The 144,179-nt window shown below is 39.6% G+C and overlaps 2 protein-coding genes across 4 annotated transcripts; one reads left to right on the top strand and one right to left on the bottom strand.

The window, feature by feature from the left end:
- Positions 1–6,473: 6,473 nt before the first annotated feature.
- On the top strand, positions 6,474–59,093 carry PHYHIPL (phytanoyl-CoA 2-hydroxylase interacting protein like). 2 transcript variants are annotated; one of them, XM_032191730.1, is made up of 5 exons: positions 6,474–6,537; positions 49,063–49,259; positions 53,288–53,462; positions 54,451–54,568; positions 58,049–59,093. In XM_032191730.1, exons 2-5 carry the CDS (start codon positions 49,095–49,097, stop codon positions 58,581–58,583), a joined length of 993 nt encoding a protein of 330 aa, XP_032047621.1. In that variant the 5' UTR covers positions 6,474–6,537; positions 49,063–49,094; the 3' UTR covers positions 58,584–59,093. The 2 variants fall into 2 exon arrangements, with proteins under 2 accessions (XP_032047621.1, XP_032047619.1); XM_032191728.1 differs by lacking the exon at positions 6,474–6,537 and adding an exon at positions 27,623–27,770.
- A 1,301-nt stretch (positions 59,094–60,394) lies between these two features.
- FAM13C (family with sequence similarity 13 member C) lies at positions 60,395–109,326 on the bottom strand. Of its 2 annotated transcripts, none has more exons than XM_032191727.1 (14): positions 109,265–109,326; positions 104,488–104,544; positions 103,028–103,226; positions 96,521–96,642; positions 88,116–88,179; positions 81,644–81,794; positions 77,463–77,673; positions 76,405–76,543; positions 74,886–74,967; positions 72,909–73,120; positions 64,478–64,573; positions 63,089–63,285; positions 61,876–61,977; positions 60,395–61,080 (listed from the first exon to the last, which is right to left on the bottom strand). In XM_032191727.1, exons 1-14 carry the CDS (start codon positions 109,324–109,326, stop codon positions 60,957–60,959), a joined length of 1,818 nt encoding a protein of 605 aa, XP_032047618.1. In that variant the 3' UTR covers positions 60,395–60,956. The 2 variants fall into 2 exon arrangements, with proteins under 2 accessions (XP_032047618.1, XP_032047617.1); XM_032191726.1 differs by having other exon boundaries at positions 63,089–63,288.
- Between the last annotated feature and the right edge of the window lie 34,853 nt (positions 109,327–144,179).

Consider the following 144,179-nt stretch of genomic DNA (forward strand, 5'->3'; position numbering starts at 1 on the left):
AGAACCAGCACGATTGCCACCACTTGTGCCAAGGGCCTTAGTCTCCCCCTTAGCCCTGGTCTGTCAGCTAAATGCCATAGCTCTGTGTGAAGTAAGTTTGGGGTTATCTGTGCTTCCACCACTGCATCTTGTTCGTGTTGATCGTGGCAGAAGCTCCAGTTTCAGGTTGTATGTTAGCAAAGGATATCAGGTCATCCTTTACACAAAAAAGCTTTTCACAAGTTAAATGTGTACATTCTTCAGAAAGGGAGCAGGTGGCTTATTTCCATGCCGTATCCCAGCAAAACAGCCTTCCTGACACAGTGCAGGGTTATCGACAGGCGTTTGGAAGGATGGAAATACGTCTTGCGATATTCTGTTGGGTTATTTGGAGCTTGAAAGGGAGGAGCATGTGTGAAAGTGGGACACCAGTGGTTAATGCTCCTGGCTGACATTTATACAGAAAAACACTTCTGGATTTACTCTAGGAAGAGAGTGTGGGGAGAATGCTGTACTGATCATGTTTTCTGTTTGCCATGTCTTCAGATCTTTCTCATAATCCTCTAAGAAATGTGGGCAAGTCAAGTAATTGAAGTTACATTTTGCGAACAGTGCATCTGCTTTCCTTTGTCAGAGGCACGTGTGCTGTGCCTTCAAAGGTACTAGAAAATCCAGACTTTTTAATGTAGACCGTTCTTTGTATTTATTATTGAATTCTTTTTTACACTGATTACCAAGTACTGGCTGCCCACAAAAGATTAAGAATCCATACGGATCGCTTATCCAAGCTCAAATCTTGTATACAATTAAAATCCCCCTGCAATTTTAGCTAGGCTTTGAAATTCAAATGGATTAAGAGAAAAGCTCCTTAAGGAGATTGCAACTAGTTAGGTATTTTATTGTGTGTAAATTGTACATGCACACTTACAGACAGATATGCATAATGTGATACTATAGTTTGCTTTATCAGATTAATAGGTGGATTTAGGAAAGTCCTCAGTTCCAAAGGAAGTTACACAGGAGCTCTCTGCTGCAGATGAGATCTGTATTTCGGCCGTGCTCTTGAAAAATCGCAGATTCTCGCTGTTAGTTTAAACTCACGTAGGGAGGCTATGTTTCATGTCTAATAGCCTTCAGAGCAGCACGACAGAGTTAAGAGGCAGAATGCTACTGAAATTCAATAGGAATTGGGTGGCTAGCTCCTTCAGACACCTTGGAAAATCCCCATCCAAACACAGAGAAAAAAGAGCTGCAAAACAGATTAAAAACTTATTTGGGACAACTTTTATGAGCATTTGATTGTGAAGCAGTTTTAAGGCCGCTCCACTCCCAGTGCTCCCCTCTTGTTCAGTGCTAAATGCATCCTCAGCTCTATGGAATGAGCTGCCGTGCTTTAAAAGCTATCACATTTTAATGTATAGAAAAGCCTTTTTTTTTTTTTTTTTTTTTTTCTTGGCCCAGGATTGAACCTAACCTCTCTTGGGCTTTGAGGCAGAGGTAGTTTTCAAGAAAATGTCTGTATTTTAATGTAGTGAGCAGGCTGGAAATGCCAGCTGTCTGAACCTGTTCAAAAATATAACAACAGAATAAGCCCCAAGACAGAATGGTTACTGGACAGAGAGTAGAAAAAGTAATTAAAGGTGTTTAATGGGTGCATTTGTCAAATAGCTCTGTGGTTTATCACATAGCTGTACATTTTATCACGGGGATATCACTTCCATGCATTTCTGGCTGTATGTAAAATATGCATGTTAGCCCTGGCTTTTTTCCGCTTGGCTATAATGTTTCATGGGAATAACAAAATCTGTAGAAGTCAGAGATCAAAACTCAATGCTGTTTCCCAAATAACAATGATACACAGAATGCTGTCATGGAAACCTTCCTTACAGAGAGCCCTTAGCATAATAGGCAATCATCCCACACTATGCAGCAGAAGTGCTCATCTGTCACCACCCCAGACTATGTAGTCTATAAATTGTAGTCACAAGAAAACCACACATTTTACTCATGTGATACTGCTTTTCTTGGACAAATGCTGCAGTCTTCTGTTCATGTCTGAATACCTGGCTATGCATCGCATAACTATGCGGTATCAGATGGACTTTGTTTCCTCAAGAAAACTGGAATTTCACGTTTCCTCTGAAACCCATGTTAATATCAAAGGCTACTATGGTTTCATGAACACTTCTTAGCTTGTTCCTCGTTTAGGGTGCAACTCCTACCTGATTGTCCCATGAAGATCAACGTTTCATAGTTTCTCACAGATGTCTTGGTTTATCCTTCACAAAATCCTTGTGGTTATTAGTTATATTTCATGAAGTCATTTATCCTTTTTTCAAACATACACGCAAAGATACATGGTAACAAATTTTCAGACAACATGTCAAGGAACATCTATGCCTTTCAGTGCAGGTGGTTCAGTGCCTAAAGGCAATCTGAATATTTAAGCAGATTCCCCTAACTAGAATGTATATTAAAAAATATATCTAAATTAGCATTATGGAAATACAGTGAGTCCTAAGCCTTGGTTATCATAAACAATTATAAATGCAAATTGGAAAGATAGGTGCTTCTCTGTGCCCATATAGGCACCAGAGTTAACTTCCATGCCCCTGCCAAGAATTGTATTTTCTGAAACTGTCCTAGGAATTGCTACAAGTGATGGTAACCTAAAACCTTATTAAGGTAGTCCATTATAGTTAGAGGTAAACCTACAAAAATGTTGGAAGAATGTGAAATACCTCCTTTTTCATGCTGCATATTTACAAAGGAGTGTTAAAAATGAAGTCATATAAGTCATACAGTAGGGACTCTTAGATCTAACTGCACATAAAATTACAAAAAAATAACCAGATGGGCTACCAAAAAAAAATAAATAAATAAAAATAAAAAAATAAAAAATAAAAAATACGAACAGATAAGATCCTAGCCCAAATAGGAAGCTTCCAGTAATTGTTTCTCTGTGAGGTGGGCTCCAAAGAAAAAAGAGACAAGAGTAGGAGTTAAAAAATAAAATGGACGTGGGTAGTCTCACTGAGGTTAATGGTGCTTGTAGCGCTGTGTGGTGTCAGCTTTGCTCTGTGGTCTCTTATAAAAGATTGTCACAATAGCACTGGAGGGATGGGGAGGGAGATGGCATCTGTGCATTGCAGAGTACTGAGGGGCACAACAAAGTCTGCTTTTCACGTTGGTTTTGGCCTGACATAGCATTTGTGGCTCTGCCTTCTCAACTCTGTCTACCAGATTTGTTTTCAGGTGAGTGAATACTAGAAAATTTTGCAAAGAGGTTAGGGGGCGCGTTTCCCTTGTGTTTATCTACAAATTAGTTTAAGTAGATCTTGAGGAAAAGCAAACTTGCTTTGCTTTCAGACTGAATAGACATCTGCTGTTGTTATTCCATGCTGTGTTTCCTACTCCCCAGCAAGAAACATAGTCAGCAGCCCAGTTTGAAAGATCTCTCTATACGGGCTGACTACTGACCCCAGTTCTCAACTTCTGTTTTAGTTATATTATGATAGTGGCAACAAAATGAGATATAAAAACTTGACTAAGTTGTGTGAGTTTTCCCTGCCAGATTTTGGGAGGCTTTCCTTACTGTCACGGAGAGAATATTCATCCTACCTGGCACCTGGCTTCAGGCTGTACAGCTGCACTGGGGAGGAAAGCATCTTTCCCAGATCTTTTTTCCCCTAAAAGAAGAGATGTCAAGTAAGAGTTGCTGACTTTCTATTTAATATTTAAATTGCTGTGTAGCCTCAGTAAGTTTTGGAAGAGGTCTTCTGCCTTCTGCTTTCATTTCCTCCCTTTTAATAGGAAACTCTTTGTTCCTGCTTCTGAAAGTGAAGAAAAGTACACTTCATTAAGCCTGTAATTGTTTAGAACTCAGAAGTGTAGATTGATTAGCAAATACTCTACAATAGCTCTTATAATGGAGAGCTTTAAATAAATGGGTTTAAAACTATTCTTACAGTTTCTAGTGCTTTTTATACAGTCTAAACATGCTGTGTACACTATTCTTTGACTCTGCTGTGTTCCTGGAGGGGAATGAATTGGAATATTCTGAATGCCTTATGTAACGTATTTAGAGAACTTTTTTGTTTGTATCTTTGTTTGAATTTCTTGGACGGAATTAATTAATGGCAAAGTATAAAGGCCAACTTTGAAATCCGAGCTGACTTGTACACTAGAGCTCAATTTGTATTCTACATCAAGGAAATGTTTGGATTTGAAAGAAGGACGCCATTATCAAAAAGATTTCTGTAGATGGCTCTGTTCTTCAGAGCGTCATCTTTTTACCACAGAAATGCGGTTTTAACACTTGGGTAATTCAAAAGGAAATTGATTTTTTGATCAGAGTACATATTTAATTCCTCGTTAAAAACTAAATGCGGAACAGGAAATAGTAGCTGATACGGGAAAGAAGAAAAGTTACAGAGGTTGGGCTTGTTTAAAGCAATCTTAATTTCAAGAAGGAACACATACAGAAAAACGTCTGCAGCCTACACTTTTGTGATCCTTTAGAAAACTGATGGGATAACAACTTTTAGGGAAGAGAAAAATTCTTCTTTTCACAGCCATATTTGCATTTCAATTTTGTAACTGTATTCCTTTGTACAAGATCGCAGGCATATATAAGGAGTAGTTCCTCAGTGGGTGTGAATTTGTCTAGCTTCATTGAAGACAGCGGAATAAAGATAATTTACATCAGTTTCCAAATGGGGTCTTGAAGCGCTTGATCAGCTGACTACTGCGACAACCGGGAACGCAGACGGGAGAATCCTGCCTTTTGTCCGTGTGGAAAATGGGCTATTCATGAAATGCCACATTCTGTTGTAAAGGCAACTAAAGCAGTATCTGACAGTATATACGCAGCGTGTGTGCTTCTCCCCTGTCTGGTCTGCAGTGGGGTGGGCAAAGGGGAGTAGCTGGAGGTCCTGCTTGCACCCCGGTGCTGCCCTAGGTTTCAGGCTCTACGTTCAGGGCAGTCTCTCCTTACAGGCAAAGCAACTCAGCCTGAGCGATAACAGGATTAAATGAAACCACGCGGTTTTGGTTTATAGCACATACATCAGCTCCTAACACTACTGGAATTTCCCACAGCATACTGTAGGAGCGACATTAAGTCTTGGTCCGTGCGTGGTGGGGCTCCAGGGCAGTTTGCCATCCAGTATTTGCAGAAGACTAGGCCAGTACCTGCACAGGAGGGAGAACCCGGGGGCTCCAAGTCCAGGCTTGAAGTTCAGGTAGCCATGGGGAATTTCTGCTGGGCTAGAGATCTCAAAGCTTGGAAAGGACCAACCGTGCTGACTTCTTGCTGGTCTCGCTCTTGTGTTCTTGGGCTATGAAGTTTGTGCAGCCACTCAAATCTGTGCAAAGTCAGTGTAATCCGCTGGTGGTGCATATAGAGTATGCACTACTAAGGAGCAGGGTATTAAAACTGCTAGGCAGATGAAGGATCCTGTCTCCGTGCTTTCCAGGCTTATCCTGCCAGCCAAAGAGAGCTCAGACAGGAGTGAGTAGAGTGGTGATAACATTTTTACTGCTTTTGAATATTTGTAGGGTAGAGAGAGGATTGGTTGAGATGGCCTTTTTTTGGTTCCAAAATCGTTTTTCTCCTCACACTGGTGACTCTTTTTGTCTTCTTAAGTGCTGTGTATTTTCTGCCTCATTTCTTTATCTCTGTGGCATAATGGCATGGTCCCAAGAAACGCTAAGCATTATCCAGTGTCATTAAAAGCAGGGGAACATCAAAGACGATTCTGCAGCATCAAACTCTGAGAATATTTACTGTAGTCCCATCACAATGTCGTCTTTTCTCTGATGCCAGTGAACATCCATGTTGTTACAAGAGGTAGGAAATTGGGCTATGGGTAAGAGCTGGCATACAGAAAGTTGCCCAGCTCCTCTAGCCTGTTTGACACTGGATGATGGTAGATTTCCTCCAGAGCTGTTGATTGCTCTGTGGACAAGCCCATGTTTATACTCCTGCAGTACAATGTGAGCAGTGGCACAGAACGGCTGCTGCTGGGCTCCTGCCAAAGAGCCCCACAGAGGCAGCCAGATCAGCCCTGTGCCATGGGAGTCTGATGGGAGCAGTGTGGCAGGGGAAGCCTGGCTGCACAGCCACCTCCTGCTCCTCTGTTGCCCCGTGCTGGAGCAGGGCAAGCACATATGCTCAGAGGGAGGTCATCAGGAGCACCGATGGCGAAGGGGCTGGAGGATGCATGCTGCCTTCAGAGCCCAAAGCTCACGCCTGCCCGACTTCAGGGTGTGGGACCAGCAGCATCCCAGGTCCTTAGTGCCCCTTCACGTGCAGTGTCTCCGGTGTTTGGCTGTTGGCCACAGTGGGCAGGACCATTCCTCGCATGAGGCCCCAGCACCACTTTCAACAAATCCTCTCTTCTCTGCGTCCAGATGAGGGGACTGCGGGAGCTGGGGGAGGAGCACCGGGCGGGCAGCGCAGAGCCTCTGCGAGGGGAAGGGCCCTCAGAGAAGCTGCCAGCGCCAGCGAGGGTGGCTCCTCCAGCAAGGATCCCAGCCAGTCACACTGTGCATGAGGTATGGCAGTCCTGGGGCAGAGGGAGACTGGAGAGAGGGAAGAAAGGGAGCTAGAAAAGAGCTGAGCAACTAGGAGAGGAAGGGATGCTGAGAAGTGAGAAGCCAGGTCTGAGGGAGTTGGAAGAATGTGACTCACTGCCTGCAGGGACAGCGAGATTGAACGAGAAGCTCAAATACGCGCGAAGTAGGGAAGAGGGATGCGCTGGGGAACAGGAGGAGGATTTATTGTGGAATTAAGGCCTTGATGCGATCCTGAGTATGCAATGCCTGAGGCGTTTGAGTGGGAATGCCCATATTGTACAGACAAATCTGATGTGCATTTTTTCTTTATTTTTTTTTACTCTGCTGGCATTAAGTAGGTTTGTCTGGATCCTATATCTCCAGAGTTTAACAACATAAAATTGCAGTCTTCTACACTGGTGGCCTTCTAAGCTGTGGAGTTAGGAAACTGTCTTGAAAACAACTTTCAAAACCAAAACTTTCCCTTTTTGAAATCAGTAAGTAAGGGATTTATTGCATTTTAGACCATCAGGTTTCCCATCTGTTCAAAAAGTTATGGCTGCTTCCATGAAAAGAATGGTTAGACCTGCTCTTGAGCATGTGATAAATCTCAAACATGATTTCTTCGCTTGGACTTGAATGCCTTTGGATCCCAGATGCTCTAGGATAAAGGTTTTCTTGTTTGCTTGTTTTCTGAGTGGAGTTTTATTTATATACATGCAGAATGATCTGTTCTGTGGGATGGGATATCAGACTATTTATTTTGGCACCTAGTTTGGGAAATAGATGCTTTTACTGTACAGATAAATGTTTCATTAACTCTTAGGAATGTAAAACCCATTGGTGTGGTGGTAGACTGGAAAATGAAGACTGACTAGTACCTGGCTTTATAAATTTCTCAACACTTTCCACACTGTCAAGTTCCAGCATATCACCCTGTATTTGCATGAATCTCATGTGTCAACATCCTTGATTTTATTTTATTTTTTAATTTAAATTCTTATTGGAAAGCTCGTTATGTGGGGTATTGAATTCTGGCTGTCATTACTTTGGTATTAAATTGTGTACTGCTTGATTAAGAAACTCATTGTGAATGTCATGGCAGAGTACTTTCTATATGAAATGCTATTTTAGAATATTTCCCTATTGACATTTCTCCTACAATTTGTTTGGTACTTAGAAGGCAGGCTGGAGACAGCTGGCCAATTCAGCCACGGCTTAAGCCTTAGCCTATCATTGCCAAATGCACAAAACGTATGGAACTGAATACAGGATAGGATCGCTGCCCCTGGAGTGGCTACAAGTCAGGCTTAACTCACTAGGCAGTATCTGCTTGAGAGGAGAAATCAGAGCTGGGAACAGCCAGCATGGTGGTGCTGCATCCCGGCCACCTCTGCAGCATGTGTGAGGGTGTGCGGCAGGCCGACGGGGCTCTGCTGTGTGCTGGGGGCACTGGAAGCACCCGGGGAGAGGACGGTTAGCAGCCTCATCCCTCCGCACTGCTGTCCAACCAGACTGGTGATGGCTGCACGAGGCTCTCTTTTTACCTCCTTGGCAAATACGAGTGAGTCGGCTTAAGACAGAGCCTGGGTCTCCAACTCCAGCTGGCTGGAAGGGAAGCGGTGGCTTCGCAGGGCAGTCAGGCTGTCTGCCCCTCCGTCCAGCTTGGGGCTAGCCCGGCCCCATGAGCTCTTCACTGCTCTCAGGCAGCAAGCTGTCTCCGCACTGGCAGGAGGAAATAAATACATGTATACCTGCCCCTGCCCCGGTCTGTCTGGGCTGCCTGCTGCTAAAATCAGCCTGCTGATAACCTCGCTTTCCAGAGCAATATTGCACGATCTTCACTTTCATTCGGAAGGTGCAACTTTGTGTTTTGGTTTTTGGTGTCAGTTTGACATTTCTGTACAGATATGGATTCAGGCTTTTAGGCTAAAAGGGTAGGGTGGAGAAAATATCTTCCTTCTTTATGCTTATGGCAATTAACTGTGGATGTAAATAGCTAACATTAATGAGGCTTACTGAAAGTATCTTATTAGAGAATGCAAGCCATTAACTTTTCAGTAAGACAATGTAAATGGCCCTTCTTGATATTTGCATGTAAAACTATAAGACTTAATTTCCTACACATGTAAGTGCATTTTTTTTACGTGATAACATAAGCTCTATAATGAGTCTTTTTAGTTTGAAATAGTACTGTCATTTAGTACTGTCTTTTTTCCCCCAACAGCTTACATTCTCAAATTCTTTCATAAAAGACAGTTAGAATTTTCTGCATGTAAAAATAAAACCATGGGAGATGTTCTGTGAGTAGAGTGCTGTTATGTATCCTCGTTTAGGAACCAGTTTCGGAGTCTGGGTAATCACCACTACTAAAGCCTGTAAAACTTTCACCTCACTAGCCAGCTAGTTTTACAATGGGCTTTATAGGGCATTTTGTTGTATTTTAGAATTTCCTAATGTTTTTCTGTATGTTTACCCTGTGGATAATGTACGTGTTGGCAGCCAGATATCTGCAGACAATATACGAATAAATATGGGGAATTGGTTAACTCAAGGTCTTTTTATAGGTCCTGAGAACAAATAATGATTTTGTCATCTTATTAAATCTCGTATGTTCATTTTCAGTGAAATGGACTTAAAGATCAAGTAAGGGTTATGTTACGTATTTTGATTTTGCTCTAGTTCTGTATTTATTGCTATTTGCTTCTGTGAATTGACCTTTTTGAAGCATCACAGACAACATTTCTTGAAAATCTTAGTGGTTTTGGCTCTTCAAAATGGTGGAGTTTCAGTTGTTGTTGTCATGATAAATTTTTATTATAGATTACTTTCTTCTAAGGGAACATGTACAGCAGAAATACAGAGCATTGGGCTCTGGGAGGTAACGCCAGAAGGTTTTTTCCTAATAGTACAACATATCAAATCGTTGTGTCAGAGCTGTAAGAAATGAGATTTTCAAACTTCGTGGCAAGAAATAGTTTTAGAAACATACCCCACTGAGTTCCGGTGCTGTTTTTACCTACAGTACTGTATTTGTTGTTTAACACAAATAGTTATGAAATGTGTCAAATTCATGTGAAACAGAAACAATTTCTTTACTCCAAAACAGTAATTTTAATGTCCTCCCTTTTTTGAACAACAACAAAACCATGTTGGAAGTAACCTAAGTGCCTCCCCTTATGGATGTACATACACATAGCACACAGAAACCAGATCTCATAGTAACAACAATTGTCATGTGCACTTGATAGCAGCAGGCCCATGTGTTTTGCCTTAAGGCTTGAGTCAGCTGGGAAAAGGTGCAGTGGTGAGTGTTACACTGTTTTTCTCTAATTCAATGTGTGAATTATTTTACTGTTATTTCACATTTCACTACACACAAGATTTCAGGAAAGCAATTTTATTTATACAGTATTTAAGCGCCCACAAAGGCCTGCTGATGCTTGCTGGGATTACACATAAACTCCTGCTGCAAACGCAGAGAATACGCAGCTTCTTCCTCCAAAAGGCTAGTCATGTCTTCACATATGACGAGAGATTTATTGAGTGCAATGTTAACAGCTACCATATTGCTCTACTCCCACATCAACACAAATGTTGGCAAAAGCTACTGTGCCAGCTGCCCACTTACACACTCTAGTGGCACCTTTGCTATTCCTCAAATCCACAAATTGCCATTCTCATCCAAGTAATGCTCAAACACTATTTGTTTTCTGCCTCACGTATTTAGCAGATTTTCATCAGGAAACAAAAGATGAAGGTAGATCCACAGGAGTCTGTCAAACCAGACCACAGCCAGCAATACTAAGACCTTTTCAGTGCAAGAAAATACCCTGGAGTGGTCAGGTGCAGAAAGGTAGGAGATGAAACCCTAATTAAAATGAGTGCTTGTATTCAGAACGTAAGGCAGACAGCGATATTTATAGCTGTAAGGGAGCAGAAGTCTTCCTGCAGTTGCCCAGGTCCTACCTCTCATCCTGCCCTGCGCCTGGGTTTCTGCTTGAGGACATGTTGCTTGGGTCCGTGTAGAAACACGCATCTCCAGAAGACTCCCCATGGTGTGGTACTTCTCTGTAACAAGATAAGGTGACTTCCACAATCAGCATCTATATCTAAACTGGTATAAAACCTATCTTCGGTTTTGCTCTCCTGTTCATAGACCACGTTCCTGCAGCCCATGATGGTGTGTTGACCAAGGCAAAGCCTGGGAGCTGCGTACCCTTTCTCAGTGCTGAGAAGTGGAGGTGACAATCATTTGTGACAACTTTCCCTCTCTAGAAGTATTCCTCTCAGCTCTAAGTTAGTCTGTGCCTGGTGACCTGCAAAATGTGCTGCAGGATCATATTCAAGACCTGAATTGGTGTCCATTTTTATTTTTAAGTATGTTTACATGATTTTAATAGAGGAGTTATATTTCTCGTGTTCAAAAAACATCAACTGAATTTGGTGTGTGCCATTTTTGTGGTTGTGTAACCACTTTCCTCTGTCCATGAAGTTTCATTCTGATTATCAGTTGGAATTTTATACTGTATTTGCCTGTGAGAAGCATGAGGTGTGTAAAGACCATTCTGTGATGGCATTGATCATCAAAGCATGAGGAAAAAACCTGCAACTTCTGATGCACGTTCTTTAAGAATGTGATGGCCACTTCCATGTTCTGAAACAGAGCACTGGCAGAATATCAAAGTATATCTAAACGACATGCCAACATTTCTGTAACATACCACAGTACCATTCTTGTCCAGAGTTTGTATGCTAAGTCAAGAGAGGTTCTTCTGGTGCATCCTTGTTTGAATGCTTTCAAAAGCATTCTTTGCTCGTCACCATCCAGTATTTTATTATCCTCATGAGGATGTTTTACTGGCAAGACGAAACATGAGGAGGCCATAGGTAATCCTTTCAGCAGTTCTAATCCTGTACTTGCTTTGCATCTGCACGAAACCATTTACTCATGAGTCAAATTAGGCAGAGAAGGACCTGGGAGTGATGGTGGACAGTCGGCTGAATATGAGCCAGCAGTGTGCTCAGGTGGCCAAGAAGGCCAACGGCATCCTGGCTTGTATCAGGAACAGCGTGACCAGCAGGGCTAGGGAGGTGATCGTCCCCCTGTACTCAGCTCTGGTGAGGCCGCACCTCGAGTACTGTGTTCAGTTTTGGGCCCCTCGCTACAAGAAGGACATCGAGGTGCTTGAGCGGGTGCAGAGAAGGGCGACGAAGCTGGTGAGGGGCCTGGAGAACAAGTCCTACGAGGAGCGGCTGAGGGAGCTGGGCTTGTTCAGCCTGGAGAAGAGGAGGCTCAGGGGCGACCTTATCGCTCTTTTTAGGTACCTCAAGGGAGGCTGTAGCGAGGTGGGGGTTGGCCTGTTCTCCCACGTGCCTGGTGACAGGACGAGGGGGAATGGGTTTAAGTTGAGCCAGGGGAGTTTTAGGCTAGATGTTAGGAAGAACTTCTTTACCGAAAGGGTTGTTAGGCACTGGAACAGGCTGCCCAGGGAAGTGGTGGAGTCACCATCCCTGGAAGTCTTCAAAAGACGTTTAGACGTAGAGCTTAGGGATATGGTTTAGTGGAGGGCTGTTAGCGTTAGGTTGGAGGTTGGACTCGATGACCTTGAGGTCTCTTCCAACCTAGAAAATTCTGTGATTCTGTGAAATCCTGGAGGGTCTCTACATGGCAATGGTATTTGCCAGTATTCCCTCTGACCTAGTCAGTGTTTGGGTGCAATGTTATTTTGTTGGATGTTTGAATAGTTTAGAAGCAAAATCTAAAAACTGACAACCGCATGTCCATCTCTTAAAGCAGGGCTCTTGTGCTGCTGAGTCTCTCTGATAGCTTCAATCCTTTATTTTGTGGAGGACATAAAGCGTTCCTCCAGATCGTTACCATTTGGTTGTTGTTGTTGTTTACAGTCTCAAGGCATATTATATTTAAATTACTTGAGATATAGTCTCAAGACAAGTATTAACTAATTATTCTAATTAACATTGAAATGCAGTATGATGAAGTTTCAAGTGTCATTTTAGGATGTCTTCCTGTGAAAATCCTTCCATGCTGTTCTGCTGAGGCTGGCATTGGGCTGGATCCTTCGGTTCCAACCTGTTCATTGAACTCAGTGGACCTCCTTCTTGCTGTCACTCTGGGGAGAAAGAACATAATCTCCATCTTATGGGACTTCTGAGGAGATGAGTTATCCTTCCACTTTTCCTTTCCCTCTATTCCTTACTTAGCAAATATATAGGTGCTATAGATAAATACAGACATATTTACATGCTGTGTTATCAGGTGACTAAATTAAAGAGACAGCTTGGCAAAAGAGGGCTGAGGGGGAGAATGAAAGCCATGACTTCAGTGTAGAAGGAACAGCAAAAAGTTTGTAGAAGCAGAGGAAAAGTGTCACTGCAGGATTCTAATATGCAGTATTACTGACTTTAAAATAATAATGTCTGCTGGGGCACGTACAGAGGAGCACTAAGACAGCTCAGCTATCTGGTGACTGCCAAATGATACTGCTCTGCAGCCACTGCCTCCAACACAAATAGCTCAGCTCCATTTAGGTATTCTTACTGGAGGCAATCAATCACGTATGAAACAGAGCAGTCGTAAATAAGATCTACCGTTCATATACATTCAGTTATTTTTGCAACTAAGCTATATTGTGTCCAAAAGAAATATTCAGATAACTGAATGTCTCCCTCCTAGAAGGGAGTGAGGGGGGAAAGAAGAGTGCAAATTGTCAGTATAGGTCAAGAAGTAATTGAAATTCAGAATTCAGTGCCTGGATGCATTTCATCTTCTGAACCAAAGCGCTGCCACCCTGTGCAACCTTTCAAAAGACATTGGAGCCTTAGGCTTAAGTACCTAAATGTCACAGTGAATGAAGAGATCCAGACAGCCAACTTACTGCTCATGATGGAGAACAATGCTGCAAGTGGAAGGAGGAGGAGCACCGTAGGAACATTATAAAAATTCCAGGGTTAGTTTGTTAATAGAAAAGGTATTTCTGAGCAGAAGGGTAGCCTGCTGAAGTTCCCTGTGTCTCTATGTTTCTTGATGTGATGATAGAAAAACACCTTAAAAACTTTTTTTTTTCTTTTCTATCACTTTCTGTCTCACAAAGAAAGTGAGTTTGTTATTAGAAATGTCAGTCAAGAGTGTGTCTGCATGCTGGTGGTTACCAGCCCTCCAGAACGGTCTCAGGGAGTCCATCTCAAGAAGGATGAATGTGGTTGTGCATACATAGCGCCAGCGAGCAACACAGGTTTGTGTGGTGGGCATAGGACAGCGAAGTGGGAGACTGGCAGCACTGAAGTCTGTTAACGAGTTACAGAAACAGTGAGTTACAGACCCAGGGAGTGCAGCAGGGTTAATAGTGTCAGCTGCCATGCCAACATCTCTTGTCACGTTTGGTAATGTGGTACTAAACATGTGAAAGCCTCATTTTTTTAACAGACTGAATCTTGCTAGATGATCAATATTCTCATTACTGTTTTTCCCCCATGAAATAAGAGCATGCAGCCTATCTTCTACTAGCCTTGGAGTTTGTTTCATTCTTCTTTACCCTCTTTTCGGCCATTTTGTCTATCTTGTACTTCGGAGCTATACTGCAAGCAAAGAAAGGTAAAAAGTACTGTGTTTGCGTTTGTTCTCTGTGATATTTCATTGTAAATGAAGCCAATATTGGGAGCTTTAGCTTGTTTTTCCTTGGCTTTGGTCTTGATCTCACAGCCATGGAAATGCACACCAATCGATGTTTTGTATTTTAAAGAGCAATTAATGCAAATGGAAAAAAATGACAAGTTTTGGATAAAATAATGCATGTTTAGGCAGTGTTTTTCATACAAGTGGCTGATAAAGTCAAGCATGAAAAGCACTTTAATGTTAGCTAATGTCAGAATTACAGCTTTTTGAATAGAAAAAAAACTCACATGAACCCTTTTGCTTATAACTGATGTAGCAGCAAAGCAGAGGTGACATTTCCTTAGCTGCTCTGTCTTTAAGAATCTCCTCTTTACTGTTGCATTATTCCAAATCCTTCACTGAATAATTTGCATAATTTCAGTGTCTGCGAGTCTCATCACCACTGAATGTGTTTGTTAGAATGCATACAGTGGGCAAACAGAGAAGGAACTCTGAATGCAGTTGAACTGAATTCATAAAAAAAAAAAGTTCGAGCAAACACTGGTGGATACTTTCTCTGAATTTTCTCACCTCTCTTAAGACCTGATTCAAATCTCATATAAAAACAGTGAAAAAAATAATAAATCACAGGAGCCATCACTTACTGAGTTTGATAAATCTGCGAGCCTTCTATACCCTATGCACGGAAGCCAGGACAGACTGCCTCCTGTTTTTGACCTTTTTTCTGTGGGTGTGAAACTTGCTGAGGTCTTCTCGCATCGCTTCAAACAGCCTCCACCCATGAGCATTTTTAATCTCTCTGGCATGTTTAGGTCTTGCATGTGTTGGCTTTTTGCCAATCTGGGTGAGCACAATGTTCTCAAAGCTTGCAGTATGATATATGATATCGCAAGTAGAGATAAGGAACAGCACAGACTAATAAATATGAATTAGAAGGAGAATAGAGTCTCTCCCTTTTCTGTCTATTTTGCTGCTTTTGCTTCTTCTTTTCCCTTCTCTTTCCCTTTTCTTTCACATTCCCCTCTCTCTGCCACCAAAATTTAAAACATTTGGAGCCCTTCCCTCTCTTTCCCTACTACAGGCTTGGATTCTGAGGAACGAGCAGCAATGTGTGGATGCAGCACTTCTTAGGAGCAGCCAGCAACATGCTTACAGCAGGAGCCGCTGATGCAGCAGCACATGGGGAGACTGTGAACAGAGTAGCACAGCGCTGTTTCATAAATCAGCATGCAAAAAATGTCAGTGCGTGTCACTCTGTGAGAGCTGGTTCAGAGGAACAACTCATTTGTCTCCAACCTGAACCTACCCCACAAACAACCCATTTGCAATCTCTAGGCTCCAAGTTTTGTAGCTTTTTGTTCAGTCTTATTTTGGTTTTACTTATAATTAAAAGTTACTTACTTAGTTACCTGCCTTTTCATGCCCCAAACATCTATTTAGGCAGTTAATGCATTATCACGCGGGATTCTGTGGTGAGGTGCCACTCTTATTTTTCTTGTATATACTTAAAAGGCAATGAATTTTATTCCAGGTGGCTTTTTCTTAGCTTTGGATACTCAGAAAAGACTTCAAGAATGCAATACCTATGTTGAGGTGCAGAGCCCCTGCTGTTTTGCTATTCAAATTTTGCTCTTCACATGTTTGCTTTCTCAGTCCTTATGTAATAGGATTACATAAACTAAGAATGTAATCTCCAAAATCATTTACCATATTAAAGAGCAGCTCCCATCAATGGATCTTTATTAGCTGCCTGGAGCAGAAAGGAGACACGTGGCTGTACATTTGGAAACTGGTTGTTTACAATACTCATCAATGCTTGCTGCCGGTTGTGGGCAGATGTCATCAAAAGTCATTATGCAGCTCTGAAAATAGAATCAAACTTGCCCTGGACAGGTCCTTAAATGATCGATGATCTGCCTCTGAATATCATAAATGTTGGATTCCATCCCCTCCGCTGGCCTCCCATGGCTCAGGGACCTGGAGCTAGGGCAGCATGAGGAGGGGGTACACCGTTGCAGGGTGCAGCTCCGGCTGAAGTCTCCTCACCCCTAAAAGTCAGAGTTTCTCAGCATGCCCTGCTCTGTCCTCATGGAGAGGAGTGCCACCTGCACGTGGCTGCAGAGCAGAGCTCTGCTGCAGTGCTGCATCATCTCCGGAACTGGGAAGATGCAGGTGCCACCTGTTCTTCCATTTTTCCCTTTCCCCCAGAAAGCACTGGTAAGCAAAGAGAGGGGAAGAGAAGCACAAAGAGGTCCTGGGGGCACCTCTGTGGTGTGCGAGCTTGCTTGGCTGTCCCAGCCACTGGGCTGTGCCCCGGGAAGGGAAGAAGCAGCACCAGAGTGCGCAGGGCTCCTGTGCCTTCGTCTTGCCCACACTTTGGGAGTTCAATGTCAAGAGCTGGCTTTGAGGCTCTGACAGTGCTGCTGTAGCTGCCGTGTTGAGTGGAAGGGGATGTTCATACATTTACTGAAATCTGGCTTCCACAGCTTAGCTCCCACAAGAGGAGAAAGAGTAGAGAGAGCAGCTTCCCCTCCTCTTCCTTCCCTCTGCCCTCACACAAGGCTCGAGAGGAACATTGCCTTCTCCTTTCCTTTGAGAAGTGCTGGCAAGCACAGGCTGTTACAGTCCACCTTGGCATCAGAAGCGGTCAGCTGCTTCCCTGCTCCTGCTTGCTTGTTGGCGTGTGGCGGAGGGCATGAGAGAAAGGGGAGCGGTGCTCTCTCTGCTCCTGGGCTGAAGCACAGCGAGCATCGTGCGCCTGCAGCTCCAGCCCAGCCCGCAGGCATTTGCCTGCTCTGTAGTTAGCAGGTAGGACATTACGAGTGGCTTGTGCAAAGCCCCCTGGTATCCCGCAGGCCCGGAAGACATGATTTAAGGCTGGAAGAAGCGTGTGTGCAAGCCTTTATGGAAGTGCCCCGCTAGCACTCACGTGGTAATGTTTTCTTTGAAACACAAGGGTGCTTCGCCAAGGCTGCCAATGTTGCTGTTAATAATGACAGGGAAAATATTTTTCAGCTGCTACGTCTCTCTCAGATCAGTATTCTCTTTGTCAGAAATAAACAGCCCTCCCACAGCAGAAAAGGGCTGGCTATCTTTTTGGTATTTCTTCTCCTCCTGTACAGTCTCTAAAAGGGTGCCTGTGGAGGGGCTTCCTGTCTGTCACTCCTCCTTCCCAAACTCCCCTACAGGGAGGATGCCACAGCAATCATCTTTTGTCCACAAACATGTTGGACTGAATCAAAGGTTGTTACGAGTGATACAGCAAAACACACTGTTATGCTGTACCTGCACAGGGAGGGATCTTTTCATTTCTGCAAGGCAGTTGCAGCAACAGCAGAGATGTTTGTGGCTAGAGTTTCTGTTTTTTTTTCACTTTCCGAGCATTCGCCTTCTCCCCTTTTGGTTGTTTGCCTGCAAGTTGTGACATGAGATCAGGGGAGCTTAAGAGCTTAAATGACTTCTTAGCGTACCATCATTTCGAGATGAATAAGCGTTCATGAAGACAGCCTGAGGGAAGGGAATTGATGTACTACTTGAATGCCCCGACTTTATAATTCATAGGAAACTCTCTCAGCAGGAGTGTGCCCAGTGCTGAAAACTTTACCGTAGGGTTTGGATGGATCAAGCAGTAATAAGTCTCCATGGCTGATTAAGGGGGAGGAAGAGGAGAAAGCAATCTAAAAGTAGCAGAAGAAGATACTCCTGACCATTGCTGTAGCCAGATTTTTGCTCCTATGGCCTTTGGAACCACCACGTGATGAGCTGGAGGACTGAGCCCGCTCTCGGTTTCCTCCCTTGCAGCTGCACACAGAATTGCAACCCCGGGTTGGGAACAACTAACTGGCTGAAGGCGAGGCAGCTGGCTGCTCTGCTCAGCTGTGTTTTGAGATGAGCAATTTTCTGTTAAGGTCAGCGAATGTTTGATGGAATAGGGAGTTCCGAGCGCCATCCCTAGAGAGGTGGAGAAATCCACAACGAGAAAACAGGGTTAAGACCATGCATCCTCTCTAAAATTGGTTGCATGATCTATTTCAATTTGAATTTATTTGTGCATAATGTGTTTTTCCCAGCAAGATACAGGAAGAAGGCTTTACTCCAAGATGAATTCGCAGTTTGCAGAAGCTCGCATAATATTTCCATTTAGACAGTACTGTCAGGCAGTCATTGTAATGAGTGCTGAAAACCCTAAACCAACTGTAGTCTAATCCTACTGCTTGTTCCTATTTCTGTGTTGACACTCCTGGCACCTCCCAGGCATTTGTGTTCTGCAACCAAACAGCCGCACGTTGCAAGTGAACATCTTTGCCCAAGCTGTCTGCTATTTAATATTGCTTGCCGGTAACTACTGCTCTCAGAAGTTCTGGATGGCAAGGTTTCAAATGCTGAACCATGCACCAAAATAAAACCAAGCTCCAGATAGCTTGTTTTTCCTCATGTTAGCTATTGTGTTCGCCACACTTTCAAGACCATTTTTTGCAAATTTTAGTTAGGAATGCAGTTTTGAGCTACCTGGTGAGAAGGGTGGAGGAAGCAATCTCTGCTTTCACAGCTGGGCTTCCCAGTGTGTGTCTCATTTGTGAGTAAGCATCCCTTATTCCTGCTAAGCATGAGGAAAAGCCTTAAAAACATCTTGGAACATCTTCCTGGTTTTTCTCCTTGAATTAGTTGCTGTCACATTTCTATCAGACACATTTCTGCTGCTGTGCTAGAAGCAGGAAGCTTTGCTTGCAGTTCAGGTAGAGGCCAGCTACGTGCATTTTTGAGGGTTGTGATAGCCCCGTTATTAACGCCTCAGGGCATGAGACTTAGTGGTCAGGCTATAGATAGCCTATGGGTCTGATACCTGCTAATCTCATTAACCCTGGGACTTAGCTTGACGTATCCTCTCCTAAGTTTATACTGGTATATTATTGAAGGAAGAACAAAACCACAGGGGAGATTATAAAAGTCATGGCAGGGCATTTTTGCCCTGGTCTCAAACTCTCTGCCGAGAATGGAGTATTTGGATGTAATGTAGTGCCACTGGCATCGTTTCTATTGCACTATTAGGCAAATGTGAGCAGTACTTGATCAGCGCTGAAGAATTTCAGTTTTCCGTCTCTCCTTAGGCTTGCTCTGTGCCATATCTGCCTTTTCTGGGTAACCTTGCTTGTATATATTTTATGCATGTAAACACACAGGTAGGAGTAATATGTTTCTAGGTTTTTGGCTATAAATGAATGTTTGGCTCTGCTCCCAAAATACACACAAGCTTTGGTATTATCTTAATACCAGGGCTAATTCATTCCTGGCAGGTGCTGTTTAATGGTACATAGAAATTAAAGGGGGTTTCTATGCTCAGTTTTTGTGTGACATTAGCTGTATCACTTTAGATCTGTGTATAATTAGGCTGGTGCAACCTCTAAATTAATTTGAAGGAGCTACAGCTTCAAAGGGTAGTGAATGTTCTAAAAAATTAAGGAAATAAACCATAGTAGTGTAGCTATTGCCCACGCAAAATGGTGGAGCTAATCTGGGTGACTAGCATTTAAACTCCAAAACTCTGTATAGCTCCACCTTAGTTGGTTACTTTTGTTGGTCTGCTCTTCTAAAACCTTTCTGCTGCTTATATGCAGATTCATCTCTCCCCAGCATGACAAGGAATGTGTTATGAGATTGATAAAATCCACAGAGACAACTTTCTCATCTAGCAGCTGATAACGTAAATAGTCATGCTAAGGACAAGACACCAGTAAATTTAATTTCACTAAAAAAAAAATGATCACAACGAAAGCAATTTTTTGCCTTTTTTGCTGTTCTCTACCTCATGTCTCCTCCCCCCACCAGAAATGACCAGGTAGATGTCATGTGTTGAAACCTAAAAAAATTGCATCAGTGGCTAAACTGAATTTATGTGGAGATACATTATTCAGAAATTGGCAATGAGACAGATGGGAGTAGACGAGGTTAGATTGAAAATTGAGAAAAATTAGAAGGAAGTAAGAATAAAAATACTGCTACCAAAAGAAGAAGAAGAAGAAAAGCTCACACAAGATATCAGGTTAGCGATTAGTGGAAGAGTAAGAGGAAATTAGAGAAAACAAATTTACAGATGATGAGCTTTTGATGCGAGTTCAGCAGGCCACAGATAAGCGGTGATCAGACAAGTCTGAAAACAGACCCACGCTCTATCACAGGGGAGCCACTGTCAGACCTCTGTCATCAGGCAGCAGCTGTGCCTGGACAAATGACTGCTTGCTCTGCTTGGCAGCCGGCACTGCCCCTGGGAGCGTGCCGTGTATATTAAGCTGCCTGAACTTCGGACAAGGGGGTGAGAGGCTTTTACTGGGGCTAATGGTAGCCTCAAAGGGGGGTTTTGACACGTTTGCTCTTCTCGTTTCTCATTGCAAAGTATCTTGCAGATTATCAGAGGCAGCTGTTACAACCACATAAGAATTAGCTGGGGGGCATTCACAAAGCCTGGCTTTACCTTCAGGGTGCTTTTCACAGAATCACACACAGAATTTCTAGGTTGGAAGAGACCTCAAGATCATCGAGTCCAACCTTTTCTCCCTCAGCTTCCTGCAGAATCAAGAGAAAGCACTTCTTCTGGGGCAACTGAGAGCACCTACAACGAGCTCTTGTGGAGACATGCTGTAGAGGAATTTGCCACTCCCCGCTGGCTGTGGAAAGATCCCAGGGCAAATAAGCTCCTTAGGATAACATCAGCCTGCGCAACTATCCTGTGCAGCCTGGTCTAAGGACCACGAGCAGCGAGTCAGTCACTGACTGATTTTGGAGTCAGTCTTGTGATTTTCAAGGCTCACAATGCTGTGATCTCTCCACTGATTCTAAGTACTCCGGGGCACTGTATAGGACAGCAATCTGTGAGGGTTGTATAATGCGTATCAAGAACATGCTGTAGGGCTGGCATGTATTCAGAAGGCAAGTAATGGTGATAAGGCATTGTTCAGAGCAGAGCGTGGTTTAATTAAAATGCTGATGAATGTTAAAACAGTGCTATAAACTAATAGTCGCTTTGTCTGTTTGTATTCTCTCCCTATCTTATCTGCCTGTATATGGCTGCTGAAGCGGGCATACATTCCTACCAGAGCAAAACCACGTAAAACACAACTCTTAATTGCTGTTCCTAATGTATTTCTTTGTGAAATTCTAATTGTGGGTCTCACAGTTAAATAATCAGAGATCTGAAAGAGAGTGTAAGAATTTGTAGTAACTGACTGAGTCAAGTGAGTGAAATACAAGCCTGGTCTCACTACGCATCTAGGCTCTGAGCCAAGGAGAGGGAATGTCTGGGTGTCTTCTTCTCATTCATTTAGCATAATTTTCCTTCTGTTTCCTTAGCAGTTAATTAGTGTGTTGTGTGTTTTGTTTTTTTTTTATGGTTGCAGTGGGAGATAAGACAGTGATGTCTTTCCTATCTTGCCACGTGACCTCAGTCATAGATCTTGGTAGTGCAAACCTGGCAGGCACCAGCATTAATCTCAGATGACCATCTTCTGTGCCGATACAAAAAACAAAACAAGCAAACAAAAAATGTAAACCTCTGTAGTTATACAAAAGTTAGATCAGCAGATGACATTGAAGAACCAGTCGTTTAGACTTTATTATGTATTACCTCCTGCATGACTGTCTGCAAATAGTTTTGATGTCATCCAGTGAAGGGGTGTAGTATCATAAGGAAAATCTAATGCACAGGATCGTTCCAGGTAATCATGAAAAGCCCTTGTGGAAAGGGGAAGGGCAGTGGGAAAGACTCTAAAAGATACTGTAATGGAAAGCCAGCAGAAATGTATCTTGTTCCAATGAAAATGGGAAACACCACACAGAGGAATTGGTCACTGTGGGCTACTTAAGCAAGTAAAAGTAAAATATTAACAACGCTAGGAAACTGAAAACTGGAAGGCCACCAAAATAGGCTCTTATGTTCCAAGTTTAGTACACATGAGAAAAATGGGGACAGCCAGAAAATATATTGAAAAAGGTGCCAAGAGGTTAAAGATAATATGAAGGGACTGTTGTATGTCCTGAAGGCACAGTGCAGCAAAATGACTTTACCAAGAAAATACTGATGGTAATTAATTTGTAATAGGGAGATAAATTTTGGGACCGGTTCTTATTCCCACTAAAACTAATTGGACTTTTGCCATGAAGTTTATTGGGAAGGGGATTAAACTTTGAATAACAGCTTGGTTAAGAAATCATCGATGTAATTGTGAACTGCTGGGAAAAAGTAACTAAGAAATACATAATGAAATATCATCACTTGAACAAATATAGCTGAGGTGTCCCTTTGGGTATTTATAGAACTGACAGAACAGCTAGTTGTTAAAATATCACAGGGAATTGAGGAGGTATTGGGAGACTAATGAAGTATCAGCATGTCACAGGCTTTAAAAATTGAATTAAGAGTAACTATGGAAACTATTGTTTTAAGAGCATAGTTCAAGATTGAAAGCAATAGTATAAATATGAAAGCAGGAGGATAAAATTTATTCATATGGAGGCGAATAGTATAATGAGACCCAGATATGACACAGGTGTACTACAGTAAACTAAACCATGCAAACTAGCAAGTTCCAAGTTCCTATTTTTTATTTTTGGTGACAGGTTAGTAGAGTACAGAGTAGCATTAAGACTTTTACAGAGGTATTTGATGCTCTGTTGCACAATTTCTTAAGGGAAATACAAAATCAAGTCAGCTTGGGCTAAAATTCATTTGAAGGTATCACAAGCTGGCCACTGAACTGTAGACAGAAATTAAATCTGAATAGCAGTCAGCATTCATGGGGATATGCATGAGGATATGTACTCTGTAGTATCTTTTAAAGGTCAAGATACGGTCCAGTATGTGGAGGATAAAGCACTAATTAAATGTGGAAATGATACTAAAGTAAGGAGAATGATTAACAGCACAGAGGAGAGAGGGAATATAAACGGTTCTAGTTGTTCTCTAGAGATGCCACAGATCTAATAAAGTGAGGCTAAACTTAAAGAAAAGCAAATAAATAAATGATAATGGCAATCATTAACAGTACTTTGTGCCCATTAGGCAACAAATAAATTTTATGAAGCCACAGATACATTATAGTCATCTGTGACGAATTTGTCTTTCCTAAATGCTTATTTGGGCTTTACAAAGCAGATCAGAAAACTGAAATTCAGAAAGCAGCAGTATAAATAGCATTAACAAAATGATAATTTGCTTGATATCTTTTCATTAATCTGAGAGGAACGTTTTCTTTTAACCACTTACAATGCTCAGAGTAGGTTGGAAGTTGCATACCCAGATGGTACGGTTGGAGAGCTCCAAATTTTGAAGTGTTTATTATGAGTGGGGATGGGGTGGGGAACGAGGAATGAAGGGGTAGGTACCAGAGCATTTCCTTGATTGTGCTGGGTCAGACCAAAGAGCTACCAAGCACAGCTTCCTGTCTTCAGCAATGGTTGTAAATGGTTGTTTAGAGAAGAGCAGGAGAAGCACATATACTTCTCTTCAGTAACTCTTCCCCAGACTCTAAGTGTTTCCAGCTAAGGGACCCTGAATCACTTGTGCATTTAGTAACTCTGAAAGATTTCTTTTCCCTGAACTTTTCTAGCCTCTCCTTGATCCAGTGCAAACTTTTAGCATTGACACTCTCCCCTGGAAAAAACCTCTGCAAGTGTAATAAACATTGTGTGAAGTATCACCTCCTCCTCCTCTTTGTTTTGAAGATGGTTGTTGTTAACTGCATTTGACACTCTCCAGTATTTGTGCTGGGAGACTTGAAAAGCAGTCACACTTTGTTGCCCTGCCTATGCTCCTCATGCTTTTGTGACTCTTTCTGCGTTGCCTCTTTCTCACACCGACTGGCTTTTTACCTGGTGAGGGGCAGGCTGGTGTTCCCCATGCAGATGGCATTCCATGCCATCTTATACAAAAAATCTAGATTTGTGAGTGGATCTCTGGCACCAGAAGTCAAAAAATTACCTCGGAATTGTATCTTTGGTGTTTTATAGTATGCTTTTTGGCCTTGCAAGAAAAGCCTGAATGCATGAACTGAATGCAATTACTGCAATGGGACCTTCCAGACAGAGACGGAGAGGCACTTTGAGATGTATGAGCTATTGTACATGTATATATCCCACTGGACAGTTCCCACAAGTCGTCAGGGCTTCCCAGCATCACAAGCAAGACGAGAGCAGAAACCAGCCAACAGGACCCCTTTCTGAGAGAGCCGCAGCCTGGCCACAGGACTTAGTGCCAGGGTGCCTGGCTGCATGGGAGGGGGAGAGTGCGAAAGCCTCACTCAGGATTTAAGACGCAAACACTGCTGCTCTGCCTCGGATTTTCCCAGAGAAAAAAGGGGGACCCGTGCCATCACCCTTCCTGTCTGAGCATTTGAGGAGGCTCTTGCTAAGCTATCTGAGAAAAAGCAGAGAGGTTCCCAGCGAGATACCATGCCTAGTGTGCCAAAGTGCCATACATCAATGTCTTTGTCAGTGTAGAAAAGGAAGCTGTGTCACACTGCGCATTAACTCGACACAGTTGCGGCTTTCACTAAAGGGTCTTAAATCTTTTTTTGTCTTCCTGTCACTACTGTGTGGACTTTACTTCAGTCCTATGGTATTCCAAGAATATCTTGCGCACAATCGTTTGCAAGTATATGCCTTTGCATGCCGAAACACTGGCATGTCCACTAAAGACAAAGAATGACCGTGAAATTGCAAAGTGTTTTTCCATGAATCTTCAGGAGTCATTTGCTAAGTTTAGTCTTGGTCTTATTAAGAATGACCCAAAATGCTGGATACTGTTTTTGACCCTTCCATGTTTCTGACCTTTAATGTTTTGCTCTTCTCAAAAGAAACGTATTAATAGAAAAAAAGGGCTGCCTTTTTTGCTCCCTTGTTTTTCTTTACTGAAAACCATGTCTGTAGCCTTTCTGCCTTCTGTTTCCACAGTCCATTGAGCAATAACACAAGTCTTTTTTATTTCCAAGTGGGAAGGAATGGCTGAAGCTCTGAGTCTTGCTGAAGTCTGAGAAAGGTTTCTTTTTTAACTCACAAATAAAAACCTGCTAGTGTGAACTGAAAAAGTGTTTCCAAATAAGGACAAAGCAGTTGCCTTACTGCTCCGTGCTGTACTCTGCTGCTACGAAGCACTTTTCCCAAGATGGACTGCTAAGATAACAGAGGCAGGACCGAACTTTGTGATGGCGTGGTTTTGTTCGTGGGGAGGAGAGCACCTTCTCCTCTTGTGTTTATGGCTCGAATAAGGTCATGGCTCGCAGGAAAGAAGCTTCCCAGCGGGCAGCCTCTTTGCCCGTCTGCTGTACGTGGTAGCCCTGCTGCAAGACCTTTGTGCCCTGCCTGGGGGCTGTGAATGCCAGGCGAAGGCAGGAGAGCCGAGGCTGTTGAACCTGGCCAGGCAAGAGGTGCATGCCACAGCCCATGTTTGCTGGTACTGCTAATGTGTTAGAAAATGCTGCTTCTCTCTGCTTGCACAAGGTTGCTGTAATAACAGATACACCCATGTTGAACTACAGAAACTGGTACTACCCCTCTTATCTAATGTTGAAAGTGCTGGAGGTTGGTGTTGTGGCAGATTCTTTGCAAGCTTTTGCAGCTCTAGACACATGCCGCTTCGTTGTCTCTACCAGTCTGCTGCCAGTGGCAGGCTTCCCATTACATAATGTTGACCCATATTTGTGAGTTGTGACATTTTTTGCTAAACACTGTCAGGGATAATCCACCTCAGAATAAACTTTCTGATTATAGGCTGAGGCTCTGTCATCCTTTAGCACAAATGTAATTTGTGCCTCAGATAATGCTATTCCTTGCTCAGGAGACAAGCCGCGCGTACAGTTCTCTCAGATAAGAGGAGCACTAGGATGGTGCTGTGTGCTTCGAGACTGAAATACCTAGGGCAGCACGCAGTGACTCCAGTACAGTAAATGGAACAAAATCTGGGAGTAATTTGAGCTTTACGGAGTGTTTATGCCTAGCCCAGGTGATGGGAGTAGCTATCGGCTGAAGGAAGCATGTCTGAAGAGTGACTCTGCAAAAAGCTGTCGCAGGCAGGTCTGGCTTGTTTCGTGCTTCGGAAGGGCAGAGCTGTGGAATAGGTTTCTCTGTGGCATCGTTCCACAGGAGGCTGGCAGGATTTGTACACTAACTAGTCTTTTCTTCAAAAAAAGTGCGATGGTTTGGGGAGATAAATAGATGCAGTTCAGCCAGAAGTTATTACTAAAAGGCAGCTGAGAAACGAGAGGCCTTGGAGGACTGGGAACACCCCCAAGGCTGTCTGCTTTCAAATATCTATGCAGAAGCCATCAGTCCTTAAAATCCTGATCTCACTAGCTCAAAACAAAAAGTAGAGGAGAGAATGGTGTATTAAATAGAGGCAGCGAGAATAAAATGGGAATTCTCTCGGTATTCAACAACGGTGTCTGCCTCAGATGGACTTTACGTAGTCTTGTAGCAAATAAGTAAGGTGGTTGTTGTGTGAGCTGCTGAGAAGTCTGCCACAGTTGTGGAAAGGAAGGAACGTGGAGCATAAGGCTGAGAGACTAAACACAGCGTCTTCAAAGAAAGAAATCACCCAGCCTTATGTAGGAGATGACGGTGTGCTAAGAACAGTCGCAGTATGAGTAGGAAGGGTTTGCTTCCATGCAGGGAATGAATGGTTGTCAGCCAAAATTAAAACCTGATGAATGCAGTCTCACCCACTTTCATGTCTTCCCTCTCAGATTCTACATTTGTCCTCGTTCTGTCTGTGCGTTCATTCAGATCCTCCTCTCCCTCCCCACCTCCCCACTGACTCACACCCTCCCTCCCTGTCTGTTATTGCTTCTTTTTCATTTTCTCTTCCTTCGGGTTTCCTTCCCACTCACTCCATTTCTCCTCTGTCTGCCCCTTCTTCGCACGTCTGAGGTTTTAATAAAACGGCAGAGGGGCAGAAAGCAGGAGGTGAGCGAGAGAGGGAGGGAGCAGAGAGGAGACGGAGCCCGAAGGGCGCTCAGCACCGTGCTTCCTAACTGCTGCACCACGGCCTCTGAAGGGGCTGGGGGACTCTGGGCTCCTCAGAGCCGTTCCCTGCTCCCAGGCAGCAGCTTTGTGCAGGATAAATGAGGATCATTTCCTCAGCTTAGCGTCCCCAGGAACCATCACAGGGAGCAGGACGCTCCCGAAGGCCGCTGGAAAGCCGCCCGAGCGGCCAACATTGGGCTGTGCTGAGCGGGGCCGGGGAGCCCTGTGGGCAGTGCCGGTTCTGTGGCACAGACGGGCAGGGCTGAGGGGGGGCGGGCAGCCCCAGCCCCAGCCCCACCCGGACCGTTAGGAGCGGTGGCGCCGTGAGGGGCGGGCGCGCGCCCGCGGCCGTTACGTAAGGGCGGGAAGCGGGGAGCGGGCGAGCCGCGGCGCGGCCCCTTTAAAGGCGGCCGCCCCCTCCCCTCCCCGCCCCGCCCCGCCCCGCCCGGCGCCCAGGCACAGCGGGCAGCGGCCAGGGGCGCGATGGAGCCTCCGCGCCTGGCGCCCGCCATGAGCGGCCCCGGCAGCCCCTGCGAGGAGGTGCTGAAGAACCTGAGCCTGGAGGCCATCCAGCTCTGCGACACGGACGGTAAGGCCGGGCCGCCCCCCCCGTGCCGCGAACAAAGCCGGGGCCGGCCGGGTCAGCACCGCGGACAGCGGCGGGCGGGGGGGGGGGGGCGGCCACTGGTGCAGATATCGCCCTGCCGGGGGGCAGCGTGGGCAGCCGGCTCCGTCAGCCTCCGTTCTTATTTATTTTATTTTTACAAATCAGTTCTGATGAAATACTTCGCTCCGTCGACCAAGATCGACTCAATCTGTCAAACAATGGAATTCCCTAAGCTCTCTGTTTGTCCTGTAAAAACCAACTGATCGCTAATGCACCGACAAGTCTTCCCAGTAACCATTTTTGCAGCAGCATTGGGAATTCTCCGATTTATTTTATTTTTTTTTTTTTTTTGATGTCTGATCTAAGGCAGAATGTCCACTTCCATCCGCTCGTGCCTAACGCGCTACTTGGAAAATCTGAACTGCATGCATGGTAGTAGAGGCTGGGCTTGCGTTAAAACACTATTTCACGTTTGTTTCTTTGTATTGATGCTGGCGAGAAGTGAAAATGGAAAAATTATGCAATCCCTAATATTTGTCTGCCCCAGGCAGTCGTGGTGAAGTACTCCATGTTAATCATCACAGACGCTGTTTGGCTCAACACTCTGTAGTTAAACACGCTTGATTTCTGTGAAGCAGAGTCATACAGACCGCCAGATGGAAAAAATACGGTGGTTTAATTTTTCATTTTAATTCCTGCTCGAGTAGGGTTCACAGTAAAACAACAGCTTTCCTGTAGATCTGGCTTGACGAACCAATCTCCCCTGTCATACGGGGTCATTGCTTCCTACCAGATGTGGTCGAATTTCCGAAAGGGGCACCTACATTGGGCATAGGAAATCTGCAACTCAGTGCCTTGCGTGGCACGAGATCACGCTGGAGCATACTTCAGTATTTCCTACAGGTGGCACTTATGTATCAAAAAGCGTGTTTAAATGGGATCATAAAAACAAGCAAAGCAAAGATTTGGGTGTTAATCTTTCTAGGTAAGCATGCAAATGCATGTGCAACACATTTATATCCCCAGCTGTGTACATGGGTTTAGTTAGTGCATTTATATTATAAATACTTATGATTTATTTTAGGGTATCTTAGCTGTGAAAGACTGAGCTGTCAGGATGGTATGCTGGCATCACTGAGGTCAAAGTTTTGCAATAAACATAAATACGTGTTACCTGTCGTGAATTAAGCTAGACCCTAATCTTTTGGAAATGTCCTTTATCCCTAACAATAGCAGCCATGAAGAGAGCCAACGAAATGGTAGCATAGCAAATCCAACCGTGATATAAATTCTGCTGCACTCTTAATTTGAATTGCAGGAAATGTTGCAGTAAAACTGTAAGAAATAATGAAATATTTACTCAGATAACAAAATATTTTTTCTTGTATTTTTAAGACGAGGGAATTAATATTGAAACACTTTGTGTTCAGAAAACTGGGTTATACCTCCTGTGGTAGAATATACAGGAGGCAGAAGTCCAGGAATCGGAGTGGGCAATTAATAATATCACAATCTATATCTTTTTAGATTTTTTTTACTGCTTGTTTCAGGGTTTTTTACAGATATCACCACCTCTCTTAATGAATCATTTAGAAAACTTAAAAATTTCAGGCAAAATAAAACAAATGTATGCATTTTGGAGATCTCTAAATAAAAACACCTAGTAAGATTTGGTTTAAAGTGAATGCAAAATTATAAAGCCAATCATCAGCTCTTATTTTCAGCATTCTTTGCTATTTATGAATATATCTTGCATTTTTTTTTTCTTATTTTAGTTGCATCTACTAGCACAGCTTTGTATTAGTCTGTTGCACAGGGTAACGTTTAGTTCCTTGGAACTCTAAGGAACTCACTTTGCAGAGAAAAGCACATCATTTGTTGCTTTCCTTTGCCGTATCTGGATGTTGCAGCCATACTTTTGTGATCTTAGGCAGGGAAAGAATGTTTGAGCTGCGTTTAAAATTCTGGTGACCATTTTATGAAATCTGTGTTGACCGTACCTGGGTATTAACCTTTAGTAGATAGATGGCCTTTGTGTCATGAACAGGCCAATTCTGTGAACGTATATATAACTTCAGAAATTTTGAAAAAACTCTCCTTTTCAGAGCCTTGGTAGAAAGAACAGTCCCAGATTTTAGGAGCTGAATTTCCTTGGTTGTGCAGGGCTCCCCCTACAGATGCTGCTCTTGGGCTGCTGGAGGCCCGCCAGCGGGAGAGCAGCGACGCTGTCATCTGCTTTCTGTGCTCCTGCAGTTGGCACAGGCAGCTGGGGAGAGAAAGGCACCGATCCAAACGCAACAAGGAGAAAAGCGGAGCAGCAAATCTTCAGCGAGGATGTTGGGACTTGGGAATGTTGGACTGGGAGAGGAGAGAAAGGACTGGCCCAGAAGGCACACGGGCATGGAGCTGGTAGAGACAGGCTGTGGCTGGTCGAGGGCGGAAGAACAGAAGAAACTTAAAAGGTGGAGATGTTTATGAGGATTAAATTGCATGTGAAAATGGGTGGGAAGAGTGACCTTGAATGAGAATGGGAAAATAAGGTGAAGTAGCAAGGGAGGCGATCCAGGTTTGGATGGGGTACCCAGAGAAAAAAAGTTGGGAAAATAAGAGGAGGAGGTGATCACCCAGATTAGATGAGTTGGGTGAATGAGGACGGAATTAGAATTGGGAGCCTGTGAAGAAGAGAAAACCTGGAGACCTGTCTGCAAAGAGGAGACGGAAAGTATGAGAGTGTGGGTGGGGGAATGGGGCGGCTTGGACCACAGAGGTTAGGGGAAAATGAATGTAACTGGGACTTGCTGAGCAAAGAGGCTGGGACCAAAATGACAGCCTTAGGAATGAAGAACAGGGCTTCTGGAGGGTGGCTGGGCTGCGGAAGAAGGGGCAGGACAGGAACAAGCTCAAGAAGAGGACAGAAGTAGCTATCTTTTGGTGTGACAGGCAGACAAAGCTCAGTCTGTATGAGTACGTGCAACGTTCCATAGCCAGACGCTGTCTCCTTGTTTATTTACCAGCAAAACTATCTAAACCCCCCTGGCAAAGCATGACATCCTTTTGCAGTGCTGATGCGTTTGAAGGATGGCAGTCTGGTACGGCTGGCAGCAGGTGGCTGGGAACTGTGCACCTCAATGTGCCAGCGCCGCTGGTTACCCACGTGAGGATTGATATGAAGCTACAGGTAGAATTCCAGCTTTTGTTCAGGTGCTGTTTTGCAAGACCTAAGAAAGGGCAGACATAATGGGTTGTTAGGGTTACCGAGTTAAGCTCTTAAAGCTAGGAAATGGCGAAAAGTACGGTCCTCTGTGCAGAACTGGCGTGGTGCTAGGACACTGAATGCTGTGCAGTGAATACTGGGGGTGCTGAGTGCTGGTGTTGGAAGCAAAGCAGGGGAAGAAATAATGGGGAAAAAAAAATGGTCTGACCTGCATGAAGCTGAGCAAGAGCTACCTACTTATCACAGGGATTTGTTACTTGTGTTCCTCCTTTTCTGGGTGCTTGATTCTGGGACTGTGCTGTCAGGATTTCAAGGGTACTGAGAGTCATCATTTGCCGGTAATGTTAGGGAGAGTGAGACTTTGAACATAGAAAAAGCACAGTGCTAAATGCTTGGGGAAGGGGGAGAAGGGATATTAATGATGTTAAATAGGCACTGAACTTCTTTTTTTTTTTTTTTTTTTTTTTTTTTTTTAATTTTTCCATGCCTTACTTTTCCATGTGTAAAATGGAAGTAATATTATTTCTTTCCCTCACAGAGATGTTTTCAAAATAAACTAATGAATGTTTGTTAAGCAGCCAGGCACCATAGTAGCCTGGAAAACCCATGAGGTACTTGGAAAAGCCCATGATTAAATTCATAATTTTGTCTTCAGAGCAGGATCTGAATAATGTGTAACAAATAAGTCCTGGGACTACACACTGAACAATAGTGAATGGCTGTTACAAGAAAAATAGTTCATTATGTACGCACTATTCAGTATGTTGAATGAGTCAGAATTTGTGTAGAAAAATAGTATGTAATCATGCAATTAAAGACTATATCATAATTTGAACACACAAAGGGGACAATTTAAGGTTATTCAAGTATGCTTCATTCTGATTTTTCTAATTATTGATGGTTTAAACTATACAGTCTTACTAACATGTTTTTAAAGGTGTTTTGTTTTGTTTTGTTTTTGTGTGTGTGGTTGTTTGTTTTTTTTTTCCTTCTGTGTGTCCATAATATACGAAGATAGCATTTGGGTGTCAGGATCACAATTGGAATTGGTGTCTTAGCCAGCTTCAGTTACGTAAATCAAATTAATCACCATCCAAACACTTGACACTATCAAAATTGTTTAGTCTAAAAAGCTTGTATATAGGTATTACATCATACAGGCTAAGATGGTATTTCTCTCTTGTATATACAACTTGCATCTCTGGCTTTCCATGCTATTTGAGGTTGTCTCATGTTTTCTCATTTATTTCAGAAGTTTATTGTCACGTTGGGTTTATCAGGGCATTCCGCAACGTATTTCTGTAGTTTGTAGATGAGAGGAGTTTTCTTGGCCATATCACGTACATATTTGTCTTTTGAACAGAAGGGATAGAGTGGCATCATCGAGGCTCTGAAGCTGTTCTTCATGGCATTATGGAGCAGTGTCACAGCTATTTTGGAAATACTGTCCTGTAAGTCAGAGAGACAGGAAAAAAATGAATTTCTAGGTGGACTCCTACATGAAGAACAACTGAGAGATCCAAGTTTGGATCCATGTGCTGAATGAGACTTGCATAGTTTGGTGGTGTTGTGTTTTGTTTTGTTCTTAATTATGAGTTCTGAGCATAATAAATAATCCGTATGTTAATACCTAGTATGACAGAGTTGCCTCTGTGATATTCAGATATCACACAAAGTTACTGTCATTTCTCTTTCCCTCCCTAACTGCGAGTCTGTAGATTTAGGCACATGCTCTTCAACTGCAAACAGTTTCACTTTTCTAGAATTTGAATGATATAATGGCCAACTCATTAATGCATTTTTTTCCATAAAATTTCATTTTAGTTGGCAGAACTTCAAATTAGCAAAGTTAGGGGTTATTATTATTTTTTTGTGACAAGCAATAATGCTACTTCAGGTAGGAGCCAGAATCCTGCATATGGCTTCAAAAGTTCTCTTGTTGCAAATAAAAGTACTTATTATCATTTCAGCTTGACATTTTTGCCAGAGGCAAAGATTTCCACGTGTAACATTCCTTACTGTTAGGACACAGAGGTATATTGAAAGGGTCCAAGCAACTATTTGAAGTCTTCATGAAGGATGTTTAGAATTGTGGAAGAGAAGAAGAAGAATGATTTGCTTGTATCTTTCGCTTCATCTCACTAATGCAAATATTTTACACTCTTGTTTTGTATCATAAGCAATGATGCCATTAATAACTAGCGAGACTTTGCTGAAAAAGAACTTTTCAACATTCCTGTGTCAAGAAATGCAATTATTTCCTTTCTTCCTTAATATTCTTTATTTTTAGAGTCATTTTCCTTCCTCTTCTCCTTTTAGAGCGCTGTGCAAATCTGTTTGATAGATTAGCTGTTTGGTCTGTCAACAACCAAGCTACGTATGATTAGCTATTTAAGTCTTGTCTGCTATTTTATTTGTGTCCCTAGCTGACTCAGTTATTGCTCACTGAAACTTTTCTAGATCCGCTGTAAGTCATCCCAAATGCTTGATGTGTAATTATGCCAGTTTCACATACAGAAACACTGTTCTCTCCCAGTGCTATAAGATGGTATTGCTAGGTTGAAACTCAAGTGTATGGTGAGTTTTTTGTAGTTAGTTTTCACCCACTGTTTTAAATTAGGGTATTTTAAACATTGCTGCCTCCCGTGTATGTCCTTCTTTAGTGGCTTTTGTTCTTCCAGACTATAATTCCCAAATGCATTTTGATTTATTCTGTAGCAGAATCCATTTTATCACTTTCTGTCTACGTTTCCAAGCCATGCCATGTTTGCAGCTCCTATTTTGATGTTGTCTGCAATAAGGAAATGTGATGAATCTTTCCAGAACGTTCGTGAAGATGCTTATTTAGCCTGGAAGAAAGCTGTGGGCTCTGTGGTAGTCCGTGAGGCACCTGAACTCCTTTCATGCTTTGCCGTTTGTCCGTCTCCTCTCTGCCAGCCAGTGTTCAGCCTTGCAGATCAAGTTCTTAGTAAGTACCATGGCAGGAGGAATCGTTTAGGGAGGAGAAATACTACTGCCTCCAGCATTTGAGGAGTAGGATTGTCAAGCCACCCCCTCACTTAAAATTTCACATAAACTGAAAATCTCAAAGACAAAAGCTGTTTTTCTTGAGTAAATGTTGTTAGTAACCTCTTCATCTGTTCAGTTTCTATCTTAAACTATGTGTAGCAGTTTTCTTCTCAGCCTGCTATGTAGTCAAACTTCTCTGAGCTTGTTAGTTACCCTGCAGTTATGCCTGTAGCCTAGATCAGTCTGTGCTACAGGCCACTGCAGCTTTTACAGGACCCTTCCAGTGGGGTCCTTGATCCCAGAAGTCGTAGGTTCTCGAATGAGCAGAGGACTGTTTTGTCATGGGGGTTGGGGGAGGAAGGGCTATGTCACATTCTTATTTAGAGATGTATTGTAATTCCTCATTCATTTTTGAATTGGTTTCGGTCAGGCATCGTTGTTTTAAATTGGCTCCAAAGACTTGCTGAAGCTTATCTTCCTGACCTTGGTTTTTCGGTCTGGGACTTTTCTGCCTCATTAATTTTCTTTTTTTCCCCTCCATGATCTAGAAAGATCACCTTCTTTACCCATTCCCTGTAATTTGTTCTACCTGTTATTATTCATGGCTTCTGCAAAGCAGGTTTGGAGGCCCCAGCTTTTGGAATAGGGTAGGTTTCAGTTCTCTTTGTGCTGTTGAAGTAGCGTCAGCATCTTTACGCACGACTGAGAAGGTAATCTTTAAAAGTCCTTCCAGTCTGGGCTTGTTTTTCTTTGTCGGCTTTGTACAGTAGGTATGTCTGCCATGCTGCCAGCATGCATGGCCTTTTGTGCTTTATGTAACCTGGAGAGCTATTTTTAATTCTGGCAGAAGATGGCCCAGAATTATCCACTGTTTTCTTGTGTCTTGATAGAAGTTTTAAGCATATCACTTGGAGTACTTTTTCCAAGTCATAGAATCATAGCAGGGTTTGAGTTGGAAGAGACCTTAAAAGCTCATCCAGTTCCAGCCCCTGCCATGGTCAGGGACACCTCCCACCAGATTGGGTTGCCCAGGGCCCCAGCCAGGCCTTGAACACCTCCAGGGATGGGGCACCCACAGCTTCTCTGAGCAACCTGTTCTGGCACCTCACCACCCTAAATATTTAGGAGCATGTCTGAAAAAATTCTACTGCCATTTTCAATCAATGATATCTGTATAAAAACTTGTCACTGTCATAGGAAAGTACTCCCAATGAAATACTTACGATATCGGAATGAAAGAAAGCTCTGCTCCAGCATCACTTCCTGTGATTTCCATGCTGTTTTGTTATATGGCACAGCATCCTTTATGCGACCTTGAAAATGTTTCCTTCAGCACAGAAGGTTTGTTTAGAATTTGTTTTAGTGTTTGTAGCTGGATCAATTTTCACAGTGGTGTTTGTAGTTGAATCATTAATCAATTTTATTTTATTGTTTTCACAGTGTTCTTGTTTTATTTATGCTTGAATGAGTAAGCTGTTTTGCATGGATGTTTTCAAAAACAATGATTAGCTATAGTGTTTTTATAACCCAACAACAATTCCTCTGAGCTCTGACAGTTCTAGCTGCTGCCAAAAAGGGGAAACCTTAAAACTAGTTCAGTGTTACTCTTTTATTCCTGCAGAATGAAAGGAAGTAACTGTTACCAGAGTTGCACTCTCAGTTCCAAGTACGGACTGGTATCTGGAGTTTATTTCTCCAGTACTGTTAAATCAGGTACAGCTGGCAGCTCTAGGATGATAAGAACAGTCTGAGGAATTCCCGTATTGAGCTTTGTGTATGAATGCACTCTAGTTAGGAGAATTGTGCAGTTTGCAATTGTCAGAGGTATCCCATGAGTTTAGTTCCTGAGCTTTTCCACTGACTTCAATAGGACTGTGTAAAAGTAAATTTAGATTCATAACTCAGCATCTTCGCAATCTTACAACTACTGTATTCTCCCTAACTTTGGGTGCGTGCATTCAGTCCTGACACATACAGACACGTGTCTAATACAGACTTTACCTCTTCAAGTTCCGGTTTGTCTGGATTTCATCTGGCCTCTTCTAGGGCTAAAAGAAAAAACATTTTTAAAAGATTATTCTGTGGTGGATTTTTTTTTTTCCAGTTCTCTTTTATGTGTACTTATGGTTGAAGACTTCAAAATCAGCAGGATGAAAAGATCCTTAAAAGCTCTTTCAATCTTGGCCAGCCGTAAGTACAAGTATACAAGCATCAGTGGAGTGATTCATGTTGTGTCTTCAGTCCTTTTAATCTCACGTGTGTAAAGGCAAATTATACATGAGTTTATATAAACTAAGGGATAAAAATGAGTGTGTAGCAGATTGTATTTTAATGCTAATTGTAAGGTGCATCCGATAACATAAAGTAAATATTATGCACTTACATTTTAATGATGGATGTTACGCTGGTAATTTAACGTTCAAGGTAGTGGTAAATGTGGCTTTCAGAGCGGTAACATTTCTGATTATTTTCTAGATTGTAAACTCTGAATGTAATTTCCAGACACATCTCTAATCACAGGACTTGAAAACCCCCAAGCCTATCTGCTCAGTCAATCCATGACATCAAAATGTTGTCCTTCACTTGTGGAATGTGCTGGAATTTTAGCCAGCACCACGTGCTCTGTGGTGATACAGCTACCACTTTACCCTTCATGAAGGACAGTAGCACTTCACACATACACAATTTCTTGAGATTGTCTGAGCTCTGTCCTTAAGTACAGCTTGCTTTTCTCTCCTAGTTGGAGGCACCTGAAGCTCCAGGTACATTTTGTTGCTTCCTCTCTCTGTGAAGTGCTCTGTGCCATGCTTTGGAACCTCAACCCATTGAGTAAGTTGCACGTAGCTTCCGTACTTCCCTTCGTCACTTTGTTTAGGTAGGAACATGTCCAGTTATGAGGAAGCACAGAATACTGGACAAGTGCAGGAAAGACAGAATCAGGTCCTGTATGTGAAAGCAAAATTCTGATTCCTGTTTTTATACATTCTTTAAAGCTCAGCTGGTTTCTGAGTTGCTTCCTTGAGCAAACCATCAGCAAACTACCTAGGCTGTCTGGTGAGGCTGTCAGTGCTAAATCAAGTGTGTGGAGCTTGAGATGAAAGCAGAAAGGCCAACAGAAAAGCAGAAAGCAGAAAGTGAACCGAAATCCTTCAGTATATCTTAGTACACTTGTTAAATTTAGCTCACATGGTAGGGAGTGTGAATTGGAAAGTATTACTTAGGATGCCTTTGAATGTTCTAAATCTGAAACATGAAAAATGAATCTGAATCTGAATTATTTTAAAGAACATATCCAAGGGGACTTGATTGGCTTAGCGAATTTGTAGTAAGTTGTGCAGCTATTTCTCTGTAGGCATTAATTCCATTTTGTCTTAGCATGGTCATGATTGATTCCGTGTTACGATCCAATGACTATTTGATAGCCTGGGTGATAAGACCACAGAAGACTTCATTATGGAAACTATTTAAAACATCCAGCTGAGCTGCGTTTTAAAAAAAATAATAAAAATTCTGGAGCTATTGAGGACTATGGATTTCCAATGGATTAAAATCTGACGGTTTGGAGTTGTTATAGATTCCTTTTAACTTAATTACATCAGGACTTCAGTTTGAATTTTCTCGTTTTCATTTCGACATCAGGGAACCTACATGAGCTGTCTATTACAGATGCCATCAGGGCAGGAAAATGATGAGCTGGAGTCGAGACTTCTAATAAGCCTGCACAGCCTGTACTCTACGCAGCCTCCCTCCTAGGGAGGGGTGAATTCAAACATGGTGAAAGCGTCACTTAAAGCTTGCTTTTGACTGCAGTACTCACAGCTATGTTATTTGTATATTCTAGTATCTGTGAAAAGCTTGAATCCATTGTAGCCCTCCCCTTGATGGGGAGTATTTAACAGCATCCTCTCTCGTTTCTGCATGTCTGCCTACCTTAGTAACAGTGGTAGCAACCTAAATTTTCTGTGAGCTTCTCTCTGGTCTTGTCAGAGGTTTGAAAGTTAGAAACAGTGAACCAGCGGCAGACCCACATCCTATGTGGATGTAAAGACCTTGCCTATGTTTGGTTGTCCTAGGAAACCAACTAAAAGTGGAACAAAACAGAACAACTACAGCCCCTGCCAAAAAAAATAAAAGGCTCTTAAAACCCCTTCATTTGTCAGTGTCTTGAGAAAAAGTTGGAAACCTGCATAAAAATTACATTAAAAAATGGTACAAGAGTTAGTCATGAAGAAGAAAGTCCTTGGCTATTGAGATTATGTAATACATTTCAAATCACAGTTAAATAGCAGAAACTGGTGTAAAACAGAGCCAAATTCTGTTCCTTACAAGAGATCTGTGTGAGAGGTACGCCGCAATTACCAGCGTGTTGAAGTAAAGAAATGCTCATTCATGCTGCAGACTGCCAGTGTACCAGTGAGGTATAAAAGCCCACTCATGCTGAGCACCCTGCTTGCTCAAGAAAGCTTAGTAGAAGTGTGTTCCTCAGCACTGAGTTCTCTCTGCTGCCCTTCAAGTGATGAGTTTTGCCTTCCTCTGTGGGCTTCCCTTTGCTTGAAAGAAAAGTGGGTCTTAAATGAAAATTCTTGTGCGATTAAGGCAGTTGTATCTGAAAACTACGCTGACAGGTCAAATTAAAGCTCGCATGAATACGAGGCTCCCTCTCCTTGCTAGATTTGAACTCACTTGACCTAACTTGAGACAGGTAACATTTTTAGTTTTTGATTAAGACACAGCTGCAGTAAATGGCGCGAGTTGTTGCCAGTCAAATAAGAATGAGGTAGAACAAGTGTGAATGTTCATAATATTCAACTAAAATGAAGGTTTGGTTGCCTCTCCCTTTTGTTCAGTGTCGTGTGGAAGTACAAATCATGTTCGAAAGGCTACTCATTTCTCTGATACACAGTTAATATTAACAGCAGTAGAAGATTAAGGGCAGTGCTGTGCCTTCAGTTACACTGTTAGATGAAGAGCATTGAAGCAATTAGGTCAGTGACCTAGAGCAGAGTAACTTGGATAAGAATCTGGCCCCAAGCAACTTGTCCAGGGTCATACAGTTGGTGCCTTCATCTGTTAGATCTGTTTTCTTTCATTGTTAGTCTTGGAGACATGGGCAATTTCACCATCTTGGAGGCAGCTGTACTTGTTTATTCATCAGAAGAGAGAAACCTCATGCCATAAGAAAGCTCCAGATCACTTCCTGCTCCAAAATCTGTCCTTTAATAATCAACTGTTTGGGAGTCTGCATGCAGGAAAATGTCACTCTCTGTTTTCCAGCAACACAGTACTGAACTGCTGTAATACTGAGACAGCATCCTTCCAAAAATACACTACCAAATGGGTCTGAGTGCAGTCCAAAGTATGGTCGTACAGCATTTCATAAGGATGCATAGATCCTGACAATGCGGGCTGCTCCTGCTACATGAACAAGTCACGTATGATAAATTGATCTGCCTCTGTAGTAGTGTTTTTGGTGCAGAAACTACCTCTCAAAATCTGAATTTCTTTTAACTGTCCACATGCAAATTCTAGTGCATAGAAGTGGCTGTACAGTTCATTGTATTTTTTAGATGACATTTAAATTAAGCTAGAAGATGGTTTAGAGCTGTTTACATCTCTTATTACCTCATTTCTCTTTCAGCAGCTGAGAAATGCTCATTTTAATTAAAATTTGTTTTTAAAATGCATCTTGCAGTCAACACATGCTGAGGAGAGCCACTTACCACCCATGTACAGTAAGTTTGCTGTGCCGAACATAACGGGAACATTAATTAGTAATAAATACTGTGGTGGCTTAGTGTTAACAGACTACTATGATGTACTGTTTGATTTCAAGAAGGTGGGGTTGCACTAGCCTAGCTCTAGCTCTGACGGTCAGGGGCCTGAAAACCAATGGTGTATGAGTAGAGTAGAGCAGTTCAGCTGGAAGGGACCTTGAAAAGGATCATTGAGTCCAACCCCCTGACTTCTTCAGGGCTAGCCAAAGTTAAAGCATATTAATAGAGGACATCGTCCTCTTGAACACTGACAGGCACGGGGCATCAACCACCTCGCTGGGATGATTATGCACAACCTTCCAGTTGTGCATTTTTATCTGATAATGAAATGTCTCCTTTTTCTTAATTTCCTCTTACAATTTTTTAACATGGTGAAAATTAAATTTTGTGTGAACCTGTGTGTGTTTAGCTTAGCATTTTAGTAACACACCTCAACTTACATGTAAGAAAAATATAGAAAGGAAGCAGGAAAAATAGGGCAATAGGGGTCCAGTCTTGTGCGTACTTTCCAGAAACATGAAGGCACCCAGTTATAAGAATTGTCTTCCAAAAGTATCCATAAGAATTGGGAAACTATAAAAAAGGATTCATGTCATTTTCCAATTTAGTACTCAGTCTGTCAGAAAGCCACTTTTTTTTTTTTTTTTTTTTTTTTAAGGCTGTCATTGATATCCTCAAAATGTTTAGTTTTGGATGAATTGAGTGTAAATACTAAATACTTGTAAGATATTGGGATACCCAATAAAAATTTAATCTCAGTGAATGAATGAGGTCAGCCTTGCTGTATTAGCAACTGCACAAAGTTTTGCTGATTGGATTTTTCGTCAGGTTTGCCTTAGGCTTTGGGTTTGTGAAACTTATGAGCTTCCATGATTCACTGTCATCCTTAGATAGGAATCATTAGATATTTGTATATATAGAGAGTATATATATAAGTATTGTGCATGAACATCATTGCAAGTAATATGTATAAAATCTTTTGCATGTCAGTCTGTATTTAAATCAGAGGACACATCTTTTGCGTAAAATTTATTCCAGGTGTAATTCCGCAGACACCTGTGGTCTTATGGCAGGAGTGTGTGTTGTTCCCATGTTCCTGCTTTTTCCTTGGTACTGTATCTACTGTTGTTTTTAAGTGTCAATGAAATGATTGGGTTTTATTATTTTTAGCTTGGAAGGAGTATATATGTATAGCCCAACAAACCCACTTGTGAGAATTTTGTGGCTAAGTCAAAATTTATATTCCACAGAAGTGTTAAAACAGGACTATTTGATTTCTGCTTTCTAATGATACTGACCTTCTCTGTACAGATGTAGTTAATTTCCTGTTTAACCTCACGCTGCATTCAGCGTCTGCTGAGAGAATGTTAGAGCAGAGCCCTTCGGTTCTGATGGCATAACCATAGTCCAAAATATATCAGTGAAACTCTCTATGTGCTACTGCTGGCTGTCAGGTCTGCCACACTTGTGTTGTGTATTTGCCGTGGTGCTGGTGGAAACATACACCTTTGAGGAAGGTAAGCCCCTGACGTGCCGTCAGCCCAAGATCTCAACGTATGTGATACACAAGCACTTTCACTGAGGGCAGACCAGCATCCAAGCTGAGTTAGTGTTCAAGTGGATGGCAAACCTTCAGGAGTGCTGAATGCTTTCCTTTCATGATACGCTTTCCTTCAGTTGCTGTACTACAGCTCTTGTCAGGCAGCAACCGAGTCTCTGAGCTGTCTTGGTGCAGCGAGAGGCTGCTTGTGGAACAGGGTCTCAGTCCTGTAGCTGACAGCAGGCAGTGAGAAATGATGCTGGGGACAGCGGGGCGCTGCTCGCTGGGAACTAAGCCTGCACATTTGTTGCTGTCGGTTGCAGGACTGAGGTATTGGTCTGCTCCTGATGCGAATCATGGGACTGCTTGTGGAGGGCATTTGTTCTCCATGGGAGACAGAGGAAGAATTGAGCCTTTTGTAAGGGTTTTTACTGAGAGAAGTTCCTTGATGCAGGAACTAGAAAATTTGTATTGCTTTCATAAACTCATTCAGCTTCAAATTTCTTCCAATGGCTAGGTAACCTTTGTGGATATCACCCAAGTGATATCCACAGGTCTGCGTAGGCACAGTTTTGGGGTGCACTCACTGCTGAAGAAGCTGGCTGTGCTGAAGGGTCAACTGTGCTCGCAAAGTCTAGGTTTCTTCTCTTTGTTTTTGGAGTATTGCTGCTGAAGTCAATGGCATAGATTAGTAGGAAGGAATTACACTTTGAGTTAAACCAAGTAGCAAGGGAATCTGAATGTATAATGAACGTTTCCAAACCTCTTAGTAAATATAGATATATTCTTGTTATAAATAATACTTAATTTTCAGAACTTAAAAAAAATAATGGACAGAGGAGTGCACGTTATCTTACTAGAAAATGCATAACACTGGTGTCAGACATGGGGAGGAAATGAGGAGAAAGATTTAGAGAGGTTTATTCCTCTAACAGGATTTATCGAGCCAGGCATTCTCTTTTTATTTAATGTGGGAAGTGGTTCTACAAGAATACATATTTAGAAAATATTTTAAAATATGTTTATATAAACATAAAAATCTGTGTTAGGAGTTGGTTTACCAAGATTCTGGGTGAGAGAGCGGGTGAGGCATTTAAGAGTCTGAGACAATTTTTTTTGTACAGGAAAAGAAGCACAGATACTGAATAATACATAAATATTACTTAGATGGCTGTGGCTAGCAAGTTGAATTTTGAAATAGGATTGCCATCCTGGAGAAGTGTCACTGACATGGCCTAAGAAATACCTGCCTTGACCTGATCATTTTATAAATGTTGTTGTAGTTGTATTTCCTCTGTGTTTTTGTTGTCTCTTAAGCAAGATGATGCAGTGAACATTGAAGCTTTTGAGACTCAGGTTAATTAATTTGCTCGGTAGGGACATATTGTCACAGTCCTGTGGAACAGTCTTACATAGCTAGCAGTTGGACAGAGCCCGTTCATTTCAAAGCTGAGGAAAAAAAAAAAAAAAACAAACAAACAACAACATTATATTGTATTTGTGATGAAATAAATTTAAAGTGTAACTAATATGTAATTTCCTAGCACTTTCCTGCCATTTTTGATGGTTATACAGAAAGAATTCTCCCTCCTATTAAAATCTTCTCCCTTATTTTTTGAGGAAGCGACATACCTCCACACTAAGTTAGAAAATTCAGACTGAGTTATAGTACTCAGTGTCACACACAAGCAGTTCTCTGGAATTATGAACTCAGTGTTTCGCCTTTATGGAGCTGATATATAACCGATCAGCTGATCTGTCAGCACAAAGAAAGCTAGAAATTTTTCAAAACTCATAAAAACGTGTCTGGTCATTCTTTGCGAGTTGTATCTAAATGAGTTGTTTTCAGTCGATAATACCACTCTCTACTAAGAGGATTTCTTACCCCATGGTACCGATGTGCTCTTTTTCACGTTGATCCCTCTCATCAAAGATTTCTACTTCAAAAGGTCATAGCTAATGCCTCTCGTTGTATTGGAAATGTTGATTTGAGAAACATGCTTTCCGTTTTCCCTAATGGATATATTTTAATATCTAAACCAGGTAACATTAAAAAAAAAAAAATCGGATTTGTATCATAAGGTTTTATTTGGCTTTTATTGTGTCTATTACATGTGTTATTGGTATCTGTGTATAATGCAAACCTGATCTTCTGAGACTGAAAACTTCACTGGATCTTGTATTTCATTCCTCTGTGCCTCTCATCCCCATTTACCTATCTAGGGTTTACAGATATCCCCCCAGAATATATTAAGAATCTTGCTTTAGCTCTTAATTTTCTGCTAGGTGGGTATGATCTCACCTTTTTTTTTTTTTCTGGCTTACAAACCTTTGTTTTGTTTCCTTTGATCAAATTCCTAGGTTTTCCTGGAGCTGACACTTCACAGATAAATCCGCTGGGGTTAGTACCTCGAGTGTCTTTTTAAAGACCGTGCTCTGGGTGGCACGGAGCAGGGAGTTGGCCCAGATGGCCTTCAGAGCTCCCTGCCAACCTCAGCCACACTGTGAGTCTGTGACAATGCCTTAGCAGGAAACACAGTCAACAAGAGATTTTAAAATGATGCAGGGAAGAGCCATTTTATCGCTTTCTTCTCTTTTCTGTTGGTTGTTCTCCTGGCGTGTTTGAGTTCTGTGATATCAAGTGCATTTACATCACTTCAGAGATATGTAACGTTCCACCTTTACTTAGGACAGCTTTGATTTTGAGTGATGGTTTGAATGTGCCCCTCCCTTAATTCCAAAGTCTACTTAGATATTTACAGTTTTCCCATGTATAAAATGCGTATTTCTTACCTGGATGTTGGACAAATGTCCAGTGCCATGAAAAAGAAATAGCTTTATGAACAGCTTTCTTATATGACTTTGTTTGCTGTTCTCCCTAGTATCCAAGTCTGCATTACAGACAGAGTAGTATTTTAGATATGTTTTTTCATCCACAATTAGTGAAGGGAGGCTTTCTCAGCTCCAGCAGAGAACATGATTTCACCTGGCCCTTCCTTCTTTCAGTTTCTCCAAACGTAATGGACATCGTTGCAGCTGAATGACTATTTCATGAGTTCACCTCACACTGAGTACAAGCAATCGCACTCATTATGGCTTCAATACCTGTTTTGTGTATTTTTTCCCAGTTGATGGATGCCTATTATGTCATTGTATTCAGGCATTTGCAAGTTCTGTTTTCTGTGAATTTGTTTATTGACTGCTGGATAACTTTTCATGCTTTCACAGTGCAGCCAGCTACATAGCTAATGCTGTGAGAGGTGGCATATTAGTATTATGGATGGAGTTACGGGAAAGGAGGCGTGATTTGATTGCTGAGTACAAATCAAGTGAGTTCTTGAATGCTTAGGAGTCCTACTGCAGCCTGTCTGGTATACAGACTTTGAGCATGAGCCCATCTTTTTAGTGCTTCCAAATAATGAACTAGAGTCATAATTTCCACGTGCAGTGTCACAGGAATCTGGAATCAATGTATTATTTTATTGTTCTACTTACATAAAACTTACTTATGAGAGCGGTAAGTAGCCTTAAAGGATGGATTACAAATTAGTCCTTTCAGGATTTCTTTTGTGGATAACATAAACCGTTTGTCTGAGAAATGAAAAAGCAGGCAAGTATTGCCTTGCCCTGCTGCAAAGTTCTGCATTTTTAGAATGAAGGAAAAAGTATTAACAAAATATTATAAATTTATAAAAATTCAGTCATTGTGAGGGCTCAGCAACTACCAACTGGAGATGTGTCCAGGTTCTTCCCTACCGCCTTGCCACTGCTGCAGATGTCATGGTTCAGCAATTTGGTTTGAGTGATGAGGCAAATAAAAAAAAAAAAAAAAAAAAAATCCTCTTCCAAATATTTTCAGCATAGACTTAACAATTTCTGAGTCTTATCATTTGTCTCCAATAAGGACAGATGAAAGCCATGGATGTTCAATGGGAATTTTCTGCCTTTTTTTTCTCATTCAGAGATAATTTATGTACGTAGAGGATATAATGAGGATGCTAAATTAAGTGTGTCTGTGTGTGTATAAATAAAATTGGTTTGTTACCCATTTGCCAGCATTTTGGCTCAGCTGCAGCAGTGACTATCATGACTGCTTTAAAATTGATTAGACAATTTAACTTGTAATTTAACTCTGGATATGGCAGAGAGAGATAAGCCTGTGAATAGGAGCATAAAACATGAATCGTGCAGTTCTTCAGCTGATCTCAGTAAAGCTAGCATTTTGTGTTTATTCTTTGGCTTTGTAGAAATTTAATGTCTTATGCTTCCAGTGTGACCTATGCACACGAGTGGTCTTTGACTTTTTATAAGGGTCAAGAATCACTGAGCCCTATTGCTTGTTATAGAAATAAGCTGGTTTGTTGCTGTTGTTGGGACAGAGGTGTTCCTGCAGCACACAGGGATGACATGCCTAGTTGTTGGTTTTTTTGGCAGTGAGACCAGGTTTGTTTCACTACTAGCTTTTGTATAATTTTCTGCCTGAAAGAAACCAGAGAGCAGTGTTTCTATCAAGTCCTGCAGTGGCACCCACTGTTGAAGCAACATGAATGCAAAACAAAGCAGCCATTTTAATTGGAAGCTGATCTGTTTCAGTTTGATATGAAGCTATTCAGAGAGACATTTCCTACACTGCTTCTGTTTTCAATTCCTGTATGTATTGTGATGTTTCATCAAAGAAAGACGAATTTAGCCTCAGTGAAGTGGGAAGACGTTTAACATGAAAGCAGCTTGTTCTAAGGCCTTCTCCACCTGTTTTCATATCCTAACAGTACTAACTTCTTGTCAGCCAGACTTATATTTAGGGAAAATATATTCTATTTTTGAGTAAGTTCAGCTGTTCTCTGTGCATTTAGTAGATTTCCTATTTTCCAATATTGTCTGTTCTTTAATTGATGCTGGTATAGGGAAGAAATTGTTTGAAGTGGATATGCTTTTCAGTATGAAAACCAGTTCAAACCATTTACCAAAGCACAAGTGAGAAAAAGGCAAGGTACCAATGTGTTACCTTGGTAGTCAGCTGGATCTGTGTGGGGGAAAGCTGCATCCTTGGTCACTACCAGGTTCCTAACACTGCCTGTCAATTCAATGGCTTTTGACATTCAGAACTACACAATTAAGTATAAAAATATACATATACATTACATATATCACAGATACTTCATATTTAAATACAAGGGAAACTGGAATATTGCTTGCTGGTGATGACTGTGAGATGTTTTATTTATTTCATATTCTGTTATACTCCGTACTTCAAAATCTCTAAACTTATTTTTTCCACTTTCAAAGAACTTTAAAGATTCCAGAAATGTTTGTATTTTGGATTTTGTGGCATCACACACACACAAAAGACAGATAGCTTTGTACTTAGTAATGTGAGTGGTTTTACTTTCTCTAGACGTATTAAAAATGTTTCTAAATATTATCTGAAGATATTTTGATAAGCATTCGTTCAAGCTATTTATTCATTTTTTAAGTAAAGGAAGGACGATTCTATGGTTCTCTGAAATGGATGAGGAACACAGACATCTAAACATTACTTCCAAAAATTGCATAGAAAACAGTAGCCATTTATGGGAGCACTTTTGCTCTTTAACTGTCATGAGTGTGCTCTGAAATCTTTTTTCATCTTGGTTACTTCAAGTCAGTGGTCATTACTGCTTTGCGCATCTCCTGAAGTTTAAATTACTTGGGTTGTTTATAACGTGGCTGGAGCCCAGAGGTGCAGAGTATACAAGCTCAGTTTTGAAGCGATGTTGTGTATTGGAGTATCATGGATATATATGGCAGCTTGTGTGCTCGTGTCCTTATCCAGTCATTCAGTGTGCTGGGATCTGAGTCCCTCCAGCTCTGTAGGTGTGAGAACCTCAGCAGCGTCACCCCATCTTGTTAAACACAAGGCCTTGTTCCTGAAAGAGCAATCATGCTACTTTTTAGTGTACCTGGTAGAGCTTTTAGTCATTTTTCAAATACAGAATACTCACAAAACAAAGCAATGCTGCTTTCTCCCTGCTAGCTTTCTGAAATCTCATGGACAGGAAAGCATGCACTGTGTATTTTGTATGAACAGAAAGCCTTCAGTAATGACTGGTATTCCCGAATCTGTTGCACTCAGTGCAGCTGTTGAAAAAGTCCCCGTGTCTGGAACAAATAGCATTGCATTTTGAGGAAGACCACATACTTTCTGACTTGGATATTGATTAAAAAGGGGTGGGAGTCATAGGGGGGAAGGCAATAAGATGTTTAAAAAATAGAAGACATGTTGGTTGTAAATATATCAAATGAAACAAAAATATAAAAGTATTACTATTGGTTCTTTAAATCATCATCAATAAAATTACTTTGTTGTAATACCACCTGGAAATATATGGATTTCTCAGGCACTGTAACTGGATTTCATGTATCCACCTGAAGAATTCTGAACAACCAGAACAACCTGAACAATTCCTGAACTGAGGTGTTGATGTAACTCTTTGATAACATACGCTGACAGGTTGAAAAGTCCCTAAGGACTTACAAGTCACATATTTTATTATCGACCGGATCCCTTTGTGTCCATTATTTTTATCAGTTATGATGGACAGGTATAATGCTACCTCTTGCTGTACTTAGATGTGACTAAAAATAATTGTGGCAATGTGTTCCCCACATATCTCTGGTACAACTGTAGCATGGTCTCCCTGCCTTTCACCTCTGGGCACAATTTGGGAGTTTTCCTTACTTTTTTATACATACTTTTTTTTTTTTTTTTTTTTTTTTTTTCCTCCTCCTTTGTTTCTTTCTATTCTTATTTAAGGGTGTGTGGGGTTTTTGTTGTTTTTCATTGCCGCTTCTTTATTCCTTCTCTTACATCATTTTCTCTATTTATTTTTTTCTTTTTATCCACTTATTTTTCTCTTGTCTTTCAGGTCTTTTGTATTGTTTGCTTGCTTTTGAATTGTGTTTTATGTAGTACAAGATCACCTAATGTTTCTGAGTTATAATATTCACTGTATGCTGTGCAACAAGGTTGCCCTGGAACTAAGGGAAGACCTAATTTGGGTACCTGTGATGCTTCTGGGGAGTCAGTGGACATGTGCTCATTATGTTCAGCATATATGCACTTAGAGATATTAGGAAAAAAAAATGCAGGGGGTATCAACCGGGCAATGGAAAAAAGACAGGAAAATGACGCTGGTGTATATGTCCCTTTTAACATGGCTCAGTAAAATGACTCCTTTGTTAATGGTTTCATTGTGGAGGAGAGCATTTTACATATGTGTATGTATAGACACCATCTATTAACCTTGAGGAGGGTGGTTTTACTTCGTGCTTGAAAAATACTTTTAGGACGCATGTGATTTCTATTTGTATTTATTTTGCGGACAAGTATGGATGGGGCCATTATGTTAACTGAACTGTGGACATTGCCGGCATCTTAACTAATCATTGTAGCACCAGAAAACTTCAGATGTTTCTTTTTCTCAAACTGTAACTGCACGAAGTTGTGATATTAGCCAGTCTATGAAGCCCACTTATGTGTTACTAGTTCACATGAGGAATGCCATCCCTTTTCAGTATTTCTCATCATTCAAATTGAGGCTTGCATAATAGCACCTTACCATTGCTTCTAAGTACCACCTGTGAGATTTTGTTAAAGGCTATTCAGAGGTGGCATCATATAAGACCACAGGAAACAGAATCTAGTAGGACCTTAACTGATCATGCTTTTTTTTTTTTTTTTTTTTTTTTTTAATGCAGGGAATAAATCACAGGACAGTGGAATTGCAGAGATGGAGGAACTTCCCGTCCCACACAATATCAAAATAAGTAACATCACGTGTGATTCCTTCAAGATTTCTTGGGATATGGATTCTAAATCCAAGGATCGCATTACTCATTACTTCATTGATCTCAACAAGAAAGAAAACAAGAATTCCAACAAATTTAAACACAAGGTAAATTTCTTTTAAAAATGAAGGTGGAAATGCATGACTTTAAATAGTTGAATCTCAGTGGTTTATGAACTGTTCAAAACCAGGTATAGGACATCTGGCCAAGGTGGGTTTGATTAATCTGACTGGCAATATTTTTTTTACACAGAATACCTCCACTTAAACCTTATGTGCATGTACACGCAAACACATTTGTTTTATAGAGAAAGTAATATTACCTTTTCTATTTCATTTGAAACTAAAACAGTTTTGGAAGCTGTACAATTTATTGTAAGATAGACATTTTTATTCCTGACTAGTTCTTAATCATTATTTAAACAATTTATGTTTTCTGTGCCTGTCCTCAATCAGTGACAGACCCATGATGGCAATACATGTTGTTTCAACAGAAGAGTCAAAAATTCTAATGCACTTCTAGGAAGGCTTCCAGCAATCTTAGGTTGCAGCATTCAGCACTGTGACCTGAATATTCATCTGGCCTATATCCTTAAACCACTGATGGAGAGACATACTGAATGTATTGCCGAGTCTATTGTTACCAAAAACAGAAAAAATTGCTTCAACCTCAAACAGTTCAAATACTGAGATGTCTGTAGAAACATGGAATGAGATATAAAAGGAGAAACACCACAGCCATCTGCAAATTAATTATCTGCAGTCTTGGCAAGATCCCTAAAAGATAAGGTTTGCCAAGGCACAAATAACCATCTAGACAAATATGAGCACTCCAATTTTACTAACACCTAAACTACTCTTGGTGTATAAGCCAATGGGACAGCCTGTTCATAGCATGTGTGTAACCCTCCATTTATGCTTCCTTATTAGATTTTTTTTTGTCGTTTTTAACATGGTTGTAAATAGCATATTCATTAAGTGTAACAAAAATCACTTACTGCTTTTTGAATCACTTACTGCTATTTGAAGTCAAGGATTTCACACATTTGGCCTACAAGATGCTGCAGATGATAGGAAGTGGTATGCAAAGCAGTACCAAATTTAATGTTATAATAGCCTTTATTCTGATCCAGTTTTAATTGTGGTAATGAATGATTTGTTTGGTTGTTTTTTTCTTATGGCAGCCTTTGAAGTTCAATTCCCATTCCCATTTTATGCTGCAAGAATAAATACGCCTTCCACTATAAATGTTTACTGAGATGGATTTGTCTTAATTGTTTCATTTTATTAATTTACATGTTTTTCATTCATATGCAAACCGGTGTTAAAATTGTAAAATTTGTTTTTGTAAAAGGTAGAGCCACTCTGGCAGACCAAATGCTAAATTCTCTTAAAAATCTTTATTGCAGTGATGAGACTATTGTGAAAAATGAGGAAAAATATTTGTAGTAATATTAAAAACCTTACTCAGCATAAGAGTCGCGTGAATGTCTACAAGGGCCCGTTTCTCTCACGGGTGATAAGCTCAGCTATTTCCTAACTTGTAGAGAGTTAGTGTGCTATATGAGATGGTTGTGAGCCAAAGTGAGTTGGGATGTAGATTTAACCTGGTAAACAGATGCTGTACTTCAGTAAATGGTGTTTATTTCCTTCTGGAAGAGCAAATGTGAATGCTTTGTACTTTCAATGCTTTTTCTGTTGGCAAATACATACTCAACTTGCTTAGGGTACATATTGTTTTATTACGTAGGACTATTGTTATATTTGGGAAGGAGATTTGTAGTAGTATGTAAAGACTAGAATGTGGATGTATGATTATTCCCGTATAATAGGTAGGGAAATGAGGCTCAGCTATGCAGCAAAGCTAGGCGTGCTGAGCTCCTGCATTGTGTCCTGCAAGCAGACTTGGCAAAGGGAAGGATGAGATGAAGTGGAAGAAAGCTGAAAATTGAAATCAGCTTCTTTAGCGAAGAAAAGGGACTACAGAATAGGCAGGCTTCTCTTCCCAAAGAGTGAGGTAGTGTGACTGGTATACCAGTATAGTGGTATACTGGTTTTGGGTGCCACAGTGTAAGAAGGAAATAAAGCTATTAGAGAGCATCCAAAGGAGGGCTACAAAGATGGTGGAGGGTCTTAGAGGACAAAACATACAAGGAGCAGCTGAGGTCCCTTAGGTCCCTTGGTTTGTTCAGCCCAGAGCAGAGCAGAGTGTGCCCAGAGGAATTTCAACATGAACATTTTTTTCTGAGGTCAGCATAGTGATCTTATTTAAAAAAAAAAAAAAAAAAAAAAAAGGTTTTGCTTAGAAAAAGAACAATAAGTTAAATTTATGAAAAGCATCATTCTTCCCTTCCCCGCCCCCTCCCATCCCACTCCATCCCCCTACCCCACCACGTAAGAGAAACTCCTCTAAGTGATGTCGTGGCTCTGGGTGTTCTGGCCTCTTCTGGTGTAGTTCAAAGAGTTTCCTGATGCACAGCCGGGAGGTAAGGCTTTGAGCCATGGGGGTAATGAGGCTTTTAATGTTGTGTGAACACTCAGAAAATTAATGGGGGCAAAAACCGCTACAGTGTCATGGGCACAGAGAGCAGACCCAGGTGGAGTCAGCTTTTACCACAGCCAAAGAAAAGATGACAGGAAGACTAATGAGTGGAACTGTAGCAGCTGCTGACTGCATTAGCATTGGTAAATCCAGTTCAGTGGGATGCCTTTACAATGTAGTTCTAGGGTGGTAACTTTAAATGTCACCCTCCCCCCTGTACTTTTTTTTTTCTCTTTTGTATATTATGTATTTCAGAATACAGAACTTAGTACTTAACATAGAAAGTTTTCTCCAAGATGTTTGTAATTTGATTTAAATGAAAATTAACATAAAAAGAAACCAAAGTAACAACAAAATCTTACCCTTGATCATCAGTCAATCACATTTCAGTTTTGTAATATCTCAAGCTGCTAGTTTTAGTTTTGTAATATAGAAACTGAAGAAAAATGATAAAAAGAGATTTTTCCATAATAGAAAATGTTCAAAAAAAATCTTCCATGTCTTGCTTACAGATCATGAACAGGAGGAGTCTACTTTCTGTTTTTTGTTTGTTTGTTTGTTTGTTTGTTTTTGTGTGTGTGTGTTTTTCCTTAAGGGTCTGCTTTGTTAGAATTTATATGTGGGTAACTATTGACTAGCATTTACATGTGGATAGCTATGGATATTACCTAAAATGTCTACTTTTTGAGTGGAAGCCATCTTACTGTTCTGTGGTTACTGGTAAATGTTAAAGAACAAACACCTCTCACTCTCTCACAGCTTCTCAGCTACAATGTGTAAAGAGTCATTCAACTTCACTGTGAGTCCCTCAGTGTGTGTCCCGCAGTGTTTACCCACAGTTCTAGTATAAATTGTCCAGTTCATTTTTTCTTCCCCTTGGTGGTCTGAGCTGCAGGTTTTGGTGCTGCAGATGCCAACTATTTCAACAACAAAAAGTAGCTATACCTGTCTGTACGCCTGCAGTAGTAGGTATACTTCTGTGTTGCACTATCGTGGGATGTGCTGACAGAACACCTGAAATGTGGGGGAGCAAGAGGTGTGGTGATAAGCAGAGAACATCTAGCGATATGTTCGGTTTGTTCTGGCCATTCCCTGTGCATAAGGGTATTTTGAAATATGTAAAGTGCACAAAGTTACTCTGCAATGTTTGATTTTCTCTGTTCAAGGTGGAGGATACCAACAGCGATATAGGTGGACTCAATGACTGCAGGAGGAATCTTGCTTGGTTGCACTGAAAGAAAAGCTTGTCAATAAGAGCCCAAGTAGTACTTAAATTAACACGTCCTCATGCTCTGCTTGCATGCTTAAGCATAAATGACCTTAGTCTGAATTGTGTGTTTGGGCTATATATAATGGTCTGTATTCGCGTGGAACCACAAATAAACTCTTGTGTGCCAGTTACCAGTGTAGCTTTTAGAGCAGACCTCAGGCCATTGTCCTAGGCCACTCTGTTAACTTCACTGCACCAATGGATCGTGAGATGTAGTTAATACTTACACAGCAGAGCCAAGGGCTGGGGAGTGGTGGTGGATTGGTTTGGTTGTTGTGCTGACTTTTTTGTGTTGTTGTGGTGTTGTTTTTTTGTTCCCATCAGGATGTACCAACTAAATTGGTCGCCAAAGCTGTTCCTTTGCCTATGACGGTCCGTGGACACTGGTTCTTGAGCCCAAGAACAGAATACACAGTAGCAGTGCAGACAGCATCAAAGCAAGTTGACGGCGATTACGTTGTTTCTGAGTGGAGTGAAATCATTGAGTTTTGCACAGCAGGTAATGTTGCTGAGAAAAGAACACACCATAGGTGTATCCAATAAGGCTAGCTTTACTGCGTGAATGGATTAGCCATCTACCAGTGTGCAGTAGCTTGGTAGGCTTAATAGTTAGATTTGTAAACTGCAATACTAGCTTTGGGCTTTGTATGCACTCTGGTTTGATGCATTAATGAGAGGAGGGAAGCAGCTGCAGTGCCCCTTTGTGTTCCACAATAGTTTAGCTGCCCAGAACTGCTGTGTCTTGTACCATTGCTTCTTCCAAACCAGGAAAGGAGATTGGTGAACTGCAGTGGAGCGGGGCCACTTGTGTGCCTCTTGTTGCCCGCAAGCCCAGTGGAGAAAATACTGGCAGCTCCCTAACAGACAGCTTGCTTAAGCCATTCTGCTGTTCTTTGTGTGCTGCAAAGCCTGAGTACCACCAATACTCTGTCTCAAGGACTAGTACATGTACCTTTAGCCTGTCATTGATTTATAAACGTATTCTGTTGGCTGAACATCACCCAACATCAACACGCCTGCGTGTGTGAAAGTTGGGAGCTGTAGGAAGCTCTCTATGAAGCCCATGTTGGTTGAGATGTAGTTTAGGCTGGGTTCTAAGCAAGGTTTTTTAATTGTGTGGCTCATAACCAGGTACACTGCAGCAAGCATTTTATTAAATGACATAAGTCAGAGGGCAATTCTGAGCTCCTCTGCATTTGCCAAATACAAGAAACCACCTCTAACACAAGGAATCCCAAGGTGAGAGTTACCAGAGGCTTGCAAAGTATTCATGGGGAAAGGAGTGGGGAGAATCAAATCTGCATGCTCCTGCCAACTGTCTCTTGCTGCTGCTGGAAGCTGATGCCGAGCTTGATAGCTGCTCAATAGCTGCTGCGTGCTGTGAGGTATGTTATTTAGGCTCTGCTCCCCATTATGTCTGTTGTTTTTGAAGAGCATTGTGTTTTTTCTCCCCTCTTATACTAGCAGATTTGTCTTTTTTTCCTCAGATTATTCAAAAGTTCACCTAACACAGCTTTTGGAAAAAGCTGAAGTGATTGCAGGCCGTATGCTTAAATTGTCTGTTTTTTATCGGAATCAGCACAAAGAATACTTTGATTATACCAGGTAAGAAAGTAAACAGATGCAAAATTGTTTGGCAAATTACAGTAGTAATGAAAATAAGTAAATGGAGGCAGCTGTGGTAAAGCTGGAGCGGGATGTCTGTGCACTATTGCCGGTTCAGAAGAAGGGAGAAATAAAAGGTAACTAATTTCTTCCACCTTGTCTTGTTCAGCACTTTGATTAGGAAATAAAAGTTTGTGTTTTAGAGCAGGAATTTAAGTACTCACAGAGTCTCCAGCCTCATTAAAGTGCCTATGATATTGTAAGTGTTTAGTAGCCAAATATTGCCATTGTATTAAGAAATTCATGGTGAGATGTCTAATAGTGTGAATGCACAATTGTATCTATCAGTAAGTGTTTGCCTGTAGATAAGAGTTCAATCTATCTCATGTATTTGCTCTCCACATACAATCACCCCATTTGTGCGCCCAAATGGCGTAACTGGGGCTCTGTAATGAAAACCTTAATTTACAGATCATGTTTGTATGGGGAGGAGGGATGTTTAGACAATTTGAGAACACTGCTTCAGTTGGAATGAATAAATGGGATAGCTGGAGGTAGGTTCCTTATTCCTGCATGGAGAGCCAGTGTGACCTTGCACACACAAGCAGAAGCACCATTACACTAGAAAAGACGACATTTCAATGGGAGGAGTCAAAGCTCACCTACAAGAACAGCCACCATGCAGCGGTAACCTTCTGCTGTTTGTTAGAAGAACGTGGACGAGAGGTAAGTGGCGTGACAGCGGCTGTTTCAGCACTGGTGCTGGGGCTGCTCCTTTGCTACATAATGCCAGTTTTAGGTGCGTTTTGCATTAGTACCTACATAGAACTATTTTTTTAAAAAACTGGTGAAGAAACAAAATATTCTGTAGGTCCACCTTCAAAAAGCAGAGTCCACCACCCTTGGAAATGTTCCTCTTTGTAGTCATGAGTACATACGGGATTCTAGGATAGTCTTATATATTGCAGAGCATGGGGTTTCCTCCTTCCTTTGCGCTTTGGGAGAATTATGTTGTTGCGCATTGATAGAGCTGCATATTCAACGGAGGTAGCAAATTAATTGCATTTTAAGGTCTCTGAGGACCTAGTAAATCTACTGCCACCTTGGACTAGGACTGGATACCACTGAAGGGAAATTGCTGTTTCTGATTCTCTTACAGCTTTATTTTCAGTTGTGTAATCATGATGTGTCCACTCTTGTGTTCACAGAGCTTTAAAAATTGCTACTGAGGTACATTTGTAACTCTGGTTTGGGCCTTTTTCTGCCAAATGTGACTCTTTAATTGATTGCACTGTATCTTTTCCCTCCCTCTTCTTATGGTCTTTCTTGGGTTGATACAAATGAAGACTAAATTTGTTGTCTTTGCCAGGTCAGTATAAAGCTAGGATAGCTGTAACTGTCTAACAGTGGTCTTTTCTGATCAGAAGTGTACTAACGTGGTTGCAAGGGTTAGTCCTGCAAGGCACGCTTCTGAACGGTGTGTTAAAAACCGTAATCACACGCTTCCTTTTAGAAAAAATTCCTTTGTCGTACCATTTCTTCCAGTGGCCTCTGTAGTGTCCTAACTAGTAAACGTGTCAGAAAAAGCTTATGGGGTGGCTCTAGTAGTACCAATAGCCAATGAGCAACTACCCCTAAATGTAGGAATTTGAAATGTGAGTTTGAAAGTGGCACACGTCACTGCTGCTTCCCTTGTCTGGAAGTGCAATAGAGCAACTCAGCTCCCTGGGGAAGAGTGACCTATAATTAGCATAATTGGCCACTGGATGTCAGTATCTTGCCACAGAAATAAAGCTGCAAGCCTGTTTTCTCAGGTTGCAGAGAGAGTGGTTATTCAAGCTGATTTTTTTTTCCTTAGCATTCACTTCAGTCATAATATACCAATTGTATCTCACTCTCCTCCTCCCCTCCCCTGAAAAGCCCAATGTTTTGTATAATGGGGCTTGAGACGGTAACTATTTGAATAGCCAGGAAACCTCTGAACTTTAACTTAAGCATAAATTGAGATTTGCTTCTGAGAAGACTAGGAATAAGGGGAAGGGAAATCAGAATTGGAGACATTACTGTGTTGTTGATTAGAGCTTTCTTACCTTCTTACTTGTACACTGAATGTGTTTGCTTTGACTGACTGCTACCTCCAGTTTAACCAGGTAAAATCTTTTCTCAGACAGCACCATTTTTCCTGGAGTTGTCGCAAATTTAAAAGAGAGATTAAAAACTTGTTCTCACTTGCTTAGTAAAAGAGGGAGGGGAGATAGATGTAAGACTCTACAACCCTAATGCCTTCTTAATCTGTCAATGTGTATAAATCAAAGTGTATAAATGCAATCTTTAAGGGTAAAGGTCTTTAAAGGTAAGGTTGTGTTTTTTTTTTACAGGACTTAAAAGAGGGAATGTTTCAGTTTCTGGCATTAAATGGTTGCAGGTGCAGAGATAGCCAAAGCTGTTGCTACAGCACATACAAAGAAGCATGGGTCACAAGTTCTGGGGAACGTCTTTGCTGTACATAAAATCTCAGGTGCTACAGAGGACTAAGTGGGGTGTTTAAGATTGTCCTCATAAATTTAGCAGCCTAATGCTGCTGAGTGCAATTCAGGATTTAGAGGTTTAAAAATTCACTTGAATGTTTCTTTTCAGTGTAACCAAATTGAGCTCAGCTTGCAAAAAATAAGAAGTCATGTACATTGTTGTACCTTAGGACTAGTAACTGCAGGAGCTGGATACCAACCAAAGTGGAACCCAGCCAAATTACCTAATTAATACTGTGCCCAGCTCTGCTTTGACTGAAGTCACCTGTAGAAAAATTAGTCCTGAAATTATCATTTTGTGGAAAAAAAAAAGTAAAATATAAATAAAATATATAAATATATATATATATATAAACAATATGTAAATACAAAATATAAATGTAAAAGAATAAAAATGTATAAAACATAATATAAAAAAAGAATAGCAGATATCAGACACTATGTTCCTTCCTATAATGTCTCTGAGAAACATAATTCAGAAATAACTTTGGCACCTTTCCTACATGAACTACATACTGCCTATGCTAAAAATATGCATTAACTAACAATAGGTTCAGCATATTGAGATTCACTTGCAATTTCCAGCACGTGATTAAATTAAAATATGTTTATTGTTAGAATTTTAGTGGAAAGCTGAACAGATCAGCTAATGGAAGCTATTGGTGCTTTGGGGACTTTTTTGTTTGTGCTATTGTTTGCCTTCTTTCATAGAATACTGATGCAGCTCACAGCTGACAGAGAAGGTAGACTGGAAACGCAATTTTTTTTCCCTTGAGCAGGAGTTGCACTTCACTTGAGTTTCTTGGTCTGAAAATCATGACACTTACCACAGGTCTCAGTTTAATGGTTTTCCTTTATGTCTCTTCTGTATTGTTACTGAACAGCATGAAGTCCTAACTTACCACTCTCTTAATGTGTTACACAATAAACAATAGCAGTCATTCATTTGTAGAGAGCACCATGGGAACGCCCTGCAGCCTTCTGTTAAGGATAACAGTGGCAGCCATGGTTCTCCAATCAGCGGGAAGTTGGAAGGCATCTTCTTTAGCTGCAACACCGAGTTTAACACTGGGAAACCACCACAGGATTCACCATATGGAAGATACAGGTTTGAGATTGCAGCTGAAAAACTCTTCAACCCAAACACTAACTTGTACTTTGGAGACTTCTACTGCATGTACACAGCCTACCACTACGTCATTCTCGTTATCGCCCCTGTTGGATCACCAGGAGATGAATTCTGTAAGCAGCGCCTTCCTCAACTAAATATAAAAGATAATAAATTTCTGACCTGTGATGAAGAAGATGGTGTAATGGTTTACCATCATGCCCAGGATGTTATTCTGGAAGTAATTTACACTGATCCTGTGGATCTCTCCCTCGGCACAGTTGCAGAAATTACTGGTCACCAACTAATGAGCTTGTCTACTGCAAATGCAAAGAAAGATCCCAGCTGCAAGACCTGCAATATCAGTGTTGGACGTTAAAAATTCCCTCGTTACTTAGGAGCCTTCAAACCTCTGTTGCCCATTTCCATAGTCAGACATTTTTGTCAGAAGCATGCACATGCCGCTGTCACCAAAAGCAAACATGGGTCTTCAAAATCTCCAATAGCGTTTTTAGTATTTCTTCTCTCCCTCCTTCCCTTCTGTTCACCCAATGCTTTAAATGATTAGAAGTCCTGGATTTTTTTTTCCAGCAACCATTTATACCTAGATGCTGCAAAAAATGTTTTCTGTTTCTTGCCAAATGTAACAAAATCCTATATAAACTGCTTTAGCAAAACAAAAATAACGGCTTATAAATGGTGTTTAAATATGCATTCATTTTAACTACTGAACAAATGCTGGGATAACTCCAAACAGCATGAAAGGTTGTAACTGCAGCATGATTTAAATTTCAAATCCTAGAAATGTCAGCACTTCCAACGTGTTGTTTGACAGTGTTATTTATGTTATTTATATTAGCTAACTGAAAGCAGAAACTGTGTCTTGACATAATAAATATAATAGAAAAATATTTTATTTGTACTGTTGTATAAAATATTATACAATCATATAGAATATATAGATCACATTTTAATATCAATTGTATACATGTCATGAAATCATTTTCCCTTATCAAAGATGTAGTTTGTAAACTTCAAATAGCTCTGTATCTGTTCCTGTTGCTCTAGATGACTTTAATTAAAACAGATTTACGAAGGAGACCATTCTGATTCATAAAAGTTACAAATTATTAAATCAGTACACTGAAACAACAAACCTCTAAGAAACTAAAAAAAAAAATCATTTTTAGTCATCATACTTTTTCCTCCAAGCTACTTGAAAACAGGTACGTACATCTTCAAAATCATGCTGAGCCATTACATACAATAGAAGTACAAACGTGGTTGGTACATAATAGGCTTTAAAAAATGAAACTTTTCTTACCAAGATAGATAGAAAACAGGTTGCTTATACTATGTGGTCAATACAAAATGACAGTTAAAGCAGAACACTAAACATGATTCAACTTACTGAAGTCCCTTTTTCTGTTTTCATTCTTCCTCCCTTTATGTCTGGGATAGGTATTTTCCCAAATCCCTGGTTTTCATTTGCAGTACAAAAATGTTGATAAGCCTCCTGTTAACAGTTCACTTTTAACACAAATGGTTTATCACAAATAGTGAAAAAAAAATCCTTAATATTACAAAGTGTGGTACTCTGAAAGTTAAGAAAGATGCATAATTCCAATGGAAAAATATCTTTTTTTTTAAATCTTATTTATAGTAAATGAGAAGTCTAACGTTCCTCATCAGATAACTGTGACACTCACTTACTTATATACCATGTACTTTAATCTATCCAAAATATCTTAGCATAATGCAATAATCTAGTCTTGTCTTTTATATATATATATATATGGTAATTTATAACACAGGAAATACTTTGACATTTTTACAAAGTGCATGCTTCTAAACAAGCTTTGGTAATTAGAAAAGCAAATTAGCATCAGGCAAAATAAAGTGCAAAAGTTCAATACAGAAATGAAAATTAGCACGTAGTTGACCTATTTACTGAATTTTATGTACCACAATGTGTACCTTTTTTTTTTTTTATGTCCTGTAAACCGTAGTGAAAAGGACAGCATCCAGTACCTATGTTTTATCTCTTCCCAGCAGACTACCTGTTTATTTTGCCAAATGCTTGCTCTTATTTCAAAAAAAAAAAAACAAAACCAAAAACACTATCTCCACTGTCTCCATTTGGCAGCTATATTCCTTCCTTCTCTCTCTCTCTTTTTTTTTTTTTTTTTTTTTTTTTTTTTTTTGCATAGGCAGCATCACTTTGCTCTGCTCTCAGAATTATAGACCAAATCCTGTCACTGATTTTGTGTACGCACCTTTCTTTGAAGCTACTGGAACTGAATGGCAACTCTATCTTGAGAACCAACAGCAATAGTTAATTACAGTGCATGTAAATCCTGCTAAGAAATGTGTGGTACATTACCAAATACTAAGATATACTAGAAACCTGGAGAGCATTTCCTCACACTTTTTAAACCTAAGAACAGGTCAAACTGAGTCTCAGCCATACTTCAATGTCCTTTTAATTTCTAACATTTTCACAGTGCACTTCAAGGCTTTTCAAAAGGAAAAAAAATATATACTATAGATCACTCACCCACACTTAATATTCTCGTATATTGCTGTCCTCGCTCATCCCAGCTTGTATAATTGGTAAAGTGCATCAAAAAATCTCAGTGTGTCAAATAATTGTGCAGCAGACCAAGACCTGTAAGACAACTGCCTCATTTTTTTTTTTGTTCTTTTTCTTGTATGTTTTGCTAGAGAATAACACCACGCCATTGCATTAATTTCAAATTGTTTTGGAAACATCATGCTTACTGATGAGAACCTCTAAAAGCCTGATTTTGGCTTTTGTGTGCTTGTATTCAGAGTATTCCTCTGCCATTGGTACACGATCTTCTTTTAGAGGACTCCTATTAAAAGCAAATAAAAGTACAATCACTTCTATGACTAAACAGAGAAACAGTCTTTAAAATGAATTCTGCAGCAACTAATGAGGTTTGGGTCATATTTTTTTTTTTTTCCTAGCAATAGGTAAGTAAAGTTATTTTGACAGGACCAAAAAAAACAAAAACAACCTCATAGACAGAAATGAAATGGATTTTAAATATTAACTTTTCCTATATCAGGTAATTTTCTTTCTACTCAGCTATGCAAGTAAGTGTAATTGCTTCATTCTAAAATACACAGGGAAGTTATTAGGCATTGCTTTGAAAACTGTAACCAGAATACTACCTTTTCAGCAAAAGTTTGTTAAATAATGGGAGGAGGACAACCAAAAAGTGGAAAGTAATATTTATGGGTGAAAGAAACAGTAGTTACTTTTTTATATCTAGCTTTTTAGAGATAGATAGCCAAACTTCCCAGTGAAGTCCCTAGAGATTGATATCTTCAGGAAGCCTGTTTAGCAGACTCTCTACACCTCAGGAAGATCCTGTGCTGACATGCTGCATGGTTTATGTCTAGTACAGGCATATTCTGGGGAGCTCCCCAGAGCCAGAAAGCCATCAGGGATGCCCACATCCTCAACTTAATGGGGAGCTGGCCATCTCCACAGAGACCCATCACCTCCCTGTTACCTTCCAGTCCCAGACTGCTCTTTCTTTGGCTTGATCACCTAAGAGTACCTGCTCTAGTAGAAACAAACATGTCTGCATAGGTGCCCAGAGGGGAAAAGGAGAAGGAATTTGTCAAGTTGGTTTATTTACCTTCCTGTCTGCTTGTAGAATTGTTCTTCAAACTCTCTCAGAGCCTTGCGAAGCCTTTTTTTATCTGCTCTTGTTTCTCGGAGATGTTCAAGTAGAACAGGCCTGTAAAACAGAGGCAAGACTATGAAAACCCCGTGCACCAGGAATCCCTGTAAAAGCCAGGGTTTTGGACAATAGTCAGGCTCCTGCTGTTGGCCACAGCAGGTGCTCATCTCAGTGCCCCCAAGCAATCTAACATAGCCCTCCAAGTACGGCTATCACTGCTTGTACAATCAATCACGTGATTAAACAGTTGTGTTCCTTCCCGTTTACTACTGTTAGTCTCACCCTGCTAATAAAATGAAGGCAGAGCTCTGTGGACAACATGGCAAAAGCTTTTCAGGACTGAGGCTTGTTAGTGGGCTCAGTCTTATGTGGAGTTAAGGGACTTGACAGGGCTCAGTGGCTTACAGCAAACTCCTTACATTCTCTCTCTCTCAATAAATAAAGTCAATAGCAAAGCCCAAATCTGAAAAGCAACTGTTACCAAATATTACTGTGATTCAGTAATACTGCTAGTGGTACCCAGAATATTTTTTTCTCTTTTAGGATATGTTTCAGCTGGTATTATTTGGAGAATAAGTTTGTGTTTTTTTCAAGCTGAGATATAATTCTGTTTGTCTTGATATATCCCATACTATATCTTTTTACTTAGAACACAACACACAGAAATATCTTCAAAGGACTTATGAGCACACTGCTGCATACACAGTTGTGTTACGTAGGAAAACAAAATTTTAATTTACTCTCATTTTTGGTAGAACCTAGTCAATTTATAATTTATGCATCCAAGTGATACCAACTAAAACCTGAGAAAAAGATAATAGCCCATATGTTATGAGAACATACCTGGTCATGGAAAGCATAGTCAGAGCTAAGTAATAACAGCCCATGTGCATCTTGAGACCTGTTGCCTCATGCAACCTGGAATTTTTAAATACAAATCTGGAGGACGTTTTTGTTTTGTTTTTAATGGAGAGCAGGAGAGCATTGTTAATTTTTCTGGGTATCCAGACACCACCTCATTGCAAGGAACAAGATTGTACACACATGGAGTAGCCTCTCATGGACATATAATGTGTATTTCTCCTATCTAGCAAGTATAGATCATGCTTCATTTGCAAATTCTTTACAAAATATTTTAAAACATCCATGACAAAAAGACAGAACTCACATTGTTGCCTCATGTAAGTTGGACATAGACAGGGCTGTTTGTCTGAAAACTTTCTTTTCATCCAGCGGTGAAACATATGCAGGCTCGCTGTCCTCCTGAGAGTAACACAGATGCTCATCAACAGGGAGGCAAGATAGCGGCCCAGATGATAGCTCATGGCTGCTTTGAGAATGGTCTTCATCTGAGTCTTCTTCTTCCTGCTTGTAAAATATAAAGCATTATCAAATTAGTCATTTACATTACAATATAACAACTAATAGGATGGCAACACAAAGAATTAGATGTTAATTTCCTGGATGTATTCACTGAAAGATCACAGATATTGAAAGCTCTACCCAGTTCTACCTGAGAGTTCATGAGAACTCTCATGGGGCTTGCTGAGCTACTGGGTATTGTTCACTATGGCTAAACAGGGCAGAAGCTGACCTTGTTTCCGAGTACCTCCAGCCATCGATTTTATGTTTACTCATGAGCCTTTACAAGTAGAAATGATTTAAAGAGCATTCTGTGTTTATGCAAACGCTGCAGTCTTGCTAGAACTTGTACTGCTCTTAAATACCATCTAACACTTTTATTAAGCCCAGAAATTATGGCTATAACATGCATTGGAGGTAGACATTCTACATTTGGTTTTATAGCTACAAATGTTAACTACTAAAATTGATATTGCTGTCTTCCCCACGTTCCTTCAGCCTCGTAAGAAAATTTGGGCTTTTGAAATGAGGGTTTAAATGTGAAATTGTGGAGCAAAGCTCCTAAAAACTAAGTAACACCTTCAGTTGAATTTTGAAATGAAGTGTCCATGTGCACTTGTTTAAGGATTTAGACCAAGATTCTCAAAGCAATCTAAAGCTTCACTGACCTCTAACAGGACAATAGTTCATAATTTTTAAAATCAACCCAACCAAATTTGAAACTCCACCACCTCTACTCACAGTGAGACCATTACTGTTAAATTACATTTATATATTATTATTAATCAAAGTACTACAAGTGACATTTATGTGCTACATGTTAAATAAAAGATTTTTTAAACAAAATTTAGCAGATAGTTACAGTGACAGTATAGTGCTTTATGGAAAATGATAGGTTTCATTTTATATTGCATACATCAGCTGTAGTAGAAAACTGACAGCCTTTGATCTCTTGCCCAGTGATTTGAAACAATTGCCTCCAGAACTGCTGCCTTACATTACAACCTCTGGTATGGTTGGAAGATGAATTTTACAGAGCATTTGATCTAGCTGAAATATAAACACTGTTTTAACTAATAAGCAGATTCTTTAAATAGCACTAGTCATATTGCTGCTAAATTGGCATACAGGTACAAATTAAACACTGCATTCAGCACACTGTCTTCACAATGGCTATGAATTCTTTCCAACTTACAATTGTTGTGATCAAAGATGGAGTTGCAAGAAGCTTCTTGATAATTCTGTATCTGTCATAAAGAGGCTTCATAAGGCTCTTTTCTTGTTTAGTTACCTAAGGAGAAATCATAATAAAATATACTTCTCCAAAATGAAAAATAAATAAAAACATTCCTCATTTGTTCCTGTAAATCTAAGAAAAGAATTAGAAAGAAATACTGATGTGTATTTTGCTTCCACAGGTATTCCATGGGAACTGTAGTATACAGCACAAAAACAATTTTGAAAAAGAAACTTAGCTTAAATCTGAGTTGTAGGTTAAGTTTCTGGTAGTTTTCTTGTAATCCCAGCCAAGCATATTCAATTCAAATTAGCCTTTTGATAATGACATGGAATGATACTTGTTAAATGGCAAGGTACGGCATGGCCTGCTAGGTCAAACATTTCAAGTAGTAAGTCTTGAGTATTCAGCAGTAGTAGTTCATGCATTGTGAAAAATCCTTTTTCTGCTTCCCTGGGACAACTCTCTGATAACAGAGACGCACCTGTTCTGTTGGCTGACCTCACCAGAATGCCTCTGCCTGGACACTCACTGTCTCTGTAAGCTGGCATCCCTGCATGTCTTAAAACCAAACATGAGCTTCCTGAGATGCTCTTTCGTGGGCCCTGCCAGCTCTGAACTGGGCACAGAGCCTGTCTGTGCTCGACACTGAGCCTGGACCTTGCTGGCCTCACTCTCCAGCTATTCTTGGTGACCAGGACGCACACAGAATCTCCAACCCTTTCCCACAGGAAAAGACATTAATATTGATACGAATATTAAAATCTGCTTCTCTAAAATACATGATTATTTAAGTATGCGACTCTAAAAGTTCAGTCTACAGATTGCATATTTTCGGGAACAACAAAAGATGTAAAAATCTTTCTTCACTTCCATTTCCCTGCTTTAAATTCTTGCTTGCTTCTGAGCTTTCTGTGACCTTAAGTCAGAGCTGTTTGGCAGATCCAAGATCACTGCATGGCTGCTTAGCATCACTGATCATCTCCTTCCCTTATGCAATTAGCATCTTCTTTCTCAGATGGTTAGAGCTGCCTCTACCTTGGGAAGAAAAACCCTCTCTGTACTCCATGCTACAGAGCATGCCCTATTATTTTCTTCTCTATCTTTGGATTTTCAAGTCTCAGTTGTTTTTATGTAGCACTAATAACTCATTTCTTTCTTGTTCTCCTTAGGAAAAGTCATCTCTTCAGACCCTTCCTACATATTCTCTCCATCCCTCAGCTCTCATTCAAAGCCTAAAGAGGCTTATTCATCATTAAAAATTATTTTATCCAAGATGCACAGAGATCAGATTCAGATCACAGTAATTTTGAGAGCTGTCATAGTTTTGGATGCTTGCTGGTGCCACTCCACATTTCCTCTACCACAACAATCACAAAGCAGAAACAGACATAAGAATACAGACATTCCTCCACATCAAACAGGAATTCCAGGAATTTGGATAGACACATTTTCAAATCATCATCTCACCAATGTTGGAAATTATTTGTTTTGTACCTACATTCAGCATTGAAAACCCTTTAATACAGAGTTCTTGAAACGATTTAATTAATATTTTTAAGTGCTGCTGCGAAAAAAAGGAAAACAGATGACAGGCTATTTAATTTTTTATTTCATCTCTGACATTGCCCTGCAAACCTTTCTCAGCTGCTAAATATTCTAATCTTTTGTATGCTGTAGCACAGCTGCAGTGTGTATGAGCCAAGTCTGATGTGGATATATAATTCTCCATTTTTATCATCAAAATCTGCAACTTCTTAGTCACGAGGAGAGATACAGGACCACTCGAAATTGCCTTTTTATTTTTTATTTTTAACATAAACCAAATTTATAAAGCAGTAGTTTATATCTGAAAATTAGTTTGAAATAACTAACATTATGTCAATCATGGAAAAATAATCTAAATATATTTAATACATGAGTCCAAAAATACTTGGTAGTGAAATTAAGTAAGTTTTAATTTACCTATCTTTCCATGGTATACTTACAGGCCGTCCATGAATACTCTCAAAATATAGTAGGCATTTCTGAAGATTGATTTTTTCCAAAGCCATTTGCTTTTTTGTCATATCCTATTTAAAAAAGTTATGTATGAAATTGTAAGTCAGGATTTCATGACAAGGGTACAGGTAGGTATTTGCTCAGTAACCTGTGCTCCCCAAATAAACATTAACACTGAATTCTGTTTCTGTCCACCCTCAGATCAACAGGGACTTGGCACTGACTTGGTAAGAATAGAGTCCAAATGTACATGACTGACGTTTTAAATGGACTGTGAATACATGTTACACACTCAAGGCCTAATACAGAGCTGAAGAAATCTATAGAGATACTTCTAACAAACAGAGTAGATTTTAGATTAGGCATTCACCAGTGAGAAATATACTGTGTTCACTTTGTCTCACCAAAGTGCAGTCTTTGTGGCCAGAACTTGTACTCTTTCTCCTGTAGAAAGATGCAAAAATGAAAATGTACTGGAAGGTTGGAATCTTCCTTTTTTTTTTCAAATGACTATTCTATAAAAGCAGTTAAACAAACTTAAAATTAGGAAATGATACTAGGCTACTGAAAAAACATTGCATCCTTATCTGGAGAACTTCAAAGGGTACAAACTATGGTCTTATTCAATAAGGCAATGATCTTCATGAGTTGCTGGATGAGAGCCTGTATCTGAAATACATATATATATATATATCTGGGAATACTGGTTGACAAAGTCTAAAAAAGCAGAGTTTTTTACTTGACTATCACAACCAAATTGAATGTATATGGGGTGTATTTTGTGGGTTGGGTTTTGGGAAGTTGGGCTCACAAAAAAGACTGCAGCATGTGAGTGGAATGGATTGACACTGATGACCCATGGATATCAGTACTTCAGTACTTTCCTAGAACTTTTTCTGATGCTTAGGTTTATAAATGGTTGTAGTAAATGAAAAATTAAAGAAGTACTTTTCTCCTAGGGAGAAAGCTGTTAACAAGAACAGTGTGTTACTTGCTTCTATTTGCAAGATCAGTTTGTAAATCATACAATTCTCTATCATGTATTAAATATGATTTAGTTGCAACAAATTAGAACAAAATCATTCTAGACACAATACTTAAAAACTTGCAAAAATGCAAAGAGGACATTGCTCAACTTTTTAATTATTCATTGAGAAGGAGAAGTAGATTTGCCTTGGCTGGTAAGGGATGAAGAACAGAAATTTCAGCTACGCAAATGCAACCCATTTACTGAGTGGAATGATAGATTCACAACAAAATCTATGTTACCAAACATTGTGATACCATGGTTAAAACCCTCCAAAGCTGAACATACTAGAAGAAGGTACTATCTTTAAAATGAAAGGGAACAATAGCTCGATCAGCCAGCAGGAAATTCAGCTGGATAACGTGCATCTGTAGAACTGCTATGGAGAAGCTGCAGAAAGTGCAGCACTGTACTAGCAACGGGAGCAGCTCTGGGCTTCATCCCCAGTCTCACAGGTTTTGCTCTCCTGGACTGAATGCCTAACAACTACCGATCTCACAGGTATGGGATTCCTTCTAAAGTGAAGAATCACAAGTGATGCGGTTTATTTTTGTTCAAAATCACAATATAAAGCACTGGTAGCAGAAAAAGGAATGATGTGTTTTGGCAATGTGATTTATTAGTGGTGGTGATACAGTAATATAGGTGCCTGGTGCAATGAACACAATATTTAGCTGCTATTTCTCTCCTTCTCTCAGTTTCCTCCTCCTCCCAATAAAATCTGTTCCTGACTGGTGCACATTTGCATCTGGGTTGAAACAGCAAGGAGCACATGAAGCTAATGTAATTTTCATAGAATCACAGAATATCCTGAGTTGGAAGGGAACCAGAAGGACCATTGAGTCCAACTCCTGCCTCCACACAGGACCACCCAAACCCTATGTCTGACAGCATTGTCCAAACGCTTCTTGAACTCTGGCAGGCTTGGTGCCATGACCACTGCCCCAGGGAGCCTGTTCCAGTGCCCGACCACCCTCTCAGTGGAGAACTTTAGGGCCCCTGCTACAGGGCCCTAAAACGGAGCCCTGTAGAACCACACTAGTGACTGCCACCAGCCTGATGTAACCCCATTTACTGGAACCCTCAGAGCCCCTGCAGTCTGTGCCAGGTCACAACAGATCTCTCTACAATTTAGGGCCAAGTGCTCAAAGGTTTGGAGCAGAGCTCATCCACCACAGTGAAGCAATGAGCAGAAGAAAGGAGTGGGGGCGCAAGGATACCTTTCTGCAAGAAGTCAATGACTAGGTTTTATTTATGGACAAGCTGGAGAAGTATTTTTAATCATTAGCTTCTTCTTTTCAAATATATATGAAACCCTGAAGAAGCAATGCTTTTCAAATACCAAAGGCAAGCCTTGCAATTCATTTCATCAGGAACATGACCTTTTCTGTTTGTTGCCTGAATGCAAAAACAGTGCAGAACCTCTAATCACATTTGTTCTTAAAGATCTGCATGAGTGACTCACTCCAAAATTATCTGCCATTCACGTTAAGGGAAGAGCTGCTAACTAGAATTTAGGAGTATTATAAAACAGCTACCTATTTTATTTATTGCTAGTTCTGCAATTAATACGAGATTAATTCTTTTAAAAACTATTAAGCCTGAAGCAGCTGAATGCTTAGGAGGAAACAGAGAGTGATCATTAACATTGATTTTACACATGAGAAACAATCTCAAGAGTGTTTAGCATTTGGGCTTATTTCATTAAATCATTTCATTAGCAATCTCAAGACAAGTTTGTATTCAGCTAGGCTTGAACAAAATCAGAGACAGAAACTGGAATCACAAACTCCAGAATTGTCTGGAACATCTTAGGACTGTAGGCTGTACACAGCAACGTGAAATTCAGTGCTAATTTAAACAAAACCTGCTTTATAGCCCATGAAAATATTAACTGAAATGGGTCTATAATGAGAGGACAGATACATAAATCAATCTAAGAAAATATATAAAGAAACCACCAGCTCCCATAGACATACCAGGAGCTAGTGATAGTACAAGTCGTTGCCCCTTTTTGGGTTACGGAATCATTCACAGGTCAATCTCTATTTTCCCTAAGTCTTCTAATTGAATAACTTTACTCGGCTTTTGGGGGAGGAGAGTGTAGGGGATGTTTTCTTCTGAGAACCACATTCTGCTATTTCATATTCAAATTTTGTGATTTGTCATTTTTAGACATACCGGATCATTCGGGATCTTATATCCCTTCTGTGTGTCCCACCTTCCTCACATTTTTGACTTTTTGTTTTTGTTTTTTGTTAGGATGACTGTTGAATATCTGATGAATAAAATGTCCCCCAAAGTGATTTCACATCTTTCGCCTAAAAATGAAAATTCTGTGATCTATGAATCCCATTGTCAATTCTGGTCAGTGAAATATTTACCAAGCCCAGTTTCACAAGTCGCATTAAATTATTCTCTGCATCTTCCTTAAAGACACACTCTCCCATTTCTATTTTAGCAGGGCCTTAGACGCTTTCCATGGTAGAACTTCAGGAGAGATCTAGGCAGTCTTGTATAGACACACTATAACTGCCCCACATTACTAATCTTGAAAATAAAAACAACCCTTCCCCCCAAAAAGGAAAAAACAAACAAACAAACAAACAAACAAACAAATAACAAAAAAAACTGAAAAGCTACTATTTAGATTGCTATTAATCCAGTTCACATTCTGGTACAGGATCTAAAAGTTATATAAAAAATAAAATGTTTTACATAAAGATTATCTACAATAACAGCACAGCTGCATGCAGCTTAAATGAAGCCTTTGATCTTTTCTGTAACCAGCTGACATCCTTGATTCATTTCGCATCACCACTGCTGTGAAGCTCTTTCTCCCCCCAAACTCCCAGATCACTCATAAATAAAAATCTATCATATTAATGTGAAACATAAGGACCTACTGAAATACATTATCTTGAAATAAATCAATTCAACTTAATATTAATCCTTTTCAAGCCTCTGGTCCGTAGTGATTCTATATAACTATTATCAAACACTTTTACTATCAAATGGATAATTCTTTCTACACAAATTTGCTCTACAGGAATGCTGGAAGAAAATAAATTAAAATGTGCAAATGGACCTTAAAAAAATTGAAAATATTAACTATTGCAAAAAATTCATGTACATTACAAAATTCTTTGTGAGAAACTTTGAAGACAGCACTGCCATTGCACTGAATTAGGATGTTCTCAATTGGAAAGCAAAGAGAAGTCCAGTTGATCAATGACTGAGTGGGACTAAGACCCACAGCCAACTTACTCTCTTCCATGTAAAAGAGTTTTTTTAGAAAGTATTTCCTCATTGACATCTCTTCTGGAGTCATCCATAGAACAAAATTTTTAACAACTAAAAATATTTTCGTTGAGTCTGTACTGTTGGAGCTTTAGGACTATATACAGAATTGGATGTTTTGTTGTTGTCTTTTGTTTTCTTACAACACTTTTTCCATTACAGGTTTTCAAAAAATGCAGTTTATAAAACGAAAGAATTAAAAAGTCTGTCATGTATGCAGAACTCAATATTTCAGTTACAGAGCATGGCATAGTTTTGCACGGTTCTAATTTTTAATACAATAACTGGGTGTTAAGAACCAAGAATAAAATCAAAACAAAATACATTTAAAATTAGCTCTGCTGCGTACCTTCTGCTATTGAAATTGAACCAAAATCATTTCTTAGTGTTAGAATGTTCCAGGATAGTTAAGCATTTTGTTCTTCTACACTCCTCTTTGTCTCTCTCAACCTCTCCCCCCTTTTTCTTTCAGCAGCCACATTTTCTAGATGTTACTGTCAATGTTTGGATGTCAAGAACCTTTGGGAACAGAATTTGTTGTCATGTTTAGATACACAGCACTAGGCATAGCAACATCATTTGGTGGTAAAAAATAGTAAAACTAAACTAAACTAAACTACTCCTAATGAAAAATATGTATTGCAGAACAACAGATTTACACAGATCCTAAAATGCCCCAGTAGTATGGAGGTATAGCAGAATTTTAAACTAGGTACTAGTTTGAAAAAAAAGTAATTAGATGCCCAGCACATCTCATGGAATATGAAATTGTCTCTTAAACTCAGGAGAACAATTAAGAATGTGGAAGAGAGGGGCAATATCAACACAAGTAAAGTACCAGATCAGAAGGGCAGAGCAGCCTGGATGGTTGTGCTATCCATGTGTTCTTAATGCACGGTTTCAGCTTTTCTCAGGTACGAGGGGACTTTACTGTCAAAATTACTTTGCACATGTTTCTAATTCCTCTGCTTCAAAAATATTTGGAAGAGATCCACCAAACAGACCTGCTGGTTTATTTGTCTACTACGGAGGCACCTTTGGGTCCCATGTAGGAACCAAAGCTGAAGCCACCCTGCCTGCCATTAGAAGATGCTTGGGAGCATAGCCAACAAGCAGTCTGATGTGGGTTTGAATGCAACTTCTAAAACTAGTTTACTGGAGGAGAAGTCTTGGTCCCTTATTCCTGCTAAGGCTCCTCAGGAGGAATAGCACAGAGCTATTCCTTTAAAAGCAAAGCCACTGCCTCAGGCAAGCCTTGGGGGAACACAGAGTTGACACTTCAGGAACATTTTTAGACACGCAGTGTCCGTGGACTCAAAATAGGATCACATTTGCAGTCACCATCTCTGATGCATCAGAATACACACTTCACATGCCTAAAGCCTCAACTACACAGGTTACTACAACATGTGGCAAATGGTTCTTTACCTGCATCTCTGTGTAAAAAGTGCTTAGCACTATTCAAAAAAACCTTCTGCAACTGATTTTCTGTGCAACTCTTCACAGAAGAATCACTTCAGAAAACTGTACTAGAGCTCCCATCTCGTTAGAGAGAAAATGCACTGCAGTGCCAGAGGGCACAGGATGCACACCCACCAGCATACGCATTTTGAAAATGCTTGCTCAAATGTGCTTAAAGCCTTTTCCCAGCTCCCATTCCCTCTTCAAAGCCTTTGCCATTTTCAGCCCTCATCAGAGAGCCTGACATGTTCCCACTTGGAAGGCAGAAACCCATACCCATCAAGATAAATTAGTGCCCCTAACTTCCTGCTTCAGGAGATCCTCTGCAGGAGAAGCAGGAGCAGCAGCTGCTGTGCCTCAATACATTACCAGTATTGATTCAACAGAGAGAGGAGTAACTTTTCAAATGCTTTTTCCCGTGACAGTGAGAATTTGCTAGCTAGCAGCAGGTATCTCCATCTCCCATGAGTAACACAGCCGTTATCTTAGGCTGTAAGCAACACAGTCATGTTGTCATACAGTAGGCTAACAGCTACACAGCAGCTAGTGTCTGCTTCAGATGATAAAGCTCTGAAAGAAAGAGTCAGATTTGCTAAATACCTTAATAGTCTCTGGAATGTTGAAGTGTTGTCTTTTCTCCTTTAGTCGTCTCAGTACACCGTCCATGGTTTCTTCTACAGATGGAGCTGGTTCCATGCTTGTGGCCTCCCGCGTCCCAGTCTCCTTGGAGGTCCCAGTACTTTCACAATGATCATTTCTTTGGGGTGCTCTGGAGGTACGGTTTTGTTCTTCTGACATTCGGAGTTTCAACTCTGAAAGGCAAATTATTTGGCAAGTAAATAGGTGAGAAATATTTGCAAAGAAGTTTCCCATAACACCATAAGAAAAAAACATCCCAACTTTTTGCATAGAATTATTACACCACAGCTGTGTCGGAAAGTAATTCTGCTTTGCTTCAGCATGGAACACCTTGTATCTGGTTAAAGCGAAATCCAGTGAAGGATGAGATGTATCTAGATCAATGACACTTAAGAAAGCACATAGTTAACCTCTCCAAACCCATCCTTGACATAAAAGGTGTAAGTTACCATGAAGGAGGACTGAAGAGGCACTGGGTTAATGCGTGCAGTCAGGGTAGGAATCAGCACAGAATTTTGGTTGGAATAATGGTAGGAAAAAGACTCAAAAGGGCAAACAGAGCTTCACAGTGATTATAGAAGGCTTGTTTTCTTCAGGGGGTAAGGATGTGGAAGCAGAGATATCTCACTCCCCCACGTAGCTCCCATAAAAGCAGGCTTTCTTTCTAGCTCATACCTGGCTGGTGCAGGACCTTGGACAAGGCAGAAAATTGCTCGCCCCACACCTGTTAAATTTACTGAAATCTATGCAGTAATGTTTTTGTTTGTTTGTTTGTTTTAGCTGTGACAGTCTAAGGACACAGGCCAAGCTTGCAGGGAAAAGTATTAATTTTTATTAAACTCAAAGAGGTAGGAAGAATGGATGAGGCTTACGGTCTTGAGAAAAAGACTTATGAGAACTTGAGTGGTTTTCCATTTCAATTGTACCTGTCTTGTGGATGTTACAAATCTTGCTTCACTTAAAATCAGTGTCATTATTCAGGATAATACAATCAAGGGTGTTCACAGGATGGCTGAGTCAGAGAGATAACTTTCAGAAAGTAAAATATGCTGTTTGGCCACATCCTCTCATTTGCCCTTCCTGAATTTATAACCCAAGGTTCAAGGAAAAAAAGGATCTAATAACTATGCAGCCTTAGGAGAACTTTCCAGCAGAAATTAACTAAAAGATGAGTTTTAATTATTTATTCACCAAAACAACAACGTCTACATCTACATCCTCAACTATTTCCAAAACACATATGAAACATAATATTAGGATTTAATTAGCAGTGAGAATTCATTTATAATGGGAAAAAAACAAACAAACAAACAAACAAAAAACCACATAGATAATTTATAAATAGCCTTTAAAAAAATCAATCAATCCTGGCTATATTTTCTCTGAGGGCAAGCACATTATATTCCCAAAGACATTAATGGAGCTGTGTGCAGACAGTCAAGGGCAAAATTTGAGCCCCAAGACCAAATCAAATAGCAGAGAAAAATCTGTTTTTATGATCAAATAAATAAAAGCTTTAGAGCTATGTAACCTCAGTCCTAAAGAAACTTTTTGCTCCTCCTGTACAAAGAAGCTTTTACCTCTGTCATTCAGTATTTTACATTAATTATAGTGACCTTGCAACAGCATACATAGAAAATATTCTCAATAACATTGCCTTTTATATAAATTTTGACATTTATGAGGGACAGATCACGTCTTTTCCCCTTCCCCTTTTTACCCTTGTTATGAGGATTGACTGACCTAATGTTAACCCCTGCCACTGGGAATCCAGGCAAGTCATGTCACCTTTGTTGTCATTAAGAGACTTATTGTCATGCACTAGTGAAAAATTAGCCGAGCATTAAGAATAGAAAACTAACTTTAAAACATTCCAGGTGCATTCATGCTGCTTCCAAATGCTTCAGCAAGAAAGTGAAATGAGATGCTATTATGTACCTTTGAGCTGCTTGCGACCTTTGGCCAAATCATTCATCCATTTTAGAACTTCAGGATTTGAAGTTTTGTCACCATGTGAAGGCTGAATGTAAAATAAAAAGGAAGAAAAAAGGGAAGTAAGGATTACACAATTAGAAAAAAAAAAAAAAAAAAAAAAAAAAAAAAACAGGCACAAATGCATTAAAACCTATCCACATACTGTGCTAAAATATCCATAGTTCCAGCTCCACTATACCATAGTGTTGCACAGACCATTTTGGCTTGGTCATGGCATGAGTTTATCACGGCTTATCTCTCCTCATTGTGGCACAGCACTACAAGAGTCTGAGTATTTTGGCTCTGATTCTAAAAAAAAAAAACATTTCATTGACTAATTGGATAAGTAACCTCAGTGACTTCAAAAGGACTGGTCAAACACCTAATGTTGGTCAAGTTCCTAGGTGATGTGCAGGATGTTAACTGAATGAAGCACCTTGCAGGGATAAGCCTTAACTGCTTCACAACAGGGATTCTCTTGGGAAACAACACTTTAAACATTTCAACTGAACTGCTTAACTAATTAAGTGGAAAACAAACAAACAAAAACCAAACATGCAACAGAGTGATTTCAAAAGCAAACAACAACAAAAGTTTTGTATATCATTTTTTTCTTTCCATTTAGAATGCTTCCAGATTAAAATCAATTTACACTGCAATTTCAAAACTCAGATATTTTAAACGGCAAAGAAATTTTGCAAAATAAAGCCTCTGAAATAACTTTTTTCACATTTTGATGACTATTTCAATATGAAATTTTACTCCTAGGAGTATATGATGACCACAGGGCAGTACAATTCACAGATGTATGTTTAGGTTTGTAGGCATTAGTGAGATCACAAAGTAATAATACAATTTGCTCCATTTTCATTTTAACATGGTTATAACATATCACAAATTTTCTTGTTTCATACTGTATACATCTTAGCTTCGTGGATATTTTATATGTTTATACGACACAATTCACATTACACAGAACTAGCTTGATGATGAGCAATGATCTTCAATACACTGCATAGAGCCTCAAACATCCCCCATCAGCAACACCTCACAATTCCTATTTCTCTTATTTCTTACATCAACTTCTGTTGGACATTACGCTTTGGAGGTTTACAGGAATCTGCCTGAAAGAAGGAATCTGCATGGCAGAACAAAAGTTTCCAAGCAAATAACTTCATCCACAAAGTAAATAAGTAACTTTTCATCTTTTCAACCATTTCGGTTTACAAGTCTATCAGCTATGTTTAACTGATTTGCACTTCTCACACAGCTAGAAGATGCATATTTTCTAACAAAGATAATCCAAAGGAAATGCAAATTAGTCTCTGCACTACTGAATATACTGAAAGATGATGAAATACATTCCCTCATTAATTATTTTCCAATTTCATAATTTGTTTTGCATAATTTTAAATACACTGGGATTCCTGCCTGCCTTTTGCAGTATTTCCCTTTTCAATCATCTTTTCAATGATTATCTTACCAGGTATTTTTTTTCTTGTTCAAACTTTTCTTCATATTTTCTGATTTTTCTCTTCAGACTCTGAAGATGCTTGGTAAGTTGTGCTATTGTTTGTGGTTCTTTGCACTCTTCACAGTTACATCTAGAAGAACTTCTTGGTCTGAAAAAGCCGAACACATAGCAGAATGATTAAAAAAAAAAAAAAAAACAGCTAAAACGGACTGTGCCTTTTTTCAGGCATACTTAACACTTTCTTAGCACTTTGGAATTGGCAGGTAGATTCTTTCATAGGTTTAGTTTTAGTTTTACAAAGTAAGCATAAAATAATTGCTTTTGCTTGAGGTTACCCCTAGGATACAGTAATAGGTTTACCATATTTCTTTCTCTCTCTCTCTCTCTCTTAATCGTGGGATTTTTGAATATTTTTCAAGTTTAATTTTGTAGGTCACAAACCGATCCAGTACTTCCATTTAATAGCAGCATCTTACTTCACATATCTTCCAAGGACAATAAGATGATTTGTAGAAGTAAACCCAGGGAGTTTATTACTGGGAATAAGCATTTTGAAAGCAATTTAGTTTCTGATTTTTTTAAGTGAATAGGTCTGATTATTATTCATACACAGTTGACTGAGTTATGTACATAAGCTTTTATGAAAGTGTGGTTCCTGACTGACACTCACACCCTGGTTTCTGATATGGACTGTTCATATATTCTATGACTTCCCTCCTACCTAGTGAATGATACAAGCTATAGTTTTATTACAGATTAATTTTTTTATTATTTAGTACCTTGATAATCCCCTCTACCTTAAGTTCACTTATGAAACTACTAAATAACCTTTAAAACTGTCATTGCTAACTTTAATTAACAAAGACTTCAAACAATGCTGTACTGTGTTATTACGGAAAATGCTAGATCCCATTTCCAGTATTGCAAATTAACCACGTTGAAATACTGTATAATATGAAAGTTTCTTAAATATGACATAGAAGTAACTGAGAAACTCAAAGAGTCAGAGATCACACATTGTACAAAAATTACTTAAAATATGTAAGAATTAAAATATATTTTCTTACGTCATGAAAGGTTGAGCACTTGGTGGAGAAGGGGCAGACTCTGTGTCTAGATTAAATCTCTGGCTTTGGCTAAAGATAGAGCAGCGCGGTGACAAAAGAGGATTGTCTCCATCAGTAATGTGATACAGGAGCCGACTGGTCCCTAGGGAGTGATGTTCTTGTGGGCTGCTGTCCATGTCATTCTGCCAGTCTCTCTGTGCTGGTAAAGGCTCTAGAAAACAAACAAAAAAACAAAAACATAAAACAATAGGGATTGAAGGTCATTCACAAGATATTAGTTACTCAGATAAATACAAATCTATACATACAGAAATATTAAAAGACTAAGTAGTCAAAGTAAACATAGCAAATAGTTGAACAAAGTACCATGTGCAGGTTGAACATAGTACTGAGGATGAGAAAATAAAAAGGACAGTTACTGACTTGACATACAGTATCTTTAAATTCCAGAAGAGAAGGTAGGTGGGTGTGTTTGTAAACTATGGAGTATAATATAAAGATGAAGAGTTTCCCAGAAAAGAAGCATTAATTAAAATTTTATAAATCTCTTTGCTTTAGAAAGCCACATTCCTGAAGCCAGAAGATAAGTATACAAAACAGGCTTAATTTTGTAGTTTAGCATTTTGTCCCTTGGTCAAGAGAAAACCAGAACAGAAGTATAGGATTTCCTGATGCTAAGTATCTCTAGTGTTACTTGCAGTATCCTGGAGAATTTCATTAAGTTTTGCCAATAACATACATACAGGTCTGAAGAACACTGGATATGAAACAGCAATAACAAAAAATAACATTCACAGTAGTTATTCAAGGTAATGTACAGTGACTGCTACTTGGAGGAGTCACGCTAACAATACTATGTTAATATTGTCTTTGACTATCAATGGAAACCTCACCTCAGGTGTTCCAAAGGTAAGATTTTTTTAATAGAAATGGTCAAGCTAGACATCAAAATAAGTTATTCTGGTCTGAAAAAGTAGGAACTGGTGAACCTTATCACACTGATTGTACTCATGGCTAACAAGGAAGCTGATGGACACATCACAGAGCCTACCTCCATGGAATACCAAGTGTTCATCTTCCCTTGACTGTTCCTGGGTATACTAATGGGGAGGACCACTGAATCTTCTTCCTCACCATTCAGTGGGTAAAATGGGTGAAGATAATCTAACCTAGTTGATATTCTCTCTATCAGATAATTCTGCTTGAAAACAGATTATACTTCTATGGAGAAACTCCATATCCTCATAAAAAGCTCTCCCCATGAGACCAGAAGGTATATATTAAAGCAAAGAAAGTGCTCCTTTCTTTGTCATACATCTTTCCTCTAGATACTTCCTGCTCTGTAGGTCAAATTCACCTCTCCAAGATATGAGTGCAACTCCCAAAAGTTCTAAACAGAGTATGAGATTCAAGTCCTTCCTGAGATAGATCCAGGAAGACATCTGGGAGAAGGCAAGGATACAATATTGTACCAGTCAAAGGAAATTATTTACACAGACAACATACAGTATAAAGACTAGAATAAAAGCTGTTCTGCAAACAAAAGTGTTGTTTTCCAGCATTTGAACTCTGACTTCCAGTGGACTGAAGATTCCTCCTTTTTCAGGAGGCATTCTGTATTACTGATAAACCATACAGTCACAGACATCTGCCCCTTTGCACATTTACAACCAGGCCATTTTAGTGGGCCAAACCCAGTCTCGGAAATTACAAAACAGGACACCCTCAAAGCTAAACACTTCTGCAAGGTAAATGCAAAGGATGAGTAGTGGCTGGAGCAACCCCAGTGTAAAATGAAACAGAGCTGCACAACATTTGAGGAGGTCCTTTTATCCAGCTAGCAAGATGAAAAGGAGACAACCTGCCTGCCAGGTAGATTTCCCAAAGGCCAAGGCCCTTCCTCTTCCTTGGCACCAGGTCCTCCTGACAGCATCACTCTACTAAAGCTTGCAAACTAAGGAAACTATACCACTTTGGTATGGACCCAAGAACTTAGTCCCTACCATACTATACCACAGATGCATTGAATGCAAAACTCTAACTTATAATCTGCTTTTCTTTTTTCCCTTTAAAAAACCTTGCTTAATAATCCCCCTTGCAATCCTGTATAGTCTTATTTTGCCAGCTCTAATTCAAGATATTTTTCCATATCCAAAAGTAAACTGGAAATTGGTGATATTTCTCAGCAAGAGTTACTATTAATCACTTAAAATTAACTGTTCTGGTTTCATTCACCACACATATAAATACATATGTTTTTTGAATTTTTTGTTGTCTGGGACATGAAATAACAGAAATGAAATGCACTACACAGTCATATTTATATTTAAAATAACACATCTGTACATGTAAATAATTTTTCCTATTGCCTTATTCACTAAGCAAAGGCTACTACTAGGGACATAGTATATATGGCATGTCCTTGAAAGTCTGTTTCTAGCTTGGTGCAAATCTCTGGACTTCTGTCCAAGTTCAACCTAAAATAACAAACAGTCCCACGTGGCAACTGTACCTAAACTGCATCTTTCAGAAGATTTCATTAGTAATTTAAGAGACAGAATTAAAACTGGCTCTATCTATAAAAAATAGAAAGTCATTAAAAACAAGCAAACTAACCATAACACAGATGTTACCAGGAAGGAGAATCCACTGAAATCCATTAACTAAGTAAGCTTTATCTAAAGCAGAAGTTTGAACTGCCAGAGTTACAGAGCATGCTCTGAACTACAAGAGAGAAACGCTACATCATCCAATATTCGCATGTGTAGAGGGAGATAGGCACATAAGAGATAGAGAGTAGGGGTTCACTAACACTTTAAATTAAAACAGAATCAAATTAGAAGAGAAAAAATAATAAAAATAATCAAAGGAAGCCTAACAATTCATCCTAGCAATATATTATGAAACTAACAGAACAAAATAGGTTAGTAAATGACAGGAAAAGGAAATAAAACTCACCCTGCCATAAAGGAAAAAGTCAGTGCAGGTTTTGGATGAGCTGCAAAATGTCTCTACCTGTGCAGCACATACAGATTTGTCTCTGCCTCAGATCCACATCAAGGAATAGCACTGTTGCAAAATTAAATACCTGTATCCAAGAGCCATTAAGGTGTTTGCCTCACTGTGCAAAACCACCAATTTTTTAAGCTAAAAGAATGAAGACCCAGTACAACAGGATATTTAGTATTCTTTACATTCCTTCTGTCTTATAATAATTTGGATTCTACGTACCATTTCTTTAATTGTCCAATGCAAACCTGAAACTGTAGAACATCTTAAGTAGAATACTGTAATTTGTGATCTTTTTAGGTAAATAACTTGCTGCTATTTCTTGCTGAAAATTATAAGCAGTTTCTGAAATAAGTTCTGAATCTAGCATTTATTCAGACATTAAATGTCAATTGCAAAGGGATTACTTACCTATCTGCCTTAATTTTGACCATATGTGGTCAACAATTTAGATATTTGTGTATTCATGTCACTTGTCTGTGAGATGCATTAGTCATATTGCCTTTGACCTATTTTTCACAAACAGTGATTCCTCTTCTACTGAGCATCACGACTCTGCCAGCCCAATGACTACAAGCTATGAATTGACAAAAATAGTGCGGAGCCTTAGGGCTATTTATTTGCAAGGACTGATTTCCATATTGAGGAAAAAGGAAAGATAACACACCACAATTTGCCCATATTGGTAATTTTAAATAAAGCCTCATGAATTATTAAAATCCACATGCTGTAAAACTCACCTTCACTATCTCTCTGCTGATGCATTAAACTAAAATCAATAATAGGAGAAATGAAGTGATATTGGTCTGACAAAAGAATGACAAAAATAGAATTACATGATATGGCAGACGATCTCACACAATACAGACATAGGAAATAAAGAGCATAAATTTACTTGAACAAATTAAACTGAAAATAAAGGAATTGGGATTCCTAAAATCTATCTGAAAAGTACCACTCCTTTGCAGAAAAACAGAGGACTCCAGACATTCCTTTCTGCTCTTTTAACAGGTATCATCCCTTTTTGCATTACATAGCATTTGCATCAGGAAATGGTGCTTTGCATTAGCTCTGCACTGTTTCCCGGAGGACTGCAAATCTGAGATTGAACTGCAAATCACAAGGCTTTCTTATAATTGCAAATGAGAGCACATCATGACACGATCCCTTACCTCCACAACTGGCCCCATCAGGATGCACACTGGTTTGGACTGATGAAGGGGTTGGATCCTTGGGTGCCGGCAGCTGAGGAGTTTCCTCCTGGGTTGGCAGAAATGCAGAGCACAGATCGGTTTCGAGGGCTTGTAGCTTCAACAAAGAATTCTGCAGACAAAAGCAGAACATTGGGCTAGATAGAGAGTAACAAAATACAGAGATAGCTCTTCAACTCACTGAGCCCATCAGAAGCGCCTGCAAAGGGGTGTTCCACTAGCAGCTCTGAGAGGATGTGCAAGAGAACAAACACGCACTATTCCACGAGTTTCCTCACTTCTGGTTATTTAAGTCCCAATTTAAATGGATTATTCGTGACACGTGGGAAAGATGACATCGTCAGCAAAAGACAATTTATTCTAGGAAGGCAAATTGAGATGGTGTCCCTTTTCTTGGTCTTGAAGCAATACACTAAGCAAGTATTTCATTCATTGGGCTGACATCACGATCTGATGATATTATGTCCCTCCCCATTCACCATTCATAAAAAAAAAAAAAAGGTATCCCTCTCCAGCCTATTGTGCAGTACACAGCAGTGAACAAAGAGTTACTGAGAACACACTCCCTCACTGGATTCTTGGAAGAGATTTTTTTTTGATTGGCTTTTTAGAGATACTTCTTTATGTAGACGTTGCTTTTATGTAGGCGGCTGCTGCTTCTACAGGGCAAAAAGATCATTTCCGATCTGCTGCAAAGGCAAAATTGGCAGATCATTGTCACTTGCTGCAGACAAATCAATGGGAATGAGACCCGTTATCTATAACATCACTTCCAGCTACTGTGTCGTGCTTGGTCCATTTCTCATTTTAATCTTTAATGCTGCATGCGATATTCAGCTGTGCAATCTGACAGAAGCATCTTGCTGTGATGTAAACGCTGTGAAAGCCCTAATCACCATCCAACTGGGCGAAATGACTCACTATTGATACCCCGTGCATTCAGCTCCCCTTTCTCAAGGGAAATACAGCTTGCAGCTTAAAACAAAAACACACAAGGCTGTCTTAATAATCACACTGCTGGTGCATTAAGAATATACATAAAATGTTAAATCACACAAATGGTACATATTTGTAAAGAGCATTTTCTGAAAAAAAATATATATATCTGAGTGTCCTGGTTTCAGTTAGCACAGAATTAATTTTCTTCCTAGTAGCTGGTGGAATGCTGTGTTTTGGCTTAGAATGAGAAGAGTGCTGATAACACCCCGATGCTTTAATTGTTGCAGAGCAGTGCTTATACTAAGCCAAGGACATCTCAGCCTTTGCTCTGTCCTGCCAACGGGCAGGCTGGGGGGTGCAGTAAGAGCTGGGAGGGGACAGACCCAGGACAGGTGACCCAAACTAGCCAAAGGGGTATTCCATACCATCTGACGTCATGCTAAACAATATATAGGGGTGGCTAGCCGGGGGGAGGGGGCCGGACTGCTCGGGGTTAGGCTGGGCATCGGTCAGCGGGTGGTGAGCAATTGCATTGTGCATCACTTGTTTGTACATACTATTATTACTTTCGTATTATCACCATTGTATCATCATTATTATTATTGTTATTATTATTTTTGTTATTTTTTTTTCCTGTCTTATTAAACTGTCTTTATCTCAACTCACGGGCTTCACTTTCCATTTCTCTCCCCCGTCCCAGAGAGGGAGGGGGGAGGGTGAGCGAACGGCTGCGTGGTGTTTAGCTGCCGGTCGGGTTAAACCACGACACTGAGTCATAACAGAAAAAAATATTCCTGAAGTTCATACCCTAAAATGCTCTTTTATTTACTGGAATAATTTCTCTTGTGTAAGAATATATCACCTATTTAGTAAGTAGCTTAATATATTTGTACATTATTTTAATTGTAATACAGCTGTTTTATAAGCCCGAGAATTTTATAAGCCAATCTTTTTTTTTTTTTTTTTCTTAAGGAAGGTAAATTAATTTGAATGAAAACAGCAGGGAAGACTTTCAGCCTTGATCCTTTTATAGAATTCAGGCAGTGAAAAGGGACTGGAAAGCAGCTCTTTCAAGGAGATACCTCAAAATAGGGAAGTTTTGAAAAAGCAAGAAGTGATTTTTCCCTGTGAAACTAAGTATGCTGGCTTGAATGGGCACCCATGCCACTAGTTCTTGAAGAGTTTTCATGACCCATAGGGCCTCATTTTCTACAACCTCTCACCCCACCTAGACCCAGTGTGGCTGTGGAGTTACCACAGCAGATGGGCAGTGTTTTACAGTAACTATACAATTTACACAGTAGTGAGAATTCTGATCCCAGCACTGACCTTATCGCATGGACTGCTGATAGCAAGCACCTTTCCAAAATTTTCAAGGGAGTCTCTAAGTCTCCCAGTATGGAGAACATAAACAAATAACTGACAAAAACACCTAACCTTCATGGACTTCAGCATTTGAAAAAAAAATCCCAAGTCAAGAAAACACATTCATTTTGCATCACTATTTCTTATGATACATTAATATTTATGGCAAGCGCAGTATAAGGGCATTCACACAGACTACATTGTTAAACGCTATTTCAGCAATGCCTGTGGTGTAATTCACAAGCTGGTTTATATTGAGTTTTATGTGATGTTTTTTCACCCGTCTGTGGAAGGTGGGTGGATGGCAAATTTCCAGCCCCTGCCAAATACTAAAAAATAAAAAAAAAAAAACAAAAAAAAAAAAAAAACAAAACAAAAAAAAAAACTATAATAATGATAGAAACACATGCTATAATTTCCTGAATATGCCCTTCACAGAGATTTGATGTAGGGACAAAAAGAGTAAGAAATTTTTACCACTTTGATGTTACCAGGTAAATGAATCTGGAGTATGCCATCAACCTCATCTTACTCCTTACAGGAGGGCCCTACTAAAGGGTAGGGATGACCCTGCTGCCTGCCTTGCCCTTCTCTGAGGGGCTGTCTGAAGTACGGGCAAAGGCTGAGCAGCCAGCTGGATCCTGCCAGTCTGGGACCTGCAAACACGTTAGAAGCAAATACAAACAGCTATAATACATAGGGAGGGAAATGTTGGGTCATGGCAGGTACCATCATAATTTTAGGTAAATTCTTCCATGGAAAACCAGTATCACTGGAGAAATTTAAACTATGGCATGTTATAGCAGCTGACAACCTCATCTCAAATACTTCAGACTTGATGCTCATTCCAACCTTATTCTGGTGCCTGCCACTTGTGCTATGCAATAATTCCTGATTCATGCTGATGGAAATGAAAGGACATATCAATATTTGAAATGGATCCTTAAGTTTATTGGAAAGAAAACCAATATTGACACCTCTTAAGAACAGTATTTTGCAAATTTGAAAACGAAGCAATTATAATTGTCTTGGGAAAGGGTTTCTTATATTCGCTGTCCTCTTAAAGTAATTGACAATTCAAATAACTTGAGCTATACCAATTCCACTAGAGGAAGAAGAAACAAAACCCTGCATTATTGCAGATCAAAGATAATGGAAAAATATAGACATTTACAGGAAATCCAAGGAAAACAGAAAGAGATGCAGTGTGGTATTTCATTCCTATTTGTAATTCCTGCTATTGCTTTAAGAAAACATAGTCATTAAAGTATCGTACTCTTGTCTGCTGGAGAAAAAATGGTACAAAAGGATCGCCATTTGCTGAGGAAGTTCAGCCCTGCAGTAAAGAAGCCATCTTTACAAACCAGCAAGCTTGTAGACTGTATCCACTGACCATCTCTCTTTCCAGCAAATGATTATTAAAAATCAAGAGTTGAGGCCTTAGGGCAAGGAATTATTGAGATGACAGATAACTTCTTATATCTAAAGATAAATACCACGCACCTATACTCACACTGTTATATCACTCTGGACAACGCGACGCTGAATGAACAAATGTGCCGTTTATCACCAAAATTCTCTGGCAATGAATGCAAGTCCCATGGAATAGCTTTATATATATATATAAAATGTATTTAATTTTTTTAACTGGTGCTATCAGTACCTGCCTCTCCAGCTGAAGGTCTCCTACATGGGGCCCTGTAACATCAGCCCTATGCACTGTGTCAGTCAGCATAACCAGGGAGCTGCAGCCCAAGGGAAAATGTGCCAAATGGAGCCTCACAGCACAACAAAATTTCCCTTGTTGCACCAAGGGCTATGAAACCATTAAGCCTGCTAATTAATCAGCACTCACAGCAAATCACCAGAGAAAGCAAATAGCTACCAATGGCCGAAAAAGAGCCATTGCTGCTAGAAATAATTTTGCTCCCCGTTTCATTTGATTCCTGTGGAAATGTAAGATCTGGTAAATGTAGGAACTGAGGAAAGAGGGAAAGAGAATGGGTCTGCCCCTTCCCATAGACCCTGCCCAGTGTCAGAAAAGCCTGGACTTGCTGCAGTCGACGTAAACTGAAGCTGCCTTTCCCCACACAATGTTTCTGAATATTCAGGATGGCTGCACCCTGCCCCTGGGCCTGCTCCTGCTGCCCACCCCGGGACAGGAAGGCAGCTATTCCACTATATCCAGTTTATTGACGGATTTACTGGATTTATGAAATCAGCTGGGGCAGAGAAAGAGAATAATCCAAGCTTTCAGAATTTAATGGCCTTTGAAGTGATTCATACAGAAAGGAAACTGAACAAATATCAGCCTGTTCAATTTCCTCACCGTAAGGAAATTAAAAGCAGAGCTAGAGCAGTGACATACAAAAGCATCTCCCTTGCCTTTTAATCTGAGAGTTGAGGTTAAAATAAGATAGGTGTATTTTATACGAATATAAATAAATCTGTGGTATCTGCTAGGGCAATACTCATGTCTTGAGGCAAATGACATTTTCAATTCAAAATTTCCCTTACAAGGAACAAACAAGCAACTATAAGATAGAACAAGATATGCCCTGGGTTTGAATAATGTCACAGGTGACCAGTTAGGAGAGACAACAATTTCTCCAATGCAAGAAGGGAACTTGTTTTCTAATGGCACATTTCCATTTGGGTTTGAAGGAGACCTGAGATATACTACAATCTAAGATTTTGCAAAAGAAAGTTAGCACCAGAATGTAGATCTTGCTCATTCCCCATAAATGATTTACATTTTATTTTCTGATCTATTTATCAGTTTTAATATCTCACAGTTTTTATTATAATATGTTATCTTAACCGCTAAGGAATCCTTAGAATCCAAGAATTTTAAATCTTGTAATTTAAATCTTGTGTGCAGCCAGGAGTTGGACTCAAGGACCCTTGTGGGTGCCTTTGACCTCAGGATTTTCTATGATTCACCAATTTTGGTTCTGGAAATTCTGGTGAAATTTGCAATGGAGCTTCTCAGAAGAAATGATTATTTAGTAATTTCTCCCAGGACCTTACTTGGCTTGACCAGTCCTGAGAATGCTCCCTTATATTGGTCACAGAAAGTGCCTAGTTATTATCAGGATTTTCAACAGTGAGCTGCACAACGATGGCACAAATGCACAGGAAATAACTAAACGTAAGGAGAAAATTAAGTCTGAATTCTTTCAAAAGGACACAACATTGTGGTTTTCTCCTAATGAAAGTCAGGCATCTATTAATAGGCATATTCAGTGGCTCATTATGGAAACAAAGCTGTTTTTCCATGGTTTGACAGGAATACACTTCATTTTCTCCACCTGCCTTTATTGTCATCTTACTCTACACTTAAAATTTTGTCTGCTCTTTGTTTAAGTCCAAGCATGTTTGCAGTACTATCTTCCAGTATTAAGTTTGCTCTATGCTAGTATGCAGATACCCTTATTTGTGGAAGATGCTTTATAATGTTTGCCATTTTCAATAATTGCACAACTTGTTTTCGGCCTTCTGTAAAATGCCTTGACTGTGACAGTTTAGCCCAGGCTCACCCATGGTCACACTGACAGTTTCTCTGTGCTCTTCTCTTATGCTGTGCTCCTGACATAATTACTAGGAAAAAAGCTCCCGTTTTGAGTGTTACAGGTGTTATGTAGCTTTCCTTGCTTTCTCTCTTCCCTCCAACTCTCCCCTCCTACTGACAACCCTACCTTTCAGAATATATTGTACAATTCACAGTTTATTTATACAGGATGTAGCAACCTTGAGACCTTATTTTCAAACAAAACATAATTGATGGTTGAACATATTTAAGCTGTAATGTGATGAAAAAAATCAAATGTTCTTGCAAGACGGCATTTCATTTAGTCAATACTCAATGTTTAATTCTTTTCTGATCAGACAAAAAGCAGCATAGCTCACTTAAAATATTTTTAAAATCTCATTCCAACTTTTAAAACATTATAGTAGTCTTGCATCACATTATTATGCTTTTCTCCAAAAACATGACTAGAATGATTCATTAAAAAGCTAACCTAAAATTCACAAGTGATTACATTATTCCAAGAGCTGAGAATTAACAAAACACAAATATTTGATTCAGAATTTGTAACACCATATTTCAGCTTTTGGTTACACTCACCTCACTTAAGCTGTGCAGTGGCTCAGTTGCTTCCTTTTGTGAAATATATGCTTTCTGATCTAGACTACAAAATAAAACAAGAATTTTCACTCAATAAATTGCTTGTGTGTGCTGCAAATATTTCAAACTTTTCATCATGTCTGTACATAAACTGCAAGTTACAGGATATTTATTGAAAAAATAACATTTCTATGAAATTTACTTCTGTATTTTATACCTCATGCAAAAAACACTGGTGATTTTATGGAATTCTACATAATATATTTAAACTCTGAATGAGAATCTGGAAACTATAACGTTAAAGTGTGGGCTCACTCTCTCATACAAAGAGTCCTGCGGCAGCATGATTGGCTCTCAGCATCATAAGCTAATAGGGTTAAAGCCAAAAATAAGTCCAAACATTTAAACCTAAGTACGATTTGTCCCACATGCTTTAAGTTAAGAACAAAACTTTTCCTGTATCAGAGCCATAAAGAATAAATCTTTCTGTATTTCTACTTGATGGTATTTTAGGCTCCCAGTCGTCAACTTTCTGCTTAAGTACTCTTTTGCAAATTTCATAAAGACTCACAGGACTCTCAAGAGGAGCTGGAAAACCTTTAAACAATAGAGATTTCCATGTGTTCATAGCTTTGCTTTTCTCTCGGTGTATCACCACTTCTCCATGCAGAAATAGGAAAAGAAGGTCCTGGACCAGCAAGGGGAAAATCTCTTCCTGCTGACTAGCTAGTGAGAGGATTGTGCCATATCCAGGCAGATGTAGTCATTTCCTAGGGATCCACATGCACAACAGCTTCAGGGTTAGTTACAGGCATCTATCAAGGACTGAAACTGAAGCCTAATAAAAACCTGCCGTGGATTAGGTGAGAAACCTGCAGAGCCTGATACCACAGTTCTATCATTTCCCAAAGCAGATGCTCTCTTTCCACATAAAACTTCAAAGATTGACATGGGTGTATCAGAGGTTGACTTGCAACAACAGCATTCAGCTGAAGCAAGAAAACCATTGCTGTCTCAGAGAATGAGATTTCTCATTACTGAAAAGGTGGCAATATTTGTTCAAGGCTTGTCCCTGCAAGAACTCACTCGTGGATGTGATCAAAATCATTACAATACCCAGATTCCCTTGGACAAAATAATTCATATTTTTCAACCTATCATGCTCAGTCTCATCCCAGCAAAACCAAGCAGTTTTAAAAGTCTCTAGAGACAACAAAGTACAGAGAGATACACAGTCCTCTGTGTAGTTCTTAACCAAGAACTATGTAGTTCTTCATAGATTTATGATGCATTTAAAGACTGAAACGTGCACAAAGTCTGCCACAAAAACTTTCGATACTAAAATAGACATGATAGTCATAGTAGAATGAACATCCACTTGCCTTCAAAAAGGCTCTGAGATGTGCAAAGTCTGTAGGAACAAAAAGGAGCCGTTTTGGTGGTGGCACATGTAGCACCAGCATGGGAGGCCTCCCAGGCCAGCCAGCACGAAGCTCACTGAAGATATATTGCTCAGAAGTGCATGAGTGATTGCTGGAGGTACTTAAGCAGCAAGGTGCCTTTGGCTGACTGTTGTACCAGCATCTATCTACATGTCTGTATAGCTCTCCGCATGTATATTTTAGTGCCATTTCTCCTAAAAATGAATAGCAAACATCTCTGTAATGTGAAGAGAACAGAAGGAAAACCAAATTGCAGAAGCAAAAAGATTAATGCCTAACAACTGATCTCTAGCTTTTACCCAGCAGCGACAACAGTATGAGGCAGCAGAAAAGTTTTACAAGACTATGAAATACCATGGGGAGTCAAAGAACTAGCTGAGTAGGGAAAAGTGTTCCTAGTTTTGTTGTTTTGTTTAATAACACATAAGGAAGGACCTGCAAGACTACAAACAGCCGAAGAATCAATCCGCTAATGAAGATAAAAATATTTAGAGTGATTTTATGACATTGAACAAGTGCTAGACAAGTGGAAAGGAAGAAAAGGACATGTCAAATTTGTTCTCTTCTGGTATTATTTGGATGACTCTTTTCAGGGTGCATCAGATGAGCAGAACTTAACCTACCTCAGCAAAAGAAAACAAAAAAGCTAAAGAAGGACATTAGCAGTTCTTATAGACGCAGGATGATATTCTACATAATTCACAGCTATATCACTCATGAATTCTGCACTCTGGAGGGTAAAAAGATTACAGCATCCCTGCAGTACTACCTGTCTCATTTAGGACGATGTACTTGTCTACTGTTTTGGGGATGCAGAAGTCTTGCATTTTACTCTTTATTTCACTAAAAATACTAGAATAAGATGTTCTTAGCTTTATGTTCTTTGGGTTCAGAAGATGCTAAATATTTTTTTCTGAAATCGTTAATGTGAATAAACATTTTTGTGTGAAAAAACATTAACAGCCGTCTATATATGCTGAGCTAATCCTATTCTATAGAGTTTTGGGGTGTGCTTCTTTGTTTTCACCGAGATTAACCGCTCTGCTAGGCAAACGCAGGTTATCTGATTGTCACCAGGCAACAAAGGGCTTACAATTCAATAACTAAGGGTTGGATCCTACTCTCATTAAAAGTCAATCACAAATTATCCATTAACTTCAAAAGCAGCAGTAAGAAGCCCTAATTTTCCATCTGTACTGAGAACATTAAAATTATTTTGAACTGCAGCTGAAATTTTGAATAATTGCAGACAACCCTTATTTTGTATTATTGACGTCACATAAAATAATGAAAATGTAATTCTCTCTATAGCTACTATTCAAATATGTGTAACATAATTCTTTACAAAATATAAAAAGCCTGATCTCTCACCCTTCCTGCAGTCTGGCAGCTCTGGCTTTGGCAGAATTATTGTGTTCTGCTATGGCACAGATGACAAAGATTCAATCCAATAACATGTACATTTGAAGCTTGTGGACATAAAAAAAAATCTAAATGTTAATTATCATAACAGAGCTCCTAACAGACTTCAAGGAGAGGATGAATTTGCATGAGCAGTGAGCAGTTTAAAAAAAAAAAAAAACAGACCAAAACATGTAAAGTATTGAATTATGCATGATGCCACTTCTAAACCCATATAAAATTCAAATAAAAACACAATTTTAAAAACTAGGGAAAATGTTTAAACATAACCTAAGCAAATTTGATTCTTATTTCCCAGCTTAAAACCAGAAAGGAGCATTACATTCTGTAATCTTACCATCTCCAGCCTTTACGCTCCTCCCAGTTCTACCTCGGATTAGGACTAGATTCCTGTACGTTTAAACCTGTGTAACCCTGGATTACTCTAACACCATTCTCTGGAGACATTTACACACCACGGTGCCACGTGCGCTCAGCGTCTTGGGCCAAGTAATGCATTAGAGGTGCCATTAGTGACAACTCCTTGAAAGCAAACTCTACTCTGTGCTGTGGATTGAAACCTTTTTTCCAGATTCACTTTCGGTCTGTCCTGGACCCATGTTCCTTCCTCATCTCCAGTCTGTCTATCAGTTTTACCCTGCCCACTGTGAGGATGGTCTGCCAGGGGAACAGCTCAGAAAGTGTAGTCTCTGTACCACGTCAGGGGACTGACTCAGCCTATCCAGAGGTTATATAAAAAGGGTTCACAGAATGGCAGACCCCAGAACCAACATACCTCAGCATCAGGGAAATGGAAACATCATTGCTGAGACCCCCAAATGGCAAAAAGCACTATAAAATTCAAACATACTCACCACCTCATACAGAGCTGCAAGTAAATGCTTAAAAAACTGGCTTATGAATTCTTAAAAAGCAAAACAGAACCACAACAGGCTTTTGGATTAACATAAAATGTGGACTCTCAATAAAACATCTTTAAGGGCACAAGACTGCTTGGACACATCCTACGCTACTCTATCAGCAGTCCCCGAATGCTGTAGCAAGCAGACATGCAGAGAGCCAGCAGAGCAGTGTCTGTCTCAAGCTGCAGTAGCTAAAGGCTGGCTGTGGACCACCATTATCTGCTTTTCTTATCATGAGTGCCTCTCATACTCACCAGCCACAGTCCTTATTTGGGCTACAGTAATATGCTTTTTTCTTTTTCCCCTTTGTCATCCCACCATCACTACTGCCGCCTTTTTTTATTTTTTTTTTAAAGTGGATGGCAACCCAGGAGTTTGCTCGTGGATTTTCCATTTCTTGATACAAGAAGTACCATTGGCACCTTATACACCAATATTTTAATATCAATACTCCTGGAGAAACTGCTTTTAGGAACTGATCCATCATTTCCCGGCAAAACAGTGTTTCATCAGCAAATCAAGATTTGCTGACACAGAGGTAAGCACTGACACAGACTGGTCACGATGAATTTTCGCCAGATCGGAAAGAATCTGGCCAGGTTTTCTCCCAGCTTGCCTGGCCACCTGCATGGGAATGAAGCCTCCCCAGCTCTGCCTCACCCATGAGGCTCCGCGACATGGTATGGGGACATCAGCAATTCTGCATCTTCCCTGCTCTTTCTGACACATCTCTGAGATGTATCTGTTGGAAGCATGGAAGATATCAGTCACCACCTGAACTGCACTCAAAAGCTACTTGCCTTAAAAACTTTGTTACTGAAAGCCTTGCTAGAGCCCAGCCTCCCATGGGGGAGCACAGACATCCTGGGAGGTTCTGGCTGAGCCCCTGATCCAGGGAAGCCCAGGGCTCTCAGCATTCCCAGGTTTCCTGGAGAAGAGCCGTAGGTCTGACAACAGCAGCTATCCTGAAACCTCTGCAGAAATTGCAGTCCAACCCAGGGACAAGCTGGGTGCTACTGAATGAAACTGCTTCATTTCTCTTTTGTTTGGGGAATAGGAAGGAGGGGAAATTTTTTCTTTGTCAGGAAAAAAAACGTAGTTCCCCCACTGACTTGAACACGAACTTCTCTGAAACACTGATATTCCCACTGCCCAGGAGTCCCATGCTTCAGCCCCCTGTCTGTGTAACAAGTATCTGAAGCAAACACCATCCTCCACTCAGGTAAACTGCAGGCACAGCTCTGCAATCCAGATCAGTTTTGCTGATTGACTTTAAGAAGGCAATCAGTAAGAGCAGCTTTTTGCAATCATGCAAAATCATCCATGCTTTCCTGTTCTTTGTTAAAAATAAATAAATAAATAAATTCTCTTTATTGCACCATTTGTTCCTGGGGCTTGCATATAATTTTTACCTCCCAGAGGTGCAGATTATATTACACTCTTATCCAAACCCAACTGCACACAACGACTAGAGCAGTATTCAATGTAATCAGTGGCAACAGTATTAGAAATTCATGTTCTTTTAATAAAATGTAAAGGTTTCCATCTACACAAATGGCATTTCGTATTCTAAATTGATGCTGATTTTCATAAAATTATGCATGACAGACACCTCAAAGTTAAAAACCTTGATTCACAGGGCAAATACAGCTTAGCCAAGGACAAGACAATATCCCCTCATTCTTCTGTTTCAAATGCACTAGTTATCCTTAAATCTCTTCACCAAGTACATTCTCCTATTTCTCTCAAATCCCACTAACTTTTCCTTCACTGTTTCAGTGGTTGTGAGTCATTATAAAATGAAAGCACCCAACCAACAACTAACCCCTCCACCCAAACAATCTACGCATGCACTTGTGCCCTGTTTCTATGAAATGTTTCTCTTACATTGCGAGTTCTGCTCTTCTGTCGCGTATCTGTTTATGAAATTCCTGTGTTATGTCACCCTGAATTTAGATTGCTCTGCTAAATGGGGACTGTGCCCAAAAGTTTCTTGTGTCTCAGCAGTTTTTATCCATATCTAGTCAAATTAAAACTGACCTGGCTTTGCACTGACTAGAAGAGATTTCAAAAACTCCATACAGTTCAGATGTATTTAGATTTTAAACTCCAATGAGACTAATTACAGAGCTATAGCAATCTGAAGAAATTATATTATCGAAGGAACAACAAAGCTTACTAGAAATAATCCACCTTAGTCTGGGACAGAAATAAATCCTTCCTCTCCTATCCTCCCCATACACATCAGACAGACAGAAGAGCCTGACCAGTGGCACCCCTGCAGTGTAGTCATCTCCTCTTCTCCAAAAGACCAGAAAGCTTCTGGTCTGTGAGTTATGTATCCTAGGAAGCTGCAACATTCCAAAGAACTTTCACTTTTACCAGTAACCTAGCAAAACTCAACTAGAAGTTAGAGAAACTCAAGTTTTGCAGGGCTAGCAGATGCATTCCATCAAAATCTAACTATGACCGTTGTTTGCTCCCAAGCCTAAATACCTAACCTTTGCCATGTTCCAGAGCAGAGAAGGAAGAAAACAAGGCAAGACATCATAGCTTGGCAGCTGTGTTTCACAGCCCATTGCACAAGCCAGTTCTGGGATCCTGACACAGCAGCCAGTGACCTGCACAAGCTGAGACATGGGCACATAATGACTCAATCAAAGCCTATTGCTGGCAAAGAGATGAGGCAAGCTGCTGGTGACTCTTAAGAGGAGTCACCAGCCAAAGTGACCCTGAAACTGAAAGTGTTAACCTCAGCATAAGCAATTCAAAGTCCTCTGCCCTAGCTGGGTGGTGGGAAAGTTAAGATAGATGAAGTGAATGCGATGTGGGTGGGAGGCCAGGGACCATGAGTTAATGTGTTCACTCCATGCTCAAAGTCAACTCCATTTTGTTTTAATAATGAAACTAAGACATGACCAGAACTGAGATGTGCTCACTAAGCTTTCACAGCTCTCACCGTGCTAAATCCAGGTGCCACTATTTAACAAACTTAGCACTTGTGGATAGCCAGCTTCCTAAGTAACTACCCAGGTGTTAAACAGAAGTAAATAGCACAGCAAACAACAGTGTCATATAGGCAAACTGAAAAGGCCAAACAGATGAAGTGCACTGGGTAACTTTGCTGTGATTGCTGTTTAATTCAGGCACACTATGGCTTTTATGTTTAAAGTCCATCTTTCTTTCGTTATGTTTCTGTTACCAGTCGTGTTACTTCCTTATCTATCCTAACACAGATGCTACCAGCAGAGCGTTGGGCAGGTCTAACTCTCTGGTACCAAACTCACTGTTCTCCTCTCGACAAGTAATCCATGTGATTTTTTCCTAGAGTAAAGAATACCAGAGATGTAGAAGGCAGGTTTCCTAGGCTAGGGGTAATTAGAAACACTTTCTGATATGCAGGATTTGCAGTGTCTCAATTGCAGATACAAGCATTGGAGAGTGAATATAGTTCTTTCTGAAAGCTAATTAAATGCTTGGTCATTCTGCTAAAGTTTCCTTTGAGAGCACAAATTAAAATCATTTACAACATTGCCTACTAAAGGCTGTCATGAAGGCAAGCAGCTCCTTTCACATAAAGCACCAAAATACCATTGGATGGCAACTGTTAGAACTGAGCTAGCACCAACTTGAGACAGGCCTTGGAGGCAATGAGCTGTGTGTGTCCACTGGCTGTGTCCTGACCCACTGATCATCCCCAGGGCGTACACAGCTGCTGCTCAAGTCCCCTCCAAAGAGAGCCAGAGCCTCTGTCATGCTGCAGTGGAAGCACTCAGAGCACCAAGGCTGTCATGCACCTTCAGGCAGAGAACAGAGATCAGAGAGTCCTGGCTCACCTGCCTGAAACTCAACGTGCACAGCAAAGCAGGGCTGATCCAGCACCTGAGCATGGGAAATCTGTAAAGCAGTACCCTGAAAACTGATGACTCTGAAGAGCATGACCTTATTTACACAGTCCAAGCCCGTCAGTAAGAGCTAAATCTTATCCTTGGGACATGCCTTTGCTGGTAGGTCGGGTCAGCTGGGTGAGGTGAAGCCCCACTGCCAGCCTTTTGCAGAGCTGTGAAGGATTGGGAATGGAATTCTGACTCCCAGTAGTTACCAGAGGTAGGTTACTTCATGATCTGCTGGGTTGCCTGTAAACAAGAGCCAGCTAACTCTTGACCTAAATGTCCCCCCCATCCCTCCATACCCTTCACAGCATTGAAACAAGCACAGTTCCACAGTGCTCAGGGTGTAAACAATATGTAAATGTATACATACCCATGCTAAAAGCAAGTGTGTGGCTTCCCATTTCTCAGTGGGAATACAGCTCTGAGAAAGACTGAGGCAAGTTGGGGGGGGGGGGGGGCAGCTATTGAGCTATTTTTGAAACTTGGCATTGGCACACAGGAACTGAAATTTCTGATCTGAGGATGTTTTTCCTGTTTGAAATTGAAGGGGTTTAAAGAAAGATAAAATTTGCATTCTTATCTTCATCCCTTTCATTTTCTCCAAACAGTTCTAGGCACATAAATACAGAATACAACTGCCAATTGGGAGCCAGGAGTCTGAGTATTTTATACGAAAGGCAACAAATAAATTAGCCTTTCCTAGAATTAATCAGAAATGGAATGCACTCTCTTATCCCAAAGCTTACCTTGGTTGAAACCTCACGACTTCTTCCTGGCATCTGAAAGACACGTTCTGTGCATAGTCATTAGCTGAGGATCCTTCCTTCTCCTGCCTGTCTGAGAGGCCTGGCAATGAGCTCTCCAGCTCCTGCAGAAAACAACAAAAATGTTCAATGTCCTGTCAGTACTGATCAAACTCAGCTGAATATTTTGCTTTAAGGAAGAAAGAGCTTCATGGGACTGGATGCTGATTTGTGGTTCATTGTTATTTTTTGGTAACAATGTGCAAACAATTGGAAAACACAGAGTAGACAAGGTTTTAAACAAAGAAGTGTCATTCACTGTAAAATGCTTTTTGAAACCAAAGCAGACAAGAAGCTACTGTAACCCTTTTGCTATTTATTAGTTAGATAACATATGTCAGCATCGGAGCTAAGAGGTGCTGCACACAGAGTTCAATATTTTTTGCTTATTTATAAATTTACATTTAAATTGAAATTATTTATTCACATGTCAGTAATATTTCTTTGCTTGGGCATAATCAGAAAAATTTTGGCTGACAAAAGCAAATTCAGTTCACTTAAATACAATTTGTAAAGTTTACCCAGCTTCTTGTTCCTATTGCTCTTTCCCTTCCCCAGCATATTCATAGCTTAATGAAGAGAGTATTTCTGCAGAGGAGTGAAAATCAGTGAGCAAAATAAAATAAATAAATAAATAAATAATCAGACATCTAGCCAAAAAGGAAATAAAAAAGGCAATTTATGCAACAAGTCAAGGCCAGAACTAGGAATTAGAAAGGAATACACTTGACTTCAAGCTTTCAGAAACCAGTTGTATGGCTGTGACTATTTATTTAGCTTGTCTTAATTTCCTTACCTATAAAATGGGTTATAATATTTCCCTTGCATTGCAAAGGGGTAAGTCAATGAACGTTTTTTCAAATCAAAGGGTTTTTTTACTTTATTAGCTTTTATCAGCCAATATTTTATTCTACTCATTTACAAAATTAAAATGCAATGTGTTTTGCAAAACAACACATTCACTTCCCCTGGTAAAACAATGTTCCTGAGCTTGCTCCAGTCTCAAAGCTTAGATGCAAGCTTGAAAGTCAGAAGATTGGATAGGACTGCTTGCATGGGAATTTGGAGTGCTGAAGTCATTCTGCATCTACAAAACAACATGGCTGCTTTTCACATCCTTCTTAGCCTGTTCCATTTTTACAGATTATGAATGAATCTTGCTTAGAGATACACTATTTAAACAGAAGTAAATTATTATTTTATAAAATTGCAAACTCTACTAACAGTTATAAAATTCAAGAAAGTTGCCTAAATGATCTTCTCTCTGGAGAAATATTCAGTGCTTGCTTCTCAAAATTAATGTGGAAGGACTAAAGGAACTTGTAAAAAAAACTGATAAAAATAAATAAATAACAAGACCAATCATTGGTATTTTACTTCATTTTTACGATGATATTTTAACTATACTCTTACAATTTATTTTAATCTAAGACCTCTTATAAAGTACCAGGATACTTGTTGAATAAGGGAATATTAATTTCTACTTGGTCTATGAGATCTGTAAAAATATGCCTGTAATGCATTCACAGAGGTGTAAATATTTGTGCTTAGATGTGCTTAAATTCAAGTTGACGACAACAGCTGCTAATACAGGCAAAAATTAAACTTTGGGTACTATGTAAATGATCAAAACAAGTTTACCAATTTTATCTTGAGGCTGAAATCTTCTCAGTGTTGGACTGTTTAAATCATTCAGTTCCAAAAAGCCAGTCCAGGTAAAGGTGCTAAACCAAACCTGCATTTGGTAAGTGGTAAACTTGCTTCAGCAGAAGCCTCTCTTGCAACAAGTTCCGCTCTCCACTATCAGCACAGAGAAAATGACAATTCAAGATGCTTTCTGCTAGGTGAAAGAGAAAGTTGAGGACCATAATACATGGGGTGTTTTTTTGTTTGTTTGTTTGTTTTGTTTTTAATTATTATTATTGTGGTGGTGGTGGGTTTTGGTTGTTTGCTTGTTTTGTTTGTAAGTTGTTAGGATGTTATAGAAAAACCCTAGAGAATCACCCTTGATGGGATGACTGTTTCTTTAGAGCAACAAAATCCCTTTCTGCTGTGTCAGAGGCAACAAACAGTATAGAGCTGTCTTCCATTTTACTTTATTTATTTTGATAGGACAAGGAGTAATGGTTTTAAACTAAAAATGGGTAGATTTAGATTAGATATAAGGAAGAAATTCTTTACTATGTCAGCCAAAAACTACCATCATACACATGTTGAGATAAATCAGTTTCTGTTTCACAAGCTAATTTTTTTTTAAATGTTTTCCTCCAATCACAGCATATCATAAACCATCTCTGTCACAGCATCTGAATTACGGTACAGACGTACAAACTTGTGCTGTGTTTACACAGCAGCTTATCTGCTCTTGAACCTCAAAAAGTGCCTTGCAACCTTAATATGCCCTATCCAACACACAAACACTTCTAGATCTCTTCAAATGCAAATTCCTGACCATGATTCCTGCCCCTGGGAATACTTTATCAGCACGTGGGCCCAGAGCTCTGGTATACCTCATGGTGCTGTGTCAATGCAGAGAATAGCCAGGACTAAAGTCCTGAGCAGAAGTGCCTCCTACACCTCCTGAAAACACCAGTCCACACAAGACAAGAAGCAGATGTGTTTAATGGACAGTGAACAGTGAATGGAACAGATTTAATCCATGACAGGGGGTATAATTTGAACATAAACAGAGTATATGTAAAAAACAAAGTGGAACCTGAGATGTTCATATGATCGTGTGGCTACTGTCTTAACATTGGCTCTGATTTTATTTTATTTTTTTTCTGTGTATTTAAAACCACAACTTTAATACTGGAAGTCCTCTGAAATTAATATAGGTTGATAACTTAAGTTTATACCCAAAATACAAAATTTCACACAGCAGTTGTCAGAATTCCCATCTCTGGGTATCTATTGTTAAGCCACCATTTCATTTTAATAGTCATTTACCTTAATAATATGACTTAAAAACTGAATTTTTTCAGTTTTTTTCAGCCCCAAAAATCCTAACCAATTTGATTTTCTAGAGATAAATATTGCAGAATTACTAAACAGAGCTCATGAAACCAGGGAAATGGTGAACCCAAGCAGCTGGAATACAAAGTTATAGCCACATTCCAGCAGCCTGCCCCTGGTCCCATACTTTGGAAAAGTTACAGATGCCCCCATGCCCAGCTCCAACCTCCACACCCAGTTTCTGCCTCCAAAGAAACTACCAGATGCAATATCCAAGAAACAGCTTCACTGTAGTAAGTTTTTATCAGTTGATGTTTTTGTCAACTGATGTCATTTGGTACTGCACTTTTATTAGACTTGGTCCTGTTAATCATCACTGGAAATTCAATAACCTTTTCTGCATCAAGACACGACCACATATACTACATGACCACAGTACTACACTTGTGTAGTAAAAATCTTGTGTGATAAAAATCAGAGGTACAGATATCACACTTCAGCAGCCACACACACTTCTGAGCCTCATGAAGCTCAAAATCCCCAAGATGGCCATCTTTCCCCTACTTGAGCAGAGACCTGCTCCCTCTCAGTGACCTTTCTACAGTGGAAATCCCCTGGATTCTCGCTAGCAGAAAGGCATACAAAATCATTTCCATCCAAACAGACTTTAATCCTTCCAACACATGCAGCAAACTTATTTACCAAAAGCCTGTTCCAATTTTAAAGGGACGAGTTTCTAAAAATACAGCTCGCAGGCTTATAACACGTAGTTGTGAGTAGCAAGCATTCTTGACTTATCAGAGCAACATCTTTAAAAGAGACACTGCCACTGCAATATTGTCACAGTCTCTTTTTTATGCCACAGAGAACTCAGGCTGGGGAAGTGAGACTGCTGAAAAAGTACAGTATTGATAAACACAAGAAAATGAGGATGAACAGTTTAATCATCATTTGCAGCGCATCATACTTTTGTTTTACAATGCTTGTACTCAGTTATTGCTGTTTGTCAGCTTGACATCAGCTGCTTTTAAGTACATCATTTATCTCACTGAATGGCTTGGTGGCAAGCTGTTTCCCAAAAGGAAGGTATATGCAGTTGCACAGTGTTTCAAAGCATCAGTCTGTCCCACTTCCCCAGGTAACAACAGCCTGCCATATACACAAAACCAAGAGCTACTAGAAAAAAACACAGCAGCACCTCACTTTCAGCTTCAAAATGGAGAGAAGCAGATGCAACCAGCTTATGATTAGGTCTGCTAACACAGACAGCTGCAGTAGTTTTTTTGAAGGTCACAACACACCAAGGATCTCAACGAGAATGCCTCACACACAAACACTTTACAGAGCACTTCTGCAAGCAGTCTAGTTTTTCACAAGCACCTTAAACAAAGCCATGAGCCAAGTGCTCGCTTCTTCAAGAACGAAAGCTTTCCAGGTAGCTGAAGATGTAGCAAAGCAAGCACTCAGGATCAAGGACTGTGCACACCCCTACTGAGGAGAATGAAGGCTATGTCATATGTGGGGCTTGGTAGATGCCTTCTCCTGAATAGCTTCCTTGTGTAAACTATTCCAAGGGGTAAACACTTTCCCGCACTGCAAACACCACTGAGCTCAGTATAGATATAGGATACTCATTGAAAAGTCTTTCACAGTACTAGGATACAATTTCCTCAGTGAGTTTGCAGAGTTCCTGTTATGACAGGATGTTTGCTTTGTGTTTTGGTTTTATATTGCATTCAAAGCTCTCCATTAGTTCTTCTCTCTCAAGTAGTCCCAGCAAATCAAAGGTGGGATAAAACAGTGCCTACACGTTACCTCTTCCAATACGACAGAGCTGGGAGCATTTGGGAGGTGGAGGAGGGCACAGGACCACTTTTGTTTTTCCTAATTCAAGCCTTTGAGTCATATGAAAATTATCTGCCTGACACTGTTTTTCCTTCCAGAGACTGCATATCTGAGTTGCAGTACTATTTTATGGCAGTCTAATTATATGCTCAAAAAGTTTCCCATGAAACAATATCAACATTTTCATTTAACCCCTTCAGGCCACATAAAATACCATGGAGCAGCAAATCTGTGCTATATTAGCTCTCATTGAGTGAGAGATACAGACATGATATACACAGGGAGAGGGCAGACAGAAGACTCAGAGGCAGCTGAAAGAGCAAGAGATTATCTGTGAGACAGATCTTGCCGTTTTTATGACTTTCTCATGACTCCTCTTCCTGATTTGCCTCCACTTGCTCTTCATAGGGAAAAATTTCCAATCTTTTTTTTTATCTGCCAGTAAACACACACACCTCACCTACCTGCAGCCTACACAGTACGTCCTAGTAACGCAATACAGTTACCAAAAAAAAAATAAAAAAGAAGTTATTACTTCATCTTAGGAATAAACTCCAGGAAAAGCATGCAAAAAGATTAGGGCAAGAGCTAATGTTGATATCCTAAAAGAGACTGTGATAATACCACTAGGATGCTATTTGCCTTTGGGTTTTGTTCCATGATACAAAAAGACATTCCTGGTTTTGAAGGTAACACATGCCATCCAAAATAATGAATTCCCACTCTAAATTTGAAAAATAGGACCAAAATCACTCCTGGCCTATGAATGGTTCAAAGCACTTCAGAAAGCACTCTGCAAATTTCTATCCACCAACAAGAAGAGAGGAGAAACAGAAAATACAAAAGGCAAATACACTACACATGAAAGATGAAATACAGACATTTCACGGGCCTTTTCCCTAGTACAGGCTGCCTATCTACCAAAGTGAACATTAACAGTCTTAGTTAAGAGAATATTTCTAGCTGAGTTAAACCTGGACAAGAGCTCTATCCCTGACATTGCCCACGGGATTCGACTTGGAAAGCACTGGGGGAGAACAGAGGCACTTCCTGCAGGTGCTGGGGGCATGGTAAGCCTAGAGCCTATGTAGGTACCTGCACTGTCAGCAGCAGAAGCTTCTTCATTTCTAGTCTTTTAAATAGCCTTTAGGGAAGTTACAGTTCTGCTCCCCTCAGCTCAACTCAAGGAAGCCTGTGGGCAGAGCGCTGGTACTAGTCTCTGCAGAGACTTTTGGAAAAAAAATATTACTTAAAGATGAGAAAAACAGAAGTAAGACAAAGGGGATATACCAAAGCTTTCCACAGGCAGCCAAAATACCAGTACAAGACATCCTCAGTCATATAAAACAGAAAAATCTTATCATGTAGTCACAGGAAATCTGAAGAGAGAGATTTGTGTATCTTCAGATACGCTCTCCACTTACTTCTGACAACAGTCGCAAGACAGCCCTCCCTGCAATTCCGTGCCTCAAAGAAATTACTTGGCATTACAGGAGGGTTCCAGGACTCCAGGTCCCTGAAAACTGGGGTAGATTATTGTGGGGTTATAGCCACATCATGGATTAGCAGAGAGCCCCACTTCTTATTTCAAAAGGTGTGCTTGCTCAGACACTGTGCCATAAACCCACTCTTGGTAAGTTCAGTTTTTACCTGACTTTCCTCATGGCTTTTTCCATTTTCTAGCTTTGCCAAGGGCTTAGGCTTTCTTAGCTTTAAGTTGCCCATGTCAGGCTTTAGAGCATAGTCAGTTACTGCCTGCTCTTTATGCTGCTGGTTGTCTTGCAAAGGCAGCTGCCTTTCTCCTAAGACAGCAGTGTTGTCCAGATAATTTTCTTTGTTATCATCATCTCTGTAAGAAAAACAAAAATGAAATGCATCAGACAGGACTTCAGACAGCTGTCAAAACATTATGAAGAACATCAACAAGATCTCAGCTATTCATGGTGTTTTAATTTTAATGTTAAATGGATGTTGCCTACATACCAAACAAACATTGCATATATTAGTAAAATGATTCTAAGAGGCTAGTGCTTATTGAGAAATCACAAGCTAAACTACTGTTAGTATTATTACATATTTATTTGTGGAGACATTTAAATGAGACTAGTTTTAGAAGCACTCTTTGGCCTCAGCTCTACATTTCATATTCCCCCAAATAAAACCTGGAACTGTCTTTTTTATGCAGCAGGCCTCTCCCTGTCCAATGCTTTACAGTAGTTTATAATCTCACAGAAATGTTTTCACGCAGAGTAATTCCTCCCTATAGTCACACTTCCCTTCTGACAGCCTTTCGTCATCTTTCTGAGGGCTTTTGTACAGAGCAAGGAAGAGCACACGAAGCAGGGTTTGAACAATCGGAGGGATGTTTGGGTGGAGGGGATGAGCATCACCTGCTACCGGTTTGGAGAAAGGTTCCCCTTTATAACACCATATCCGCTGGTTTAATCAGATGCTGTTGTTCATGTATGCTCTGATAACCACTGAATCTTGAACAGAGGTTTTCAATCGTTGCCTAGTCTACAAGGTGCAACCTATCCTAAGGAGACTTTGTTAGCCTTATCCACATCCAACCGATCCCACCTTAAACCTCTCTAATGCCTTCTATTGGGAACAACCCAAATGCAGGATGTGAGACTGCCTACTTAGCTGGCAGGATGAGCAGACTGGTACTATTGCTCTGCAATCCCTGACTATTATCTAGTGTGCAGGTGAAACTTCGTTTGTCAGCTTCATTTTTTTCACAGAGATTCTTCAATGTGCATATCCTTGCACAGTTACAAAACTCCACTTACTACTGCTTTGTACCAGCTGCTGTACAGTAAAACACAATATATTAGTTTCAGAGCTCCATCTGAATGAAAGTAATATGATTTGGAGTTAAAAACACAGACCATAACATATTTTCTTATAAAATGACATTTAATCCTATTGTTTACATATATATAATACTAACATGCACTTCCCAGAAATAGTAATAGCTATAGCAGGCAATACCTCACAAATTCTACATTCTTTTGACAATAAAGGCTTCTTTCTAATGGTTTAACAGAAGTCCTCTGACAGCTTTACTTGTTGCCAATGGATTTCAGACAAAATTTGCAATAGCATACCTGGAGCTGCAGCTGGCCACTTGATCTTCATGTACAGAGTCTGAATTCCTGTCACACCTTGAAAATAGATAGAAAATAATTGCTGATAAATAATTGCTCCTGCAGCAGAAATTTAGCTTTTAATAACATGACAGTGCAGCTGAAAGTACGCATAAACACATTTCACATTCTCACACCTTAGCTGAATCATTTAATGTCATAGCTTCTCAGTGATAGTCTACATCTCAGAGGAAGAAGAGGATTTGAAATGTTAAATGCACACAATTTGGCATATCTTTCTCAGCCAGCTGGAAATAATGACAACAAAGGCTTCAGATGTTACCATAAAAATTACAGAAAAAATTTACATGAAATCCTGAGTTTTGATTGCTTATATAATATATTTAACATTCAAAAAAGAATTAGAAACAACAATTAGCTAAGGCTTTTTTTCTCTTAGACTCACCAAAAAAAAAAAAATAACAACAATACAGCAGTCATTCTTTGAGCAGCAGGGAAAGTAATCCCCAAATAAATTACAAAGTGACCATTAGTCAAAAGTGAACTATCAGAATTTTTTAAAATGCATGAGGAATAATAATCAATTCCATCCCACTGTGTAAAAAACAGCAAAATTATCATAGGACTACATAATCAAAACAAGAAGTCTGGATAAATATGCAAAACGCCAGTGTTGAACAGTGTACTGTGCAGCATTGATTAATTTTGCAGAATGATACAGCTGCAAAGCCCAAGATCAGTTTTTCTTCAAATAAGCATCCATATAAACACATACCCTCCCAACAAACATGTACATACCCTTCCTGGGTATGATTTCTACGGAAGAGTCAGGGCCCTGCCCTCACCCTGAGTTCATACTCACAGGGCACAGGCACTGAGTAGGCCTGGAGCGCTTGAAGTTTGCTGGCAGAGGAATCTCTTCATTATGTGGGATGCAGCCTATACTTCCGCTGACTTGTTAAATTTTTAGAAGAGCTGCCCAGTTTAGGACAGAGCACATTAAGTGATAAACTCATAGCTCTGCATTGCAATTTGACGGCAAGGATTTTAATATATTCCTCTTTCCCACCAGTCTTCTGCCAGCATCTTTACCAAAAGCCAGACTGCTGCAGAAATTATTTAAAGGGATACAAAGTGTTTACACTTCCTGAATACATCAGCATTTGTCTGAAAGCATTAGCTGAATGCAACTGGAACGTATACCTACACTTGCAGGTTTCCCTCAGTCACATAATATTCCTGCAATGGGTGCAGTTCTCCCTGCAAGGCAAACTGGACTGACAGATGGAAGATAGAGCTTGATGCACACAGTGACTAAATTTACTGTAGAAATGTAGCTTTCTTTGCCTCTGGATGTCTGTCACACCTTTTCCTCTGATCACTCATAAATGACCTTATTGATCTCTGAGATGAGCAAGGCGTGAGGACAGGGTGTAATGGGTAATATAAATATTCTCTAGTATGAAGAGGGAAGCCTAGGAGAAAAGGAGCCAGGTACCTGGATGGAAATTTTCAGCAAGGAGAAAATATAGAAAGTAAATGCACAGTGAGGAGACAGTGCCAAGGACAGCTGGCTGGACACAACTCCCAGCACAGACCCAAGAGCAGGGTGACATGCCACCAGGTGCGCCACGCCCCGTGTACCAAGCCACAGGCAACAAAGGCCAGGGACCCCCGCTGGGGCCCACTCTCCCTCCCACGTGTGACACAAGAGAAGATGGGAAGGGGGCACTTCCAACACCAGCTTCGCTCACCCCCTCCTCTCAGCAGTCAGCACACTCAGAAGTCTTCACCTACAGAAGATCATTTTGGCAACTGGGAACGCTCTCTGGAAGTATGGTGGGTGACTGAGCGCAGGTCCTTCAGCCAAGGCTACGTGTGCATATCTGGGTGCATCCACCTTAACCTGGGGAAGGGCCCTCGGGGGTCACCTCCCCTCAGCTGGCTGTAATAAGGGTGATCTAGAGAAGCGGAAAGCCTAACTCGGCATGCACCAACTGGTTATACATCAAGACGTTATAAATACTCTAAGTGAGCACAATAAGCTGTATTTAAGTAACAAGATAGCAGTAGATATGAAAAATAAGCAATGGTGAATCACACAAGGCAGTGAGCATCATGCAATGAAAAAGACTGTGAGGCAGTTCAGAAGCACAAAACCTGAAAGGGCGAATAGACTTTTTTCTCTCTGCAAGAATAAACGTTAACCAAGGAAACTCACTCGCACAAGACGCTGCTTGAGGCTAAGATCATAGCAGGACCTTTAAAAGATGAATTCACAATATAATGAAAATATCCACCATGAAAGCACAGTGTTTTCACATTGGTTTCTTCCAGAAATGCAGCTTATGTGTTCATGCCACTTGTCTGTATGTACGGACACACAGATACTCACACTCATCTCTTCCCACCTCTAAATCTCATTGCCCAGCTTCAGCCACATTTTAACAGCTAGAGGAATACTCAAGAATTTGGTAAGTTTTGTGAAAGTCTGTGGCCATGCAGTAGGGAGAGTTGCCACCACCAGAAAAACTGAAGCAGCATCAGACTCATTCCTACAGCATCCCAGTATGCACCAGAACAGCCTCAAGTCATAAATCCATAAGGGTTGAAGCTTAGAATGGGCACGAAATTTGCCTTTTGACATATGGGATGGGATCCCAGCGTAGACAGACCGCTGCTCTGACTCTCTATAGCAATGCCTCTGTACATTTCTTCCAGAGAACTCTGTTTTTGTGGGATTGGCTTTTTATTTTTCCATTTTCACCTTTCTATAGGAGCCATTTCAGTACAGCTGGAAAACTGCTTCCTTTTGCAGATTTGACCTTTAAGATGTTCACATCAACTACTTCTCCACCTGGCTGCACACATGGCTTGCTGGGAGCACGGCAGCCCCAGGCACTTGTTTTATCTGGAGAAATGTTCCTGAAACTATTGTTTCAGTGATTTCATGTCATTCAGGAAGCCCTGATTTTTTCCTTTGCCACAAGGAAAGACAAAATGTCAATGGGGATGTCTAAATTGCACGGCAAGCTCTCTTTTTATTCTGTTAAACAGAAGTAACCTATTTTCAGAGATGGCTAGCACAAACAACTAGTGCTGAAATCAGTAAGAATTACGTATCCTCAGCACTTCTCAAGACAGGCTTTTGGGGTAGGCTTTAAAACAGGATTTAGGGAAAACAACTCTGGAAACCAGGTTTGTTCATTTGGACAATATTTTTCAGATGATGTTGTTTGCTTGCTTTGTTTTCTAAAAGCATGTTACTACTTCTGTGTTTGGGAAAATAAGATGAAAAATCAAAGCCCCTGAAACAAAACCAACAACAGCTTAAATGAGGGAGATTCAGCCTGCAGGCAGTTCCTGGCCCAGCTCTCCCTTTCAGTACTGATACTTTGCAGTCAGCTTTTCTGCCATCCTAGCCCTTATCTTAACATCACACAAAGCACCACAGCACAAAGCTATCACCTTCAGGTCCCGGAAAACCTCAAGAGTGAGGCAGGCACCAGGTCACACCAGGGGAACATGGAAACAATGGGTGTATTTAGGGGACAGAGACAAGGAAAGGAGACAATAATATGAAAAAAGTACTATCTGAAATCTGGCTATTCTTCTGTAAAGGAGGAGCATCCCAGAATTTCACATACCACAATTAATCACTTAACTAACAGGTACACAAAAAAATAATTCAAAATGACTTTCTGATTTAACTAGCTCCTGTTAAATCTTCCCATATTTACCACAATCACACAGAAAAAGTGACTAATTTAAAATATCAACTAAAGCAAGGCAGGAATGTAGGAGAGATTAATTATTTGGATCCCTAAGAAATATTACTTATATTTTCCCATAGTGATTTTGACAATACTTTGGGATGGCTCAGACCAAATTACAACTCGGCCTGCTTTTCAGAGCGTGTTCTCTCCCCACAACACAGGCAAACGCAACACCATCCCGCTAGGATTTTTTAAATTATGAGTGTTTTAGCAGTGTAGAACTCACCTAATATACAAACAAATCTATAAACCATCTCCTTCCTGAAAAACTGCTTGACACATTATTGCTGAAGAGTCTTCCCTAAAAGCTTTTGAAACAACCAGAAGCATGCAAAATAATGAGAGAACACATGAACTGAAACATTTTAGACTGAAATAAAAAAAGACAATTTCATTTGTAATCCTTCCTAAGCTCTTCACCTTTCTAACTTTCTAATATCCTATTTTGTTGTCTCTCTCAAACAACAACAAAATCAACAGACATATCCTTATGATACAGATGAAAAGCCTTCCAATGAGTTTATGGAATTGATTACAAAGAAACAATGTATTTGGTGCTTGGTCCATCTAAATAATGTCTAATTATTTTTTCAAAATATTTGCAAAGACTTTTTTTCTTACTAATGTATGCAGGAAGTACAGAGCATGTGTTCAGACACACTTGAGCTTGTTAAGATCATCAGTACCAGAAATGAGCAATATATTCACAGGAGATTTAACCTACACTGAAATCATGCACTTAAACATGTGTGATGTACATCATATTTATATCCTCCTAGAAAGGCATTTCATTGCTAAATGGTCAAAGAAAATGTAAAGGCAGCTGTTTTATGCAATACTTTCCATATTCTCAATAATATACTTAGATTACAGAAAACTGAATTAAAATATATGACAGAAAGCTTGGGACTTCTCACATAGTACTTACAATTATTCTCTACAGTAGCTAAACTCAGCATTCTTATTTAACAATAAGGCACATCTTTAAAGTGTTCACTTACTCTGCTAAAGCTGTGGTGTTGAAGGAATTATCCTGAATGCTGAAACAGAAACAAGAAAACATCAGACAAGTCAGCAAAGCAGGCAGGCTCCCTGTATCGTCCTCAGTTGTAAGAACACATGCACAAACATGGCATTGCAAGGCAAGTCTCTGTGTGCTAGCTCTACATGCACGACTGTACCTTCGGCTGCTCTGCACATGCTCATAATCAAGGAACCATAGGGATTAGCCCTACAACACTCACAAAGCCCATCCAGCAGTGCTTTGAATTAATACGGCGATGCAGGTAGTCCGTGAGGCTCAGAAAGGGATCATATTCTTTTGTAACTGTAACACTGCTGCTAATAAAGTCTTAGGTTTACAAACAAGTATTCAGCATTCCGTCCTTTAAATGCCTGTTCTGTGTAATTGGCTCATCAAACACAATGTTGTTTTTATTACTTAAATAGGGCTGCTCAGCTAAGATCTCTGGATGTTTTTTCTTCTTGTTTGGTGGTCTCTTACATGCTCAGCTCATGGCCAGACCCCAGGGGAAGCTATGAAAAAATAATCTGGCAGAAAGGACAGTTCAAGTAGCAAAAGGCTATTAAGCAAACCACAAGCAATAGACGAAACCATTCCTATGAAAGGAATAGGCTGCTGCCCTCCTGCAGCAAAATGTTTCAGACCTGATGTAATATATTCGCTGAGGGTCAACTCAGGATACAGTAAATGGCTGGTTTTGAGGCAGCAGTGGAATTCCCCCTCAAACAACACCTCTCAAAGCCAGTAAATACATTCTTGGATCATTCTGAAATCTTATAGCTGCACAAAACAAACAAAATCCATTCTCACTGATACATACCACAACTGGGCTTTTTTATTATTATTTTTTATACTTGTTTATTTTTTTATTTTTTGCATGGGAGGAAGCAGAGAAGGTAGTGTAGACAACAGCGTCTTATGAGCACTCCTGCTTGTGACAATGGCACCTCACAGACGCCAGCAACAAGCAGAGCAGGGATTCAGAGAGGTACAGCATCCCCTTCCCTGCAGCAGCTCGTGTTGCTGCGTGGTATCGACACATCTCCCAGGTGGCAGCAGCAGGCAGGAGCCACAGACGTGACAATTTCCCTTCTCTCACCAGCAGCGCTGGTGGTGCATCTTATCTTCATCTTTCCCCAGCCTTCCTACCTGCTTGCACACATTATTTGCTTTTTTCTTTCCTGTGTTTGCATATATATCAATTCATATCACGGCACAAATTATCTGGGGATCAGAATATTACAGCCGGTCCCTAGGGACTTCTGCCCTACAAAGAAACAGGCTGTGTAAGAGAAGGGTGAACAGAAAAACTCAGTTTAATAATTAGCGTTTATAACTTGCCCTAGATATAAAATTTCAAATTTTCTCCTCCTGTTTCCAGTTATTCGGGTCTGACTGTACAGATCTAAATTTATTTATTTATTTATTTATTTTCTATTTGCAGGACAGCACCTGAACAAAAGGTGTGCTTCTAGCTGTTGTGGCAATCAAAAATTCAGTTTGCATGCTAAAAAAAAAAGTGTAGGGCAACTAAAAAATCTTAAATTATTTTTAATAAATATACTTCAGAAACTGTAAGTGCTCGGCTCTTGATTTTAAATGCTGAGGCTAACTTTACAGCTAGCATTTCAAGTGTGCAACAGGGGAATCACAGCTTTTTATCACAAAATCAGACTGACAAGCATCACAGCTTGATTAGAGCAGAGCTTAAAGAGACACTACATTTTTATCCCCACTCTCCATCCTACACATGCACAAGAGGGAGAATGAAAACAAGGATTTTATAAACTTAACTTCTCCATTTCTAACTGTAAAGTTAAGGTCAAATTCTCTGCTAATTCACTCCCTGTGCAAACACACTGCAGTGCTTTCTTGTTATTACTAATAACAGAACATGACTGAAGAGCAGTTTGTAAAACAGGGAGGCTTTGGACAGAGACCAACTTTAAAATGTCATCTTACATTGTTTGTATGAACTTCAGTGCTAAACAGCTGTTGCTAAATCTCTTCTAGGCAAGCACTTTAAATTTATTTCAGGTCACTAACAAACTTCCATTTGTTTTAAAGACAGTGCTTGACCAGTGTTATGGGATAGTCTATTTTTGCATGGTTGTGAAATCATCTGGGGGAAACAAACAAACAAGATTTCACATAAAACAGAGTAACATCAATAAAGAAAGAAAATAAAGGCTGGCTAAAACCAGGATCCTGTTTCAGAGCTAATCTTCCAACCAGACAGATGAAGCCATCCTACTCCTGGGGGAGCCCAAGGGAGCAACTATTGCAGACTCACAATAGCTTCACCTCTATTCTTTTACTCCCAGAAGGAAGGAATTTCTCTTTAAGGGGAAACGCTTATTTCACCAGTGATGTTAGCTTGGCCCTACTGGCTAACCCCACTTCCTTTCATGTGCTTCCCATCCATGTGCTCTGGGCAAGACCAGAACAGGACGAGTCAGGTGTGGCAAAGCCAAAGATGCTCAAACCTGCATCTTTTTTGCCTCTAAGCTCCAAGCACAACCTCCTCATGTTCAGTAATGAAGTTAAAGTCAATCAGGCTTGAAATGCTATAAAACATCACTCTTCAACATACTGAAATTTGCAGTGCCTGGTATATTTTGTCATCACTTTCACATGATGTGTCAGGTCTCTCATCATCCTGATGAAAATAATGCTACGCCCGTATGTGAAGTGAGCATTGGATTATGCCACTGAAGAGCAAGTATACTTTTACGCACATTTTTTTTAAGTCATCTTTTTATTCTCAAAATAAAGGATTTTAAATCAGTTTTTCCTTTTTTTATGTCTAGTGATTTAAAGGATTTATATTTTTCAAATATCCTGACTGTGGAAAGACAAATTCTTCTTTAAAAGCTTCCTATTTTATATCCACTTTTGTTTTCATCCTCTTTTGCCAGAAGTTGATCAAGCCAAGATAAAGATCGCATGCCAGCTCTCAGCTGACAATAAATATAGAGGACTCCAAAGCAAACATCTACCTATATTCTGGAGATATCGGGATTCAGAAATATGTTGCTGTTCACTTCTTAAAATTTGAGTAAAATATTGTCTTTTTATGGTTGATAAATAGATTGGCATAGAAAGTTCTTCTTTTTTTTTTTTTTTTTTGGTTTGTATCGCCAAGAGAATTACTGCTAGCTCAGGAGGAAGGCTGAGGTGGGAATCGTTTAGCGTGTAATAAAGACACATGCACAATATAGATGGCACATTCACAAACTGCGAACATTAGTTGGCACTATAAACACATCAGCCAGGGAAAGCTATACAAAGATGGTATGGTCTATTTGCAGAAGACTTCAAAAGAAGAGAGAGGTAGTGAGACAATTCAAATGTGATCATACAGGCAGAGGCCAGACTGTAATTTATGTGCAAGTAGTACTTCTGGCTTCAGGAGTACAGAAGAAAGCCCGATGATCAAGATCAAAAGGCCAGACAAAAAGGAGGAATAGTAAAACCTGCCAGGCTGCAGTTGTCTGAATGGTCACCCACCTCCAGACTTCCCGGCAGTTTGGTTTCACCGAACAACAGAACCTTAGCCACAATTTCCAGCCTTTGCTCATCTGAGTAAATGACTGTGTTCTCCTAAGGGGATTTCTGACTCAAGTAAACGACACAGCTTTTCAATTTTAACCACAGAATAATGAAGATTTTGTACTGGGAAATAACCTGTATGTTTAGAGGGAGAATTAACTTATTTGCAAAGAACTTTAAACTCTCAAAGGTTCTGGTAAAGTTAGAATTTGTGCATTTAATATCTACTATCTGCTAATGACAAATTCAGTGCAATCCTACAGGGTGTGACTAACATTTATTGCACGACTGTGTTCTTTACTATTATTTGTTATTCCACAGAGTCCAAAGTGCTTGTGCTGAAATGGCTGCATCAGAGGCAATTACATTTTGCACTATGGTTAGGCCATACGAGGGAGCTGCACTAAGCGCTACGGAGGGACACGAGAGACGCGGTACGACACGCTGCGCATGATGAGGAGGCCAAGGTGGCTCCCTCCTGTCTGGGAAGATGTTACTCATGTTCCACTACCCAAATAAAGGGAAAGTTGGAATGAGCTCTCCCCTGCTGCCTCTCCGGGTTAAGTCAAGTCATCCCTGCCAGAACCAGCTGAGCTCGGAGACTCATAAAAATATTGAGCAAATTTGTTTGCCTTGGAGTATGTGTGCTCCTGCCAAGTAGCAATACCCTGAAGTGCTCCAACAGTCCATCGTCTGCCTCTCAGATTGTACCAACACGGAGATACACTCAATCTGACCTGTGCACACACACACTACATAGGCTTTTATGGACAAAATACATTCACACACACCAAACAGCAGATTAAATAAGTTTGCTTGTCGGGTCACGCTGCTGCTTCTGAGGTCACAGTTATGACCAAACACTTTCATTTAAGCAGAAAACAAACTGATGGACTCTTCAGTCACTCATCTCCGCCTTCAGCATGTCTGTTCTCTTCGAACACACAGGGATTTTTTTATGGGGTAGGAGCAGGGGATCATTCTGCAGGAAATGTTAGCACTGTGGATCGTTCCAGCTCTGCCCTTTCTTCATGAGGGATCCTGCAGGATATTTTTGCTACTCTCCAATCAGTAAGGCATAAACCAAAGAACTGCCGTGTGAGAGAGAAGCCATATGCTTCTTTCCTATAGTGATAAATACTGAACACTACATTCAAGCAGCTGAAAATATTCATGTGTTCACTGACTTGCTTGCTTGACATGCTGTCTGCCTTTTCATGGGTGACATTCTCAGAGACATCAGAAAACATCTTAAGGCAAATTAAACTAAACTACAGCAGTTACGTGTAGGAGCCAGTTTGTGAGCACTCAGTCCACTTTCTCTATCTTTGATTCTCCCAGTGACCTAATTAGCACATCATCTGAGTTAATGGACCTGGGGGGAAAAAAACATTCAGCTGATCTTGCTGTATGTCTTAAAATGCATAGACATGCTCACGCACGAAGAGACTCGAGCGGAGTGTAGGCGCAGACACAGTTGTCATCCATTCCAGGGCAATTCTATAAAGCATATATATGTTGGATTGGATTGAGTTTTGTGTAACTGCACAAACTTTCAGGGTTATATTTTCTGAAGATGAGTTAGTGAGCAATTAAACTGCACATACATCCTTGCTCAAGCCTTCTAAGCACTGGGCCCGTAAGTCTCATACACACTCCATAGTACATCCAAGTTTGTACAGGGGGAGGTATGTCTACCCTGTTGTCCAAAATGCACAGCCCCACACCAGCCAAATCCCTAGCCTTTCAAAGGGAAAAATATCATGGAAACGCACAATTTTTTGCAGACTGGAAATTCTGATTTGTGAACCACTTCATTCCCATCGCTCAGGTTACATTTTTGTTGCTCAGGTGCATACACCTGCTGTGCTACTGGTGCCCTGGTTAGTTAGCACAAGCAAACTTCATACGGGTCTGCAGATTTGAATAAGTGTGCTAAGTTATTTTGTTTTGGAAATACAGATTTGCACCTCAAAGCCTGTTATTAAAGAACAAGCTGCTTTATGAAGTCCAGTCATCTCTGTTGAAAATTGTCATGCAGAGATGCCCAAGTATCATTATCCAGCATGCACTAGGCTGCCTGACAAACTCAACTGTACCAGTCAAACTGGTGCTGGTGTCTGAGCCATTACAGACACTAACGCTTGCTTGACTGCACTCACCCACTGCAGGTAATTTGGTATTGCCACAGATGACAAAACAATTTCCAGCAGGCTTGCACCAACATTGGGCTAGACTCAACAGAGCACTAATTTAAAATCAAGTTTGTCTTCTGAGCATCCCAGACTGATTACTTTAGAGACCTAGAAAACATTGGAAAATGCTTATATTATTACTATTACATAGAGTATGAACACCAAAATTAAGGAAAGTTCCATAGCTTATGTTATTTCATCTGTTCACGTACAACAGTCTTACGCAACACCAAAGAGACCTAGTCAGGAATAGAAAATAGTTCTGGAATTCAGTCTCAAACTTCAAGAATGTCCTTTTCTTTCTAAGAGTACAGATCTTGCTGAACAATTTGAATGTGATCATATAGGCAGAGGCCAGACTGTAATTCACATGCAAGAAAGCCAACCTAAAGTTGATGTGCATAGTGTTCCTTGCATTTTCCAATACAGAATTAAATGGAAAGGTGAACTTGAGCTCAACCATATTTTCGAAAGGCAGAGCATTTGAAAGTAAATGGAATAGCAAGCAAACTGCTGCTCGTACCCTCAAGAAACATTAACGCTTTTTTCTGTTAGGTCTTTGCATCTGTAGACACGTGGAGCCACCCAGTCAGTTTGGTTCAAGTTAAGCCCAGACATGATAAAGATACGCAATGTGTGCCCTCATGACTCTTTTCTCTCTCTACAGAGGATGACAGTGGCCATTTAGAATAAGGCTGACTATGCTGGGCAATCTACTTTTTTTCCTGAAAGGAAAAAATGACAAGAAAGTATACACATGCTTTTATTCAGAGCTCTTCCTCATTTACTTGTGAGGTGCTTTGCAAACCACTAACTCCCACCTAACTAGCACAGTAGCAACACTTCACCTTGCTTCACTTGCAGCTTTATTCTTCTAAAAGCACGTGAGCCAGAATGATAGAAAATGAAATCTAAACCTGTGTAGAAATCACATAAGAATATGAACTTAAAACAAACACTGCTTGACGCCAGAGCTTATTCTCAGTGACATATAGGCAAAATCTCTTAAACTGGCATTATCAAAGAGCTTCATTATCATTAAGAACATGTTTTCAAGCAGCACCTGGCCTTCTCCTCCACTGTGCACTGTGCACCACATGACAACTGCTGCCTGGTCCTGGTGATGTCTGAGGGACAGTTCAGATAACATTAAAAACAGACTCACACTCAATCCTCTCTAAGGCCCTTTCAGGTTTACAAAACACGAGTGTGTGCACTTCTACCACTCGGTTACAAGGAAACACCAACAGGCGGCTCTCCGAAGGTCAGGCAGGTGTACTGGTGGTCCACACAGAGCCACGCTAGTTTACACCACCTGAGGATGCTGCACATGTACTTATAGCCCAGCACGTCCAATCCATTTGATATGATGTGCCTCATCAATTGGTATAATATAAATATTTACATGTCCTTTTCTAAAATCACAGCATGTGCTGCATAAATCTAAAAGCAAGATATATCCAACTTCTCACAGACACCTTTGGAGCCACCCTCCTCCCCCTCTCTAGATGTCAATTCTGCACAATATTTCTTCCCAGTCATCTTACCTCTCATAGAGAGGAAAAGCTACTCATGTGGCTAGGAATTTTGGGCAGGGAGAAAAGACAGAAGAGAGAATAATCTGGCTGGCAAAAGGAAAGAAACTGATATTGGAGGAAATAAAAGGACAGCATGAAAGAAACAGCAGATACAAAACAAGCACCATGAGCAAAGAATCACAACATAAAATGCAGTTGCGATAGGCAGATGGGGGAGATCCCTTCCTTTAGTTACGGGCTTTAGCTCATCTACATGTAGTTTTGTAGCTCCAGTTGCTCATTCTCATTTCCATTATGAAACATGCATGGTAGTGAATCCCACTTTTTTTTTTTAAAGTTGTTTTTCTGATTTTCCATTCACTCTAATGTATAGTCAATGACATTAGACAACTGCTGATTCAGACCATTAACTTTCTCAATATCATGATCCATTGACATCAGAAAAATCTCATCAGTTATGGCATATTCGTCTGCACTTGTATTTCACCAAAAAGCCATGAACAAGCCACTCAACATTAGCAGTCACAGTCAGTGGTCAACTCTTGCTCAGCTTCTACCTAGCTGTTTTAATTTCTTTTCATAACAAGTAGTTCTCTTTTATTCAGCTTCTATTTCTATTCAGGCTCCCAATCTGTGCTAGTATCCTACCACCTACTATTTTAATTTCCCTAAAGGATGATGCATCACTCCTCAGCACAGATAAAAGTTTGCTTTTCAGAAGTTTCAGAAAGTGTTTTAACTCATTTGTTTAACTCTACACTCCCCCCCCCCTCCTTCCCCCCAAAATTTAAGCACATGTACATTTTAGGTTAAGGGAAAGACAGAGAAAATTTGATTTTACCTGAACATACATTCTCAGCAGATTGTCTTTCAACATAGTAGAACTGGTGGGACAAGACAGCACTCTACAGAAATTAAATAATATAATCCTGTTACATAATATTCAGTTTTGTGGCATAAAACCAGAACCCTACAGAAAATGTAAATTAATGGCATAGATCTCTGTCTTATTTGTATGTCCAAATTACCCTTCTCATTACTTAAAAGCCTTTTCTTTTGTATGATGGCTGTTTGGGAAAAAGATAAACCTGTTGCAGGCACTGAAACATAAGAAACACGCGACCTAATTTCAATACAAAACCGAGGAAATATCCACATAACCACATGCCATCCGCACTCTGCTTTTTATCCTCCTGCCACACCGCATATTGCTTAAGAGCGTGTGCTTTTATCCTGTGAGCTGGCTTGGCTCCCTTGCCATGCAAGAAGTATCCTGAGATAGCAGTGAGCTCAAGCATGTCAGCAGACATGCCCCGTGCAAGAGCCTCTGGTCCATCCCCATGTCTCAGGTAGCAGACCTTCCTGCTCTCTTACCAAGATGTGAGTTTTGACATAGCTGGTCCGCAGGTGATCTGTCACCCTGGGCACCAAAGATCCTTACGATAGCCCACAATTTCCAATCTTGAGGGCAGGTCCTCTTCCAAGGACCAAGACAAATCTTAACCAGACTCTGCAGGAACCAACTTTTCCTTCTGACTGAGACTACCTCACAGAGGTCTCCAGAATTAGTTCATGGAACTGATATAAGCACACACTGTGGACACCAGACAGTCCTTTGGTTATAAAACACGTCCCTCATGCTCTTTTTCAGTTGGTTATTTGTTTTAACATGTTTTCATCCAAGGTTAGCAACAGCTTTCAAGGCTCAGAAAGAACTTGCAAGTGAGATTTTTTTCTGGAATGACCTTGTGCAGCTTTACAGCTGATGACACTGAACAAATGACCCCTTCTCATACAAAGCTGGCCTCTATGAAAACTATTTGTGACTCAAGTATTTCCTGTATAGATCTGCAGAAATGAAGCAGAAGCATATGGGAAAGACATTTGTACCGGCAGCGGCTTCACCGTTTTTGCTATCTAGTGCAACAGTTTTGTTACAAAACGGCAGCGAAAATTGCTTTTCTCTTTGGAGGCATTTGAATTCTTTGTTGTAAAGCACATTGAGTGCTCTTCATGACATCATCACATTTTCTAACTCAAATTGTTTGTCCCCAGACCTCTTTGATAAATTAGAGAAAATTGATTTTGGTTTTAGGTTGTTCAGCAGAGACTCAAATATAAGAAAGATGTTTTCATTCTAATTTTAGTAATATTTTTCATCTAGCAACCATGGAGCACCAATCATCAAGACGCCAGTCATGGAAGAAAACCTTATTTCTAGGTGAGCTATCCATTTTGGAGAGAATCAGAGACTTCAGAAAAATTCCCAAAAGCAGAACCAGTGGAAAAAAAAAAAATCTTTGAAACTTCATCTGTAATATCTATTTTCTTTCTGTAATGATTGCATGGAAACATAGTCTTGTCTTTCTATTAACAAAAGTGCTGACAGTACTTTCTAAAAAACAGCAATGAATATTGCAGTCTAAATGTAGGCATATTCACGAATATTCAAAGCTACAGTAACTCCCCTCTCTTTTCTGATGCTTGGAGAACTACAGCCTACACTTTTTAGCCCAAATCCAGTCTCCCAAACCCACATTTAAGCACCTACACAGTTTCAGACTAATTTTAGGTAGCTACCAAGCTGAATACGTTTGGCCAATACATATTATGCTAAATTTATTTCTAGAATGATGGTTGTAAGGGCTCTGTGATTATGCCTAACACCACAGCTGTGTTGATGCACGTTCACTACAAATATAGAAATTAAAAAAAAAAAAAATCCAAACCCAGCTTCAACAGTTATTAAGCCATCAACTCTGTTACCATCTCAGGACATATTTTTGTTCCCCCTTCACATTTGTTTGAACTGTTCTCCACAGACCATCCCCACCCTGTATAACTATCCCAAACCTTCCACCTCAGCTGCTGTGGGTGGCTTACACGCTCCTGTAAGCCAAGATAACTATTAACATCTCAAATTAACCCCCACAGAAATGGTGCAAATCCCAGACTGATGGTGAGGTCCCTTACTTGCTCATCTCTCTCTCTTCAACCTGACACTTGGCACATATTTCATTGCTTGTTTTGTACAGCCAGAGACTCAGTGGTTGAAAGAATGAGGCAAACAATGACACTGTAAACTGACCAATGTCAAAATGTATTCAGATTGGGAGGGCATCACACAGAGTAGGGAAAAAACATTCTCCAAAGCAGTAATATTTCTTAATACAGCATTACTCATAGCTATGTGGGAAAATAGGAAAACCAGATAATCTATAGCTAGAAAAAAACTGAGCGTGACTCAATTCAAGTGACTCATGGTTGTGACTAACCTGTTTAATAGCTCTCTTTTTAAAAGTCAGCCTTTAAATCATTTCTGTGTGTTTGTTCTCAATTGCCTTGCATTCCATAATCTTGAAATGATTACCAAAGCAGAATCACGGTGTAAATCTAAGCAAATAAATGTAGCTTGAAGTTTTAAATAAAACATGTAGAAAGTTAGCATTATGAAAGTTTTTTTGTTAGTTCTGTTTTTGTTTGTTTGTTTTGTTTTGTTTTGTTTTCTAGATTTTTAGATTCTAGCAGAATCTAAAAGAAATAAAAAAGACTTATTTCTTAGTCAAGCATAAGGCAAATACAACTGAACACCAGACTAGAGGGATGCAGAGTTGAGTCATCCTGCTATCAGGTGCCTGCACCCTGCCTGCAGGTGCTCTACAAGTCCCTGCTCAACCACATTATAGTTTTGCGCAGAGAATTTCAAGCAGAATAAAAAAGTAGCTGAGTCCTCTCTTAGAAACAAATGCAGCTGTGGTCAGGAACAGCTAAGCTTTTAGGGAGAGCTTGAGGAACAGCCATCTTCTGGCAAAAAGCATTTTGTATTTTTAAATAATTAGGGACGTTAAATCTATAAAAGGAAGAAAAGTTTAGCATTCATTCATTATTGGCCCACTCTCTTCAATACAGGGTAAATATTCCTCCTCATACACCATTAAAATGAATCCCCAGTATTTAAAAAGTTCATAAAACTCTAACTACTCTTTGCATCCGTGATGTACAGTAGACAAATGAATTTATTGCTAGCTCATTTTTACAAATAGTCATGGGGCAAAGTCAAACAGCAAAAAGGCAGGAGAAAAGGAACCAAATGAAACCTCTTCTCCCAGTGCATGACCAGAATAAGCTTTTTAATTTCAATTCTTACCACAAAGTGTCCTGTCACTCCAATGATCCACCCAATGCAGCCAGCACTAACTTTTCAGTTCATCAGCTGTAATCAGCTAAAGAGATATACTGAAACTGCCCATTATATGGTGCTATAATTCATCTGCTATTCTGCTCTGTCACTATGTGAATATATAGAGGTACCATGTTTCAAAATTACACTTCCGTCTAAAACTACACATATAATAAATCATCCATGTAACATTTCCCAAGAGTCTCTAAGCAGGTTTATCTGACAGTGCCACTAATGGAAAAGAGGATTAATGGGCTTTATTGTTATTTACTGCTCTCTCCTTGACTGTATAAAATCCAGTTGCTTCAACCAGGTTGCTGACAAAAGCCTTGATATGAATACCTACTTACGGCCTTAGGTGGGGAAGTGAGAGAAAGAGGACAAAAGGTTTGCGCTGTCACCTGGGGGCTTAGGCAGGAACCAAGGATATACTTAATTTAATCCATACTGTAGGAAGCATTTGATTGATTAACAGCTGAGGCAGTCTAGTCAAGCATCTCTCTGCTCTCTGGAAGAAAGTTTCCAGGTCATTACTCAGAAAAATATTTACTTATTTGTGCTGGTGAACTCCTGAGTTTCCTAGCTATCCTCAGCCTCCTTTCTTCCCTGCTTGTGCACTGCAGACTTTACAAAAAAATGATGAAATGTTTCTTGCTCAAGTCTGAGAAACTGATTGCAATTAATGCATCAGGCATTGTGAGAAATCATATATTAAAAGGTTAAGGAGTTTTCTCTTATGCATCAAAGCTGCAGAGGCTCTGCAAATAAGTATGCCAGTGCACTTACCCAAATACCTTTTAGCTCATAGCAAAATAAGACCATGCAGCATTTCCTCAGTTATTTTAGGAGGTGGTCATTTCATTTTCTGGGAAGAACTACATTATGCAAAAAATATATTATGCAACTCTACATTTCATTAATATTTTGTTTGTTGGCAGAAACCTGTTCCAAATTTCACAATCCATTAAGAATGTAGGGAATGATGCCCGTGAAAAGGGTGAGTCACAACACTGCTGCCACTCAAAATGAATAATCATAAACTTTTTTTTCATAATGTCCTCTGATCTGTGCAAAACCTTCCCTATTTAATAGGATAACAGAGAAAGTGTAAAACCGGAAGCATGTGCCTCATATTTAGTCTAGAAAAATTGTGACATTGTTCCATATAAAGACAGTAGTCTTTACTTTGTTGGCCTCCTTTTTTTTTTTCCCCCTAAATGCAACATCACGTAACTGATTATACCAGTTGTAAATACATAAACAGCATCATCTGCATAACTCAAAGGTCAATAGTAAGCTCACTGTTACCTCTTAACAGGCCTATAAAAACAGGGCTCAGGTGTCTTAAAAGTTGTTACACTTGCTACCTGATGGCCTAAACTAAACATTTTAAGGAACGAATCTCAAAATTTTGCACGTATAAGCAGACCTCCATTTTTTCCCCATGAGCAAAAAGGACGCAAGTAACAAGTCTGCTTGCAACTTGAGACCATCGCCATTGTTCTAAAGTGTCATTATAGCACTGATGTAGACAGCACAATCCATGTCTTAGTGCAGAACTGCTATCTAAGCCCTGGAACATCCTAGGAATCTTAAGAATCACATAGTCCCCACAACTCGAACCATCAGTTAGCCATCTGTGTTTCTATATATGTTTCCACAGTATGCAGTTTTCAGAATAATTTTTGCTACTGCTGAGATCAACATGACACTTTCCTCAGCAGGAAGAAGTCACCCAGTTGTAAGATTAAAAACAACCACATAATTCCAGGAATCTGAAAGCCTGTCATTAATCTACTAAAACATTCTTGTAAATGTTTCAGATGCAGACACAGCCATCATCTACATAAGATACCTTCCTACTAGCATTCACACAAATGTAAATTAGAAATATATCAGCACTATTTGAAAGGAGCTTCATATTATATACTTTGAAACATGGCTTTAACATGACTTTGCTAAATCCTTAGATTGAATATGCGTTTAGATATTGCTTTCCAATGGCTACCCAAAATAAAATGAGAACTGGAAAAGATTTGGAGCCGTACACAAAGACATAAAGAAAGTATTGTTGCTTCCTTAAAACTCAGTCTAGCAGAAGTCCAGAGTTTCTGATTGCCAAGCTAGCATTTTAAAGATGAGTATACCTTGCAAGAATATAAACGACAACAAAAATAAATTGAATTCAGTAGCATGAAAAACTTCTTTTTTTATCTCAGGATTACAATATTCTCGCAGATGAATATTAGTTTTCATTTGATAGGATTAGATGAAGTCTGCCACACTGCGAAATTTCCTGAAGACCGTCTTGTAGCCTTTCTAGTGACCAGTTTTTAGGGCTCATTCACAACTTGCCATTATCAAATTCCAATCTGTCATGTGAACCATGTCTTAAGGCAAGCTTTTGATTTACATAAAATAAACTACATAAAAGCTAATTGGTTATGTGCTGGCTATCAAACAGAACATGAATTCTGTTCTCGTGCAATCCTCCATTCTCTCCCTGATTGCTTAGCTACTCCCCCCCATCCCCCCTGTCATTATCCCAGCAAAATCTCCAGTTGGAACTTTTTTTTTTTTTTAAATGCCCTGGGACAATTTCAATCACTTCCCCACTTCCCTTCTTTGCCTTGCACTCCCTCCTGGGGGTGCTCTTGCACGTTTGCTCTCTGCAGCACCACTGCCCCAGGCTCTGTTGTGCACCTGATGTCAGCCAGAAGCAGGCCCAGCACCTTCCTCAGCCCAGAGGAACTGCTGGGAGGGCACAACTCTCCTTTCTGACCTTGGTTTTATTTAACCTTCTGGAGAACTACTTTCTGAGTGAATTGTCTTACGCTTACTGCTAGTTCTTCAATATTGTAGGCTTGGATGCCCCAGAAGTCCTCTTTCCTCGCATCACTGAAGGGGACAAAAAGAAGTCAGTGCTTCGCAGGAATGTGCTGTCACTCTGGTGTTTACTGCCATACCTCAGTAACCTGTTAGAGTCCCTTGTTCCACCCACTACCTGCCAAAAAAAAAATTATATATATTTATATTCATGGACTTAAAACAGATTTAGGGCAATGTAAAAAAAAAAAAAAAAAAAAAAAAAAAAAAAAAAAAGGACCAATGGTGCTGCTCCAAACCTGAGGAAACGAAAAGGGAATGAATTTTTTGGGGTGAGGAGAAGTATAATGTTAAAAGATTGAAGCAGGCAGAAATATCTCAGGGCACAGTTGTGGGAAAGGCTGAATTGTTCATATGGAGTGGGATGGTGCACTAAAATCTGAGGAGAGGAAACTGGTCTCATGTTGAACTAGGAAAAGAGAAGACAGAGAATTGGAAAGGCTGAATCTTGATGATAAGCTTTCTGAAAGCACAGAAAAAAAAATAACTATGATAACAGAGAAATAATAGGCTAGAAGAAAAAGAATTGATAAGAGTCAAGGTAATTTATCTTTCCTGTATTTATAATCAAATTCCTTTTTTTTTTTTTTTTTTTTAGCAAAACCTGTAAAAAAGACTCTGCAAACCAAACTGTTCTGATGAGCCTCCTTGTGAATAACCTATTCTTACCAAGCATTTTAAAGAAACTGTCATGATTGATACAGTTTCCAGATGTATCCAAAAATAGACTACTAAATCTCTGAAAATTTGCAAATCTAATTAATCCAAGGCAGAGGTTTGGGTTGCTAACTACGCTTGCTTTGTTTTGCATTTAATTCAAAAACAAACCAAAAAAAAAAAAAATGTAGCTGTTACACGTTCCTTTTCATTGAATTAATGCTAGGAAATATGCATGACCATAAAAAGCCATCTGGTAATTCCAGCCATGGAAGCAAGCCCAATGACTGCTCCTTAACCCGAACACCCCAGATAGTTAGGATTCAATGTTTCTGAAATGCAGACACAACCGGTAACATATGCAAACAGGAAAACACAATCTGCATTTCTCATTTGTTTATGTATTCATTAAACTGGATTTCTACATGCACAAATAATCAGTAGGTTGAGTAAGTATGTGTGCAATACCTATTTGCAACTAATGCAAATTATATTTTCGTATTTTTCCTCTGTGACTGTTTTGATCTTCTGGCAGTTCACTAATACTCTGGTTTTTAGAATAATCTACAGAGTACAGTTTATAACTTAAACTCTGTGAGTTTGGAACAATTAGAAATAATGACAGAGCTGACAGAGAAGAGCTTAGATTAAAATTAGAACTCCCATAAAATTATAAAATAATATTTTTGTAGCCATTCTTTATTCTGGATTTGATAAAAGCCAGACTGGCTTAAAAAAAAAGTTTTTGTTTATTAACAGAATTAGATAAACATTTTTTTTTATTTTTTTTAACATACAACACCTCACATGAGCATAAGACTTACAGTCAGATTTATATTTGTATCTGTCACTGCTAGATTTGTATTTGAATTTCTTCTCTCCTGTTACCAGCTCTAATTTGCAGCTGTTGTGCATGTAGGCTTTCATTCTAAAACAGAAGCAAAAATTCTGGCATGTTCAATGTTTGCAAGACATTCATATCTGCAGTGATAGGGGCTAACCAGGACAGATAGGCAGGTGAGACTTGGGGATGGAAATAAATAGGACTTGATGCTGCCTGAGTACTAATTTATTTGGAAGCTAGTCTATTTGCAACAAAGCAGCATAAATGAATCTTTTTCTCTAGATGGAATATTTCTCTGCAGCTTAAATTCAAATATTTCGGTAGTATTTCTTAATGGATTTAACTTTTTTCATAAAATGAAATAAAAAAATGTTTTGAGTTTTGTTCAGTGCTAATGCATGAAAGCAGAACGTGTCCAGCTAATTTAATGCAGTGCCTATGAGAACCCTTTATAGCTTAACAGAACTAAACCAGAAAACATACTTGTTCAGAACTCAATCAGGTAGTAGCCATCAGTGACAAATAAAAGAAAAAAGAAGTAGAGAATACCAACTCAATACCTATTTTGATCCAAGCAGGATGTTCCCATTTGCAGATTTTTTTTTAAAAGGAAAAGAAAAAGTAGTCTTACACAGGGAGTTACATAAAAGAGCAACAAAAGAGATGCTTACTTTCTCAGCTTCTCAATCTCCTACCATTCCTGTAATTCTCACCTGAATGAGGGGTACCAGGAATCACAGCCCAATTTGTCTTTCCTGGAGTGTGAATATGAGTATGTGGCTGTTCATCTCCAAAGTTTGCTCCAGACTGTGGGCTACAAAGAATGAGTCTCTCCTGACCTCTCTTGTTAAGCAATTCAGTCTGTCTTTAATTCAACAGAAGGGAGCACTAGGACTCAGAATGCATCTCTTCAGTTCAGTGACACTCAATTTCCCACATGAATTCCATTCCCCAAAATGAGACATTATAAAAATGTTTCAATAAACTTGGAAAAAAAATAATTAGTTGGGAGTTTAGGGACTAAAACTTTCACCAAACACAATCGGCATAAAATTGCACTTTTTAATCAGCACATTATTCTATTTACAAGGTATAGGAAAGCTCTAAAATACATTTCTGGACAGAAACACAGCCAAGTCAACATTTGGCTGGAGTTGACCTGAACTTTATTCAAATATCCTATCACTAATTATGTCTAGCTTGAGACATAGTGCCAGCCAACAGGAAAAAGTAGTTCAGGAGCTCAGGTGCCATTCCTGTTTTCTGAATGCATCCTCACATATGACCACGTTTAATACATCTGTTCTTCACCTGGGCAGAGGGATGGCACACCCTGAGCTTCTCTGCTAATCTTACCAGGCCAGTCAAAGACATAGATCCTCTTCTGGAGGATGAGGCAAGGACGTGCCAACCTCTTCCCACAGCTACTTTACCAGACAAAATGAAAAGTTTCATGCCATTCAACAGAGGTACTAGAAGGAAACAAATGCCCTCCCTCATCAAGCTACTAACCAGACATTTACACAGCATTTTGCAGAGAAATCCTAGATAAAAGTTTGTTATCTGAGCTGGCTGAAAGACTTTTATTAAGTCCAGTGTGTTACAGGTAGCAGTAATAAATCCATTTTACCAGGGCAGTTACATTGCTTTCAGTCAGTTCATTGCATAGGCAAAGAAAGGACTGCCACAAAAATAAGCATGCATATAGATGCATCCAATTTTACATTTTCTGATATTCTCCACTGAAGGCATTGGAGATTTAAAACTGGCACCAGAGCTCAGATGTTTCAGTGGCACTGAGTTTGATATTCTTACCACTTGCAGTAGCTCTCAGGACTAACATCATTTTACAAGTAATGGTAGTCATTAGAATACTAAAATCATACACCTGGACTCAGCTGCACCAAACAGTATAGTGTGCAGAAAACTGTTACAAGGTCAAATCCAGCACACGTTCAGGAAAGATATTAAGTTAGGCCATAAAGTTAGAACTGACTCGAGATGGAAATCTAGTTTTGGCTGACAAAAATCAGAAGTGCTGTTTAATGAATTATTCCCAGTGAATTAAATAAGCAGATATTCTTTGTGCCTGATGTACTGTAGGCATTTTCACTTGATACTTTGCATCAGATGAATGAACTGTGTGTGTCTCAATCTTCCCTCATGGAATACCTTGACTTATCTTCCCAGCCCCAATTAAACACCCTAGTATAAAATCCTCACAAGCAACAAGCACAGAGAAACATAAAATTTTGTCTTTGTTGATAGCTGCTCATCAACAAGTAAATATTTTTAACTGGATATGTGTTTAAAAAGGTAAAATCAGAAGCAACGTGCTCTCAGGCCACTTTATGTTAAGCAAGCTGTGCTCATTACAACACTGTGGGACACAAGGGAGACACAATCTGTCACCAAGTCCTGTGTGCCCTCAAATCAACTGCAGGCCAACTGACACTGCGCTCAGGTGCCAAAAGCTACACGGGTCTTTGCATGAAACATTTATATCCCAAATAACTAGAGCAGAACTACTGCCATGCCTCTTGGTTCTAATGTGCCCAGCATACTCCAGGCTACCAGAAGCTGCAGTGCAGACTTGTTTCGTCTGTCTAGACATTCTCTGTGAAATTGATCCAGCCAATTTATGGCCACTACACTGTGAGAGCATCGTAAACTACCTTCACAAGTCCCAGTGATGGGCTCCATTAATTTTATCAAAACATAAATTTCACATTAGATTTTGGATCTGTTACTTTGACAGAGCAACTAATGCTTGGACAGATAATTTTCATCAAGCATTCATTATTATCTGATAGGATTTATCTGCTGCGATACTCTATATTCCACTCCAAAATACATAAAGCCTCTATGCAAACTAATGATATATTACCCCCTGCAATACCTCACACATAGCAAACAGCCCAAGAGTTCCTAAATTATTCAGCATGATGTGCTTCAGAAGCAGAATTTGCTCATATTTCTTTGGTTGAAATGTAGTTAGAAGCCAAGTGATTCTATTTAATCCATTCCCAAGTCAAGCAGAGTTCATTCAGTTAACATTAAACAAAATAAACTTACCTTTTCTTTTTGGTCTTCAGTATTTTAAACAAATCTAGGAGGGCTGAATCATGCTATTTTACCTTCAGCTTAAGCCTCACAAATAAACACATCACGAAAGCTAAGGAACTATGACAGATGACAAAAAGCACTGTGTAGTTGAAGATAAAGAAGAGGGAGACAAATTGGTTAAGTGCTGGAGTAAATTGTCCAGGGATGTTGCTTCTGGTGTTTTAAGATCAAGTTAGACAAATGTCTGTAAAGAATGTTTTAAGCAGAGTTTACCTTGCCTTTGGGCAGAAGTATGGATTAGGCCACCTCCTGAGGTTTCTTCCAGATCTGTGAGTCTATGAATATAGCATTAATCACTGTCTGTCTTTGGAGCAGCCTTCATGGCCCTTGTAACTCTCAGGATGATGCTCAAGAAGAACTGCAGCTACTATAGCAACATCACAGAGCTACTTCACCTTCTTCTATAGGGCAAAAATACAACAATCAGTAACAGTTCTGAGACATGCTTTTTTTTTTTTTTTTTTCCCTTCAGCTGGCTATATCTCACCAGGTAAGACAGAATGTTTTAAGAGATTTCAAGCAACACACTTTCTAGTTGGCTGGCAAAACCTTTACGAATTATCTGGTGAGAAGCAAAAAGCAATCCATTTCCTAAGATTTGAGGAACTGTGAGTTTGAGAGCTGCTTCAAGGGAATGAGGACCAGGGGAAGGTTTGCTGCACCTGTACGTGCCTGGCACTGCCCCAAGACCATCTGTGCAAAAACCTGTGGGAAGGAGAGCTTTGTCCATTCAGTGTATTAAACACTTTTGCTGTTCTGTTCTGATGCATTCATACTTCTTCTGTTCTTCTCAAATGCCTGCTACCATTCTAAACAGCTACTACAAACTAAAATAATTCTTTCCATTTTAAAGATTCCCAAGCTTCTACCTTCCCTATCAGGAGCTAAGAGATGGTAATAGCGGCATGAAAGCCCCTCATCCATTTTTATCACCTATTCACTACCCAAGATCTCCAGGTTAGAAACAGGTTTTCAGTTTCTTCTTTGGCATCCACAGCAGCCTGTTTCAGGAACATGTTAGTAAGATCTTATTATGCTAGGAAGAAATCCAGAGATACAGGCAGAGTCTGTGGAGCTGGCAGACAGAAACTGATACTGTAATCCTGTGTGCATTTGGGGGGGGGAGAACAAAAACAAAAACAAACAAACAACAACGAAAAAATTGGAAGTTTTTTAACTAAAATAATTATGTCTTAACCTGAAACTATTCATTCAATTTTAACTAAAGTATGGCTTGAAAAATAATAGGAAAACTGCAGGACAAAGTATTTTCAGAGTTTAGTTTTCCTTCTTTCAATATATGCCTCGAAGTAAATTACAGCTAATACAACAGAAAAGCAGCCTGCTATATTGAAAGAAGTAAACAGGGAGCAATTCAGAGATAAGAAAACAAGATTATACTTGCATTTTATTCTCTTTGCTTTGAAGTAAGCACTTGGCTGAAATGTTACGAACTGTCTTAACAGAACAGTAGTATATATTCATTTCCCTTGCATTATTAGATTTTTGTTCCTGTTTGTAAGAGCTAACTAGTCCTATATGCTGAAGGAAGGAGAGAATAGCACACATTGCATTAAGGAAAGTTTTGCCATGCTTCAGAGTGGGCCATGGAGGTCAAAGCATCAGCTGCTTTGTCAAAGTAACAGATGCAAAATCCATTGTGAATTTTGCATTTCATTAAAATGTATACTACAAATGTTTTTTGGTTTACACGTGTCCAGTAGTCACCTCAATCAATTTATAAGGATTTCAAAATTTTCTAAAACTTGGGGGGGGGACTGGCTGTAAATTTGGTTGCAAGATCAAATCGCCTGTGATCTCTGATCAATATCACATCTGGACAGACACTATATACACTGCTAAATGACATAAAAATTGTGGGGAAGGTATTTATTTATTTTTATTACAGTCCAGATTTTATGATGAAAAAATACTCTGATTAAATTCCTTTACTGAGTTTATAAAGGCATTAATGAAAACTAAAATATTTTATTATGTAGCACATAATTTAAGAACAAGGTTAATCAAACTACTGTTTTTACAAAATCTGGGAAAATCCCCAAAGTACTTTCTTGTTAACAGTGAAAACAATTTGGTTTTCAGCAACACATCAAGATACCTACCAACTGAGGACATAGGTACAATGGAAAACTCACAGTTTTGACAAGGAACAGAGATGACATTCAAACAGACACTAATATAAAGCAAGTCTTTCAATAACACGAACTAAAATGTCTAAAAGCAGAATGACAAATCAAGAATAAAGTACGAAGTCCTAAGAATCTGCAGGAAAACTACCAAAATGCCTTTACTATGCTGGACCTTCATCATAGAATATCTTTGGCATTCCACTGAATGAAAAAAGAAAAACAGACTCCCTTATATGCATATATATGCACACATACACACACTTGTATGTTTTATATATATTCTACTGCTTTTTGATGTTGCTATTTTTAACCCCACTGATGAAGCAGAATTTCAGAGTTCTGCTCTGTTTAGTCATTCCCTAACTCTGTTTCCATGAAAAGCTATCATGATCACCAGTAGGACCTGTGCTACATCATTGCAGTTGGAATAAAATGTTTTGCATTGCTGGAGCATATAAGTGACTTCAGGATGAAAATGATGCAAGTGAGTAGTACTGCTAGCACCAAAGCGCTGCACAGCAGCCTAGTATAAAATATGAGAGGTTTAAGTGAGCTAGGTGTTCAGATCTACTGATCCATCATGGAAATGTTGGTTCCCAATTCTCCTTTTACAGAAGTGCTTTGGAAAATATTGAATGAAATTACCTTTTAGAGTCTGTCACCATGCACACCAGAGACATAACTCACTCTAAGAGCAAACACTCACATCACCCACACCAAGCTCCTGTTGCAGGCCAAATGGCAGCACCACCAGCATTCCCACTGAAAAGGCCAAGGGCTGGGTGTTATCATTGGTCTCACAGCCAAGCCTATCTCACTGTCCAACTCACATCTGGAAGGTTTCAAAATGCTTTATCGGCTACTCTGAAGCATGGCAAAACTCTCCTTAGTGCCTTCCCTTGGCATTTGGGATGAATCAGCTCTTACAAACAGAAACAAAAACATAGTAACACAAAGGAAACATACCTCACAATTGACAACATCTGGCAGGCCATCATGTTCTCAGTAAAAAAGAACCATTTTAACAGACTGCACACACTAGAGCAAAGAAGATCTCAAGAAAACACCCATAACCTCTTGGTACATCAGAACTTTGAAAGATCTTCAGCCACAAGGCAACAATTTTCTATCTGACTGTATCTGATAACATCTGCAAAAACACTGTGCTGCTGATCCATGGAGACAAACCACATAGGGGGAATAGCAGGGCCATCTCTGTGACACATCAACACTCCTGATGAGTGGCAAACAAATCCCAGATTTACTGAACAATGGGGATTCATACTGAGTGATGAAGAACATGCTGCTGTCACACAGCTTAGATACTAAGGTTTATGCCAACCTTAACAACCAGCCAAAACTAACACTGGAACTCCCGGAGTACTACAAATATCTATGCCTACGTTCAAAATTACGAAGATGGTTGTTTTCCACATTTTCAAGAAGTAATACAATGCTTTTCCTTATACAGAGACAAACAAAAGCATTTGAACTGCAGCAGTATTGTCTTTTATTAGTTTTCTCTCTTCTTCACCTCTGTTTTTGAAAAAAAGAACAAAAAGAAGAAAAAAAGACCAAGTATTAACATCTTGAGGCCTTGGCAGTTGTCCTCAGGTCACTAATCTCTCTGGCTGACCTAGTACAATCACCCCTCACTTATGTTTCACTGACACCTAATGACAGTCTTGCACACATGCCTGATCTGAGAGCTTGTTAAAAGACATACTTGTACCATAGATCACGAACTGTGTCTTCTCTTTGTAGAGAAGAGAAATCAGTACTGTATGTAAAACATGAAAACATTTCAAAAAGTATAAGATAATTCTCCATTACTAGCATCTTGAAAGTAAATTTTTCATTCTCAACATGAAAGCCAGGCTGGCGACTGTCATACAACTGCAGACTCACTGAAATTCTATCAAGATACAAAGCAATAAATAAGTTTTAAAATAATTCTTTCTGCTAAGCAAGCTTAGCTTTGTTAAACTGCTCTACAAATTTCTACTTGCAGTTTCTGGAAACTGACATTTTCTGAATGTGAGCTTTAGGTATTCACATTCTAGGTCATAATAAATTTCATTTTGTGTAAACACAGACATGTTGGTGAACACATGCGATATGTTTACACCGATTATAGAAACATTTTTCTGTCAACAGTTTGTTTACCATGTGTTCTTTGTGCAAAAGTACCACCTACAGACAGAACTTTCCATGGCAGTTAGGTACTACCGTCTCCATGAAAAAGACTCGCCCAGCCCATCACTACCACCTTTTTTGATTTTTCTATTAGTTGCCTACACAAACTGCTGTTTTTATGTGACATACACATCTGGCAACACACTTCAAAATGCAACAGCAAAGGATCACAAAATGACAAAGGAAACTGTATCCCAAGGCGACTTATGTACTGTTCAGCTCCAGCACTTGTTTTTCTCGGTGTTATCCTCGTATGCCTTGATGTTATTTCAGGGGAAAAAAAAAAAAAAAAAGTTTTACCCAGACTAAAACTTGAGTATTACCTAAGTAAGATATGTGCACACGTCTTTGCTTATCTTGTTTCTATTACAAATATATTTTAAAGTCCTAAGATAAACTGCTTTTTTCCTTACATTACTAAATATTAAAAAAGCTGGTTTTAGCTCATCAACTTTAGGGGGTCATTAATTGTGATTCAGCCAACTTATATCTGTCTTAGCCCAAGAAAGCATGAGGTTTACAGGGAACTTGGCATATCAAAAAAAAAAAAAAAAAAAAAAGCAAACAAACAAACAAAAAAAAAAACCACAGACATACAAAAACTACAAACAACCAACAACAACAATAAACCAAGGCAGCACTGAGAAAAAGGTCAGGAACAGGAGAACAAAAAGAGGTATGTCATGACCTTGTAATTCAATTTGCCTTGTTTTCACATCTAGAAAATAATCAAAGATGAGAAACCAGTTAAAAAAAAAAAAAAAAAAAAGAAAAGAAAGAAAAAAGTACTTATTATTAATAGTAAGTACACATAGTATATCCCAACACAGCGACGGTGCGCTATCTCAAGGATTTTTTTTCCCAGTTCAATGATTTGTGAAACGCTTTTATTCAGGTTTTTTATGAAAAAAAGTTTAACCTGACCTTGCTCACTGTAAGAATCTCTGCTCAAAGGGCTGAAGAACATAACTACCATAACTACTGACTTGCTTCCTGAAAGCCCTCATATACCAGCAATCAAAAACAAAAATTCTCGTTAGGAAATATGAAAATATATATGTATTGATGGTACCAGCTGGTGTCCAGCTTGTTAGCCACAGTTGGAAGATGAACTAATGATATTGCCAAATAAATTAAAGAATTCTTTCTGGTACCCAGTGCTGAGGCACATCATTGCCAAAACCAGCAGGTTGCTACTGAACATGCTTATCACTGTATTTCTAGTTTATGTACACTTGAAACTGACTGATGCAAAAATATGGTAACAATTTTTTTTTTTTTTGGCAATTCTAGGTATTACAGAATTCAAGTTTGTTAATTTGGTGGGGTTTATTTATTTTTTTAAGTGCTGTTGATAATTTATTTTAGCTTACTGCAGTAAATTAGTAATCTGCTTATCACATTCCACACAAAACACTGAAATACACCACACTATTTTAAAGCATTCTGATTTCTCCTTTTCTGGGAAGTACACAAAGTTACCTTTTTGTGCTTGTTTCTTTTGAGAGTCCTTTTACTTTTTTTTTACATTTCTGCCAACTGTTTAACAATACTTTAGGAAAATGGGTAAAATTCTTCCGTTATGTATTACTTACCATTGGAGAGTTACCCTCCCTATATGTAACATAGGCTGTATGTTACCCTCCCTCAAACAGCAGTCCAAAGCTCACTATAGCACTCAGCCTTCTTTATATCTGAGCATTAGATGAACTTGCTGTGTAACTTGGTTCTCTTTTTTGTGGCTGCTCTTCTGAAGTTATTTTTACCTCCCCTCCCTCCAACTCTCTTTCAATTTTGCAAAATATTCATTGCATCAACTACACTCAGAATTCAACTTTTACTGACAAGTAGACATCAGGGCCCAAACAGGTCTATTTCAAGGGTGCTGGCTCAGGAAGGCAACATGCATGCAAGCACTTAGCCCAGCTGGGTGGATGGCTGGGGTAACAGGGCAGTGGCAGCTGTTCTTGTACTCTACTCAGCACAGCCCTGGTATCTCGGTACTTCTGCACAGCAGCCCGTAACTAACTATAGATTAGTAGCGGATCCCTTTTTGCAGGTTCATCTGAAAATGTTGACAACCCTCACAGGCATCAGCCTCCTGTTCTTTCTTTGCAAGCTAGGATATAATTTTCATTGCTTGTCTTGGGAAATCCATAGACCAAATTAAGACTGCATCTATATTTCCTATCAAAGGAAGACAGAAGTACAATAACTGAGAGCAAATACTAAAAGTATCTCGAAATTGCACTGGCAGAAATTCAGAGAATACTGGTAAATCTTCACCACTCATCAGCCTGTCTTAGTGAAAGGAACTTATTTTCTGAGTGGGTGGCCAGATGCTGCGATGATTTTCATTAATTTAGTGACTCTGGGAGATAATGTGTGGCATCTTTTGGAATCAAATATGACCTAATGGCCTACAGCTGTGAGCAGCATGGCTGGAGAAAACTGCATTAGAAATCCTTACCCAACTGTAATAATATGTCTATTTTTGTAATGTGAACCTGTTTTATTACCTTGGCTTTTAAATATCACATTAGAAACTTTCAGGTTACAAACACCTTGGGCTTGGAACGGCTCAGAAAGTTGGTGGAGAACAATGACATGATGACATTATCTTTAGTTTTTGAGAAAACTAGACAAAATATTACCCCAATCTGGATAGGAAATTGCCTAAAAAAAAAAAAAAAAAAAGGCGTATGCAGAATTTTTTCCTTTTGTCCTTTATGTTTCTCACACCAATGACTATCTCCCAGCAGAAACTCACACAAAATTGAGATTAATCACAGTCCCTGGGAGCTAGGAAACACATTCCCTCAAAGCCTTGTCCCTAAAATGTTTATTTCTTGCATTGTCCGACTGGTTTAAATTACAAACAGCAGAAGAAGTAAACCATCCTTTCTCCCCCACCATTACCTTTATCTTCCCTGATAAGCAATGATCAGGCAGAGTAAGACACTGGTAGTAAAATATATGCATGGTTTGCCCTTTAATATCTACTTATGTGGTCCATTAGTATTAATGGCACTTATGCATGTGTTTCAACAGGAAAATTACCCACCCAAGGGGCTCTTTCTGCACCATTTTCTGTACTATCTGAAGATAAGGGTGAAAACAAGAGAAGGTTACAGCAGCTTCTGGCTGTCAATATCATTCTTTCAGAGTAAATTGATAACCTGATCTCTTGAGGGGTTAAACAGTGCCTGAGGTGAGAACTTGCAGCTAGTCTTAATGGAATTTGTAATGTTAACAGCACTAGAGAATATTTTACAATAAAATATGGCTTGAGTAAACAAGTATATAAGGCCTGACTGAAAGCTAAAATACTACTTCCAACTTCACATAAGAAGAAAAAGCTGGCAATACATCGAAGGTACAGATACGTGTGTCCAAGTACTGAGAATTACTGTAAGGAACAACAGTGTAACAAATGCCAGAACTGATCACCTTCAGAAACGTAATTTCTCAAATTCTGCAAAAATGACAATGGAACTGCTTCACCTGTTGATGAAACCTTGTCAGCAGGAACATCTGAAAGTCTATCTGCCAAAGCTTTTTGTCCCGCCTACCAAGATTTAACAATATCACAACAAAACACACAAAATAAGAAGCCCCAAACAGACACAGGTGGATAAACCTATCCTTATACTCTGTCACATTATGAAAGGGAGACTAGAAGGAGTTCAGAGATCTCCAACAGTCAAAATGAAAGTTTTAGTTGAATTTTGAATTACCTGGTTATTGAATAACATAAAAGCCATCTCCTCAAAAGCAATCAAAATTCAGCATGAACATTATTCTTTGAAGCAGGGAGTAAGAAAGAGCCCTAAGTGGAAGTTAGCAGCCAACTTAGTTGCCTGTGCTAACTAGGTAGCGTGAGCAGGATGTGAGAGGTGTTCCAGTAGCATTCTAGATGATAGAAGAAGCAGAAGCCACCAAATGTGATTTCCTAAAACAGTGTAATTAAGTAAAATTGTCAACCTTCTCACAAAAATTGATTTATATGGATGCTGATATGCGAACTGCATAGCTAGAAATATTTCTAGCATGAGTATCTCAGCCTGATGGGCAGGTAATAAAGGAGCAAATAGTCATTTTGCCAATTTCAAATTGAACTGGAAGAGATTCCTGCTGATAAAATAAACCACCTAGAAGTCATTACCAAGTCATAAAGTTTCTCCAAAAGAAACTTTGTTCCATCTCAAGCGTTGTCAGGGTGCTGCTTTCAAATAGCAGCTTTGTGAACCAGAGTAAAAAATACATTACTAGCACATGTTTGGCTTGTCACTTAATTGATATGAAAATACTTGTAGCCTGTCACAAAAAGTCAATTTATACGAGACAGTACAAGAACAAAATGTACAGATTCATATCCTGGTTATTTTCAAGTATTCCTAGCATAATTTTCCTGGGAACTTGCAACCAGTTCTCCAGTGGTCACTGCTACAACCATAACAGAGCACGTAGATACAGTCATGTTAATTTTAAACCAGCTAGCTCAACTACAGGCATTTCTTACTTAGCCAGAGAGAGCCCAAAGCTCAGCATGGGCTCCATTCTCTCAGTATTTAAGCTCCTAATTTGATTTTTATAATCTACATGGAGCTCTAAACTAAACTGATGTTAGTTCAGCTAACCTGAATTAACGTACCCAGAGCTGTTCTTTTGCATACATTATAAAGCAGCTTCAGCTACCAGACTGCAGTAGACAAGCAGACATATAGAAATGTTTCAAACAAAAATCCCAAATTAAATCAAACCACTGATGCACTCGTAACTATATAATAAATTAAATACTTTGCTGCTTTACAGGTGTATTTAAAAATGAACCTCTTTTTGGCATCAGACAGAGCAAATGCATTCAGAATGAAATAGATGAAGTTCTTTCAGAGACAGAGAATGAAGTGGGATGTTGATGTAACGTTTGTAAGATTCTTGTATTTTCCTGGTGACCACTTCATAATATTTTCATTAACCTGCCTCACACCTTTCAGCTCCACTGAAGGCAGACTAAACAAGCTGTCTGACACATCAAAATATAAGGGATAAGGGTGTCGCCTCCCATCCCGGAGCTCGGACAGTCTGTGTGCTTGCTGTACTTCTGGCTCCTGCAGTCCTACCCTGACTGCACCACAGCTTTGGCAGGAGCAAGGTGTAAATTTACTCCCTACTTGGCTGCCCAACAATATGTCAGCTTCATTGCAAAATGACACTGTATTTTCCCTAGGGTTTCGTGACACCTGAGACTGTAGGCTTTATATGGATATTATCCAGGAGTCCACCCACACTGTACTTTCACCATCTGCTTTCCCAGCATAACTATATTACACTTTTACAAGTCTCATAAACTCTTGTAAGGTCTTTCTTGGTGCTCAGATGTGACCAGGCTTAAAATATTCTCAAAAAAAAACAAAAAAAAAAAACAAAAAAAAAAACACAACATTCTAGAAAATTTTCCAATTTTAATTATGTACAGCTTGTTCAAAATCCTGTTACCATCTTGCAGGGCAATCCCAGATCTTCTGAACAAATCTCTTAAAACAAAACAAAAGAAAAGCAAGAAACCATGATACAAAATATTCCCACAGGATTCTACAGACTACAAAGGGATACAGTTGTTTGAACAGATGAGGATATGGAAGTGCTTTTTCATACAGAATTGTGGTTTTGGAAAAAAAAAAAAAAAAAAAAAAAAAAACCACATAATTTTATGCACCACAGAATTAAGAAAACCTAAAATATACAAAGTTAAGAACAGAACTGGGGAGAAGAAGGGGGTTCTAACTACCCTGCTGAAAACTTCTGTCAATTTGCTTCTCTTAAGAGCAGATGGTGAAGGAGTTGTTGATTTCCTATTTTGAAGAGGGGGGGGCAATGAAAAAAAAAAATGCATCAAGGATTTTAGTGGAAAGATATTTTCCATGAGAAAACAGCTGCAGCATGCAGTTTTAATGACATACTGTATCTGTGACACCACATTATGTTTTTAAACTGCCAATGGTAAAGGATGAAAGCCGACAATTGCAAGAGCTTAGCTAAAACTTCTTCTTAGATTTTTTGTTTTGGTAAGGATACATAGTCATAAGACAGCAAAAATCCAACTACAGTCTGAATTTCAGTCAGCATATAGTCCTTCCTGTTAACAGTTTTGTACAGGCTCTAGAGCAAGCAAGTTAAAAAATGTAAGCAGCAGACTTCTCAGAGCTTTCTCTGAAAGACAGCTTTTTTCATGCTGAAACTAAAACCTAACAAGGTTGCACCATATTTTTTTTTGTTTGTTTCATAGATATTTTTACCTCGACAGTTCTAACATATTTGTTCATTTGTGCTCACATTAAAGGAGTAAACGATCCAGACATCAGCCTTCTCGGATTTATAAAATTATTTTTCAAAATCATCAAACAAGTCAAACAAGTTAAATCTCAGAGTTGATTTAGAAACAACATTTCAGCAGTGTGATTGGAAGCTTGCTGGCTTTCCATGTAATCAGCCATCTTTTCCTTTTATATTTGAAGTGTTCCACCTGCAGGCTATTAGATTTAGTTCGCTGCAGAGAAAGAGTCAAAAGACCTGATAAATAGAAAATACCAGCCCTTTTTGCCAGCCAACAGAAACATCGGAGGTGACACGCAAAGCTAGCCAATATGAAGTAGCTCAGCATGAATTTTCCATTAACTCAGGAATATGTTATTTATATGGAAAAGTACTGAACTTGAAATCTAGGATGAAAAATGCTGCTGCTGACATATCCATTTCAACATATTACAATGAAACCATAGCAGGTTCAGAGACTTTGTTTTTAGGAAGGTTCACTAAATTCACTATATCCCCATTATTATTTGGAAAAACGTTGGATGTAACATATTTGATGTAAAAATGCCAGACCTTTGGAAAGCCCTGAAGGGAAATGGAAAATTCTTTGGAAAACTAGGTGGCAAAGAAATCAGTTTCATTAAATGAATAAATAAATAAATAAAAATTGGTATCCGAGAAACTAATTCAGCAGTCACTGAAAAAATGGCAACCTTAACTGTTAAACTGCAGATTGACCTACATATTCAAACACATACCTGGCCAAGCCCAATGTAACAACAGCTTGCATACTGCCCACTGTATAGTACAGCGATTGTAATACAAATTTAGCAACCTTCTACTAAATCAGTATATCATGTTTGGGAAAAAATAAAAATAAAAAGGATGACAGTAGTGTTCAAGATCACGGTGTTGTGCATAGTTTGATAAATAGATGCAATGTGCGGTTATCTTTCAAAGCGTAAGAACAAAATAGCCAATATATGTGTTTCTTTAAAGTCAAAACTCTGCCTCAGTTTGCAAAGGGACTTTATAAAGCCAACAGCATGCTCCCAGTTATTCTGCCTGGGCAGTGCCACTGCCTGTGCGCAGTGGGAGAAGCAGAGCCCTACAGACTCTAAAACACTGCTAGGGGTTAAACCAAACCCTAGCTCCAGTCATGCCCAGACATTAGAGAGAGTTTTTGAAATTCCAGAGCCATGTCCCTAAGCACTGTTGGCTTTTGGTGCTGACTGCCACAGTGCTACCTACCAGAGAACCCCAGCAGGGGCCTGGAGGCACCATCCACTTGTCCCATGTCTTCGTTAGCCACAGCTGGACTAACAGAAAAATGAAACTTCCAGAGTTTCCATTCCTTCCATAAAACGGTAGCAAGCATTGCATCAAAAACTAGGAAAAACATTTCATTCTGCTTTCTCTCCTCAGCAAAAGAGTTTTCCTTTAAAAGACTCCTACAAACCAGGATGGGGCTTTCCTTTCCTAGTAGCAATGTGGCTTAAGAAAAGGGAAATAATTACAAACATGTCCCTTCATGACAGAATCCAAGCAGTGCACAAAATTGCCTTTCAAAAATAAAACCAAATCTTTTTTCCAGTTGCCAGTAGCTTCATATTGAGAAAGCTATCTGAAGGTCTATGGCAGTGTAAATTTATCTAACAACAAACTCTAATCAGAGTAACACATTATGACTCAGATGTTGAACAGTATCCAGTTACACAGTTACTAATGAATTTCTGACGTTGGCCATAAACAAGAATGAATTCACAGCCACCCAGAACATCAGCTGTCAGCTGTAATACTCGCAAAACACTTATCCACTATCAGAGAGCTGGCTAGAAGCTTTTTCATTCTACACTCAATGAAGTGTCACCAAAACATCCTGTATTATCAGGAAGGAACACTCTGCAGAGGGATATGGGTCTTCCTAAAAGTTTTTATCAAGAAATCTTTTAGGATTAAAAACTCTTGTGAAACATGGTAAGAGGATGACCCAGAGTGATCTGAAAATAAAACATTCTGCAGTGAAACGAAGGGTACAGAACAGTCCCCCATGAATAAGGCAACCTCTTGGAGAGCTAAGAATTAACTACAAGGCAGTGAAACTAAGTTTGTGTTTTGAGAAGGAACAGTGAGACACATCAGAAGAAGACAGATACATATTTAAAAATCTAAAGCACAATCACAGAAGCAGCGCTCAAATAATAGAAGGCAGAAGGGGAGAGGAAAAAGCATCATTAGCTGAGGACGGCTGCCTGCTAGACCTGCTGCTGCAGGACGCTGACTGCAAGTGTCAGATGTGTGATATGCACAGCAGTACTTTCTTTTTTTTCCTCAACAGAAAAAAAAAAAAATGTTTTAAGTGCATATCACAGCACAAGCCTTTTTCTGTTCCCCTCAATTGTGACATTTGCACAGAGGTTTTTAAAGCACAGATCATGCACTGTACACCACACCTATTGAAACAGGTCCCTTTTCTTCATGCTAGGAGTTTGGATTTTACCAATGCTTTCCCTTATTCCTTTAAGGTAAAAGCCTGTGGCACATGACAAGAGGGTATTGGGACATTTACTTAATAAGAAAATTCTTTCAGCCTTCTTTGCAGAATAAGAACATTGCTTTCAAGTCCTTTAAGTGGTAATAGAAAAAGGATGCCCCATTACTTTGAAAGAGTCTCTGCAGCATCATCCCCAGTAGTGACATTAACCCCCTCACCCCCGAAATATTTTATTGCAAGCGTTCAGAGGAATGTGTAGTGAAAACCAACAATAAATAATATTTTTGTTAGCAACCAAAATTTCACTATTACATAAAGAGCCAAAACTTACTTTAATTAATTCACTGAAGTTAACCATAATTGAGTCTTCAGCTTGGAGGTAAACCAAAGCAAAACAGAGCATTTCAACCCCACATGCTGGGAATGCAGGGATGCTGAAATATTAGAACAAATTCATAACTATTATGAAATAAGGGAAAATCAGAGGCTTTGCATACTGCTAGTGGTTTATAAGTGCCTTCAAACTCAAGGTTCAGAATGCTTCATTAAACTTGACAATTAATTAGTGGGCCTGATGATCTCCTCTTTGGCAATCTGAAATGAGCAGGAACGTCTTTTCAGGCCACTTCCATCCTCTCTGGAAACGTTTTACAGGGTGTTACAATAATTGACTAGAATTTCTGCTCTCTTGTGCTAAGAGGTTTGTGTTTTTTTTCCACCTTTTTTGCCATTACTCTCAGCTACTACATTATTCTGAAACAATTAAGTACAATTATACAGCTCGATAGCCTGTGGTATCAAAGAAAGCTTCAAGAAATATCAGGGAAATACTTTCCCAACGTGCCAAAATTCTGTCTCAATAATAAAGCAAGATCTGATCCAGATTTACATCATGGGCCAGTAGTCATGGAAAATAACATTACCACTGTTTTTATGATGAATCATATCCTCTAATTTTCAAATTCTCTTGACAGTCCTGCTGTGCCATAAACAGCATTAATGTCACACCAGAAGAAAACCACACATCCTAAGTGCCATTTCAGAGAAAGGTGTTCATAAAATTCATAATCTGCTACATTTTCCAGGCTCAGCTCTTGTCAAAGGTATATCTGTAGAACAGTAACAAAGTCAACAGACAATAGAGATCTTCAATATTTCTCAAAATGAACAGATCCCAAAGTGCAAAACGTATTTGACCATAAGAATAAAAACAAAAGCCTAAAATATTCCACACTGACAATGTCATTTTATGAAAACATCTTTGCATACCACCTTTCCCATGAAGTCTGGGTACTAAAAAACCCAGAAGATATTGAAGCTAGGGTAGGAAGCTAAGATAAATTCAATTAGTTACAGAGTTCTGCTCTGCATTTCAGCAGCAAATAAAATCAGCTCTGAGACGCTTTCTTTCATACCCTTCCTGTGAAGGAAGATTCTTTCTTCCTGTGAAGAAAGATTTACTCGTTAACTGCCTCTAAAGCTAAGGAACTGCTCCAGAAGGAGAGCCCAGGATGAGGCTGCATTACCACAGCTGCTTACACTGGCAGGCAGAGGTGCACTAACAGCAAGGAGCCCAGCCTGCACCGCTCTGCTCCCCATGCCTCTGTGCTGCCCATTAACACTACATCTCTGTCCCTGCAGCCAAGAGCTCGCCCACAGACGGCATGTATCTACTGTACGTGCAAAAAGAGATGGCTATTTATATATTTTGCGTATGATTGAATTACACTATCACTTCAGCACACAACAGCAGCATGCTTTATAAAGCACCGACACACTTTATGATAATTAGGAAGCCCAATTAGCTGGCAATTCTCAAAACACGGGCAGATTTTGTTTGATGCAGCAATAGCTGAAAAGAGAAAAATTTAGAAGAAAAAAAGTCTTCACAGTATTTGAAGTTGCAGACAGAACATAAATCTGTAATTTAAAGTATAATTAACATATGTTTGAAATCTGTAGTTCTTAACAAGGGCTCTGACTTGGGAACGTGTTTCTTGACTCAGTTCTCCAGCATTTTTCCTCTCATTGAAATAACTGCCGTATAGTTTCTCTGGAGGAGAATTTTGTCTCGATTTATGAAGAGCTAAGAGCAAATGCAACTTTGGCTTATCAAGTTATATGCCATCATAAAACATTTCAGAATAGAAATACAATTAGCTACACTACTTTAGGTAAGGCTTAAATGAGAGACGGTTACTAACTACATCAAGTTAGGAAAAAGCCCTGTTGCAAAATGGTTCCCTGTGTGGTTTATCACTGTCAGTTAAAGCCCAAGGTGATCACATTCAGTTCCCAGTCAAGATAACGTCACTAACTGGATCCAGAAATGCAGCCTTGTTATTCCAGAGTAGCAAAGAAAGGTGCCAGCATTGAGACGCTGCAATTTAATATGAGAGACAGACTGTGAAAGTCGGAAGTAAAGCAAACCCAATCTCAGAGTTGGGACAAACTCTGGATTTTGTAGCTCAGCACTGTACCTACTGCAAATTGGACAGCCTTCTCCTTTTACGTACACTGCCCAAAGCTCTTAATTTAAATAAACTGTATTTTCATAAGAAATCAATAAGGAAACAGTTCGTGTAATTCCAGTTCTTCAGCTCCACCCACACAGCTGATATGACTCATGATCCTCAAAGTTGTTTCAGCCTTCAAGGATATTAGTACTTGCCTCATTCAATTTACTGGAGCAGTAGTTATACTGAGATACAGACACCTGCTTTACAGCTGCGTGAAAAATAAGCTACTTGACAGCAAGT

The sequence above is a fragment of the Aythya fuligula genome, chromosome 7 (assembly GCF_009819795.1).
Source record: "Aythya fuligula isolate bAytFul2 chromosome 7, bAytFul2.pri, whole genome shotgun sequence".
Lineage (NCBI taxonomy): Eukaryota > Metazoa > Chordata > Aves > Anseriformes > Anatidae > Aythya > Aythya fuligula.

Coding starts and splice junctions, on each gene's coding strand:
- FAM13C (XM_032191726.1), bottom strand. CDS start 109,326: ATGTTTTCTTGTTTCTGTTTCAGCATTCAGGATAATTCCTTCAACACC. Junction 64,574..72,908: donor ACATTCCAGAGACTATTAAG/GTATTTAGCAAA, acceptor ATTTCTCCTTAG/GTAACTAAACAAGAAAAGAG. Junction 63,289..64,477: donor CATCTTTGATCACAACAATT/GTAAGTTGGAAA, acceptor ATATTTTACAAG/CAGGAAGAAGAAGACTCAGA.
- PHYHIPL (XM_032191728.1), top strand. CDS start 27,665: ATGGAGCCTCCGCGCCTGGCGCCCGCCATGAGCGGCCCCGGCAGCCCC. Junction 27,771..49,062: donor CCAGCTCTGCGACACGGACG/GTAAGGCCGGGC, acceptor TTTTTAATGCAG/GGAATAAATCACAGGACAGT. Junction 53,463..54,450: donor CATTGAGTTTTGCACAGCAG/GTAATGTTGCTG, acceptor TTTTTTCCTCAG/ATTATTCAAAAGTTCACCTA.